Source organism: Cibotium barometz, chromosome 7, assembly GCF_041138505.1.
Source record: "Cibotium barometz isolate CiBa-2024 chromosome 7, ASM4113850v1, whole genome shotgun sequence".
NCBI lineage: Eukaryota > Viridiplantae > Streptophyta > Polypodiopsida > Cyatheales > Cibotiaceae > Cibotium > Cibotium barometz.
In genome coordinates this window covers 8,391,743-8,500,632 of record NC_141052.1, presented here as the reverse complement: position 1 = coordinate 8,500,632, position 108,890 = coordinate 8,391,743, and the positions used below count along the sequence as shown (strand labels likewise).

Here is a 108,890-nt window from a genome sequence, read left to right as displayed (position 1 = left end):
GGAGCCTTGGATAACAATGTTAAAAAGAACCGCTCAATAGATCTCAACCAGTACCCTTTCAAGACAAGGGAAACAACCTTGGAGAGGTAGTGTTGAATTGAATTAACTCTATGGATGAGTACTTTGATATTGCAGGGCATAACGATAGGAGCAAGATGGCTCTCGCCATCTTAAAGATTACTATTATGGCCTGAAGAAGGTGTTGCTCGAAGAAGTTGGAGGAATTAACTCGAACCTAACCATCTCAATCAAGACCAGCACAGCTGAGATGGGAGGACATAAAGAGTAACCTTTATCCAAGATTTTATCCCCCTGGGTTTTAAAAAAGAGAAGATAAATGAGTTCTCAGAGTTTTCCCAGGTTGCAAACCGATTAAGGCATATCACGAATCTTATGTGAGATGAAGAATGCAAAGCCCTCATGTATAGCTAAAACAGTCTGGATGGGTGAGGATTTTATGCGATCTTTCCCAAGAAATGGTCTAGCAAAAGCCCTTTTTGTCCCGTCCTTGAAGAGAGCTCCTTTAAATTCTGGCATGCCCAAGTTGCCGTGTGAGAGAAATATGAAACATGATTAGAGCTAAGTGTTTGAAGCTAATAGGCCTAAAGTTCAAGACTCTTCTACCAAATTCTGGCATGCCCAAGTTGCCCGTGTGAGAGAAATATGAAACATGATCAGAGCAAAGTGTTTAAAGCTAATAGGCCTAAAGTTCAAGACTCTTCTACCAAAATGCCGACAAATATGATGTTACAGCTCAGAAAGGTGCGTAAGTGCTTTAGATGCTAGTAACCAAGATGTTTAACGAATGATTGCCAAAATGCACTAGTTATTACTATCACCTATCCGACTCCTTCTATCCAAGATCTCATTTTGAGAGGCCTATAGTTTCATCCCAAAGTAATCAAGAACCTCTCCCTTCGATTTGGGAAAATCAAAGGAGACCAGTTCGATTTGGAAAAATCAAAGGAGACCAGTTCGATTTGGAAAAATCAAAGGAGGCCAGTTCTATTCTAGTCAGTTGCTTCCAATGCCATGAGACCAAAAGTAATCAAGAACCTCTCCCTTCGATTTGGAAAAATCAAAGGAGGCTAGTTCTATTCTAGTCAGTTGCTTCCAATGCCATGAGACCAAAAGAAAAGAGAGGCAAAATCCATACCGTGAGCACCAAGGTCAGCACCAAGAGTTCTTAATGGTTCAAACCTTGGCCCAATTCAAAGATAAAGATTTTAAGCTTTTGGTTGATTCATGGAGTACTTATTCTTTCATTTTTCCAAGATGCTTGCATAAGTTAGTGATTGCCCAAAAGCAAAGTAAACCGAGGCAAGTGGGATTGGCATAGAAAAGTTCTTTTCGCATGCTATGAGATTCAGTTCTCCTTTGATGGGAACCCAACTGAATGTAAATTCATAGTCTTACCCTTACGTGTGTATGATGGGATTCTTGGAATGGATTGGCTCATGTAGAATCAAGCCAATAATCATTGTTACAAAGGGACCATATTCTTCATGGATCTTCACGAGAACAAGATGTAAGGGATTAGAGTAATTGGAGCTCCCACCCTATAACTTATTAAGGCATCATGTTATTGAAAAAACTCAGGAAGAAGTAAGCAATCTATGTTGTGAAGCTCAATCTTGTAGGTAAAGAGAGTCAGATATACAAAGAAACTAGAATGGTTAAGTGAGTATGCTGATATATTTCCTAAAGAATTAACTGAAACACCCCCAACTTTTGAAGTTGATCATGAGATAGAGTTGGTTACTTGAGCCCAACTAACTACAAAAAGAACTTACAATGGAGCTCAAGGGGAAATTGAGGTAACTTTTGGAGTAAGGATTTGTTTGGCCCAATGTATCCCTTTGGAGTACACCAGTTCTTTTCTAAAAGAAGAAGGATGAAACTCTCAGATTATGGATTATCAAGGAATGAATCAGCTTACAATTAAGAATAAGTATCCTATTCCCAAGATAGATGAGTTGTTAGACTATTTGCATGGAGCCCAGATATTCACAAAGATTGACTTAATTCGAGATATTATCAGATTGAGATTAAGGAGCACACTATTCCCTAGACGGCTTTTAAAACCCAATATAGACATTATGAGTTTACATTAATGCCATTCGGATTGATGAATGTTTGTGCTAAATTTAATCAATTGATGAAGAAAATATTCAAAGAGCATTTGGATGATTTTGATTTGGTCTTCTTTAATAATGCCTTGGTTTAATCCAAGAATGATGTTGACCATGAAAAGCATATGTGTAAAGTCCTATAAACTATTAGAAAGCATAAACTTTTTGCCAAGATAAGTGTATTTTCTTTACTAACCAAATTGAATATTTAAGGTTCACATTATCAAGAGATAGTATATCACTTGATCCCGTAAAGGTGCAAAGCTATCATCGATTGGTTGGAACCAAAGCCAATAAAAGAGAGAGTATATCACTTGATCACTTGATCCCGTAAAGGTGCAAAGCTATCATCGATTTAGTTGGAACCAAAGCCAATAAAAGAAACCAGAAGATTCCTAGGATTTACAAGATGGTACTGAATTTTTATTCCCTGATATGCCAAGATAGTTTCTCCATTGACATCACTTCTTAAGAAGGATATTCTATTTCGATGGTCCTGTGATGTGTCAAAGTGCTTTGATAAGATAACGATTGCTTTAGTGACTAATCCAGTGCTAAAGTTGACATTACTTCTCCCCATTGACATCACTTCTGTTTCAATGAATGTGCCAGAGTACTTTTGATAAGTTGAAGGTTACTTTAGTGTGACTAATCGAGTGTTAAAGTTGCCAGAGTTTGGGAAGCCCTTCAAAGTTATTAGTGATGCTAGTGGGTTTGTTGTTAGGAAGCCCCATTGACATCATTTCTATTCCAATTATCCTATAATATTCTGGAGTGCTTTTGATAAGTTGAAGGTTACTTTAGTGTGACTAATCCCATGTTAAAGTTGCCAGAGTTTGGGAAGCCCTTCAAAGTTATTACTGGTGCTAGTGGGTTTGTTGTTGGAGAAATCCTAATGTAAGAAGAACATCTAATAGATTATGAGTATAAAAAATTAAGACCTCATGAAAGGAACTATGTTGTCCATGATCTTGAATTACTCATAGTAGTGCATGCTCTAAAGCTTTGGTGACACTATCTTCTCGTACATAAGTTTACTTTGGTTATAGATCATAAGAGTTTAAAGTAGATTTTCACACAAAATAATCTTAACATGAGGCAAAGATGGTGGTGTTAGATATAGTAGTACTACACTATGAGGCCATACACTTATGCCAAGGGTACTTTTTTCCACTCGATTTTTCCCCATGGCCATCTAAGTGTGAACGGGCACCTTAATGTTAGCTAGTATATAAGCAACCTCATTCACACAGCTTGAAGCTTTCCATTAAAGGTTCCTATGTGAGATTTCTCTCCAGATACTAAAGGAGGCTTCTTCAAATTCATTCAAATGATCTCCTCACAATCAGTTCAGCCCATTGGCACTACTATAATCATCTCTTTAAATGATTCTAGAGATACAATTGATTACAGCTCAAGTTAAAGTTCTTCAATGGTGGTGCAACTTCTTGTAGCTTTCCATTAGAGCTTCTTGTGTGAGCTTTCTCTCCAAACAGTGAAGGAGGCTTCTTCATCAAATTTATTCAAGTAAGCTCCTCACACAATCGGTTCAGCCCAATAGCACTATTGGTCATCTCTTTAAATGATTCTAGCTACAGTTTAGGCGGTTCAATTTCCTATCAGCAATTGAATTATCAAAGTCAGTTTCCTAGTAAAAATTGAATTATCAAAATCAATCAAATCATAGAGTTACACAGTTTGAGCGATCCAACTTTTCTACTACCTAGCTAGCAACACGTTGGAGAGAATCGCCCAACTCGATGATTGTTTTGATTTTGTAAATTTTCACGTTTATAATTGGTTGATTCCACTTTTTGTCAAAAATTACCAATTCCACTTTTTGATGATACCACTTTATCTGATCGTGATTCTAAAAGTTAGGTCTCTCAGTGATCCGACTTCAATAATCCTACCCTAGTTATCCTTCCCGATGATCCTATCTAGAAGATTTCACTTTTGTGAGCACTCATTCCACCATTTTGGATCATCCAATTCCACTTTTCGATGATAACCAAATTCTACTTTTCTGGGATCGTCCGACTCAACTTTTCAGATCACCCAATTTAAATTTTCGGATCGCCTAATTCAAATTTTTGAATCTTGTGATTCTTCTTTTTTGGGAACGTCAAATTCTACTTCTTGGATCAACCAATTGAACTTTTTGGGTTGATCGATTCTACTTTCTTGAATCACCCAGGTCTACTTTCAAGGATCGTTTGATTCTACTGACTTCAATTCAAGTTTTTCTCAAGGAATTAAAAATAATTTGCTTTCTATGTCCACTCTAGCAATGGGGCTTAATGTTGCATTTATAGATAATAAATGCATTGAAGACAAACAATTGTTCTTACTAGATCTTTAACCACCACTGGTGATTTGTACAAATTTGTTATGTATGATAAGTGTGATGTTGCATATATGGCAGATACTTCTAATGCAATGAAAGATGCTGAATTGTGGCATGCTAGGTTTGGCCGCACTTATATTAGTAGATTGATGCTTTTGCAACAAGATGGGATGTTAGAGGACCTTCCTCAACTTGATCCACCACCTGATTGACCTTTCCCAAAGAATGCAGCAAATAGAGTTGAGATCATAAATAGTGACGTGTGTAGAAAAAATACTCATTTTCAACACTTTGTTGCTATGGTTAAAAATGAAACTAGCTTAAAAATTTGAACTCCTTGTTCATGTCCAATGCATTCAAAGATTTTTTAGCACAAAAAGGAATTAAGCATGAGTGTACAACTCCTTATACACCACAACAAAATGGTGTTGCTAAGAGATGAAATAAGACTCTCATGGAGATGGTTAGATACATGGTTAAAGGTCAACAACTTCCATAGTTCTTTATGCTTCCTATGTTTTGAGTAGGTGCCCCACTAAAGCTTTAAAGAGTATCACTCCTTATGAGGCTTGGTCCAATCGCAAACCTAAGTTTGAATACATCCATGTTTTTGGTTGTTTGGTATATGCACATTTGTCAAGACAAAGTGGAATTAAGCTTGATGACAAGGCAATGAAATGCTCTTTTTTTTTGTTATAGTGCTGAAAGCAAAGGTTATCATCTCTACAATCCTCTCACAACGAAGATCATTATCAATATGGGTCCCAAATTTCATTTTGCATTGATTAATTAGTTGACGCAAGAGGGACCTTAGGTTTATTTTTATGGACATTATTTTTTGGAACCTTAAAAAAAAGGTTATCTCAAATCTTCTTAACCGCCTCATGCAAGTATAAATACAAGACATGTACATTTTTTTGGTAAGGCATAGCCTCCAAAGAGAGATAGATAAAGATGCAAAGTGAAGAGAGATTAAGAAGACATATCTGTTTTTCTCATGCACACTCATTTCAACATTATCCGCCTGAGAGAGAGAGAGAGAGAGAGAGAGAGAGAGAGAGAGAGAGAGAGAGGACAATTGAAATCATGTAAAGGAGAGTGCTTTTCCTTGTCATCTCACGAAAGAGTGAAAATGGAAGAGGAATAAAATTTCCGTTGCTAGGTGTAGAAACAAAGAGAGAAATAAATGAATGTTACCTACACATAGAATAGACAGAGAGACACGCGGTGGTTATTTGTGTAACTTAGGCTTAGCCTTTAGCTAAGGTGTTAATTCATTAATCAGGCTTGTTAGGGCCTGATTAATGTATGTATGTATGTAAAGTGAATATGTATAGACACCCAACATCATTTTATGACTTAATTAATTAATAGATGGCCATTTCACTAAGGTCGAAGGTCTTCCACATAGCAAGAACATGTTATAAAGTTAACGTTCGATAGGTGGTTTTTTTTAGCACAAGAAAATCTAAGTAATTTTCTTGTTTAGCAATGTTCCATGTGCCCTTGCATGCCGAAGTGTAGTGTCTCTAGGTCCCTTACCATACAGTTGATGTCTAGGAAGGCGAGCTTCTTTCACTTAGTGAGTTTGGGACTCTCAATAAACCGCTTCGATGAAGCACACAAGCTCAATGTTTTTTACAAGGCTATTGATCTACGACCAAAGCTAGAAGCGTTGGTTGCATTTGAGGCAGCACAACAAGGAGGTCACAATCGCTATTGCCCCCACCATCATAACGGTCACGAGGTTGGAGATGCAGCAATCGCACATCGAGTGGATGAGAGCACGCGAGGGATCATCAGAGACTCGTCATAAGCTTACAATTAGACCACGCACTCTAGAACACCTTCTTTGTCCCTCTTCAAAAAAAAATTTGCCACGCTTTTAAAGGTGCCCACATAATGGGGTCTACTCACAAAGGATTTGCCTTGGGTATTAGTTACAGCCCGTGTTCACTAGGGATGTCACTTTTGTAGATGATTATATCTATCCAATGATGGAATTCAATAAGCATACCTATGCTAATTCTTTGGACATGTTTAATGGGTTATTACCAGTGCAAGCCTCTATTGATTCTTAGTTTATCAATCCTTATTTATTGCAAGGGATAATGCTCAAGGATTTGATGTACCAACTTCTAACCAGTTGAAAGATACAATAAATATTAAAAGATTAGTAATCAATGAATCTAGGCTTATGCCTAGATGGGTTAGAAGCACCTTGCAATATAGCAAATTATTTGCTCCTTCGTAGAGTAGAACTAGATCCAGTGCTGCTCAAACCACTTCTTTAGAAGATATTACTGACTTCTCATTTCTTAGTTTCCTACATGATGTAGATGAACTTGAATCTTTTAATGAGGCTCAAGAAAATCCAAATTGGGTAAAATCCATGCACGATGAGATTCATTCCATCCAAAAAATGATACTTGGGCTTTAGTGGATCTACTACTTGGCAAGAAAGTTGTTGGTACTAAGTGGGTTTTCAAAATCAAGAGAAAGGTAGATGGATTCATTGATAGATCTTGCAAAAGCTTATGCCCAGCAGAGAAAGCGATTAATTATGGTGAAACTTTTACTCCCACTTCCTATATGACGACTATCTAATTTTTTATTGCTTTGGAAAATGCATCAATTAGACATCAAAATAGCATTCTTGAATGGTGATTTACATGAAGAAATTTATGTGAGTTAACTCGCTAGTTTTGGCCAACCTGGTCAAGAACAAAAGCTATGTAAGCTTAATAAAGCTTTATATGGTTTGAAAGAAGCTCCCATAGCTTAGTACTATAAGATCCGTACCTATTTGATTGGACAAAAATTTTAAAATAGTCATGCAGAGAAAGCACTTTATATGTGAAAAAGGACAAGTAAGATTTACTTACTGTCATTCTATAGATTACACTCTAGTGAGACAGGTATAAGGATCTCATTAAACAACTTTCAAAGCTGACCTTGTGTCAAATTTAAGATGTCAGATCTTGGTCTTTTACACTACTACTTGGGTATGGGTATGTAGTTTATATAACAAGATAATGGTATAGTCATTAATAAGCACTCCAAGTATATCAAGGTACTACTTAAGAGGTTCACTATAGAAAGTTACAATACACCATTAGAACCTGGTGTAAAACTTAGTTTATAGGATGCCAGTGAACCATTTGACATAACCACTTACAATCAAGTTGTTGGATACCTAATCTATTTGTGCAACTCACAGGCAGCTAGATAGCTAATCTGGTTTGTCATAACTTTCAAAGTTCATACATTGCTCAAGCACTAAGCATTGGCAGAGGTAGTAAAATATATCTCCAACAAGGCACTCAAGATCTTAGATTGTTCTATGCCAAGGGTGTGATTTTAGAACTGCAAGCCTTCAGTGATTTTGATGCCCACGGCGCCCACTCTGCTCGTAATCGAGGGAAGTGCCTAATGGCATTAACTCTTTAAGATATTCAAAAAGAGAAAATTGGAAGAAATGGTGAGAGAAATGGCCGAAATGAGATTCTACAGTTTCTCCTGCGAAATCGCCTTCCAGGCTAACTTCCAGGGGCAAATGTCACTCCATCGAAGAGAGAGGGCCCCGGGAAAGCACTCCCCCCCCCGCCTATAGCACGGAAGCAATGGTGAGAGAAATGGCCGAAATGGTGAGAGAAATGGCCGAAATGAGATTCTACAGTTTCTCCTGTGAAATCGCCTTCCAGGCTAACTTCCAGGGGCAAACGTCACTCCATCGAAGAGAGAGGGCCCCGGGAAAGCACTCCCCCCCCGCCTATAGCACGGAAGCGCGCTCCTTTGTTTATCCCTTTCAAATCGAAGTAGAGGAGTGTGCCCTGCCTCCCTTACAAGCAAGAGTCCTAGGGGACCCAACTACAAGGGCTACGTAGTGCCATCCCAGCTTGGCGAGAGGCTCCTACCTCACCATGCGTTCCCTTGGGGAGGGTATGAAGCTAATGAAACAATGCAGGAAGTGTATAATGTAGCATAGAACTCGCTACTAGGAGTGGCAAGGCTAGTGATTAATGCAATTGATTAATGCTACTGATTAATGCAATTGAATTGTGTGACGACGCGTCATAGAGATGCACCATAAAGCTGTTGTATTACTACGGGCATGCATGCACTCTGTTGGCAAAGAATGAACCAAAATGTGATTTGGGACATGATGGGCCTATACATGACAGTCTACATTTGGAAACTGCTTCTTTCTTAGTGATTCATGCATATATTGGCTAAGTAAAAAGCAACCTACTATGGCAAAATCGTGTTGTGAAGCTGAATACATAGTAGCATTCACTATGATAGTTGAATGTGTATGGTTAAGAAGATTGATGGAGGATCTTTGTGTCCCTTTGGGACACCCCTACTCCTACTCTCTCATTGACAGTCAGAGTGGTAGTTACTAAAAATCCTGTCTTTTATGCCATGACCAAGCACATTGAAGTACATTACTACTATGTAAGAGAGAGACTTCATGCTGAAAAGATCAATATGATTCATTGCAGTACTATGGCGGATCTTACCTTATCATTGCAGTACTATGGCGGATCTTACCTTATCACGTGAAATTTTGAGGCCTTTCGCAAAGCTTTGGGCCTCTTCGCTTTTAAAGAGTGATCTATAATCTCTATAAACCTCACATTTGTACTACATGGGGTTTGTTATATTTAGTAGTACTGCATTGTGAGGCCATGCACTTATGTCATGGGAACTTTTAACTCACTAGGCTTTTCCCCATAGTAATCTAGGTATGAACGAGAACCTTAGGGTTAGCTAGTATATAAGCAACCTCATTCATAGTTTAAGGTTACTTGCTCATTTATACTTTTGCTTTGTACTTGTAGAGAGCTTCATCTCACTCCTTTGAGCTTGCCAATCTCTCTCACACTCTACACCCTTATGTTCTTGTCTTTGAGCATTGTGTGTGTGTGAGTCTAGCTTTCCATTTTTGTAAGCTAACAAGTGGATGAAAACATTTTAAGAGTTTGATTTTGAGAACAAGTATATATCAGACAAAGAGAATGTAGTCGCAAATGCACTTAGCAAGAAGGCTTCCTTACTTGTTGTTTTTTTGATAATTTCTAACCCTCTGCCCCACTGAGATCCAGGATAAGATTGGACCATACCAATTCTTCACCTCTGTATAGCATTGCTAAGCAATAAAGTAGGACTTCTTAAGAAGTGAATAAAGTTAAGGGATTCACATTTAGTGATGGATGCTTATACCTTAATAATTGGTTATGTGTTCTTTAAGATAAAGATCTTAGAATTTTGAATGAAGCTCATGAGATAATAGCCTTATAGAAAGACACCCCACCTATGTGAACACTTTCTTGTCAATAAAAAATAGTCTCTTTTCACATGGACTTAAGAAGGATGTACTACAGCATATTTATCAATGCTTGGGTTTCCAGAATATTAAGGTTGAAAGGATAAAAATGCCTAAAAAGTTACATCCTTTAGATATAGGAGGATAATCACCATGGATTAATGCAAGATTAAGGATATAATCTCATACAAAGAGCCATGATGTAGTCCTAAGTGAGTTGACCTCACGAAGAGGATGGAAATAGCCTTCCATAAACCTATGGTAGTCAAAGACTCCAAGAACATATAAATACCCAAAAGAGATAATGTCCAAAGATTGTAAAAGGTCATAAAAGGTACAAACTACAACCTATGAGTCCCTTATATACCTAAGCCCATGACCATGGTCCTAGACCTAATCTAAAAGTTGTTGCCCCATTGCAAATCCTATAATGATTTTGTCCATGGTGGCCGTGCAAACAACAGAAATATATAAAAAGGTTATATATGGAAGTCAAAATCTCCCATAATCATAGTATCAATACCAAGGATGGAGATATGCCGAACATGAATTGCCAAAGTCATAAAGCCATTGGGATCAAATGGAAAGGATAAAGGACTTCTATCGATGATGAAGCTAACCAAGTAATTGTCTGGATCAAAGGGAAACGATGATGGACTCCCGTTGTGTTGATGAAGCTAACCATGTCACCACCTGTATCAAAGGGAAATCCGATCCATGCAAACTCCAAAAAAGAAATGCCTCTCCATCCTCCCAGATGGAAGATATAAGGAACCAATGTCGATGTTGAAGCTAGATGTGTATACACCAGGATCAAATGGATAGCCGTGCTATGCATCGTGAATCCCTGAAATTGATGTAGCAATAGCTCCTCGATTTTAGAGAAAGCTTAAGTCCGAGGGAAAGCTTAAGTCCGAGGGAAAGCTCATAGGCCCCTCCTTGACAATAGTGTGAAGCCGACATCCAAGGTATCCACCAAATGAAATCATATCCCATAGCTGAAATACCAAGTGATCCTGGTATAAAAGAATCATCGTATAGGTTAAGCCTAAAATCTATTACGTGTGCATCTAGGTAATATGATGTGTAATCATCTATCATACATATCAAATGACATATGATGTACCCAAAGATAAATGTCCTGACTCTAAAGAAAATAGGATCATGTAATCATGCAAGCCATAGGAACATGACTCAAAGTCAGGATCATATAAGATCAAATGTGCGTGCCATCGTCCCATGTAACATTGCACAAAAGATTGAAGGCATGATCCACTACATCATGTAATCATGCAAGCCATAGGAACATGACTCAAAGTCAGGATCATGCACTATATCCTCATGTGTAAAATCCTCTATTTGTATATGATAATCCCATGTAGAAGTATGATCATCAAAATCACCATTGAATACCGACAAGGTATCCACACATGAGAGATAAGTGGCATCATTATCCACACATGAGAGATAAGTGGCATCATTAACCACATCACTAATCATGGTATCCTCAAGGTCACTAAGGTCATCCTCATAGGTATGATCTACCTCCATCAATGGTACTCCTATATGACCTATATCCCATGATAATTTAATCTTTATATCAATACTAAATCTTAAAAGATCTCCAAATCAAAAGTAAAACACTCTAGATCCATGTGTATAAATTTGCCTCTCCTACAAGGTCTCACCTCAACACACTCATCACTAATTTCATGCACTATGCCTCGCTACTCAAATACATGAACTATCCCAACACAAACACTACCAGGTAAGCTATGATAACTAGGAGTAGTGTTCATATGAGGACTATCTCCAAATGTGAGCTCTAAAGGAGTAGCCCAACACATCTAACACCAAGAACTCAGGCCTATGCTCCTTATAGTCTATCATATGCTCAAGAATATGTGAAGTATCATCAATCTCATGAGCAACAATAGGCGTATAAATAGTCGAATGCCTATGATAATCTAAAAGACCCTCATGATCGACTAATGCACCTTAGGAAGGTAGATAGACATAAGAATATCATCACTTGTAATGCTCGACGATGTGCTCAATGCCATGCCCAAGATCATGTCCACATGATCTAACTCACATATATCACTATCACATACATCATCATTATATGTGTATGTGTTGTCATCATGTGCATGTACATCAAGATCATGATAAGTATGTGTGTGCGATACATCATCATGTGTATGTGGGTGCAATACATCATCATGTGTATGTGAGTGTAATACATCATCACCATCATCATCTAAATCTATATCGATGTAGTGCACGCCCTTAGGAACATAATCACAATGACCAGAGAGTGTGGGATACTCAATCAAGTTGCTAAAAGAAGAATCATCCCACATGAACAATACTGAACCATCTGTACCGATGTATCCAAGCAATGAAGTGATGAAATCGTCATGTGTGGACCCCCTAGACCATCTTCCACATATCTCCCCCTTATCGAACAAGTGCCAAAAATGACCAGGCATCAAACTCTAAAGCTCGAACATCCAATACTGGCATGAATATGCCACCTCATGCTAGCAAGAAGTTGGCAAGTGAGGATGTAGAGGCCTAAGCCTTAAAGTGCCAAAGGCATGTACAAATGTGAAAAGCGATATGGAATATATGACACTAGAAGGCAAATCAAAATAGCAATTGTAGAGCCATGATGATAGTGCATGATCAGCTCCCCTACGATCACAATTAGAAATGCTATCAAAATGATATCGATGATGATATGAATTCACACCATGGTGATCAAATGAAGGATAAAAGTAGTAGGAATAACCTATGGTTGCATGTGAACACTACCCAAAATGATGTCAACGATGATATAAATTCGCACCATGGTGATCAAATGAAGGATAAAAGTATTAAGAATAACCTATGGTTGCATGTGAACACTACCCAAAGTGTACACCCCAAAACACAATGCACAACACATGTGAATGCACCTCTCAAACACAAGGCGTATAGGGTATGTGAACCACGATCTGTGAGTAAGCCCAAATAATACTCAACACCACAAGTCAAGGTGTACTCCACATGAAAGAATCCTCAAATGTGTGAACAACCACTCACAAATGCCCAAAGCATGCAAACAATTGCAATGACCCACACGTAGCACGTGAACACCTCAAAGCATAACATGTGAATAGCCCAAAATACTGGACCACCATCCTACCCCTCACACCACATGTGAGCAAGCCTAAACACTCGATCAATCATCCCTACCTATGTAAACAACCCCATGGTGTGGATCGTACAGAATGTCAGTGTAGATAAGGGTCCAAGCATATGTGAAAGGTCACTAGAGTGAGGAAATTTGGGTAGGGATTTGAGTGGACAATTATGGATGGCCAAGGTATGGGAAAAAGAAATGTGAAAGACTTTTAAAAGAGAGAACCTTAAAGTTTGATTGAAGTAGGCCTCTTCATTATTTTATTAAAGGTCATAGTTTTTCTCTTCTCCTTCGCCTTCGAAGACCTTCACCTTCACGCTGGGATGCCAGCCTTCCTCCCTCTTTCCTTCTCTCACCTATTGTGTGCCCATGAAGCTTAGAGATTAAAGCTCAAGGATGACTAAACGCACTACACCACATCCTGCGCGTTCGGAGAAGTTTAAAAAAAAAAAATATATGTGCTAGTCATTCCTCCCTATTGGGCTGAGCTCTCAACGATGAAGCATAGGCTAGTAAAATGTTTGTATTGAGCCTCTGCTGAAAGGATGCAGCGGCTTTGTAGCTGTATATCTCTCTATATATATATATATATAGAGAGAGAGAGAGAGAGAGAGAGAGAGACTCGTAGCCGTAAAAGAGAGAGAGCGACTTTGTAGCCGTAGAGAGAGTGATGCTCTGGTTCAGGCACCCGTACCGGTATTGGTGGTTTGGGTAGCTATGGCACCTCTACTGGTGCGGGGTCATGTACCTCTGAACGAGACCGTGAAATGGGTGTCAAATCTAGTGAGAAGTTTAGGTTTCCTTTTCTGGGAAAACATATGAAGACACTTCACGTGACATGAATGCTCTATATCAATCCCTTATTTCTTTGTGTATCGCTTTCTCTAAGCCAAAATACCTTCTTCTCCTTCTCACCATGCAGCTCTTGATAACTCGCAGAGAGGTTGTTGTTGGAAAGATACACCATTTCAATTACACTTGGATTCTAGCAGAAGAGAAAATCCGAGCATGAAAGAGAGGCAGGCCCCAGATTACAAGAGCTAAGATCTAGCTGCCGCAAATTGGGCATCTTGAAGAGCCATGTAGGAACAATAGAGCAAAGAAGGGGACTGTAGGCTCTACTAATTTTTTGGGATAGATGTGCCTTTTATAGCATTGTTAGAGAGATCTAACTGGGTAAGATTAACCAGTTTCGAGAGAAAGGGGGCAATTCACTTGATATAGACAGGGTCAAGTATTGCAACTTAATGAGGTTAGCAATAGCTAGACCAGCAAGGGTTTGCCTTTCTGCGACCTCGATGTTGCTTATGGAAATGAAGTTGATTTGTGTGAGAGAGCAGAGGGATTCCAAGGAAAAGACTAGCCCCGTCTATTCCTCCTTAAACTGCCATCTGATTACGTCAACTTCTTCCTCATCACCAATAACTCGAGGTCTTCCTTTATGGCATTTGTATCTCATCTTGCACTGAGATGGCAGTAAGCACACTAAGCAAGGTCGTGTGCTGGAACAAGTTTAGCTCTTTTTAATGAAAGTTTGAAATAGTTATTGCTTTGTGTTGTGTAGTCACATCTTGGACTGCCTCAAGGCCTACTCGAGCGGTGTAACCCTTGTTACACAAGGGTAAGGTAAGTTATAGTCTCCGCTAAAGCTTGCTTATCAACACCAAGCTCATCTAAAGCAACTATATCACTGAGACGAACTCTATCCATCTGTTGCAAAACAAGGAACTTCTATGTAAACCGAATAGCTTCAGGGACCAAAACTTATTGGCCCCTATTGTAGCAACCTTTGCATTTCCTTAGGGTTGGTTAAGCTTCAAGTATGGTTGTTTGTCCTTGGATAGGCCACTCTCTATTGCTGCTACATGTCCCATGTTTGTTTGCTTCCACTTCATGTAGGCAATTGATCACGTAATACTTTGTAGAGGGCCAAATGGGGAAGATACAAGTGTTGTTGCTCAGCTTCACAAGTGTAAATTGTATGCCTTTGCACCACACTGTAAATTGTAAGCTTTTGCCTTCAAAATTGTTACTAATAGTTGTATGTAGGTAGGAATCTTGAGCACTGGCTGTGTACTGATTGCACCAAAGAGTTAGGTTCGAATCCTAACATGGTTATAATTTTGCTAGGGTTGAGCTTTCCCGCAAGTGTGTCCCTGTTTAGTGCTTCTTTGACAGAGATCATACTTCATCCAAATTGAAGTATGTAAACACGATAAACTCACCTTGAAAGTTAACAAAGGGCAAATAAAGCACACTCCTAAATGTGCCAACCGTATTACGGTGGGCGACTAGTGGCTCACCATGCTAAACACATCCTACAAGCTCTTTACTAAAGCCAATGCTCTCCGCATCAAAAGTTCATTCTCCCTCGGGTGGTATTTGTGCATGGTTGATGGGTTCACGAGGCCATCCTAAATGTGTAATGGTTGATAGGTTCACAAGGCTATCCTAAATGTGCAATGCAGGATTGATCATGCCCTGGCTTTGAATTACCCCTACATGCTCCTCAATCGAGACTTGGAGAAGACCTATGATCGGGTCCGATGGATTTCATGCTTGCAATATTGGATAAGATGGGTTTTGGCCAAGCTTTAGTAGGGTTGGTCCGAGCTAGGTAATGCCACCTCTGATAATCAATGGAGCTGGTTGGGGAATTCACCCTCAAGTGGTTAGTCTAACAAGGCTATCCCTTTCGTCCCTTGTTGTTCTCTGTTAACTAAACATCTTCTTGCCAATGTCGGGTATTTTCAAGAAAGAGGCCTTATTAAAGGACTCCCCCTTCCTGAGGAGATAAAGAGATGATTACCCAATTCTTTGCGGATGACAAGAGTTATATTCTAAAGTATGAGGAGTCCAATGACAATTTCTTGCAAGTGGTGCATGGTTTCTATGAGCTGCCAAGGTCAATGAACAATACCAATAAAACGGAAGCTGTACGAAAGGACAAAGGAGCCGGGGAGAGCTAGGATACCAAGTATAGCTTCAAGTGGATCCCATGTGGCTAACCTTTTCGATTGCAAGGCTACCCTTTAGGAGGCGACATTAGTAATAAGCAGAGATTTGATTGGTTCTACGAGAAAATCCAAAGCAAATTGGCTCACTAGAACCAAACCCAAACGTCCCTGATGATTCTTAAACATGTCCTCCTAGGATATGTTGTATTTTTTGCCACCTATTATGTTTTCAACAGAGCTGCATGGTGGAAAGTGAAGAAGCTATTATGAGACTTCCTTTAAGGAGCCCAAGCACTCCATCTTCTGGGAACAAGTACGCACACCCAAACAAAAAGGTGGGCAAGGCATTACCAACTTGGCCATGGAGGCATAGAACCTCACCCTTAAGTATCTACAGAGAATTGAGCTTGACAGACCGTGGGATGTAATCACACAACATTTAGCTAAGGGCCTATCCGGACAGGATCTCACATGGTGCCATAGGATCTATTAAAGACTCCCCGCTTCTCCAAAGCCTACTAGTCAGCTGACAAGAGATTTTAGCCACAGTGCAATGGACTGCATAGTGCATAGTGCTGTAGGGAGGTCACTTGTATGATGAAAACGTATCTCTCTTTGTCTCTATCATCATTGTTTAAAAATCAAACACCCCATCATTATAAGCAAGGTGCATCTATTTGAGGATATAATAAGTGAGCACACCACACCACACATCTCCACCAATGAAAAAAAGTAAAAGCAATGACCATTTCTATTTTAAAAAAAATGATTTTTTAAACAAAAATTCTACATATATGCACACATACACATACACACATGTACCCACACACACATATGTACATACACTCTGCATGCATACACACACACTTGCATGCACTCATGCACACTCACATACACATACACACATAGACACACGCAAGCATGCACACATAGTTATACGCTTGCATATGCACATGTGCACACACACAGCACACGACTATGCATGTACACAAGGACACACACACTCACATGCGTACACAAAATCAACACACCCAATCACCCACATGCACGTGCATGCACACACCCACACACATGCACATGACGCAAATACAAACACGCATTAACATGCGCGCACACACACACACACACACACACACACTTGCATACACACACAACACAAATACATGTGGTGTACATACTCAAGTGTGTACACACACACACATGCATGTATGCATGCACACAAGCGCATTTGTATTCGTATGTACACATATATGCGTGTATCTACACATATAAACACATAGATATGCACATATATGCGTGTATCTACACATATATGTACACATATATGCGTGTATCTACACATATAAACACATAGATGTGCACATTTCTCTTGTGTACGTGCACATAAAGACGTATATAGGTGCATATACATAGGCACACACACATATAAGCATACACACAATGCACGTGCGCATGTGATTGTCAGTATATACAATCATACACATATATATACAACATAGTCTCAGTGTGAGCGTAACATGAGCCGCCTTTATTAAGGCTTTAATAGATGAGGGTGCACTCACACACATACATGTGCATGCACAAACATTGACACATAAAGGCACACACACTCGACACACATGCATGCATACACATACATAGACTTCCACTCGTATGCACACACACAAAATCGATTCACACACTTGTACGTATGTACACAGAATTGATGCATACATAATCATATACTTGCATGTACGTGCACACACACACACATGCATGTGATGCACATATACATAAAGGCATACACACGTATACACACACTCTTGCATGTTTGCACACATACATACATACACATGTATATACACTTGCATACACACATACATACACGTGCATGCACACACATATGTGCATGTATGCACGTACACACATGCATATACACTTGCACACACGCACAACACACACATACATACACGTGCATGCACACTCGAGTTGCACACATACACATGCACACATAAGTGCACGTGCATGTGCACAGATGTACACATGTATATACATAGGTGCATCCATACACAGAGGCACATAGATGCACACACACACTCTCTTAGAGACATACACGTGCATCTATATAGGTGCACGCACGAGCACACACTCTCATGCATGTACAAAATCAACACACCCAATCACACAGATGCATGTGCGTGTACACACCCACATATGTGTGCGCCACATACGTACAACACACATAGACATACACATGCAAATATGCATGTATGCACACACTTGAATGTGCACACACACAACACGTACACGTATGAATGCATACACAAGCATACACACGTGTATGTATATACACATGTGCATACATACACACAAGCACACATATGCACACGTACATTCTCTTGCGCACACACATAGAGACATAGAAACACATACCGTGCATACATATAAGCGCATGCACACACAAATGCAAACATAGTATGGCACGCACACATGTGATTTTGTTCACACACACAATCATACGTGTGCACACACATAGTTTATATACATAGTCTTAGTGTGAGGGTAATGTGAGAGCCATCTTCATTAAGGCTTTAATATATAAAGGTATACTCACATAGATGTGTGCATACACACTATCGACACATAAAGGCACACACTCACACACACACAAAGAGTTGGCACGTACACACTCGACACACAAATGTACACACATACACTTCCAAGTGTGTGCACATACATAAACATACAAAATCGACACACCCACAATCGCACAAACTTGCATGTGCACATAGAATCGACATATACATGCATTCACACCCGCACACATGCATTTATGTGCATACACATACACACACACTTTCATGCTTGCCCACACACTTGCACACATACACACAACACACATAGATATACACATGCACACATACACACACACGTTCATGTATGCATGCATACACATGCACACACAAGTGTTCGTGTATGCACATGTACACGGACATGCATGTTCATAATATACACGTGCATCCACACACACAAGCACATAGATGTACACCCACACTCTCTTGCGTATACGCACATAGAGATATACACATCCATACACATCAACACATACACACACAAACACACACATATACAAGGCAACACACACAATCGCACACATGTGTACACAGAGTTGACACACATAGTCACACACACAATCTGAGTGTGAGAGTAGCATGAGCCGCCTTCATTAAGGCTTTATTACTTGTTGATGGTGCACTCTCATAGACATATGCACACACACTATCAACACATAAAGGCACACCTTGGTACGCACGTGACACAAAGTTGGTGTGCACACATATACACATACATGTCCACGGTGTACACACACACACACAGATACATTGTCTGAGCGCAAGGGTCGTGAGAGGGTGCATGTGTGGGCGCATGTGTGTGTGTGTGCGTGAGAGAGAGAGAGAGAGAGAGAGAGAGAGAGGTGTGAACTCACACACATGTACACATACATACTTATAGTAGTTTCCATCCTAACAAAACATCGCACTATATCAGTGTATTCACACATAAGTTACTCATATTCCATTATAAGCTCACAAGTTGGTATATAGGGCAATTGAAATATTATTTCAAAGTGCTTGTTGAGTTTTGTTTCTACGCGGGAGTCCATGACTTGTATGCTCTCTCTTTTGAAACACCCGCTTGAGTAGCAATTTGGAAAACTAATCCCAAGAAAATAATCCCATATCTACCACACGGGCAGTTCTTAAAGTTCCTCTATAACCATGTGCCACATGGAAGTACTGTAATACCAAAAAGTGTAATACCAAGAGGGCAGTGGGCAGGCAGCAACAGGGGTTCAATTACTAGTAACTTATAGGCTTGATAGCTTTACACATTGAACACAAGCTTTCGTCAATCTTTAATGCAGCGCACAGGGAGGTCGTAAGTAACCACCACCTATTGGTAGTAAGGCTCTCGCACCTTTAATGCAGCGCATTTTGTGCAGTTTAGGTGTAAAGCTTAGCTACCCGTTGGTTACACATGAGTCCGGCCGACGACTAATAAAAAGAAAAATCGTGGGGTCCATATTCCTCCAAAAACATGGCTCCCGGGGCGGAACATGTATGGAAGCTGGACTCGTATCTATCTTTCTCTCTCTCATTGCCCACCTGTTCCTGTCGTCCTTCTTCCCAGACAGATACGCCTTCCTCTCCGACGAAGGCCTTGTTTTTACCAGCCTGTGTCGGCTAGTCACACCTTTCCCCAGATCTATTTCTTCAAATGTAACCCCGCCGACTGTACAACCATAGCTCCAGGTTGTAAGCTATTGCCTTTCCCACCGCTTTCCCCTTTTTCCTTTATTGGCGCCACTTTTCCCTTTCTTGCGCATCAGAGTCGGGGAACGAATAATAGGTTTCGTTCTGTTGACGAGCTGAGGTCTCTGTGCTGCATCATCCATAGCCCCTTGACAGGCTGACGTCTTTGTTTTGCAGGATAGGGGAAGCTGCACATCAGCCATATCTCCTCGGCAGTCTAAGATTTTTGCAGGGAAAGGACACTGCACATCTGTCATTTCGACAGGCTAGGGTTTCGGTTGGCAGAAGGAACTTTTAAATGAGCCATAGCCCGTTACCTGGCGGGGGTTATCATAGCAGATTGCACAACAGTGTCTTTCGGCTGAGCAGGACGAGGAACCATTTCGGGTTTTCTAGCGTATCAGGAACATCTGCTTGAAAGATCAGGTTTTTCATTCACTTTAGTCGCAAAGGCTAGGGTTTCCTTGAGCAGGAGGAGCTGTTCGCATAAGCAACGGAATCCTCGAGAAGTTATCATTTCAGGTTTCTTTAACAGGTGTTGACTCAGTATACAGAATACCTCGCCTGAAGTTTTTTTTTGGCCCGCGCCAGGCCAGGCGTATGATTTTCCAAAATTTTAGGTTATACGCTTCCATTAAAGCATAATGCAACCTGCTGATCAACGTCGTAAGGTAAGACATGCAACTGCATCATTGTTCGGTTTGATGTACGCATTTCCTTTTGCTGATTTAGCTTTCATGTGTCTTGCTATGTTCTGGCTTAGCAAGAATGAGGTCTGCCCTTTTACGGCAGATGGAAAATGGTCTTATGTTTTGGCACTATGAGAGTGGGAAATTGCTTCAATTTGCTGTTTTTTTCCTTCTCTTTGGAATGGCAGAACACAGAGACTGATTTTTTCACTGAGTATGGTGATGCAAGTCGGTACAAAATCCAGGAGATCATAGGGAAGGGCAGCTATGGTGTTGTGTGCTCTGCTTTGGATACACACACTGGTGAGAGGGTAGCCATTAAAAAGATAAATGACATCTTTGAGCATGTCTCTGATGCAACGAGAATCCTCCGAGAGATAAAATTGCTAAGGATTCTGCGGCATCCTGACATTGTCGAGATCAAGCATATCATGCTTCCACCATCAGGGCGGGATTTCAAGGACATCTATGTGGTATTCGAATTGATGGAGTCAGATCTGCACCAGGTCATAAAGGCCAATGATGATTTAACTCCTGAGCACTATCAGTTTTTCCTCTATCAGCTTCTACGAGCATTAAAATACATCCACACAGGTTGGTTTCCATGTCATTCTTTGTCTTGTGTTCTGTTCTTTGCTGGTTTGACCTTCACAGCATGATTATTTGTAGTCATGCTCCTTACTACCCCTTTTTGTGATGTTTCAATTAATACCACCATGGGTTATGTTCCTGTAATTCCTATCACACAGCTCAGCACATCTTGTAGGTGTCATGTGTCAATGGCATCTGCATGCTGATAATCGTGATTTGGCAAATGGTCCTACCTCCTTTAATGTGTTAGAGCTTGCATGCTGCTTTTTTGACCAGGTTGTCGTGTTTTTGGGTTTGCATATGGTGTGACATGGATGATGCAACCACTTTCAGCCTTTTTGTAATGGTTTTTTACTATGGCGCCATTCTATTAGTGTCCATTACCTAGTAATTTCCTAAATGTTTGCTCCCCGCGCAGCTTTTTCTTGGTTCTGATATTAGGTTGCCATGTCTCATCAGGCACAAGCACATTATGATTTGGTAAAAATGCTGCCCATTATATCTAATGAATATGTATTGGAAAAACTGCGTAAGGTTCCCCAATCTAAAAATGGGAAACCTTAAGATAGTCTACTAAGTTTAAAAGAAACATTTCCTACTTGTCAACACCTCGACCGTGTAAAGATGCGAGGATACGACTAATAGGTAAGATCTAGTTCTATCTCGCAGGGGGAGCGTGGTCTCCTAAATGACTCTTAAAATCACGTCACCCATAGAGTGATTGGCCTTAACGTGGGCAATCTCTATTCTTGATTCTTAGAAACATCGCTTTTTTACCTATAAACACGAGGCACAGCTCCTAGTCTAATCCTCTAGAGTAGGGTTGCCGAGGGACCTACTTACTTAACGTAGGGCTTTTAATTAATTCTGTTGGAAAGTTAGCCGACTAATCGAGTCCACCTGTCCATAGGATGGTGCGCCGAGGCATTCCATCCTCTCACTTTCTACCTAACTCACGCGTCAATTTTTTTTTCTAATTAGTTCTGCTACGCTGTGTAACATATATAAACAAGTTCCTTAATTAGAGACCTTACATAGTGTTCATTAAAACAGACACTTAACAATGATACAATAATATTAGTAAACAAGGGATAAAAAAAAAATAGATATAATGTTTAAATATATTTATAGCCATATCAAGGCTTATTTTATTCCGCCGATTATCTAGAATTCGGCCTTTCAATCTCCATAGACCAGGTAATCCCTACGGACCATACATCTTGTCGTTGGTAGCTGGCGAGAACTAAAGCCGGCATGTCGCCCTCTTGACTCCGTCGCTTGATCCTCCTGTTCCTTGGAGGGGTGTTTACGCGTTAGTGTGGGCTTATCTACCACACTAGCGTGGGTCTACAGAACTAGGAAACATTAATAATACTCGCCTAAACCGGTGAATTTCAACTTCCTAATCGTAGGAGGGATATCTTGGGCCAACTTCGGTCTCATTAACGTCGCCACCCAGCTAAACAAGCATAAGAACGAGGATAGAGTCAAGGCGGAGAGAAGATGTACTCGTACTTTAACTTAATCAAGATAACAACACAATTACGAACTAAACCATAGGATACAAGAAACCACATCAACTTCTCTAGAAAGCAATAATTTCACAAGAATTTTGGTATTTTCAAAACAAGGAAAAGTAGCACCCATTTTCTTCCTTAATTAATGCTAACATTAAAGGTTAATAAAAAAACCTCTTTTTAAATCGAGAATAGTGTTGTCGGGTACGGGCGGGTTGCAGAGGGTTGTTGGGTATAGTCTCCGTTCAGAGTGTCAGGTGTTGGCTACGAAGGGTTACTAGAGGTTTTATAGGGGCTGGTACGGGTACGAGTGCAGGAAAAGAGAGTAAAGCGAGGCACAAAGAGTACACCAGTTTGTGGCTGCATGAGTTTGGGAATAGGGATGGTGTTTGTAGCGGGACAGGCTCATTGAGGTACGCATGTACCTTCTGGGTTAGTGGTCTCATGGGTGTCCACGTGGCAATCTGTGGAGACCAAACGCTAGAGCGGTCGGCCTTGGTCCTTACGTGGCCGTCATATGGTCACCTTTCGTGTCACAAAATTCTTCATAGCTTCTGTTTTTCTATTGTTTATGTGGCATGTGGAGCTTGACATGACATACATGTATGGTTGGTGAAGCTTGACATGGTGCGTGACATGATGAAACATGTGTGGCTTGTGGGGTCTGACATGGTATATATGTATGGCTCATGGAGCCTAACATGGACTAGTTTTTTTGTATTTATGTTTTGGGAAGGTTCCGAAAGGATCATGAGCCGTGGATAGTTTAGCTGCAACTGAGCAAATGGGTGTTTCTTCCAGTCTAGCTGCACTCATATGTGTGCATGACTTTGATTTTATCTTTGGATGACTTGTTTTGTTTGCCTGGACAATGACTGAGATTTCTGCCTGCGTTGTTCATGGGGCTGGGGACACCTAGGCACCCTGTGGATGTGTATGTGCACAACTATTTGGGACTGACATGTGGTCTACATGTGTTTTGTAGGTGGTAAGTGTTCCCAAAAACCCAATTTACAACTTTATGGTTTCACATACTAATAATAATGGGTGCAGGTTCACACACACTTATAAGTGACCGGACAACTTATAAGTTCTACACATCGGATATGACCATAGTTGTCACGATATGAAAATACGATACTGTACGAGAATTTTTGGTACGATATGAAATTTTCGGATACCGTAGGATAAAATATGGGTTTTTTTTTTCCACTTACAACCTATGGAGCTTCAAGCTTGAATGTGAGGGAAGGTTGGGAGGGGAGGAGTCTATAGTGCTTGAGGAATCAGAACATGGATATGTGTCTCTCCCAGTTGGATCTCCTGATTGTCTCCAAAAAAGAACCTGGATGGGTAATGCGATACCAAAGGTCTCCCAGTGTAGCGTTTATGGCTAAGGGACCGTCCTTGCACAAATACGAGCAGTGCATCTAGGGTGATAGGTTTAGGGACTCTTCTCTAGATCAAAATGGCCATGTCCAAATCTTCTCTCTCGTACAAAACTTGAGAATCTAATTGTCTAGCCTATCTATACCAGGGATCTCAAGTGATATAGCAAGATTCTCTCATCCTATCAATCAAGTGTACACTACTAGTCTACCTTGCCAGATTTTTTAGGTCTCTCAACAATCCCATATGGAATACTGAGTGGACATGAAAGTTGCCAAGTATTGCGAGCATTTGGGATCTTCGTTAAGCAGGGTTTTTTTTTTGGGAAAAAAAAACTCGTACTGTACAAACCGTATTGTATTGTACTGTATGAACCGTACGGTATTGTACTGTACGAACCGAATGGGTTCATACCGGTACGAGAAACAACTATGGATATGACTTATTTAATACATATGGCAGCCATAAGGCAGACACCGGACCAGATTTGTACCAACCACATGCAGGCGCTCCCTTCTAGACTAATAAAGCACACGATTCAACTATTTTTGGTGGGGGACCTCTATTATTGAGAAAAACTCTAGATTTGAGAAAGGCGCTCGCTTTTCAGTGTGCATGAGGGTTGGTCGATTGGTTTTCAGCCTACTACAGCTATCTATTGCAACAGATGTTCACTAGATGCATGGGAGATGCTCGCCTACTCCTTTTGCATCTCTTCCACTGTTGGCCTGTTGGTTTTACAGCTTGAACAGAGGCTAGACAGGTCATAAAAATAGAGAGGAGGAGCTGGTCGTCATCATCTGGACAAGTTTTCTTTTGACTGAGAGCTTGCAGGCGTGTGTTGCTGCTGGTCGCATCCTGTCATGTGCACAGTGGGTATCTACCGTGTGCTATACGCATGCAAGACTAGTTTCGAGGCTTGGGGACGCTTGGAACTAGGCAGGCTGATTGACGAGCCGAGTTAGGGATATACTAACGGGCGGGCATCCAAGTATGGACGGACGGGCGGCCAAGTGTGGACGCCCGATGACCGGCCAAGAGCCTATAAAAGGGTGGCCAAGGTTAGTTATTGTATATAGAGAGTCTCGCGAGTTTGTGAGAGCTCTATGGTCTTGGAGCCTGGATCTAGTGCAGACGTGCACCTGCTTTATGCAGTCGAGGCCGGCAGCAATCTCGAGGCCCGCGAGGGCAGCTTCGTGGCGGTATGGAACGTCGTGAGGAGGAGATTGGTCGGTACGTCAACCTAGTTAGCTCAACTCGTGGCTCGGTGGGGACAGCCAAGACTGTGGGCTTGCCCACGGCTGTCATGGTTGGGAGGTGAGTCAGGCCTGCACCCCCTCTGTTGTTTGTTGTTCGTTTGTTTGCAGGATTCGAGTTTCGAACCGAGATCGATCACGAGGGGATCCGTGGGGATTTGACAGTGGTATCAGAGCATACCTCGTGAACGAGCAAGTCGGTAGGTAGAGAAGAAGAGGTCGAAGAACGGTATGTGTTAAAAAAGCTTGCTGTTTTTTTTGTGCATACTGCAGTTTTCAGTTTTGTATGTGTTTTTTCTTCATCAAAGACACCCATGTTGATGATGGGAGATGGTAGGTTTAGAAGGGTTGAGTGCTTTTGCAAAGAAGAGGAAAGATGTGCAGTCGCATGACCTGCAGGGAGAGAAACTGAAAAAGAGAGAGCGAAAAAGCAAGTTTGCTTTTGGTGGACAAGGAGAGAGAGAGAGCACGTGTGTGTGTCGTTTGTACTGTCGGCTGAGTACTGATGTGGGCGTAAGCGTAGGCGTTGGGCTACCAGCAGATATAGGCCAGGCCAGGCGGCCTAGGCCTGCGTAGCCAGGCGGCCAGGCCTGCCAAGCCAGGCAGCGCCTAGGCCAGGCCTACGCAGCCTAGCGCAGGCGGTCCAGGCCACGTATAGCAGGTTGGCGCCCAGGCAGACCAGCGCTCACGCCAGGCAGTCGGAGCCCAGACCACCCACAGGCAGGCGGGCGCCCAGGCATTCGTGGCAGGCGCAGGTTGGCGCATGGAAGTAGATGACGTCTGCAGCAACTCGCCGACGGCGCTAATCCAGGAGGTTGAGAAAAAAAAACACATAAGGAAACAATTCGTTTTTTGTTTTTTTTAGGGGAGTTTAATATTTTTTTAAAAAGGTTTAAACGTCCTCCCCTCTCCAAGGTTTCCAAAGGTGTTTATTTTTTTTAAGAAAAGCGAATATATATATATATATATATATATATATATTCCAAAAAAAAACACAAAAGCTAAGCCTAGCTTTTCGAGTTTTTTTTTTGGCTTTTGGGAAACCTTTATAAACCCCCTCAAGTGGGCTTCTTGCCACACATCTCTCGAGTTCTCAAGTTCTCAAGTTTTCAAGCTCTCAAGCTCTCGAGTTCGTTCGCACTTTCATTGTGCAAAGATCGAATTTTCTCTCCACGTACCCTCTTCACGATGTCGATCCAAGAATCAGAGTTGGAGCCCCTCGTGGAACGCGAAGGCTTGCCGGCTACGGAAGGTACCGATGCCGATCTTTTTGACGAGTTTGTGTCAAAATCAGATTTCCAAGAGTTCAAAGTAGCTCTCGAAGCTTCTTCGACGGAACGTCAAGCACAGATCGCAGCTCAGATGCAGGCTTTGCAGAAATCCATCGCTCTGTTGACCACTACCCTCTCTACTTTCTGGGAAATGGATACCTTGACTTCAGCTTTAGGCCCCAATATTACTTCGGAACCGTTCGGGGGCGAGCAAAAGCAGCGAACCAAGGAGATCGTGGACACGTGGCTACACAAGTGGCAAGTTCACTTTCAGTTTCATCCATATGATGATGGAAAGAAGATACAGTTAGCAGCAGGTTTTGTTCGGCAAAGCTTTGCTTTGGTGGAAGGAACTGAACCCAAAGCCAACGACTTGGGCACAATTCGAAGACATTTTTAAGAAAGAATTCCTCAAGAAAGAGGATGATTATGATGTTGTTGCCGGTTTTCAGCTTTGACCATGACCTCGCAGCACCTCACTTATGAGGTCTACCTCCAGAAGTTTCGTGACTTGCAGATGAAGGCTACAAAGATGGATCCCACTACGCTTTACCCGACTCGTACCGATTACAGGTTAAAAATAACAAATGTAAAACATTGGACGAGGCCATTCATTCAGCTCGTATCTATGATGATACGATGGTCTCTTCCAAGTCGAAACGCGTTACCGAGCAAGGAAACAAGCATAAAAGAAAGTTCTCCGCACCCATGGCTAACACGACTGAAGGCAAGTCTTCAGACCAACCTTCGAAGAATACACGTTCGACTCCAGCCAAGAAGAAACGACTCCTTAGGACGACTCCTTAGGGCTTTAAAGCTCAAGAAGGAAGGACGTTGTTTTATTTGCGAAAAAAAAGGACACATGCGTAATGAGTGTCCGAAGAAAAAGGGTACCAAGTCAAACGCAGGACCCAAGCCAAAGGCAGCTAACCAGTTGTCTTTGACAGGTACGTCAATTACTGTACTTTCTCGTCCTAGTACTTGTTTTGATTGTCTGTTCAATTCTAAGGTATTTGGCATGCATGATCTTCTCCGAGTTTATGGAGAAGTGAATGGCCATAAAATTCACATTTTGTTAGATCCTGGCATTTCGCATAACTTTGTTAACTACAAACTTGTGCGAAAATTGAGTCTTGATACGACACTCAGCGACCATACCTATGAGGTACGTCTACCTGCGGGAAGACAAGTTTGGGATCGCAAGGTGGAGATGCTTCCAATCCAGATTCAGGACTACAAAGATACTCTGGAATGCTATGTCATGCATCTGGAAAATGTAGACTTGTTATTAGGGATTGAGTGGTTTAAGACTCTTGACGTCCAGATAGATTGGTCTAGTCATATTTTTTCTTTTCAGCATAGAGACACCAAGTATAGTATTTTAGGTGATTGTATCCATCCCTCTCAGGGACCTCTTGTAAATATAATTGATTTTGGAAATATAATGGATTCTTCTTTGTACACCGCTTTCCATTGTGTCTTGATTCCACTTTCTTCTTTTCTCATCTCTTCCTTGGATGTGAATGAATTAAGTGTGTTTGAAAGCAAAGAATTACAGAAGATACTTGATTCGTTTTAAGATGTATTTCTTAAGGAATTGCCATCGGGTTTACCACCTGAACGGGCAGTAGATCATCGTATTGACTTGATCCCTGGTGCTCATCCTGTGAGTATTCCACCTTATAGGATGAGCCAAGCTGAGGAAGATGAGTTGGCTAAACAACTCGAAGATTATTTGAGGATGGGTCAGATCCGTCCAAGTAAATCACCTTGGGGTGCACCTGTGTTGCTTAGGAGAAAGAAGGACAATACTTGGAGAATGTGTATAGATTACAAAAGATTGAACAAGTTGACCATTAAGAACCGTTATCCTCTCCCTAGATCAGATGATCTAATTGACCGATTAGCAAGAGCGAAATATTTCACGAAGATAGATTTACGTACTGGCTATCACCAGATACGTATTCATGAAAGGCACGTTGAAAGAATCGCCTTTCGGACTAGGTATGGCCATTACGAGTTTCTCGTATTACCTTTTGGGTTAACCAATGCTCCAGCCACTTTCCAGCAAATGATGAACGATCTTTTTCGTGAACATTTGGGGAAATTTATGGTGGTGTTCCTGGATGATATTTTGATATATAGCCGTACTATCGAGGATCATGTCAGACACCTCACGATTGTCTTATCTATTTTAAGACAGAATCGACTATATGCTAAATTGAGTAAATGTGAGTTCTTTATGACCGACATCATTTACTTGGGACACAAGATCACTAGAGATGGATTGAGCATTGACTATGACCGAGTTCAGAAGGTTTTAGACTGGCCTATACCACGAACAGTGAAAGAACTTCGTTCTTTTCTCGGTTTTGTTGTCTTTCTTTGAAAATCTGCACGGGAGTACTCTCAGCTCACACTACCGATGACCGACTTAGTGAAAGGTCATGGACGTAAGTCCAATCAGCCTATTACTTGAAAAAAGATTTGGATATGGCCTTCAGACTTTTGAAAGATAAAGTCAAGGAAGCACCTATCTTAACATTGCCTGATCCTAGTCGGCCTTATGTTCTTGAAACTGATGCCAGTGACTATGCTATCGGGGCTGCTTTATTTCAAGATGGTAGACCGGTTGCTTTTGAAAGTAAAAAGCTAGACGACACTCAATCTCGCTGGCCAACCCTTGAGAAGGAGCTTTATGCTGTGATTCATGCTCTCAAGGTTTGGAGACATTATTTATATGGCTCCAAGTTTGTGGTATTGACTGATCATCAATCAATCAAGTATGTGTGTGATGCGGATGATTTGAGAGGTAGGAAAGCTCGTTGGACAGAGTTAATGCAAGATTTTGATTTTGAGATCCGTTATCGGAAAGGGTACATGAATAATATTGCAGATGCGCTTAGTCGGATTAGAGAGGTGAATACTTTGTCGTTCACCGAGATTTCTACTGACTTATTTCAGTCATTGAGAGGGCTTTGCAGGACTGATAGTTATTTTGGTCCATTTTGGGAGAAGATCCAGGACGGGAGCTCATTGATTGACCAAGACTCGGTGACTGCGCAGTCTACCATTCAGGCTGCAGGAGGTCAGTGGATGATTTGGAATGATTTACTATTCTGTAATGACAAAATTTGTGTACCACAGATCTCGGACATTAGGTCCAAGATTCTGAGGGAGTGTGACGACGCCCCTTCTGCTGGACACCCTGGGGTACACAGGACACTATCATTAGTGAAACACACTTTTTATTGGCCGAAGATGAAAGGGTATGTAGAAGATTATGTTCTCAAGTGTCAGATTTGTCAGGCAAATAAAGCTGAACGCTTTAGACAGGCTGGGTTGTTGCATCCTTTGCAATTCCCAGGTAGTAAATGGGAAAGTATTTCCATGGATTTTATTACCGGATTGCCAAGAACACATCAAGGCCACGATTCTATTTGGGTTGTGGTAGATCGCTTGACAAAAATGGCTAGATTTTTACCGACCCGGAAGAATACTACAGCTACGCAATTAGCTCGGCAGTTTATCGAGCGATTGTTTAGAGTGTGCGGGTTACCACAGGACATAGTCAGTGATAGGGACTCTATGTTTACGAGTGAATTTTGGAAACTTGTTTTTGAGAAGTTGGAAACAACTTTGAATTTGAGTTCCTCTGATCATCCTCAATCTGATGGCCAGACTGAAAGAGTGAATCAGATTTTGGAGGATATGCTTCGAGCATATGTATCCAAAAGACAGAGTTCATGGGAGGATTATCTTCCTATGTTAGAATTTGCATATAACAGTACTAAGCATACGAGTACAGGGTTTAGTTTTTTCATGCTTATGTACGGTTTTCAACCAAGATCACCTGTTATAGTAGGATTCTCAGGACTTCAGCATGATGAAGCACGTAATTTTTTGCAAGATATGCAGGAAGTGTTACAAGTTGCAAAGGAATCTATTAGAAGTGCTCAAGACCGAGACAGGTTTTATTCTAATAGACATCGTTCACCGAGAGAGTTCTCTGAAGGAACGATGGTGTATTTGCGAGTTCCGAAAGATTCCGAGACTTTACGAACAGGCAGATCTCCGAAATTATCCCCTAGATACTGTGGACCATTTCGTGTTACACGACGGATTGGTTCAGTTGCATATGAATTGGAAAGTTCATCCTGTATTTCATGTCAGTAGACTTAAGGAAGTACTGGGTGGAGCAGATCAGTTAGTTACTCCTCAAGAAATTATAGATGTCCAGGACATGACATTTGTTCTGCACGAACCTGAAAAAAGATTCAAGGATTTCGTGAACGAAGATTACGTCATACGCTTATCACGGAATACAAGATCAAGTGGAAGGATCGTGTTGAGGAGGACGTTACATGGGAGACATTGACTTCTCTTCAGAGAGATTACCCTGGCTTTTTAGTGAGCTCAGGAGTGAGCTCTTAGAGGAAGGGGAGTATGTCATGTGCATAGTGGGTATCTACCGTGTGCTATACGCATGCAAGACTAGTTTCGAGGCTTGGGGAAGCTTGGAACTAGGCAGGCTGATTGACGAGCTGAGTTAGGGATATACTAACGGGCGGGCACCCAAGTATGGACGGGCGGACGGCCAAGTGTGGACGCCCGATCACCGGCCAAGAGCCTATAAAAGGGTGGCCAAGGTTAGTTATTGTATATAGAGAGTCTCGTGAGTTTGTGAGAGCTCTATGGTCTTGGAGCCTGGATCTAGTGCAGACGTGCACCTGCTTTATGCAGCCGAGGCCGGCAGCAGTCTCGAGGCCCGCGAGGGCAGCTTTGTGGCGGTATGGGACGTCGCGAGGAGGAGATTGGTCGGTACGTCAACCTAGTTAGCTTAGCTCGTGGCTCGGTGGGGACAACCAAGACTGTGGGCTTGCCCACGGTTGTCATGGTTGGGAGGTGAGTTAGGCCTGCACCCCCTCTGTTGTTTGTTGTTCGTTTGTTTGCAGGATTCGAGTTTCGAACCGAGATCGATCACGAGGGGATCCGTGGGGATTTGACACATCCTTCTATGGCTGTTGAGGGTTGGTCGACTGCTGTAAATAGCCTTTTATGGTTGGTCAACTTGTCCCGTGAGCCATACAAGAGGAGGTGAAGACACAAGGTTGTTCCGGGCTGATGCGGGAGTGCTATGGGCTGTCCATAGTTGTCCTGCATGTACTTGATGCTGGAAGTGCCTTCTTGTGTTGAGTATCATCAACAAAATTCTGCATATGTATTTGTTTTGCTTTCATATTGTACTGGAAGAGACAGGTGCTAGACACTGGAGAATCCCTGGGCACCCGTGAAGTTGTATTTGGAAGCACTCCTTTTTGGTAATCTAACCATAAGGGGGGGGGGGCAGCTCATCTTTTGGCCCTTAGTGTGGTGTACTGTGTAGATTTGTCATCTTCGTTTGTCGAGCTTGCTTATGTGTATTTTTCAGTTTTCATGATTGATAAGATTTTTCGTGTACAGTTTACAATACATCATCTTTTTGGGATGGGGACTCCTTTTTTTGGGACGCTAGCCTTGATATGCGTGCCTGTGTGGCTACGAAATTCTTTTATCGGTGAAATTGTCCGAGGGGTCTCCCTCGTCGTACCGTTCGTCAATCGGACACCCGAACATGCATTTATTAAGGTTAGAAGTGGTACCGTACTCTAACTAAAAATAACTAAAAATTTATGTAGAGTCTTATTCCGGTGTTTGGTTTGAGTGCCCTAAAATCCTATATTAGGGTAAAATCGCGCGTAGATTCCAATTTTGGACTCAGAATTTTAAGATTCCAAGTGGAAATAGCTCAATGATTAAAATTGATGATTTTTACATTATAAAAGGGACCATAAATTCATCTATTAAATGGATATATTATTATTAAAGATGGGCATGTTACAAAGTGTTATGTTTTTAGCAAGCTCCAATGTTAGCCATTTATTAGCATGAAAAACTTTTAGTGACTGATAAGCTTTTTTATGTGCAGCTAATGTGTTTCATCGGGATTTGAAGCCAAAGAATGTGTTGGCAAATGCTGATTGCAAGCTTAAAATATGTGACTTTGGATTGGCGAGAGTAGCTTTTCACGACACTCCAACAGCGATATTTTGGACGGTAAAGGAGGCTTTTCAAGTTTAAGACCCAACATGTGCTGTACCAATTACAAGGCATTGTCAGCATGGCAATGATGTGCATTGTAGCATTTCTGGCATCTCACACTTCTACACAACCATGTTTGACATTTATTGCGGTAATTTGATGTAGGATTATGTTGCCACAAGATGGTATCGCGCCCCAGAACTATGTGGCTCCTTTTTTTCCAAAGTAAGCCCTTGAATCCCTATCGGTCATCCTTATCATTTGTGGTAATCCAGAAGTGTATTCTGGGTCTTCTGCCCTTCTGCATTTATGCCTGAAGTATGTTGTTTATGTGATCTGTGCTTCTCTTCACAATCAAGAATGACAATTTATTGTCTCTGGTTCTTGAATGCTGTTGATTTTTTTTTTGTGCTTTGAATTTTTTGATTTGTTTTATAAAGATCCATGGTGAAGTTTACACTGTTAGCTAGGCACAATTCCAGGGATTCCTGTTTGTTTAAGTGAAAAATGGTAAGGTTCTAGCAGCTGTTTTAGTGGCCAGTCAAATTTTGGGTCTTGCTAGTTGCTGATTGAAATAGATTAGACACTATAATTGGCATTGATGGTGCAGCCTTCCAGGTTATATGTAGTCGCGGTTTTCTTACACCTTTGTACTTTTGTGTGGCAGTTTGCTTAGTGCTGTTTACTCAGTAGCACATTTACAGTTATGTAAGTGCAGGAATTTGTGCTTTTATTGTGGTGTTGGTGAGGGTTGGTGCAGATTCTGCAATAACCAGCATGGATAATGTAATATGTTGTAGGCTGTATAAGATATCCTCTTGCCTAATATGGTGCATCTGAGAGCAGAGCAAAACCTCTAAAACCATCTCTTTGCAATGAAATGGCAATTTAGATTTTGGCTACTTGAAAATCTGACGTAGCCTGCACCAATGAAACCCAATTAGAAGCAGTTTGCAGAGTAATTTAGAGCAGATGAGTTGTGTACTCGCAGTAGCACACTTACAGTTATGTAAGTAGCACATTTACAGTTATGTAAGTGCAGGAATTTGTGCCTTTTACCCTGATGTTGGTGAGGGTTCATGCAGATTCCAGAATAACCAGCATGGATAATGTAATATGTTGTAGGCTGTATAAGTTAACCTCTTGCCTTACTCGTAGCACAGCATGTACAGCAGGTAAGGGAATATGGTGCATCTGAGAGCAGAGCAAGACCTCTAAAATCATCTCTTTGCAATGAAAAATGGCAATTTAATTTTTTCTACTTGAAAATCTGACGAGACCTGCATCAATGAAATCTAATTAGAAGCAGTTTGCAGACTAATTTAGTGCAGATGAATATCATGTTACAACTAAACCTTTAGCAAACCAAGAAATGCTGTGACAGCCTTTTGCCAGCACTTTCTGCTGAATATTGAGTGATAAAGAAGCCTTTCTTGCAGTAAGATCGCTTTTGTCTGGTTTGCTCAATGGCAACTCGCTAGATTTTGACCCATTGGCCACCTCAATTGGCTTCCTTGTGACAGTCTACTCCTCAGATCTTCTCAAGGAGTACTAAAAGATTTTCCTGGTGATTGGGCACCTGCAAGAATGGATGCTTGACACATCTGTTGGGCTAAGGACCCTGTTCTACAAGACTATTTGTGGTTTCTATTTTTAGAACAGAGAAACACAAGGGATACACAAGGGTTTTGGCATCTAGCTCACTGCCCATTCATAGAGTCTCTCAGGCTGACCCCCGAGTTGGAGGTCTAGAGACGTACTTCTCATCTGAAGGAAGTCATGGCATCTCATACCACTAGGAGTGTCGTTGCACATAGTTCCGTGCTAGGTCTCGAGTCTAAACTGGCCTTAATAATTGACTTCTATACTTGTCCTATGAAGCGGGAATTATTATTACCATACAAACCACCACAACCCAACCATAGTCCGAGTTTGCAAACCTTCCCTGAGCAAGCCCGTTCCTCTACGAGTTGTGCGAGCCAGGCTTTAGTACACAGCGCATGTTCCTGCGCGGTCTCGGAACGACACTTTGTTGTTCACGCTGTTCTAGGTGTATGAGGAGTTGGGGCTGGTTGTATTGACTCATTCGAGGAGTCTGGCTTCATGCTAGTTTTATACCTGAGGGGAGCCTTGCTCTTTGCCAGAAGGCTAGCCATGCTTTTAGTTTTTCTTTTTACTTTGCTTTTTGTCTTTATCACTTTATACAATAAAATATTACTCAAATAATGCAAGCTTTTCCAAAGTTCTTTGTGCTTTGCTTTTCCGACTTTAGGGCCTTGCTTTTTGGCCGTACAGCTACTTTTTGAAAAAGCAACTTCTTGCTTTTCTGTCCTGCCCCCTTGCTTTTGGCCCTAGAGCTGCTTCTTTGTTTTGCTCCCTTACTTTTGGCCCTAGAGCCTACTCAATCCCCTCTTGCCAATGGTGCTCTTGGCTTGCCATCAACACAGTTTGACTTTTTGCTTTTCTCTGCTTTTTTGACAAAAACCGGCGCTTTTCCATGTGCAAACTTTATGGTCCCTGTCACCAAGCCTTCTTCCACCAGTCTAGTGTCTGGTCTGGGTAAGGGTTCCATCAAGTGAATAGAGCTAGGAAAGCCAACTAGTTACGCCAGGGCTGATTTGTCATGGATCTGTGGGAGTGAGCTTTCGCAAGTGTAGGGACACAGACAGGTGCTCACACTCTACAAGTACACGAACAGGTACTTGTAGTAGATCCGGTACACAAAGTGGTACTATTAGGGTTTCAGCAGGTGCTACCTTGAGTACAATTCTGATTTTCAGCAAGTACAGCTGGTACAGTTAGGCTTTCAGTAGGTGCAACAAGGAGTACAGTTCTGATTTTCAGCAAGTACAGCTGGTATAGTTAGGGTTTCAGAAGGTATGGTGGTTGTTACAGCAGGCATAGATGCATGTATATGCATTTATTGCCTTGTGTACCTGTTGTACTTGCTGGCATGCCCACGTGTACTTGACCAGTACTTGCTGTACTTGCAACTGTTGACTACCCACGTGTACCTGCTGGCTGCCCATATGTACCCGTTGTACTTGACTCTACTTGCCTGCTGAATTCATTGTACCAGCTGTACAAACAGTACCTATTGTACTTGCACACATGTGAAGTTCTTGATCTGCTGGATTGTACCTGCTACAAATTGTGCCGGTTGTATTTGGATTGTACTCACCGTACCAGTATATTTTCCTGTGGGGTGTTGTTAATTGCGCTCTTAGAGCTTCTGAGAGCCAGTGAAGGTTAGACTCACCAAGGAATTTGGGAGCAAAGCTCATTGGGGAGAACCAGGCCACGTTTCCTCCGCGGTGTACTCCTTGGCTTGCGTTAGTACGGGCGTGCCGGTGGTGCACGGTCTCGGAAGACGAGTAAAAGGCACGTGTACACCCAGTGAAGGTGGGAATGAGCATGTGATTTGGGGCTACTCCGACCAACATCTCTTCATCGACTTGAACCAGTTTTATTTGGTTGTTTTCACTCCCTTGTGGAGAAATTTGGCCAGTGAAAGGCACGTGTACACCTAGTGAAGGTGGGAATGAGCCTGTGATTTGGAGCTACTCCGACCAAAACCTCTACATCAACTTTTACCAGGTTATTTGGTTGTTTTCAATTCCTTGTGGAGAAATTTGGCCTGTCAGGCCCGTGACACTCGTACAAATATAAATACGCAAAGAAATACAAAAAAAAAAGTATTGAGGAGGGGGGGGAGGCTTTCCAGCCCCAGTGCTGGTGTCATTTGTATTTTCAGTATTTTTAGTATTTGTGTTGGTGATGTTGTTTCCATTGTTTAATAACAGTTAAATTAAGTGTTGTAAATATGTGTATATTTTCTTCTTATCTGTAGGCCTCCTGTAGGGAGCGGTCACATTGGTATCAGAGCCCGGTCGTCTCTCTTTCTCAAGAGGAGACACGGAGTTTTGAGATCGGAAGCAAGCACGAACACTTAATTCAATGGATAGCCAGGACAACCCATTGGAAGTGCCGAATTCGAGGGGCCAATCAAGTGCTTCACGGGATTCGGATACCTTTACATGGAAGGCATAAGCATTTTGAGAGAGTCTATGACAGTGCATGCATGGGACAGCCATCACGTGGTAAAGAACCCATGCACGAAAAAGAGCCCAATGCATTGAGGGTTGAGTTGGAGCACATGAAGAGGCTCTTGCAGGCAAAAGAGCAAGAGCTGAAATTCTTGCATGAAGACCTCCATGTACAAAGTGTCATAGAAGCCAAGAAAGCTGATGCTATGGTGGACATGACTTTTGAGTCTATGGCTCGAGAAGTGGACAAGAAGCCAAGGGAGTTGGCACTCTCTTATCTTATCCGCAAGGGTGACCTTAAAGAGGGAGAGGATGGACAGCTTATGTTCAAGAATCCATCCCGTTTGCAGTGGTCGGCATGCAAGCCAAAAGACCTTACCTATTGAGAGTTCTCATGGCAAGACAAGGCGTGCTCATGTAGAGAGAGCTGTCCCGTTGGATAAGGGTAGGAGAAAAAGAGAAGAACATGTACCACATCTCAAGAAGCTCAAGGAGTTCAAGGCAGGGGACAAGTCCGTGAAATTTGATGCCTTTCATGGAGAGTATGATGCCTCTAAGGTGCTAGCTTTTGTGGCCCAGTTTGATATTGCTTTTAGTGATGAGGACTTCACTGAGAAGTCCAAAATTCGTCATGCAAGTGTCATGTGCACAGTGTGTGTCTACCGTGTGCTACACGCATGCAAGACTAGTTTCGAGGCTTGGGGAAGCTTGGAACTAGGCAGGCTGATTGACGAGCTGAGTTAGGGAAATACTAACGGGCGGGCATCTAAGTATGGACGGGCGGGCGGCCAAGTGTGGACGTCCGATGATCGACCAAGAGCCTATAAAAGGGTGGCCAAGGTTAGTTATTGGATTATAGAGAGTCTCGCGAGGTTGTGAGAGCTCTATGGTCTTGGAGCCTGGATCTAGTGCAGACGTGCACCTGCCTTATGCAGCCGAGGCCGACAGCAGTCTCGAGGCCCGCGAGGGCAGCTTCGTGGCGGTATGGGACATCGCGAGGAGGAGATTGGTCGGTACGTCAACCTAGTTAGCTCAGCTCGTGGCTCGGTGGGGACAGCCAAGACTGTGGGCTCACCCACGGTTGTCATGGTTGAGAGGTGAGTTAGACCTGCACCCCCTTTGTTGTTTGTTGTTCGTTTGTTTGCAGGATTCGAGTTTTGAACCAAGATCGATCATGAGGGGATTCGTGGGGATTTGATAGTGGTATCAGAGCATACCTCGTGAACGAGCAAGTCGGTAGGTAGAGAAGAAGAGGTCGAAGAACGGTATGTGTTAAAAAACTTGCTGTTTTTTCTATGCATACTGCATATTTCAGAAATAGTATGTGTTTTTTCTTCATCAAAGACACCCATGTTGATGGGAGGTGGTAGTCTAAGTAGGGTTTACAAAGAAGAGGCCTGAATCGGTTGTGCAGTCGCATGAACTGGAGAGAGGAAAAAGAAAAAAAAGCAAGTTTGCTTTTCTGGTTCGAACGAGAGAGAGAGAGAGAGTGAGAGAGAAAGTGTTTGTGCGCTGGCGGGTACTGGCGTTGTCTATCGAAGGCTGGCGGGTCTCTGTTGCCGGTCCTGCAGGCGGGCGCATGGGCCTATGTGGCTAGGCAGCCAGGCCCATGTAGGCGCCTAGGCCAGGCGGGCAGGCGACCAGGCGAGCCCAAGTCTACGCCAGGCGGCCAGGCAGCCAAGCCACGTACGCGTCTAGGCTAGGCCAGGCGGGCTGGTGCCTAGGCCAGGCCAGCGCCCAGGCCATGCACAGCAGGGCGGCGCCCAGACCACGCACAGTAGGCTGGCGAGGCGCACGCAGGCGAGAAGTGCAGGCGACAGCCGCATGGGTGACACACGTAGGTGCCATGTGCCGGCAGCTCACCGTTGGGCTAATCCAAGAGGGAGGCGGAAAAAAAAACACAAGGAAAGCATTCGTTTTTCTTTTTGGAGTTTAATTTTTTTTAAAAAAGGTTTAAAAGTCCCTTCCCCTCTAAGGTTGCTAAGGTGTGTGTTTTTTTAAAGAAAAAAGAATATATATATATATATATATATATATATATATATATATATATTCAAGAAAAAAAAACACAAAAGCAAAAGCAAAAGCTAAGCTTAGCTTTTGAAGATTTTTGGCTTTTGGGAAACCTTTATAAACCCCCTCAAGTGGGCTTCTTGCCACACATCTCTCAAGTTCTCAAGTTTTCAAGCTCTCAAGCTCTCAAGTTCGCTCGCACTTTTGTTGTGCAAAGACCGAATTTTCTCTCCACGTATCCTCTTCACGATGTCGACCCAAGAATCAGAGTTGGAGCCCCTTGTGGAACGCGAAAGCTTACCGGCTACGGAAGGTACCGATGTCGATCTTTTTGACGATTTTGTGTCAAAATCCGATTTCCAAGAGTTCAAGGTAGCTCTCGAAGCTTCTTCGACGGAACGTCAGGCACAAATCGCAGCCCAGATGCAAGCTCTGCAGAACTCCATCGTTCTATTGACCACTACCCTCTCTACTTTCTCGGGTATGGATACCTTGGCTTCAGCTTTAGGCCCCAACATTACTTCGGAACCGTTCGGGGGCGAGCAAAAGCAGCGAACCAAGGAGATCGTGGACACGTGGCTACAGAAGTGGCAAGTTCACTTTCAGTTTCATCCATATGATGATGGAAAAAAGATACAGTTAGCAGCAGGTTTCCTGTCCGGCAAAGCTTTGCTTTGGTGGAAGGAACTCAACCCTAAGCCAACAACTTGGGCACAATTGGAAGATATCTTCAAGAAAGAATTCCTCAAGAAAGAGGATGATTACGATGTTGTTGCCCGGTTTTCAGCTTTGACCATGACCTCGCAGCACCTCACTTATGAGGCCTCCAGAAGTTTCGTGACTTGCAGATGAAAGCTACAAAGATGGATCCCACTACTCTTTTGGGGTTTTTCGTAGCTGGTTTACCAGACTCGCCGATTACAGGTTAAAAATAACAAATGTAAAACATTGGACGAGGCCATTCATTCAGCTCGTATCTATGATGATACGATGGTCTCTTCCAAGTCGAAACCTGTTACCGAGCAGGGAAACAAGCATAAAAGAAAGTTCTCCGCACCTATGGCTAACACGACAGAAGGAAAGTCTTCGGACTAACCTTCAACGAATTCAAATTCGACACCAGCGAAGAAGAAACGACTCCTTAGGGCTTTAAAGCTCAAGAAGGAAGGACGTTGTTTTATCTGCGAAGAAAAAGGACACAAGCGTAACGAGTGCCCGAAACAAAAGGGTACCAATTCAAACGTAGGACCCAAGCCAAAGGCAGCTAACCAGTTGTCTTTGATAGGTATGTCAATTACTGTACTTTCTTGTGCTAGTACTTGTTCTGATTGTCTGTTCAATTCTAAGGTATTTGGCATGCATGATCTTCTCTGAGTTTATGGAGAAGTGAATGGCCATAAGGTTTACATTCTTTTAGACCCTGGCAGTTCGCATAATTTTGTTAACTACAAACTTGTGGAGACATTGAGTCTTGATACGATACTCAGCGACCATACCTATGAGGTACGTCTACCTGCGGGAAGGCAAGTTTGGGATCCCAAGGTGGAGATGCTTCCAATCCAGATTTAGGACTACAAAGACACTCTGGAATGCTATGTTATGCATTTGGAAAATGTAGACTTGTTATTAGGGATTGAGTGGTTTAAGACACTTGACGTCCAGATAGATTGGTCTAGTCATATTTTTTCTTTTCAGCATAGGGACACCAAGTATAGTATTTTAGGTGATTGTATCCATCCCTCTCAAGCACCTCTTGTAAATACAATTGATTTTGGAAATATAATGAATTCTTCTTTGTATACCGCTTTCCATTGTGTATTGATTCCACTTTCTTCTTTTCTCATCCCTTCGTTGGATGTGAATGAATTAAGTGTGTTTGAAAGCAAAGAATTACAGAAGATACTTTCTTCTTCCTTCTTAAGGAACTGCCATCGGGTTTACCACCTGAACGGACAGTAGGTCATCGTATTGACTTGATCCCTGGTGCTCATCTTGTCAGTATTCCATCTTACAGGATGAGCCAAGCTGAGGAAGATGAGTTGGCTAAACAACTCGAAGATTATTTGAGGATGGGCCAGATCCGTCCAAGTAAATCACCTTGGGGTGCACCTGTGTTGTTTCATATCAGTAGACTTAAGGAAGTACTGGGTGGAGCAGATCAGTTAGTTACTCCTCAAGAAATTATAGATGTCGAGGACATGACATTTGTTCCGCACGAGCTTGAAAAGATTCTTGGATTTCGTGAATGAAGATTGCGTAATACGCTTATCACGGAATACAAGATCAAGTGGAAGGATCGTGTTAAGGAGGACGCTACATGGGAGACATTGACTACTCTTCAGAGAGATTACCCTGGCTTTTTAGTGAGCTCAGGAGTGAGCTCTTATAGGAAGGGGAGTATGTCATGTGGACACTGTGTATCTACCGTGTGCTACATGCATGCAAGACTAGTTTCGAGGCTTGGGGAAGCTTGGAACTAGGCAGGTTGATTGACGAGCTGAGTTAGGGAAATACTAACGGGCGGGCACCGAAGTATGGACGGGCTGGCGGCCAAGTGTAGACGCCCGATGACCAGCCAAGAGCCTATAAAAGGGTGGCCAAGGTTAGTTATTGGATTATAGAGAGTCTCGTGAGTTTGTGAGAGCTCTATGGTCTGGGAGCTGGATCTAGTGCAGACGTGCACCTGCTTTATGCAGCCGAGGCCGACAACAGTCTCGAGGACCGCGAGGGCAGCTTCGTGGCGGTATGGGACGTCGCGAGGAGGACATTGGTCGGTACGTTAACCTAGTTAGCTCAGCTCGTGGTTGGGTGGGGACAGCCAAGACTGTGGGCTCGCCCATGGCTGTCATGGTTGGGAGGTGAGCGAGGCGTGCATCCCCTTTGTTGTTTGTTGTTCGTTTGTTTGCAGGATTCGAGTTTCGAACCAAGATCGATCACGAGGGGATTCGTGGGGATTTGAGAGCAAGCATGTTCTTGAAGGGGACAGTTGCCCAATGGTGGATCACTGAAAAGACCACCGAAGATCTCGTTTGCACTTGGAAAGAGTTAAAGGATAGATTTTATGCCCAATTCTTGCCTCTTAATGCGGAGCAAACTCTCACCCAAAAGTGGGATTGACTTGAGCAAAAAGATAATGAAAGTGTGCAGCAGTATGTCAATAAGTTTTGGAAAGTGTTGCTTGAGGTAATTCCCTTTATGAAACTCCCCGAGGATGAAAGAAAGAGGAAGTTTCGCTCTAGATTGCAACCAGCTTATCGTTTGGGCATTGAATTGCATGTGCGGAGCTTTCGTCGCGGGAGTAAAGCTATAGGACAGTTCTATCGGACAACGTTTTTTGGACGAAAACGCGTTTCGGGCACGTTTGGACCTCTGTTTTTTAAAAAAGCAGGCAATTTCGAGCACTGTGGGTAAGTCATCGATTCTCTGCAGAACTTTGTTTTAAGAACTGCAGGAAGACAGATTGACTGTGCAGACACTGTGGGTGCTGCAAAGAGGTCAACAGTTGCCACTGGGTGTATGTATGCACATTGGAGTCACTGGTTGTGACATTTAAGAGTACTACAGTACCGCTGCAGAAAATACAGCAGTTTGTGCAGGACAAACTAGAGTGCTGTTTCTGGTAAAATTGGAGTCACTGGTTGTGACATTTAAGAGTACTACAGTACCGCTGCAGAAAATACAGCAGTTGTGTGTTTACCAAGATGTCAAATGATGGGATAACCCAGATTGTGGCCGAGAAGCTTGATAAGAATAACTTCCATGCTTGGAGGTTCAGGTTGACGAATTTCCTGATGGGAAAGGGCTATTGGGACTACATAGAAGGTGAGCACGAAGAGGCACCAGAGATACCGGACATATATCTGACTGCTGCAGATGTGAAAGAGTTTAAAGACTGGAACCAAGGAGCCAGGAAAGTTATGTATTGGCTCTCCATTAGTATACAGGACACCATGATTGGGCACATTCAGGATGCCAAGTCCCCCAAGGAGGCGTGGGACACCTTGGTAAAGCTTTATGAAACAAATACCGAGGCACGTAAGATACAGTTGAAGAATGAACTTCATACTGTGGAGAAAAAGAGTGTGGAGAAAAAGAGCATGTCTGTGAATGACTATGCGTTGAATATAAAGGGTATTGTGGAATCCCTTGCATCTATTGGTGTGTCAGTAGATGATGATGATAAGGTGGAGGTCTGTCTACGTGGTCTCGGGCCTCTGCTCTTGCTTTGGAGCCATTGGTGCTCAAAATTAAGCAAAGATCAAGGGGGTTCTAAGGGCAAAGAGAAGGTTGTCCCAAACTTGCAAAAAGGTGGACAACCACCTAAAAAGAGCTTCTGGGATGTCCAGAAGGGAGGTAAAGCTAAACTGGGCCAAAGAAGAACAAATTTGGCTTGACCCCCGAGCAAAGGGAGCAATATGTAAAGGAGGGGAAATGCTTTTCTTGTGGGAGCAAAGAGCATATGTTCAGACAATGCCCCAACCGCAAACCAAAGCATGAGGACAAGCAACCCACAACCCAAGGCAAATGTGCATGCAGTTTCCGATGTGCAAGGAAACACAAAGCATGATGGAAAAGAGAGGATGGTATGCAAAGCATAGGGTCAAATCAAGGATCAGTCCGCTCTATTTATGTTTGATGATTGTGCAACAGATAACTTTATCTCTATTCAGATGGCAGTTGCCTTGGGTATTGAAGTTGAGGACATGGGGCCTCAAATTGAAGCAGGAGCTGCCTTTGTTGGAGAGCTGTCGATTGTATGATACCGAGCTTCATATGGATATCTATGAGAAAGAACTCTTGGCTGTAATTCATGCCTTAAAGATATGGAAACATTATTTTCTTGGGGCTAAATTTGTAGTCAAGACAGATCATCAAAGCTTGAGATACTTTCTATCTCAAACAAAGCTTTCGGAGAAGCAGAAGAGAATGGCAAACTTTTTTTCCATGTTTCATTTTCAAATTGTACGTACTCCGGGAAAGACGCCTCCAGGTTTGCTTCAGCCATTGCCTATTCCCTCGCAGCCATGGGAAAGTATTACAATGGACTTTATTATGGACTTGCTTAGATCCTAGCATGGGAATGATGCTATTTGGACCATTGTGGATAGGTTTAGCAAGCAAGCTCACTTCTTGCCCCGTCAAGAAAACCATTAAAGTTGATCATATGGTGAAGCTTTTTCTTGCTAACATCTTCAAGCATCATGGTATGCATAAGTCCATTGTTGGGGATAGAGATCCCAGGACTACGAGCCTCTTTTGGAGGGCTTTATTGGATAACATGGGCACTAAACTTGAGTTTTCATGAGCTTATCATCCCCAAACGGATGGCCAAAGTGAAGCTGTAAATTTAGCCGTGTTGGATTTGTTGAAGTGTTATGTGGCAGATCAGAAGACTGCATGGGAGAAGTATCTTCCACTTGTAGAGTTTTCCTACAACAACACAGTTTATGCCTCCACGGGAAAGGCCCCGTTTGAGATTATTTATGGCAGAGTGGTCTCGCCACCCATCCTTCGTACAAAGGATGAGATTTTTTGCAGTTGATGAGTATGTGTGACTTGGATGTAGTCTTTGCTCAGGTGCGGACAGCCATTGCAAGGTCACATGATAAGCATAAAAGGGCTGTTGACAAGCATAGAAGAGGAAGGTGATTGGGTATTGCTGAAATTTGAGAAAGCTAGGCTTCGGAAGAGGCCAGGACGTGAGGGATCATATCCAAAGCTTTCTACTCGATATTATGGACCCTTCCAAGTGATTGACAAGATCAATGAAGTGTCCTTCAGGCTTGCTTTACCCCGCCATTGGAAGATTCACAATGCTTTTCATGTGAGTCTTTCGCGGAAGTATGTGGGGCCAGATCCAGAGGAGCCTGTCACTGAATATCGACCAGAAGTTGATGAGCTTAAGGAGATCCTTCAACCAGCGCAGATTGTATTTCACAAGGAGAGAAAGTTACCAGATGGAAAGCTTTCCAAGAGATACCTTGTGAAATTTAAAAATTATTTACCAATTGATGCAAAGTGGGTAGATGAGGATTATTTTGCTGACTACCCTCAGCTTCTCCAGGCATATCTTGAGGCTTTTCAATTCAGGTCAACTGTTTAGAAGCTTGGGAGAATGTCACCATTTAATCCATCTCCATTTCTGGAGCCACTTCTATGGGACTGTCACTCCATAGAGCGGCCATATTTGTGCCATGTTCACATGGGGCCAGGCCAGTGTCCCATGTGGAAGGGCCAGTTTTATAGTGTCACATGGACGGGAGCCAGATTAGTGCCACCCGTGTGCGACCAGTGCTACGTCACATGGACGGGAACCAGTTTTGTGTCACCCATGTGATTTGCTTCGTGCTGTATGGACGGGAGCCTGTTGGTGCCACTCGTGTATGGCGAGGATGGTGTCTTACCTATGGGACTGTCACTCCATAGGAAGACCAGGACATATTTATTTATATTTGTCGCGCCAGTTTTGTGCCCGACAAGAACCTCTTGTACAACTTTCATGAAAGAGAGATTTCGTCCATTATTTGTGTACATGCATTATGCCTGCATGCATGCATAAATTTGTTTTTGCATGACTTGTTTGTGTGTCTGCTTGTTATGTCGTGCCAGTACACTGGACGGGGATGTCCTTAGTGTATCGTAGAATGCTGTTTGCTGACATGGTGGTGTGGCGTGTGAACAGGTGGTAAGTATTTTCATTTTGCTCTTTTTAAAAGGTAAAATCCATGAACTAGAGTAAACCTTAATTTTTATAAGGCTATGTGTTCACACACATTTAAAAGAAGGGCTGGACATTTTCTAGTGAGGGTGCCCATAGTATTAAATGGGTATTAAGGTTTTATTACCTTTGATAAAAGCTTCTGCATGGAACATTTTTGGAAATTTTTCCCACGTGTGGTGGGTTGGTGGGTTTTTTTTCTCTGCATCGCCTCTTTCTCCATCGTCTCCTTACGGTTGCTGTACCCACCTGCGTGCAGCTACCGTACCCGCTTGCTGTCCACGCCTAAACCAGTTGTTGTACCCGCCTCGTGTACTTGTTGTTGTACCCGCCTGCTACCCACGCTTGAACCAATTGCTGTACCTGTCTGCTGACCACGCCTCCTGTACCTGCTATTGTACAGTATCCGCCTGTTGTACCAGGCTTGTATCTGCTATTGTACAGTACCCGCCTGCTATACCAGGCTTGTACCTGTTGTTGTACAGCATCCTCATGATCATTTATTGTCTTGTGTACCTGCTGGTTGCCCACGTGTACGTGACCAGTACCTATTGTACCTGCAATTGTTGGCTACCCACGTGTACTTGCTGGCTGTCCATATGTACCCGTTGTACTTGATTGTACTTGCCTGTTGAATTCATTGTACCAGCTCTACAAACAGTACTTGTTGTACTTGCACACGTGAAGTTCTTGATGTGCTGGATTGTACGTGCTACAAATTGTGTCGGTTGTATCTGGATTGTACTCACCGTACTAGTATATTTTCCTGTGGGGTGTTGTTAACCGCGCTCTCAAAGCTTCTGAGAGCCAGTGAAGGTTAGACTCACGAGGGAATTTGGGAGCAAAGCTCATTGGGGAGAGACAGGCTACGTTCCCTCCGCGGTGTACTCCTTGGCCTGCGTTAGTACGGGCGTGGCTGTTGGTGTACGGTCCCGAAAGACCAGTGAAAGACACGTGTACACCCAGTGAAGGTGGGAATGAGCCTGTGATTTGGGGCTACTCCGACCAACACCTCTTCATCGACTTGAACCGGTTTTATTTGGTTGTTTTCACTCCCTTGTGGAGAAATTTGGCCTGTCAGGCCCGTGACACTTCTACAAATATAAATACTCCAAGAAATACAAAAAAAAGTATCGAGGAGGGGGGGGGCGGCCCTTTTTGGCCCCAGTGCTGGTGTCATTTGTATTTCCAGTATTTCCAGTATTTGTGTTGTTGATGTTGTTTCCATTGTTTAATAACGGGTAAATTAAGTGTTCTAAATATGTGTACTGTGTTCCGATCTGTAGGCCTCTTGTAGGGAGCGGTCACAGAGTGATAGGTCAACATGAGGAGATAATGATGCATGCTAATGATGGAGTTGATTCGGTTTAGCTCGTCATTGGATTTCTCGTTAGTGCTTTTTGTCTAGAAGATAGAGGATACTTGTAGGATGTGCGTGTATTATCGTGCACTGAATAAGACAACCATCAAGAATGGGCTTCCAATTCCATGCATTGATGATATCTTGGATAAGCTTGAGGTTGTGGTATGTTTCAACCTAATAGACCTCAAGAGTGGGTATCACCAGAGATGAGGGTAGCACCCCACATTGTACATAAGATTGCTTTTAAGACAAACCTTTGGTCTTTATGAGTTTTTGGTAGTGCCTTTTGGCCTGAACAATGCTCTTGCAACTTTTAACAAGACAATAAGTATAGGTCATTGTGCATAGAGCATAGTAACAGGAAACAACCGTTTTCTAGCCCAAAAACGCGGAAATAAGTATAGGTCATTGTGCCGTTTCCTGAGAGTCGTCGTTTTCGTTCCCGTTTCTCTGTTTCCTCATCTCCCATAAAAAGATCACCTATTGATTTGTCTCATCTAGTGCTTTCTTAGTGATTTTATAGAAATTTTGCTCACTATTTATTTCAAATTATGATCGTGTACTCTCCTGAAACTTTTCCCTAGTTATTAATTTTCTCATTATTTTTATAGATGTATCATACATCGATCGTTTCCTAACTGTTTTTGTTTCATAGTTTTGAGCTGTTTCCGTTGCCCAAAGGTCGGCCATTGCCGTTTCATGCAACTATGGCATAGTGCTACGGCGGATACAACTGGTTGGTGAACATAACGAGGAAGTGAGAGATAAGAGTTGACGAACTATGAAGAGAAAGAAGGATAGCACAGTCAATGATTAATGATTTGATTGATGTGTATACGAATAAGTACAATATTGTTTTATAGGATTCAAAGCCTTGTCTTTTGACTTAGTCACACTCACATGGGAATGACACTTGGCAAGAGTTATGACATCATTACTTATTACATGGACACAATATCTAGCCTTAACACCTAAGCTCACTAACTATTCTAAGGGATGGTTCACACATAATACTCCAAATATCTAGCAATCCTACCTTTGGAGCTAAGGAGGTGAGGCCGAACACGAAAGGAAGTCACTACCTTCTAACCCCATAACATGCTGTGTTGGAGCCGACTCATTATGCACACCTCCCGTGTCATAATAGCTCTCCAATCACATCATGCAATTGAGGCGGTAGGGCCAACACTTTAGTCACTCCTTGGCTCCTAATTGGGATAAGGATAACACAAAGCCTTTTATAATTCAAGGCACCTACACAAACATACGCACAATCAGTTTCTAGCACTGCGTACAATGTGAAATGACAAAGCACATAGTTGGATGAACAACTTTGTACTCCCGTGTAGCTTCTTTTATAGCTTGGTTTAAGTTCTTGCTTTTATACTTGCCCTCTTCAAGGAACATTGGGGTTTTGTAGGCTTCTAGAATTGACCTAGAGCCAATTTTACCAATAGCACTCTAACTTGGGATTTCAGATTGGGTGGGCTGCTTGTGATCTCCACTAGGCCATGATCTCTTCAATACTCATTCGTGTGTTACCAATAGCACTCTAACTTGGGATTTCAGATTGGGTGGGCTTGTTGTGATCTCCACTAGGCCATGATCTCTTGAATACTCATTCGTGTGTATCTTCGGGCCGATTTGCTTTTAATCCTTCCTAGTGTCTCCTTCATGTTGTAAGGAGTCATAAACTTCTTGTGAAACCTTCTTGCATCTTTCAAGTCCTTTCCCTTTGAACCTTGATAAATGGGCCCTCACACGCCTTATGCTGCCAGTAGCTACCTACTCACAATACTTGCACTTCCATTTTTAGCCCCAAATTTATCATATTTTGATTGGCGAGTGCCGTATTTCCATGCGGCATCAATAGGCCAGGGCATGAGTTGAAATTTGGGGCAGCCTGGCACAAAAAAATCCAATTTAGAAATATGTTTTTTTCTTCCAAAAATAAAGCAAAATCTGCATTCACTGATTGTACTTACCTCAAATAGAAATCGTGGTAGACCCACCAAGATTGGGGATGATTGGTTGGGTGATGAAATCAACAAAAGGTGTAGGCAACAGAGAAGTGTCTCCACGCAAGATGGCTATGGGGAGCGTTTTTTGTTTCTGTGCAGTATGTGAGTCACTATGAGATAAGGGAGAAAAAAAATTAAAATATTTTCTTGATAAAAAAACGTATCATATGTTTGAAATGTTTACTAAATGCTTCGCACCTTGGCCAGGGTATGAAACACGTTTCGTTGCAACTATGAGGCAATCATCCTGACATGTGCACAATGTGTATCTACCGTGTGTTACACGCACACAAGACTAGCTTCGAGGCTGGGGAAGCTTGGAGCTAGGCAGGTTGATTGACGCTAAGTTAGGGATAGACTAATGGGCGGGCACCCAAGTATGGACAGGCGAGCACCCAAGTGTGGATGCTCGACGATCGGCCAAGAGCCTATAAAAGTGTCACATGCACTCTGCACTCAGTGCATGGTGACAAGATGGCTCATCATCAGAAGTGCAGCAGTTGTACAGTTTTAGAACCCAATAGGATGATATTTGTCGTACGCCGTGACCCCATTGTACATCCTCAGTCCAGGATAAGTCAGGCACGAGCTACGTAGGTCATTCCTCAGCCTTAGTGGGTCGGTCAGTCAGTCAAGTCCCTTAACCCACTTGGAGAGAATCATTCATGCACGTAGAGTCAGTAGAAGCCTTAGGGTGTGCATCAGAAAGCACTCCGCATCTTGCATAATATGCATACATATGCCTGTGCATCATTTAGAACATCCCCAAAGCCTTAGGGAATTTACTGGGATTTATCTGGTATTTTTTCCATATTTATTAGTATTTATTTATCATTTGCATTATTGGGCATTTATAAATATTAACTTTATTAAATGACCAACCTCCAGTTAGTATAAATAGGCCTTCCTAGAGCCTCTTTTATTCATTCAGTCTTCATTGTGCTAAGAGCTCCCCTCTTTCTTGCTTTCAGCCCAAGACTAATCCAGCCCTAGAGCCCATAAGCTTGCTTCTCCAGCCCGTGAGAAACCCTAGCTTCATCCAGCCCTAGGCGCCTGCATTCAGCCCTGTTTCAGCCTCAGTTCAGGCCCAGATTCAGCATACTATTCATCCTCAGTTCAACGCCAGATTCAGCAGTTTGCAGCCTGCATATACCTGCATTTTTGTCCAGCAATCAGCAGTTTTCTCTGCGTTTTTGCACAGCCGTACAGCAGCAGCTCCTGCAGCCCCTGTTTCTCATGCGTTTCAGTCCTCAGCCCTCTCTATACCTCAGCGTTTCTGTCCACAGCAGATTCCAGCCCTGAAGGTTCAGTCTATTGCAGTTTCCAGCCCTAAAACTGTTGTTTGCATCAGTGTCCAGCATTCTGTGCATCATCCACACATTCAGCAGTCATCTGGTGAAGGTAACACAGCATTCATATGTGTTTTCAGCATTCTAACAGTGTGTAGAACAGTCCACCTTCTTCTTCTCTCAGCCTCAGGTGTGCAGCCCTTCCTCATGCCCTTGGGAGGAGTGCAGAGGCTCGAGATCAAGTCATTGAGGTGTTTCTACAGCAGTGTACAGATCAGCCCGCTCTCCGATCCTCCGAGATCTTGCGTTTGGCTTATCTACAGTCCAAATTCATTCTCTCTAAAGAAATAAAGCAAATACTATCTCGTTATCGGGATAGGGGGCCCTTCAGTGGGTAATTCGGGACCCAATCTGGTGTACAGTTCTCATATCTCTCCCTCTCATCTCTTTAAAGTTTGAAGTATTGAAATGGATTGCTAAACTCACGAAACTCAGGATACAGAAGATGGTGTGAGCATATTGTGTGACAGGATCTTCCAATACAAAGACTTCCGCCGCATATCACATTGGTATCAGATTCAGATTGTCCACACACACCGTATCCTAGCGTGGGGGCATCCTTGGATGGTTAGATTGCGTTCCGGCACGACCACCAACTTCAACATCATGTCTACAGGAGAGAGTACTCATCAGCCGGAAGACGTCTCCCCCGAAGGAGACCTTGTTCTTCCGCCTAGAGCAGACACCTTAGCTCTTCTTCGAGCTCAGAACCAGCTTCTCATGGAGCGTCTCCAACTCTTGGAGGCAGCAGCAGCACGTCCTTCTACACCTCCAGCAGCACCCGACTACATCTCCCTCTTCTTTCAGATGGAACAACCAAGGAGAGAGGACGAGGCCCGAAGGAAAATAGAAAAAGAAGAAAGATGGGACTATGAGGAAGCCCAACGCAGGATCGACGAAGACCGGCGTCAGGCTGAACTCGCCGCTCGGGAACACCAACGTGAACTTGATCGAGAACGTATGTTACTCGAACACCAACGGGAAAAGGAGGCCATACACTTGAGGTATCAGCAGCTCTCCTCAGTCTCCCCAGTCATAGGCGTCACCAGCCAGCAGCCCGCAGCAGCATCAACCACCATCATTCGCAGTCAATCAAACTTCAGTAAGTATGATGGTAAGTGTGATCATTCATTCGTGGATTGGACTCCAACATTCGGTTCACAGTTCGTAACTTTGAACCAAGTACATATGACCGGGCTCTGACTCTCGCTCAGAATGAAGAAATGAAGATGAAAGGAGGCAAGCCCAAGCAGTCATCTCAGTCCAGTACCAAACCCCAACAGGGGAAGGGTAATTCGTCTTCTAAAGACACTAAGAGAGACAACAGTCCTAGCTCTAGTTCAGGGGGTAAGGAATCCAAGCCTAAGAAGACCCTTGAGCAAAAGGCTCAAGCAGGCATCACTGGAGGTTATCTTCCTCCAGAGGAGCAAAGATAGTATCAATGAGAAAAGAGATGTTTTTTCTGTCATACCATTGGGCATGGTAAGAAGGATTGTCCAAAAAGACAAGCGGAGCAAGCCTCCAAAGAGCCTTCTGCCACAGTTGCCGCAGTATCCCCCGCTTCTCGAGACCTGCCTGCTACCACCAATGCGGTTCAGATCTTACCTTCTATGCATTCCATGCCGTCCGTGGTACTTGATGCTAAGCAAGAGGGTGAGGCAACAACCACACAGAAAAGCTTGATCCGAGCTTATGGCTCTGCCAAGGACCAACAGTTCATAATCCTTTTTGACATTGGCAGTTCAGAGGACGCCATCTCTCCCCAGTTGGGTACCAACATGAGTTGTACCTTAGTGCCCTATCATTTGGAGGTAGACGGGTTTACACCTGGTCTCTGTACCCACATCTCTCAGAAGGCACAACAGTTTTCTTTTCACGTTCAAAAGGCCTCATTCTAGCGAGATTTCATTGTCTCTCCTCTTTTGGGATGTGACATGATCTTAGGAATCCAGTGGTTTCGTGAGTATGAACCTATTCCCAATTGGGGGCAGGACACCGTTATCATCTCTAAAGTTTTTCCTGAGCCTGTCATGATTCGGGGAGATAGAAGCATTCTTGGCGTTCCTATGATTTCTCATCTCCAGGCCCGACGAGCTATGTGCAAGGGAGTAGAGGGAGCATTAATTTATGCTCAGACAGCTTCTATCTCATCAATAATCGCTGTCTCATCATCTTCAGTCCCTCAGTTAGCAGATCTCCTTTCTCATTCAAACATTTTTAAGGATGATCTCCTACCCAGTATCCCACAGTTAGCAGAACCTTCTAGCAAGTTTCTCTCTTGTCTTTCCAAGACTTTCAAGGGCAAGCTAGAACAGCAGTCAGTTCTCAAACATTGGAAACATGTTCCTTATGGACACATTTTCCCAGTCACCACAGACCACCAAGCACTTAAGTGGCTCCCGACGATGCCAAGTGCCTATTGGAGTGCTCCGCACACTAGACAGGGTCAGCTCTTCCAATAAGTTGGAGGAATGATTAAGTACATCCCTGGTCAGCATAACCCAATAGCAGATGTTCTTAGTAGAAAGACCAGCATCCCGACCAGTCAGGAGTCTACTATTCTCAACATCTCTGGAAAAGACTTAGAAGATCAGTATGTCGATTCCGCAGAGTTTGGTACTCAACCCAGTTTGGCCCTCAATTTTGAGCCTGGCCATCATTCAGTTCACAAACAGGCATGTAAGTTTAGACGAGATATCCACTTCAAGGAAGGGGATTGGGTCTCTCAGTGCATCATGAAACAGAGATTGAAACAAGTGGGCAAACGTTGTCCCAAGCTTTCATTCCGTAGTTTTGGCCCTTTTCCAATAGTTAAGAAGATAAGTGATGTCTCAATGAAGTTAAAGTTGCCTGCCAGATGGACAATGCATGATGTTTTCCATGTTTCTTGGCTAAAACCATATGTTGGTCCAGAAGTGTTTGATAATTCAGATGAATAGTAGCCAGACGTGGTAGACGAGGCAGAAGTAATTGAGCCTGAGCAGATCCTTGTTCATCGATGGAAGCATGGTTCCGGTCGCCGGATTCGTCAGTTCTATACGAAGTTCCGAGATCGAGGCACCCACGAAGCCGTATGGCTCGACGAGGAGTTCTTCCAGGAGTATCCCCAGTTATTGGCGGACTACTTGGAAGCCATGAACCTGCCGTCAAGCTAATCAGGAGGGAATGTCACATGCACTCTGCACTCAGTGCATGGTGACAAGATGGCTCATCATCAGAAGTGCAGCAGTTGAACAATTTTAGAACCCAATAGGATGATATTTGTCGTACGTCGTGACCCCATTGTACATCCTTAGTCCAGGATAAGTCAGGCACGAGCTACGTAGGTCATTCCTCAGCCTTAGTGGGTGAGTCAGTCAGTCAAGTCCCTTAACCCACTTGGAGAGAATCATTCATGCATGTAGAGTCAGTAGAAGCCTTAGGGTTTGCATCAGAAAGCACTCGGCATCTTGCATAATATGCATACATATGCCTGTGCATCATTTAGAACATCCCCAAAGCCTTAGGGAATTTACTGGGATTTATCTGGCATTTTTTCCATATTTATTAGTATTTATTTATCATTATTTGCATTATTGGGCATTTATAAATATTAACTTTATTAAATGACCAACCTCCAGTTAATATAAATAGGCTTGCCTCGAGCCTCTTTTATTCATTCAGTCTTCATTGTGCTAAGAGCTCTCCTCTTTCTTGCTTTCAGCCCAAGACTAATCCAGCCCTAGAGCCCATAAGCTTGCTTCTCCAGCCCTTGAGAAACCCTAGCTTCATCCAGCCCTAGGCGCCTGCATTCAGACCTGTTTCAGCCTTAGTTCAGGCCCAGATTCAGCATACTATTCATCCTCAGTTCAACGCCAGATTCAGTAGTTTGCAGCCTGCATATACCTGCATTTTTGTCCAGCAATCAGCAGTTTTCTCTGCGTTTTTGCACAGCCGTACAGCAGCAGCTCCTGCAGCCCCTGTTTCTCATGCGTTTCAGTCCTCAGCCCTCTCTATACCTCAGCGTTTCTGTCCACAGCAGATTCCAGCCCTGAAGGTTCAGTCTACTGTAGTTTCCAGCCCTGAAACTGTTGTTTACATCAGTATCTAGCATTCTGTGCATCATCCACACATTCAGCAGTCATCTGGTGAAGGTAACACAGCATTCATATGTGTTTTCAGCATTCTAACAGTGTGTAGAACAGTCCACCTTCTTCTTCTCTCAGCCTCAGGTGTGCAGCCCTTCCTCATGCCCTTGGGAGGAGTGCATAGGCTCGAGATCATTGAGGTGTTTCTACAGCAGTGTATAGATCAGCCGCTCTCCGATCCTCCGAGATCTTGCGTTTGGCTTATCTACAGTCCAAAGTCATTCTCTCTAAAGAAATAAAGCAAATACTATCTCGTTATCGGGATAGGGGGCCCTTCAGTGGGTAATTCGGGACCCAATCTGGTGTATAGTTCTCATATCTCTCTCTCTCATCTCTTTAAAGTTTGAAGTATTGAAATGGATTGCTAAACTCACGAAACTCAGGATACAGAAGATGGTGTGAGCATATTGTGTGAGAGGATCTTCCAATACAAAGACTTCCGCTGCATATCACAAAAAGAGTTTCCAAGGTTAGTCTTTAGTCATATAGAGTCTCGCGTGTCTTTGTGAGAGCTCTATGGTCAGGAGCCTGGATCTAGTGGAGATGTGCACCTGCTTTATGCAGCCCAGGCCGGCAGCAATGTCGAGGCCCGCAAGGGTAGCTTCGTGGCGGTGTGGGATGTCACGAGGTAGAGATTGGTCGGTACGTCCATCTAGTTAGCTCAGCTCGTGTCTCGGTGGGGAGAGCCAAGACTTGTGGGCTTGCCCACGGCTGTCAAGGTTGGGATGTGAGTCAGGCCTGCACCCCCGTCATGTTTGTTTGGTTTGTTTGGTTTGTTTGCAGGTTTCGAGTCTTGTACCATGAGCGTCCTACGAGGAGATCCTATGGGGATTTGACAGTGGTATCAGAGTAAGCCTCGTGAACGAGCAAGTCGGTAGGTAGAGAAGATGAGGTCAAAGAAAAGAAGAAGGCGAGATATGCTTTCAACTGTATGAACAGTTTGAAGAGAGAAAAAAAAAGAAATAGCCTGTCGGCTGATTGTTCGTAAGAGAGAGAGAGAGAGAGAGAGAGAGAGAGAGAGAGAGAGAGAGAGAGAAGCTTGTGTGAAAAAGCTTGTATACGCAGCTGGACTGGTTAGTGTAGGCAGGCTAGCACGTTTGCGCTAGTAGCATGTACACGCAGCCAAGCGTAGGCGTCACCAGTATGCGCAGGCAATTGCAAGTGCGCATGCAGCAGCGCAGGCAGGTTGTTACAGCAAGTACACGCACGCAGGAAGTTGGGCGCCGTGTATAAACAGGCGTAGTCAACCAATTGTATGCGTAGGTGGCCAAGTCTATGCGTACGCGGCCAACTACACGTGCAGGCAACAACCGATTGCAGGCGGGTACACCTGTGTAGGCGCAGGTGGCGCACGTAGGCGCATGCAAAGAACAGGGGCGCAGAAAATTGCGAAAAGCAAAGTCGTGCACTACACGGTTTTTTTTTAATAAATTTAGCTTTTGTAAAAAAAAAAACCCCATGTTGCTTTCGTTTTTTTTGCTAAACCTTAGTAAAAGGGTTTAAAAACCCAAGTATTGCTTTATAAGTGTTTTATTTTCTTTTTTTTAAAGAAAATAGAATATATATATATATATATATATATATATATATATATATATATATATATATATATATATATATATATATATGTGCCAAAAAAAACACAAAAGCAAAAGCTAAAGTTAGCTTTTGGAGAAGCGCCTATATATTCTCCTTAAGCGGGCTTCTTGCCACACATCTCTCAAGCTCTCAAGCTCTCAAGTTGTCTAGTACTCTTATTTGTGCAAGATCAACTTTTTCTCTCACCTTGTCCTCTTCAAGATGTCGATCCAAGAATTTGAGTTGCTGCCTTTTCTCGAACGTGAAGACCTCCCGGCTACGGAAGCCACCGATGCCGATCTTTTCGACGATTATGTTTCAAAATCAGATTTTCCAAGAGTTTAAAGTTACTCTCGAAGCTTCTTCCTCGGAACGTCAAGCATAAATCGCCGTGCAGATGCAGGCTTTACAGAACTCCATCTCTTTGTTGACCACTACTCTATCTACTCTTTCGGGTATGGATATCTTGGCATCTGCTTTAGGTCCCAATATTACTCCGGAACAGTTTGAAGGCAAGAAAAAGTAGCGTATCAAGGAGATAGTGGACACTTGGCTACATAAGTGGCAAGTTCATTTTCAGTTTCATCCTTATGACGATGGAAAAAAGATCCAATTAGTAGCAGGTTTTCTCTCAGGCAAAGCTTTGCTTTGGTGGAAGGAACTCAACCCTAAACCAACGACTTGGGCACAGTTTGAAGACATCTTCAAGAAAGAATTCCTCAAGAAAGAGGATGACTATGATGATGTTGCTCGGTTTACTAATTTGACCATGACCTCGCAGAATCTCACTTTTGAGATCTATCTTCAGAAATTTAGGGACTTGCAGATAAAAGCTACGAAGATGGATTCCACAACTCTTTTGGGTTTCTTCGTAGCTGGTCTACCCGACTTATACTGTTTACAGGTTAAAAACAACAAATGCAAAACTTTGGACGAAGCCATTCATTCCGCTCGTATCTATGATGATATAGTGGTCTCTTCCAAGTCTAAACTCGTTACCGAGCAGGGGATCAAGCACAAAAGAAAGTTCTGAGCACTAATCGCTAGCATGACTGGAGGAAAGTCTTCAGACCAACCTTCGAAGAATTCAACTTCGACACCAGCGAAGAAGAAACGTCTCCTTAAGACTTTGAAGCTGAAGAAGGAGGGGCGTTGCTCATCTGCGACAGAAAAAGACACGCGTAACGAGTGCACGAAGCAAAAGGGTGCAAACATCAACGTAGGACCCAAGCCAAAGGCAGCTACCCAGTTGTCTTTGACAGGTACGTCAGTTACTGTACTTTCTCGTCCTAGTACATGTTCTGATTGTCTGTTCAACTCTAAAGTTTTTGGCTTGCACGATCTTCTCTGAGTTATGGAGAAGTGAATGGCCATAAAATCCACATTCTTCTAGACCCTGGCAGCTCACACAACTTTGTTAATTACAAACTTGTGGAGAAATTGTTTCTTGACACAACACCTAGCGATCATGCCTATGAGGTACGCCTACCTGTGGGTCGGCAAGTATGGGATCAAAAGGTCGGGAGACGCTACCGATCCGGATCCAGCTGGGACTACAAAGATACTCTGGAATGCTATATTATGCACCTAGAACATGTAGACTTGTTATTAGGGATTGAGTGGTTTAAGACTCTTCAAGTCCAGATAGATTGGTGTAGTCATATTTTTTCTTTTGAACATAGGAACACACAGTATAGTATCTTAGGTGATTGTATACATCTCTCTCAGGGACCTCTTGTAAATACAGTTAATTTTGGTAATATAATGGATTCTTCTTTGTATACTGCTTTTCATTGTGTATTGATTCCACTTTCTTCATTTCTCATACCTTCTATGAATGTCAATGAATTAAGTGTATTTGAAAGCAAAGAATTATTGTTGATACTTGATTCGTTTTAAGATGTATTTCCTAAGGAACTGCCATCAGACTTACCACCTGAACGGGCAGTAGATCATCGTATTGACCTGATCCTTGATGCTCACCCTGTTAGTATTCCACCGTACAGGATGCGTCAAGCTGAGGAAGATGAGTTGGCCAAACAACTCAAAGATTATTTGAGGATGGGCCAGATCTGTCCAAGTAAATCACCTTGGGGTGCACCTGTGTTCCTTAGGGAAAAAGAAGGACAATACCGGAGAATGTGTATAGATTACAAGAGATTGAACAAGCTAACAATTAAGAACCGTTATCCTCTTCCTAGATGAGATGATTTGATTGACCGGTTAGCAGGAGCGAAATATTTCACGAAGATAGATTTACGTACTGGCTATCACCAGATACGTATTCATGAAAGACATGTAGAAAGAACCGCCTTTCGGACTAGGTATGGCCATTACGAATTTCTCGTATTAACTTTTGGGTTAACCAATGCTCCAGCCACTTTTCAGCAAATGATGAACGTTCTTTTTCGTGAACATTTGGAAAAATTTGTGGTTGTGTTCCTGGATGATATTTTGATATATAGTCGTACTCTTGAGGATCACGTTAGACACCTCACGATTGTCTTAACTATTTTAAGACAGAATCGACTATATGCTAAATTAAGTAAATGTGAGTTTTTTATGACAGACATCATTTACTTGGGACACAAGAGCACTAGAGATGAATTGAGTATTGACTATGACCGAGTTCAGAAGGTTCTGGCCTGACCTATACCATGCACAGTGAAACAACTTCGTTCTTTTCTCGGTTTTGTTGTTTTTCTTCGGAAATCTGTGCGGGAGTACTCTCAGCTCACACTACCAATGACCGACTTGTTGAAAGGTCGTGGACGTAAGTGAAATCAGCCTATCACTTGGAATAACGATCTGGATATGGCCTTGAGACTTTTGAAAGATAAAGTCAAGGAAGCACCTTTCTATGCATTACCCGATCCTTGTCGGCCTTATGTTCTTGAAATTGATGCCAGTGACTATGCCATTGGGGCTGCTCTATTTCAAGATGGTAGACCTGTTGCTTTTGAAAGTAAAAAGCTAGACGATACTCAATCTCGTTGGCCGACCCTTGAGAAAGAGCTTTATACTGTGGTTCACACTCTCAAGGTTTGGAGACATTATTTATATGACTCCAAGTTTGTGGTATTGACTGATCATCAATCAATCAAGTATGTGTGATGCGGATGATTTGAGAGGAAGGAAAGCTCGATGGGCTGAATTAATGCAAGATTTTGATTTTGAGATTCGTTATAGAAAAGGGTCCATGAATAGTGTTGAAGATGGGCTTAGTCGAATTAGAGAGGTGAATACTTCGACGCTCACTGAGATTTCTACTGACTTATTTCAGTCATTGAGAGGACTTTGCAAGATTGATAGTTATTTTTGTCCATTTTGGCAGAAGATCCAGGACGGGAGCTCATTGATTGACCAAGACTCAATGAGCAGCAGCCTATCATTCCGACTGCAGAAGGCCAGTGGATGATTTGGAATGGTTTACTATTCCGTAATGACAAAATTTGTGTACCACAGATTTCGGACATTAGGTCCAAGATTCTTAAGGAGTGTCACGATGCTCCTTCTGCTGGACACTGTGGGGTACACAAGACATTATCGTTAGTGAAACACACTTTTTATTGGCCAAAGATGAAAGGTTATGTAGAAGATTATGTTCTCAGGTGTCAAGTTTGTCAAGCAAATAAAGCTGAACGCTTTAGACAGGCTGGGTTGTTGCATCCTTTGCAAATCCCAGGTAATAAACGGGAAAGTATTTCCATGGATTTTATTACAGGATTTTACAAGAACACATCAAGGCCACGATTCTATTTGGGTTATGGTAGATCGCTTGACAAAAATGACTAGATTTTTACCAACCCGGAAGACCATTACAGCTACGCAATTAGCAAGGCAGTTTATCGACCAATTGTTTAGACTGTACGAGTTACTGCAAGATATAGTCAGTGATAGGGACTAAGTTTACGAGTGATTTTTGGAAACTTGTTTTTGAGAAGTTGGAAACAACTTTGAATTTGAGTTCCTCATATCATCCTCAATCTGATGGCCAGACTGAAAGAGTGAATCAGATTTTGGAGGATATGCTTCGAGCATATGTATCCAAAAGACAGAGTTCATGGGAGGATTATCTTCTTATGTTAGAATTTGCATATAACAGTACTAAGCACGAGTACAGGTTTTAGTCCTTTCATGCTTATGTATGGTTTTCAACCTAGATCACCTGTTACAGTGGGATTCTCAAGACTTCAGCATGATGCAGCACGTAATTTTTTGCAAGATATGCAAGAAATGTTACAAGTTGCGAAGGAATCTATTAGAAGTGCTCAAGACCGAGACAGATTTTATTCTAATAGACATCGTTCACCCAGAGAGTTCTCTAAAGGAACGATGGTGTATTTGTGAATTCGGAAAGATCCGAGACTTTACGGACAGGTCGATCTCCGAAATTATCCCCTAGATACTGTGAACTATTTCGTATTACATGACGGATTGGTTCAGTTGCATATAAATTGGATTTGCCTTCTCATGTGAAAGTTCATCGTGTATTTCATGTCAGTAAGGAAGTACTGGGTGGAGCAGACCAGTTAGTTACTCCTCAAGAAATCATAGATGTCGAGGACATGACATTTGTTCCACACTGTCACCAATTGGCCGACCATTTGGTCCATCTCCAGTTTTGTGTCTCGTTCACTTGAGGCCAGGCCGGTGTCTCATGTGAAGAGGCGAGTATTCTTGCTTGACATGGACGGGAGCTAGACTGGTGTCACCCGTGTGTTAGCAGGAAGGTGTCGTATGGACGGGAGCCAGACTTGTGCCACCTGTGTATGACCTGGACTGTGTTCTATCCATGGGATTGTCACGCCATGGAAGAGCCAGTATTCGTGCCGTGTCTTGCCTATGGGACTGTCACACCATAGGGAGGCTCATGCCTGGAACTGTGTCTTACCTATGGGACTTTCACTCCATAGGAAGACCAGGATTTATGTTTTACGTCGTGCCATTTTTGTGCCTAACAGATATTTTGTACTTGTTCCATGAACGGGAGATATGTCTATGATACTATTTGCACATGCACTCATGTTTTGCATGTTTGAAACTATTTTCGCATGACTTGTATTTTTGTGTTTGCTTGTTTGACTTGTTACTTACTAAGCGGGGATGCTTGCCAGTGAGTCGTAGAGTTTGCTCTGTCTTCTGATGAACAGGTGGTAAGTGTATTGCACATGTTGGTTTAATAAATTTATTTCTAACCCTTTGTTTTATAAGGTTGTATGTTCAGATACACTTAAAAGTGGGCATCCACTTTGGGCACCCACTTAGGGGCCAAGGTGGGGAGCCACACTTGACTTGTGTGTGTGTGGGGATGGGTGCATGGTCGCCTACCCACACCACCATGGAACAGGCCGCCCACATGCAAACGTGGGGAGCCAGCCAACTCTAGTCGTGCAACTTCCTCTCCAACCTCTACACAAAAAGAGCCACCACCTCCGTCGTAGCAACCTTGGCGATCATCTCCTTGGTTTTATTTTCAAGCGACGCCATCTAGGCGGCTGCATCACTTCAAGTTGCGTTTCTACTCCATCTCAGGCTGCTGCGTATCTGTATAACCAGGCGGCGATTGTACAAGAACTGTTGCGCTACTTTTCATACAGTTGACTGTATGCTGCGCAGGCTGCCTATTCTGCAGGCAGCTGTGTGTACTTCTCCAGCCAGGTGCTGCGCTGCCTATCTTGCAGGCACCTGTGTATACTTCTCCTGCCAGGTGACCACATAGGTTGTGTGCGCGCCTCCAGACTGGTAGCCAAACAGACTGCGCTGCCCCAACCTCTAGTCAGGCAACCATAAAGGCTGTACTGCCAACCACAACAGGCGGCTGTGTATTCATTCTCTAGCTGTTGTGTTCCTACAGCTAGGCGGTCGGCGGCTATGCTCTGCAAACTGGCGGCTACTTCTCCAGTGGGCTGTTCAATCTATCCATAGGCGGCTACTACGCCTTTTCCCTCCTCCACAAGAAGGTGACTGTGTCCTACACAGCGGGTGGCTAATCTCCTTGGTAGGCGGTTGTGTCTCCTTTACATAGGCGGCATCTCTTTTCTTCAGGAGGTAATACTTTTTCCCAAAGCAACTACTCCTCTCGACATGCTGCTGTGTCTTGGTGTCCCTCTCAAGTAGCTGCACACAGACACCATGGGTATTGGACTTCCATCTGCCATCCACAAGTAAGTGAATTTTCAGATTTAAGTAAAGTACTTTGTGATAAATCTGATAAGGGATTCTCTCCACGGAAACACCCGTTCGGTGCCGGGTAGTCCAAGCTCTTGGAGAACCATGGTCCAAAGGTGCTGAGATCGGGAGAGCCCGGCGTTAGTACGGGAGCGCCTGTTTGTGCGTGGTCCTGGAACACCAGTGGGGTGCTCTCCGCGGAGTCCAGTGAAGGCACAGGACCGTAGAGACTGGACTACTCAAGTGGTCGCTGTGCTTGGAACATCTACTTCGAGTCTTTTGTTTGGTGCTGCATTCATTTGTACATGGACATCATCTGGTTCTTGGAATCCATGGAGCATTATATTTGTTAAATACTCCCAATAATATATTATATATTGAGGGGGGGTCGGCCCGTTTCGGCCCCAGTGCTGGTGTCCATCTATTTCATTCCATTTCATTTCAATTTCAAGTGTCGGTGTCCAACGGAGTCTATTCCCACTTGACGGGATCGGTTTCACACACGTACCTGAAAAGATTCTTGGATTTCGTGAAAGAAGATTGCGTAATACGCTTATCACGGAATACAAGATCAAGTGGAAGGATCGTGTTGAGGACGCTACATGGGAGACATTGACCACATGGACCCAAGTATGGACAGGCGGGCACCTAAGTGTGGACGCGAGATGACCGGCCAAGAGCCTTTAAAAGGGTGGCCAAGGTTAGTCATTAGTCACATATAGTCTCGCGTGTCTTTGTGAGAGCTCTATGGTCAGGAGCCTCGATCTAGTGCAGACGTGCACCTGCTTTATGCTAGCTTCAAGGTTGGGGAAGCTTGGAGCTAGGCAGGCTGATTGACGAGCTGAGTTAGGGATAGACTAACGGGCGGGTACCCAAGTATGGACGGGCGGGCATCCATGTGTGGATGCCCGATGACCGGCCAAGAGCCTATAAAAGGGTGGCCAAGGTTAGTCATTAGTCATATAGAGTCTCGCGTGTCTTTGTGAGAGCTCTATGGTCAAGAGCCTGGATCTAGTGTAGACGTGCACATGCTTTATGCAACCGAGGCCGGCAGCAGTCTCGAGGGCCGCAAGGGTAGGTTCGTGGCGGTATGGGACGTCACGAGGTAGAGATTGGTCGGTACGTTCATCTAGTTAGCTCACCTCGTGGCTCGGTGGGGACAGCCAAGACTTGCAGGCTTGCCCACGGCTGTCAAGGTTGGGAGGTGAGTCAGGCCCGCACCCTCGTCATGTTTGTTTGGTTTGTTTGCAGGTTTCGAGTCTTGTACCAGGAGCGTTCTACGAGGAGATCCTATGGGGATTTGACACATCCTCTTGCTCTAAGCTCTTATATGGAGACCTTCTTGGATGACGAGTTGGAGTGTCCTTTCCAAGCTCCCCTGTGTAGGAAATGCCCAAGTGATGATGGCCTATTGGTTTTCCTCTGTCAATGGACTCAAGACCTGGTGAAGGTCGGCTTTATAGTGGCCTTAATGAGATCATGTCTATTGATAGTTTGTTGGAGCGCCTTTTTTTGTTATAATCCTTATTGCTAGGCTTCATTATGGCTGAGTTTGCTCTGTATCCTTGAAGCTCTGACAGAAACTGAGCACACAGATCTTTGTATGGATGTATGCTCTTATGTGTGCGCGTAGGGGGGGTGTGGGAGCATATATTGATACCATGTTCTACACCCACTATTGGGCACTGATGACGTTAGTGGGGATGTCGTAGTATCTAGTCCATACTATGCATGATGGAGTTGGTGGTTTATTGTCTTGTGGATGACTACCATGAAGTTCTTATAAGGTGAACTTGGACATGTTCTTGGATTTGTCTAGGTTTATATATATATATATGTTCAACAATAAAAGCAAATACACCTTTACGGTGGTGGCTCTTTAGAGGGTTTTTTGGGACCCATTTGGTGTACTTTACGTGTGTGTGCGCGCGTGGGGTGTGTGTGTGTGTGGGGGGGGGGGAGCATATATTGATACGAAGTTCTACATTCCCTATTGGGCACTGATGACGTTAGTGGGGATGTCGTAGTATCCAGTCCATACTATACATGATGGAGTTGATGGTTTATTGTCTTATGGATGACTACCATGAGGTTATAAATTGCACATTCTTATAAGGTGAATTTGGGCATGTTCGTGGATTCATCTAGGTATATATGTCTCTCTCTCTCTTTCTTTTTTTTTTTTTTTCCGTGAAATGGTGTTTTATATTATATGTAAAATGTACATCAGCCACATGGCTCACACAGAACCTATGGCCCCAAACAAAACCCCCACAAAAGATCCTCTAAAGGATCGTGACCATGCAAACCTGTACACTAATAAGAAAGCCTCCTAGCCAAATAAGCATCCCAGATAGAAGCATCAAAGATGAGCCAGCCGAGCCGCCGTAGACCATAAGGAAATAACATCTGCATCCAGTAGCTGAGCTGAGAGAGGAGAAGAAAACTGCCAAAGCAGCAAACCGCGGATACGTAGAATGTGCCCATGTATTCCAGACAAGGAATCAAAAATGAACCCATTCTGTGTAGTCCAAATATGCCAAAGTCCTGTCCATCTAAGGAAATGGAATATCACAAGGTGGTTGTCTGAAGTAATGACTTGAGGACAAATCCCAAATATCCACTGATGAGCCGAAACAGTAGACCTCTCTACTGCCTCCCAAACGCGAGAGACAAAAGACCAAATTTGACGGGCCACTGGACAACTCATGAACAGATGCATAACTGTTTCAGTGCATGTCGTGCAGAAGAAGCAAGAGGCCACTGTAATTTTACGACGGCTCAGCTGATCCCGTGTAGGTAACCCTCCCACCAACATCCTCCAAATGAAAACCTTACCTTGGTAAGGGAGTTTAGACTGCCAACCACGCATAAGAGTTTTCTGCCACCATGATTTAGACTTGTGCAATCCCCACACCTTATTGGCCTTGGCTGAAACCCAATCTTTCTCTGATACAAGCTTATGATAGACTTGGTTAGCTGAGAGTGATATCAAGTCACCAGATTTACATAGTGCCCAATCAAGCCAAGGCTGATCTGCAGATGGCCGAGGCAATGGAGTAAAAGGCTCAACTGCATGCATGATGTCAACCCATAGTGGCTGAAATGTCCGAGGAACCCTAAAGTGCTGCCGAATACGACGAAATGAATATGGCCTGTCACGACCAGGTATCACAGCATCTCGGATTCTAACCAAGCCTAGCCTGACCATGCGGTTGAGTCGTATGCGTGAAGCATCTCTGTCTGGCCAAACAATGACACGCGACTCCACAAATGTTTCGAACTGCAAAGAGTTCAAAAGTAGTCTTTCATGACCAGGATCCCACCGAGCCAACAGTAGAACTTCATGCCAAGAAAGGAGAATATGCGATAAAATGTGTGATGAGCGAATACGGACAGGATGAGCCGCATTCACAATGTCCCACCATGAAGCCTGCACACGTGTCCGCCCATGTGACAATCCCTCCAACTCAATCAAGTCACGAGCCATGAAAACCCAAGGCTGCTCTTGCAAACACATATCCTGAAAAAGCGCCCACCTACGCGCCACCATATGCAAGCGGACATCCAGTAAAGCAGCCCCACCCATTCTTTTGGGCGTCGTAATGTGATTCCAAGCTATCCATGTTTGACCCATAATATTTCCTTGCCTCTTCCACAGCATAAACCGAATGGGAGCAACCAAACGGATGAGAGATTTGTGCGTCCAAGGTAGCAAAGGTAAAAAATAGGAAATCATGCTGAGCATAATAACCTGAGCTACCTTAACCCTCACATGCATAGGCCACCCTTGAGCTTTCCAATACACAAATTTATCTGAGATCCGAGCAGAAATCCAAGCAAGAAGCGCTTGGGGGTCCACATCCACACCCACCGGATATCCAAGATGACGAACAATGTCTCCTGTATGCACCACACGGCCTTGCCACCCTAATGCCTCAAGATCAAATTCCGTGCATACAATGAGGGCTGATTTTGATGAATTTATTTTCAGCCCAGAAGCCAATGCAAAATTATTCCAAGCTTCCATTGCTCGATCTATATTGGCTTTTTCGGCCCTGAGAAACATAAAAGTATCATCCGCAAGGGCTTGAGCAACCAATTGCTTGCCATGAGGGAGATGCAAACCAACCACTTCACCATGCGATGCCATAGCATCTAGGCGAGATAACATAGGATGAGTGGCAATGGCAAAGAAAAGAGGGCTAAGAGGACAGCCCTGCCGGAGAGAATGGGTGAGAGAAATACCATCCCAAAGTCCTCCATTGAGCATAATCCGCGTGATAGAGCCAGAACCAAGTAAATGCACCAAATTAGCCATTTTGGGACCAAAGCCCATGGCTGTCATTAACTGAGAAAGGAAAGACCAGCTGACATGATCAAAAGCTTTTTCAAGATCCAGCTGCACCATCACAATCTCTTGCTTCTTTGCCTTGGCATAATCCACTCCAATTTGAACATTAAGAATATTATGCAAAATATTCTTGCCATGCACAAATCCATATTGATATGGATGAACAAGAGTAGGAAGCACCTTCTGCAAGCGATTGGCAAAAATCTTTGTAAAGATTTTATACATAATACCCATAAGTGAGATCGGGCGCCATTGAGCCAAAGAAGTAGGCGAAGGGACTTTGGGCAACAAACGAAGTATGCCCAACTTCCAATCGGTAGGCATATATCCCTCATCCCAAACCCTTTGACAAATAAGCGTCAAAGGCTCTGCAAGCTGATCAGCATATTTTCGGAAAAACTCATTTGTCAAACCATCCCAACCAGGGCTCTTTCCCATGGGAAGTTTGGAGAGAACAGCTTCCACTTCCCCTTGAGTAACAGGAGCATCAAGCTGAACCGCCACATCAGGGTCAACTTGATATCGTACTTCAGCAAACAATGACTCCCTTGTAGCCAAGACAGCCGGTGAGACATCCTCTCGAGGGGCAAGCAAATCTTCATAAAACCTGATGCAATGCTGAATAACCTCAGAAGGTTGAGTAACAAGGTTGCCTTTGGCATCCCATCAGCCTAACAATATTCTCACGCATATGTTTTTGATGCAACTTATCATAGAAGCGTTGAGATTGACAGTTAGCATCCCGCAAAGCATCAAGACGTGCAAGTAGTTTAAAGTTTTAAAGCGAACATATTGTGCTTCCTGCACCCTAGATAGCTCTTTTTCAGCCATTCTATGGCATCCGCAACTTCAGCATCCATAGAGTCAGTAAACATGAACGCCTGCAAGCCCTTTAAAAGCGACTCAAGGAGGGCCACATGCTGTTTTTGTATAGAGGCATTAGCAAGACCATAATGCCGTGCTAATTTCCGAGTGTTGGTAAGGAACACTGGCCAAGCATGATAATCAGCCATGGACACTCTTGTGGAGAAATGTCGTATCAACTGACGCATATAAACATCAAAAACTTCATGCTCCAAAAAAGTGTGATTTAAGCGCAAAGGCAAGCGTCCCAACAAGCCTTTATATGCATCCACAGGATGATAGACCATTTCAAACACAAGCGGCCAATGATCTGACAAAACCTGTTGCTGATCAACCATCATAGTAAGAACCTCTGGCAAAAAGAGATCTTGATGTAAAATATACATCCTATCCAATCTAGCATAAGTGCCCCGAAACTGTTGTGAGGCATAAGTGTAACCCCTTTCATCTGAATGCAACCAAGACCACATGTCTTGTTTTAGCGACCTTGCTGCAAAAGCTTCCCACGCCTTTCTCTCCGGGCCATCCATTACAGAATGAGGGTACGTGGCTTGCTCCCTGGAGACACACATATTAAAGTCCCAAATCACAAAGCCAGGATGAGAGATTGAAAGAGCACACAAGTCATTCCACAGCAAACGGCGTGCACGAGCATTATTTGGAGCATACACCCCTAACAACCATAAAGGCGTATCATCCCAAACAATCTGTATCACTAGAAATCTTCCATGAACATCTTGAATCACAAGAGAAGGCTGAAACTGCGAACGAACAGCAAACATAACACCTGACTGCGAAGCAGGATGTCCGCTGTAGAAAACATGAAATCCCTTATATACATAGGCTTTGCCAGCCAACTTATGCTGCTTATGTTCAACTGCACACAAAACATCCCAACCATGACAAAAAGTTGTACGCCAAAGCCTGAACTGCTTTTGGCGCGAAGAAATACCCTTTACATTCCATTGTACAATTTTCATAAGCCTTCCCAGAAAAGGAATCAACAAGGCCGTGTACTAGGCCCAGGACAATCTGCCAAATCACGAACCTTTTGAAGCATTGCATTTTTAGACATGGTATTTGTGATCTCAGATTGCCCTTGGAGTTCCCGAGCACGTGTCAAAGGGTAATGACCATCCCATGGCGAGATGACCTCACCCTTCGAACCAAACACAAGAGGCAATTGTTGTTGTGCTTCTTTTGTTAGGCGATTTCTAATAGGATAGCGTTCTACTCTATCCACCCCAAGAGGCCCTGTACCCTGAGAAAGTTGGCCTCCCGGCCTCTCAATCCTGGTTTGTTGCTGGGCACCTGAACCCAAAGGGCGACGAGCATATGTATGTAAGGGCCCCTGATGAGTACGCAAAGGCCCCCGCCAAACAGCATCTGAGAAATCCCCCCGCGGGGCAACAAAATCGTGTCTTTTTACCACGTACTTCCACCCATATCTGCTCAACCTCATTCTGAACATCCACATGTACATCCATGTGTTGGGCATCATGTGAAGGAGCATCATGCTCATCTTCCACGGGCAACTGCCCATCAAGGATATCCTTTGTAGCAGCAACTTGTTCTTTCTTAGGACATTCTGAGACAAAGTGGCCCATCTCACCACATTTGAAACAGTGGCCAGCAAATGTATCCCACCTCAATTCATACATTAAAGGTTGCAGCCCAGCCATATTGACACGCAAATGTGTCGGCCTAGGTCTCCCAGTATTCCACAACATGCATAGACGATTTCGGTTTCTAGATGTCATTCGAGGCACCACCAAGACATCACCGATACCTCGCATGAGACTTGGTAAAACACGCCAAAACATTGGTGGGAATTGTTTCACTTCAACCCAAACTGGGCAAGCCTGGCGCAACATATCTTGGTACTCTGCCATAGGCTTCCACGGAACCACATGAACCAACTGGCCATCCAAAAAAAGTGGCACCTGCTCCAAGACTGCCCTACGGGCTTCCGAAGTGCGAAAAAGTATTTCATAAAAGCCTCTCGGACCATCGTAAATCTCCTCAAGTGCCTCAGGCGACACCAAGCGACCCAGCCATGCTCTAAGACGAGGCAGCAATGGAATACGCCCAGTAAAGAAAAAGATAGCAGCACGATCATGAAAATCTGCTAGCTGTTGTAGCAACAAAGGAGTCTCCATGCATACATCAGCCACACCACTATTATCCACTGCAGCCATTTGCACGCTATTTGCCTTCACATATTCTTGCAGAAGCTCACCAGTGATCTGCAGCAAACGTGCAAACTCCGGAGAAGGTGCCTGAGAACTTTCCTCTGCATTCTCTCCAACATTCACCGGAGTATAGCTTGCATCAACATCAAGCCTTTGACGTTTTTGTTGCTCTGAGGCATCTGAAGCATAACCCACATCCTTCTCGATCATCTCCTCAATAAGATCCATGTTAAGGCTATTGGCAGCCATGTCGCCAACAGCAGCAGCCGGGTCATCCAAATCCATGTACAAAAGCAAAGAAAACTCGTTCTCTCAAACCCAAATTCAGCACCTGCTGCAGTGCTGGCTGGAAACTCTTCTGTACCTGCAGTACCTGCTGAAACCCTACTGTACTTGCAGTACTGACTGGAAACTCTTCTGTACCACCTGCTGAAACCCTACTGTACCTGCAAGTCACCTGCTAGAAACCCTACTGTACCTACAGTACCGGCAGCTGGAAACTCTTCTGTACCTGCAGTACTTACGGAAACTATTGCACCTCGAAGAACCCCTACTGTACTGCAGCACCTGCTGGAAACCCTACTGAACCTGCAGTACTTGCTAGAAACCCTAGTGTACCTGCTGTATTTACAGTAATACCTCTTGTTGCAAGCAGCTCCACTGAAAACGAAAGGCGGTGTGTTGTCTTCTCTGCAAGGATGTCGATCACACAAAGGGCAAGCGTATCTCTGCTGAACGGCCTGTTGATGGCGACTATCTGCTGGGGGTGACGACTGCCTGCTGAAGGCGACTATCCGCACACACACACACTCTCTCTCTCTCTCTCTCTCACTCACACACACACACACACACACACACACACAGAGGGATGTACAGAGAAGAGGATCTCTCTCTCTCTTTCTCTCTCTCTCTCTCTCTCTCTCTCATGTGCAAATTGTCAATTTGTGAAATGCTAAATTTTGCTTGAACTAATTAAAATTTTTGCTCCAAGCTTCCACATGACACATAGAAGTTCTACTGCTTGCCCAAGTACATCAAATTGGTGCCATGTACACATTTCAGGGAATTGCTACATTCAAGCTGTCTTAAAGGTCCTTTAGCAGACATATTGTGCTTATTCTTTCTATCTTTAGCGGTGCAATTGCCCTATCAACTACTTATTTGCTGTACTAATTCTTTCCATTTGCTACTTCCCTTAGTGCTAGGCTTCATTATGGCTGAGTTTGCCTTGCACCTCCGGAGGTTTGACAAAAACTCAGTATGAAGGGCTCTGTGTGAATATATGCTCGTGTGTGTGTGTGTGTGTGTGTGTGGATGTGGGTGTGAGAGCATATCTTGATTCAAAGTTCTACACCCACTATTGGGCACTGATGACGTTAGTGTGTAGTGGGGATGTCGTAGTATCTAGTCCATACTATGCATAATGGAGTTGATAGTTATATAGTCTTGTGGGTTGACTACCATGAGTATATAACATGCACGTTCCTGAAAGGTGAATTTCGGCATGTTCTTGGATTCATCTAGGTATATAATTCAGCCGTATTAGCGGACATGCAAATTTCACATTGTGAAGTTTTCGTCTGAGTTGCGGCCAATTGATATTGTGCTTATTCTTTCTATCTTTAGCGGTGCATTTGCCCTATCAACTACTTATTTGCTATAATAATTCTTTCTATTTGCTACTTCCCTTAGTGCTAGGCTTCATTATGGCTGAGTCTGCCCTATATCTCCGGAGGTTTGACAAAAACTCAGGACGAAGGGCTTTGTGTGAATATATGCTCTTATGTGTGTGTGTGTGTGTGTGTGTGTGTGTTCGTGGAGTGCGTGTGTTAGAGCATATCTTGATTCAGAGTTCTACACCCACTATTGGGCAGTGATGACGTTAGTGGGGATGTTGTAGTATCTAGTCCATACTATGCATAATGGAGTTGATAGTTATATAGTCTTGTGGGTTGACTACCGTGAGTATATAACATGCACGTTCCTAAAAGGTGAATTTGGGCATGTTCCTAGATTCATCTAGGTATATATATTAAAGGTCCTTTGGACACTAAAAAGCTTTGAACGGGCAGAAAAGTTTTCAAACTTTATTTCTTCCCTGATTTTTTTTTGGGGGCGGTGTACTTATTGTCACTGCTGAACAAGATCCAGTACTCATCTCTTTTATTCTATGCTGCTTAGAATGATGATATTTTTCTTTTTTGGGTTTTTGTATAAGCCGTGCTCAAGGTGTCTTGCTTTGGTGGTTCTGGTTACACTTGTCTATATGACAAATTCTTTTCTCGTTGCTTTTATGGTTGATTGCAGTATACTCCAGCCATTGATGTCTGGAGCATTGGATGCATCTTTGCAGAGATTTTAACAGGGAAGCCTCTTTTCCCAGGCAAGAATGTAGTTCATCAGCTGGAACTGATCACCGACTTACTTGGCACTCCACAGCCAGAAGTGATTGGAAGGGTTTGTACTACTTGCTATCTTCTTTTTAAATGGGACAGCTGTAAGGTGTTTTTTTTTGTGACTTGTTTGCATCTTCCTGTTTTGTTAATCTCTTATTTAGCAAGAGTTTAATCCAGCAATCAATTTAAGAACCAAATGATACAAGTACTGATCATGAAGTGTTTTACCAGGTGCGAAATGAGAAAGCAAGGAGGTACCTCATCACCATGCCAAAAAAGCCACCTGTGCAGTTTTCTCAAAAATTTCCTAATGCAGATCCTTTGGCTCTTCGCCTTCTTGAAAGGCTTCTTGCTTTTGATCCCAAATACCGCCCCTCTGCAGAGGAGGTATGTATTGAGCTACACAAGATCTGCAAGAGCAAAGTGAATGAGAAAATGATTATTCATTATTGGCTGTTCTTTATTGTGCCGCTGCATCATATCTGAGTCTCCCGTTCACCTGCAGATGATAGAAACTTAGAATGATGGTCCATTCTCAAATGACAAATTTATACATAAACTGTGAACTGTATGCTTTTTGAGGTTGAGCCTTGTTATGCAAATAGTATTGCATTGTGTTTTGTAGGCTTTAGCAGATCCTTACTTCAAGGGTTTAGCTAAGGTTGAGCGCGAGCCGTCTGCCCAACCTATCAGTAAGTTGGAGTTTGAATTTGAGAGGCGAAGGGTTTCGAAAGAGGATGTCAGGGAGCTTATCTATAGAGAGGTAATGTGAACTTGTCCTTTTTCTAAACCAGTTTTTTTGTTGTGTATATTCTTTTTGTGTTTCAACTTGATTCTTGATGTATATAACAAAGTTTGTGTCTTTCTTGACAGATACTTGAGTATTATCCACATATGCTGAAAGAGTATTTAAATGGAAGGGACAGGTCCAATTTTTTGTATCCCAGGTTTGTGTACCTGATTTATGTCGTCCATTTTCCATATGGCTACATTATCTGATGCTTGCAAATGACAAACAAATTCACGTCTCTTCTTCCTTGGAAATGGCAGTGCTGTAGATCAATTCAAAAAGCAGTTCTCTCATCTGGAGGGTGGTGGAATAATGCCTTTGGAAAGACAACACGCATCTCTGCCAAGGTTTAAGCACACTACTGATTTTGTGTTTAATGTGTGACTGATGGTGTCCTTAGGGCCTTAGGTCCATTCACACATGCATGTCGGCCGGCCCAGCCCAGCCACCCACACGCACAAACCACTGAGAGAGAGAGAGAGAGAGAGAGAGAGAGAGAGAGAGAGAGAGAGGGGGGGGGGGGGAGAGGGGGGGAGGGAGGCGGTCTATAAGACCCCCACGTACTGTGTGAGTTCTCGATGTACAGTGGAATCAACCCTGCACACTTGGGATGTTCTCAGCTCTCGTAGTCTCATTTCTGAGGTGGTGGGAGGACATCCTCAACTGATTGATGGCAATCCTCATTGCATGTGACATGTGTCCGTGGAGATACCGGTGTGTCAATGAAGCCATTCTTGGATACCCTTAAGAAGTGTTGTTTGTAGAATTGAAGCTTCGTGGGAAGCTGTGGTGGTGATACCCATTTCCGACTCGAGTGAATCCCAGGAGGGTGATGCTGTTGATCTCCTGTCAGGAGAACGTGAGTACCAAGACCTACTATGGCCCTGCTTTTGTGCAAATGCGAAATTTAGGTGTCTTCTGGAAGAGGGCACCAATGATGAGTGGTGCTGCCCAAATTCTGCTACTAAGACTATCTCATGTGGTAAAGAGGGCTTACTCCTGATCATGTGTGAAAACATCATGACCTGCACTCTCTCTGTCCTGCTCTCCCAGATCACCTCCCCAAAATGGAGCCCTATACATCATAGTTGGCCTCACAATTGTGTCAAACAGCCCTCTCTTCATTCCAGGTTCTTGAAAGTGGGCCTGAAAACATTGTCTCTCCAGACAAGCCAATATAGCATATTCTCTTGCTAAGCTAGCGTGGGCAGCCGTGCATATGGCTAATATAGGACGGGTGAAGGTAATCCTCAGAAAGACATGTGAAGGAACTATCTCCGTTGTTGTCCCACTTGCGCACAAAGGGAAGAAGCTGACTGATAGTGAGAGGATATGATGGCTTTGAACACTACAAGAATTAGGACAACTAAAAGAGGTTAATGAGGGGATTCGGGGAAATACACGAGTTGTGAAAAGCATGATTGTATTCTGAGTATTGGTGGTCTCTTTTATAGGAGAGACCCCTTTACAAGTTGTGTGCATATGCTGCCACGATATGGCACATGTCAAAGCATGATGCCAAGTGTGTTGGGTATTTGGAGTCTGTGTGTGTATCTGTCCTATACATGCACCCCTGTTTGTGTACCGGCTTGTGTCTGTGTGAAAAGCCTTTATATGTGTGTAAACAATCACTTACGTTTGTGTGTAAGTGCACGTGAACAACCTCATGTAGCTGTTTTATGTGTGTGATAAGCAGTGATGTCATGGGTACTTGCCATGTGTCATTGCCCCAATGTGTGTTGTCACTCTTTGGAGCTTTTAACCATCATTAAACAAAGTATCTTTGAGTCGTGCAATCACTGTTCCTTTCTCTCTCTCTCTCTCTTTACTACACTCATCACCATGCATCTGTTTAAGCCTCCATAATTCTGCTCTGCCGACCCTAACTACCCACAAAATGGTATCAGAGCCAGGTTCTCAATTTGCTGTCCGTCATGGTCGCCCCAGAGCTGCCCGCTGCCAAAATCGGGTGGCACTAGTGCTGGGTGCACTGCCCAGCCCGTCGGCGGCGGCGCACGTTTTCTTGGCAGCACTAGTGCGAGCATCCTGACACTGATTGGTTTGCTCTGCCGCCTCTTCCTGCACGCCCAGCTGTCCCGTCCAACACGTTACCGGCTGCGCCAGTACATGGCTGCCAACAGCTCTGCCAGCTCGTGTACGCCTGCCCTAGCCCGCTTGTGCGCCCAGCCACTGTTGCACTAGTTCATGGCTGCCCAGCCTCTGAGATGGTCTCCAGTCAGGCCTACTCCGCCTAGCCCATGTGGTGATGTTAGTGCACATTGCTCTGCCGCCGTTACCTCAGCTGAGTACGCTATTGTAGCAGCAGTGCCTCCCAGCCTCTCAAGCATAGTTGGCTCTGTGAACTCCGCCACCGGCAGCCAGTGCTGTTTTCCAGTGTTTCTTGGGGGAGCTTGTTCAACGCCCTGCCGGGGGACTCTGTAGCTCTTATGCTGCCCAACAACGGTTTTTCCCATCTGCCTGTCTGTCAAGGTTCTGCCTACAGCTTCCAACCTTGTCCATGGCACCTTTTACACTATGTTGGCGGTCACCCCTTTGCCCTGTGTAGCAGAGCTCAACACACTCCCACATGTGTAGGGTCCGATTACTTCTTCTTGACTCCTGTACCTACACATGACTTTGATGGATTATGCAAAGGAGATCCCAGACATTGCTTACACTTCTGAAGTTTCAGCTGCTCCCTTCTTCTTCCTTACCAAGCTTGGGGCTCAAGGAGCAGTAGCATGGAAACGCTGCGGGAAGTGACAAGTCTCAGCTGCTTCCTTCTTCCTTATCAAGCTTGGGGCTCAAGGAGCAGCAGCATGGAAACGCTGCCGGAAGTGACCAGTCTCTTCGATAAATGCTCAGGAAGTCACTAAAAGTTTCCAAAAAAAAATTCCTTTTGTGTTTATGTTTGAGTCATGGGTTCTTTGCTCGGGGAGTCCCCCCAAATCTGAGTAAAATAATCCATATGTGTGTTCTTTCCTTTATATGTTTGTATCACCTTTACTTATAAAAGGCTCCTTGTTTTCTCTTATCCCTGTTAGGAGTTTTTTTTTTTTTTTTTTGGGGGGGGGGGGGGGGGGAGAAGCTGTTTCGGTCACTTGTTGATTGGAGGATTAGCATGGCACAGGACGTGCACATGGCTAGATCGCTTGCTTGCAGCATATGATGAGTTAGAAGGTATCTAGGTGCCTCTATAAGTGCCGACCTCCCTACCTCGGGTGAAAACCCTTGACTAGGGAGACTCTGTAACCATGGCAAGGGAGGTGATGCATGGTGAGTCTTGCTCTGAGGCAGCATGGATGTAGGTGGTAGAATCTTTAGGTCTCACCACCTTCACTTTGAAGGTGGGATTGTCGGGTATTCAGAGTCTTTGTGTGTGTATCCGTCGCATATACCGTGTTTGTGTATCGGCTTGTGTCCGCGCGGAAAAGCCGTTCATGTGTGTATGCGATGAGTAGTGATGGCATGGGCGCTTGCCATGTGTCATTGCCCCAATTTGTGTTGTGTCAAAAGATAAGGCTCTAAAAGCCTATAAAAGCATTGTACTATTTGGAGCTTTTAACGATCATTGATCAAAGTAGTGTTTCTCTCTCATTTCAGTTTTTCACATCTCCTTCTCTCTCTTTACTACACTCATCATCCTGTACCCGTTTAAGCCTCCAAAGTTGCTGCTCTACTAACCCTAACTACCCACTAAGTGTTCCTAAGAGGTGTCTTCTTTACTCATCATTGCTTACATAAGAGCCTTCTAAGAGGTTGTTCCTACACACAAAGGAACCTACACACTAGCAGCTCTTTACACACACTAAAGCTGCATTCTTTAAACCTAAGCTTACACACACTAAAGTGCTAGTTTACACAACCATCTAGCACTCGTTTATTCCCACATTAATCACTATTAATATTTAACATTCCCTCCCTAGGATAATGTGGCGAGAAAGTCCAGTCATCATTGACTAAGTTGGCTTTTTCTTCTGGCTATTGCTGTTGGTCGTCGAGGAGAAAGTGACAGAGTTTCCAAAGTCTTCATCGTTTTTTTGCTTTGCCTAGGACATCACCTAGGCATCACGAGAATCCCACCTATGTTGTTCTTTAGTAGGAGGAGGACCTTGTTCGACAGCCACCTACGCAACTTTTTTGGTTGCACTTTTTGTTATGGACACTGTTATTGAGGAAGGACATGTTTCATTCCCAGTGATAATTCTGATAACCCCCTGGCTATCAACATGTCATGTGCATCATGTACTTGGATGCCACGTGGACATATTTGTACAACAGGTGTAGGACCTTGAGTGGTAATTAGTCCCTTGTGAGTCCTAGTCTGGGACGAGTGAGCCAGGGTTCCAATCTCAGCAATGTTTCTTTTGTCATTGAAAAGGACATATTTCTAAGGTATGCCCTAAGCAAAAGCCTGCACAAACCACCACCTCGGTCTCACAGCTTCTGTGGTGAGCTAGTCTCCCACACGGACCCTGTAGGTTATTGCTAGTCCTCCAATTCCCATTTTTACGGTGGTGCCATCATGAGTCGGGAGCTCGAATATAAGCAGAAGGGCAACTCATCTTGAGCAAGATGAGTTGCTCAAGACATTTGGCTACATTGGTGCCAAGAGAGGAGTCGTACTATTTAATAGCGGTAGTGTAGAGAGTCGTCGTACTATTTGACAGCGGCAACACAGTGGATGTGGTCACGGAATAGGTCCCCTGGTGAGTTCGGTTCTCGTTGACCTCGATAGATAAGAAAGTGGAGGGATTTAGCATGGGGCTGACAACGAGCATCAAGTTTGAAAGTCGTGCGAAATTAGTCATCCTGGGCACATAATTTGTGTGTGATTTTATGACTGCCTCTCTTGTAGGTGTACACATCATCTTAGGGATTCAGTGGTTTCACAAGTTTACCCCAGAGGTTGACTCAGAGTAGCACACGTTCTGGATTACCCGAAATGTGTCAAAGCCTCTTGTGCTCATTAAATGTGATCAAGGGAGACATATTACCTGAGCAAGGCCATGGAGATTGTTGTAATCTGGTTTCATACGCTCTAGTGTGTCTCCATTCGCAGTTTCGATCCTCTTTGTGCAAAAGAAGGATGGATCCTTTCGACTTTGTGTAGATTAAAATTGGATAGTCTTTCCAATGAGCCGTGATTCTTTTCAAGAAAGCCACAAAACTGGCTCATTTTTTTTCCAACTTTTGCACAACTAGGTGTTCCTTCTGAGCTCGCTATGTAGCTTAGTGCTAAGGCTTATTAAGCCTTATAAGGCTTACTTAAGCCTTACTAAAAGGCTTTCGACAGCTGTGCTGAAATTTGAATGTCGCTTGAGCAGCAACCTGATGCCATCAAATCGACTTCAATAAAAATCTCAACAGATTAGTACGTACAATAGAAAAAAATTCAATTGGTAAATATTTGGACCTTTTTGCATTATCACTTCTACCTTAAAAATAAAGTTTGCTGCAAGCCGAACATTTGGGGATTTCTCAAAAATCACAGAAATTAGCTCAAATTGAAGCCCTTGCATTAACCAAAAGTTAGACACTTTCAATTTTAGGCTAATTAATGCTTCTATAACAACATAAATTTGGGGATTTTTTCCAAATCAACCAAAATTGGGCAAATCAAATTATATTTCAGCACATTGAAGTTCCCATAAGATCATGGATGGGGTAGTCGCATGAAAGAGATGCTGGAAAAGGTGACATCATTGGCATCGAGGAGAGATTAATCTCCTAAAATCATTTTCCTGTTTTTATGTATGTTAAGAGTCATGGGTCCTCTGTCCAAGATGTCCCCCGAAATTGATTTCTAATAAATGTTCATCATGTGTGTCAGTGTTTGTCTGAGTTTTGTACCGCCTTGTTTTATAATAGTTTCATATTTGTAGTTTATTGTAATTAAGAGCCAGGGGGTGACTAAGTGCCGACCTCGCTACCTCAGTTTTGTTCCGATAGGAGAGACTACCATTGCACGGGAGGTGTAGATGGTGAGTCTGCTCTCAGCCAATACGGATGGGGTAGGTGGTAGCAGTTTCTTTGTGTCGGGTCTCACCACCTTCCGCTCCGAAGCGGGGTTTGTTAGGATATTCAGAGCTTCACATGCTTGTCCACCTTGTTCATTTATGAGTGTGTACTTGCTTAGGTGTGAACGTCCTCTTATTTGGATAAGATAAGTATGTGCTATGTGTCGTGCCCATTAATACTCATGATTTGTGTGTGTCATAAGATAAGGTTTGCTACCTACAAAAGGCATGTGTTCACCTCGCTACCTCGGTCTTTTTCTGATAGGAGAGACTACCATTGCACGGGAGGTGTAGATGGTGAGTCTGCTCTGAGGGGTACTAGGGATGGGATAGGTGGTAGCAACTTCTTTGTGTTGGGGTCTCACCTTCTTTGCCTCCGAAGTTGGAATATTCGGAGCTTCACATGCTTGTCGACCTTGTTCATTTGTGTGTGTGTACTTGCTTAGGTGTGAACTTCGTCTTATTTGGATAAGATAAGTATGTGCTATGTGTCATCGTGTCCATTAGTACTCATGATTTGTGTGTCATAAGATAAGGATTGCCACCTACAAAAGGCTTGTACTTGGTATACTTTCATAACACTGATAAGAGTGTTCATTGAGTCGTGCTATCTCTTATAGCATTGTACTTTTTCTTTCTCTCTTTCTTTATTACGATTTTGTACCCAGGATGATGTACCTCATCTCCAATTGTGCTTTGGAGAGTCTATTTCTCTTTTTCGTGTGAAAAAGAGTCCATGTACTCTAGTTCCTCTCACAAGGCCCTGAACTGCAATCCTGGGAGAGAACTCTCAATGCAATCCGTCTCTACATTGTACAAAAAAGAATGTTAAGTTAGTGTTAAAAAGAGAGTAGCATTTGAATGTAGATTTTGAAAGAATAGGAGACAAAGATACAAGATTCAAGAATCAAGAACCTTACCAAGTTGGGTGTCCCAATACCGTATTTCTCCCACCAAGACACTGGCTCCAATTGTATCTCCCTGAGCAATGCAGTAGCTCGCCCAAACATATGGCTACCGCTGCGGTAAATGAGAAGCTCATTCTCGAGCTTTCTCATAAGCTGTATATCACCTCCCACTCCCACCAACTTGGTAATGTACTTGATCCATCTTGACTCTAGCTCCTCATTGAGGTATTGCTCCTCATTCCTCCAAAGGAGGTGCAAAATGTGAGCAACAGCATGGATTGGCCTATTGTCATGTGCACAGTGTGTATCTACCGTGTGCTATACGCATGCAAGACTAGTTTCGAGGCTTGGGGAAGCTTGGAACTAAGCAGGCTGATTGACGAGCCGAGTTAGGGATATACTAACGGGCGGGCACCCAAGTATGGACGGGCGGGCGGCCAAGTGTGGACGCCCGATGACCGGCCAAGAGCCTATAAAAGGGTGGCCAAGGTTAGTTATTGTATTATAGAGAGTCTCGCGAGTTTGTGAGAGCTCTATGGTCTTGGAGAGTGGATCTAGTGCAGACGTGCACCTGCTTTGCGCAGCTGAGGCCGGCTGCAGTCTCGAGGCCTGCGAGGGGAGCTTCGTGGCGGTATGGGACGTCGCGAGGAGGAGATTGGTCGGTACGTCAAGCTAGTTAGCTCAGCTCGTGGCTCGGTGGGGACAGCCAAGATTGTGGGCTCGCCCACGGCTGTCATGGTTGGGAGGTGAGTCAGGCCTGCACCCCCTTTGTTGTTTGTTGTTCGTTTGTTTGCAGGATTCGAGTTTCGAACCAAGATCGATCACGAGGAGATCCATGGGGATTTGACAGTGGTATCAGAGCATACCTCCTGAACGAGCAAGTCGGTAGGTAGAGAAGAAGAGGTCGAAGAACGGTATGTGTTAAAAAAGCTTGCTGTTTTTTCTGTGCATACTGCAGATTTCAGGTCGAGTATGTGTTTTTTCTTCATCAAAGACACCCATGTTGATGGGGGATGCTCGTATTAGAAGGGTCGTTTGCTTTGCAAAGAAGAGAGAGACTTGTGCAAACGCATGAACCGCAGGGAGAGAAACAGAAAAAAAGCATACTTGCTTTTCGTTGCTTTTTGGCGCAAGAGAGAGAGAGAGAGAGAGCAAGAGAAGTGCTGGATCACGTATTCAGGTTGGCGAGTGGCCGAGTACCGTTGACGTGTGTGTCGTATGTGTCATAGGCGTTGGGCTACTAGCAACTACAGGCGGCGAGGCGTGCCAGGCATGCGGACAGCCCTGCGCAGCCAGCCTAGGCAGCGCCTACGCCAGGCGGGCAGTGCCCAGGCCAGCCCAGGCGCCCAGCCAGGCCCTGTAGGCGGCCCAGCGCAGGTAACGTAACAGGCTGGCGAGGCGCAGAAGCGCAGGCAATAGCCACATGGGTGACGCACGCGTGAAGGCGTCGGCAGCTCACCAATGGGCGATTCCAGGGGAAGAGAAAAAAAAACTAAGGAAAGCTTACGTTTTTTTTTAGCTTTCGGTTTTTTTTTGGAGTTTAAAATTTTTAACTTTTAAAAGAACCCCCCTCTCCAAGGTTTCCAAGGTGTTTTATTTTTTTAAGACAATAGAATATATATATATATATATATATATATATATATATATATTCCAAAAAAAAACACAAAAGCTAAAGCAAAAGCTAAGCTTAGCTTTTGGAGATTTTTTGGCTTTTGGGAAACCTTTATAAACCCCTCAAGCGGGCTTCTTGCCACACATCTCTCAAGTTCTCAAGTTTTCAAGCTCTCAAGTTTTCTTGCCACACATCTCTCAAGTTCCCATGCACTTTTGTTGTGCAAAGATTGAGTTTTCTCTCCACGTACCCTCTTCACGATGTCGACCCAAGAATCAGAGTTGGAGCCCCTCGTGGAACGCGAAGGCTTGCCGGCTACGGAAGGTACCGATGCCGATCTTTTTGACGATTTTGTGTCAAAATCAGATTTCCAAGAGTTCAAAGTAGCTCTCGAAGCTTCTTCGACGGAACGTCAGGCACAAATCGCAGCCTAGATGCAAGCTTTGTAGAACTCCATCGCTCTATTGACCATTACCCTCTCTACTTTCTCGGGTATGGATACCTTGGCTTCAGCTTTAGGCCCCAACATTACTTCGGAACCGTTCGGGGGCGAGCAAAAGCAGCGAACCAAGGAGATCGTGGACACGTGGCTACATAAGTGGCAAGTTCACTTTCAGTTTCATCCATATGATGATGGAAAAAAGATACAGTTAGCAGCAGGTTTCCTGTCCGGCAAAGCTTTGCTTTGGTGGAAGGAACTCAACCCTAAGCCAACAACTTGGGCACAATTTGAAGATATCTTCAAGAAAGAATTCCTCAAGAAAGAGGATGATTACGATGTTGTTGCCCGGTTTTCAGCTTTGACCATGACCTCGCAGCACCTCACTTATGAGGTCTACCTCCAGAAGTTTCGTGACTTGCAGATGAAAGCTACAAAGATGGAACCCACTACTCTTTTGGGGTTTTTCGTGGCTGGTTTACCAGACTCGTACCGATTACAGGTTAAAAATAACAATTGTAAAACTTTGGATGAGGCCATTCATTCAGCTCGTATCTATGATGAAACGATGGTCTCTTCCAAATCGAAACCCGTTACCGAGCAGGGGAACAAGCATAAAAGAAGGTTCTCTGCACCTATGGCTAACATGACTGAAGGCAAGTCTTCGGAGCAACCTTCGAAGAATACAAGTTCGACACCAGCCAAGAAGAAACGACTCCTTGGGGCTTTGAAGCTCAAGAAGGAAGGACGTTGTTTTTTCTGCGAAGAAAAGGGACACATGCGTAACGAGTGCCCGAAGCAAAAGGGTACCAAGTCAAACGCAGGACCCAAACCAAAGACAGCTAACCAGTTGTCTTTGACAGGTAAGTCAATTACTGTACTTTCTCGCCCTAGTACGTGTTCTGATTGTCTGTTCAATTCTAAAGTATTTGGCTTGCATGATCTTCTCCGAGTTTATGGAGAAGTGAAGGGCCATAAGATTCACATTCTTTTAGACCCTGGCAGTTCGCATAACTTTGTTAAGTAGAAACTTGTGCAGAAATTGAGTCTTGATACGACACTCACCGACCATACCTATGAGGTACGTCTACCTGCGGGCAGACAAGTTTGGGATCGTAAGGTGGAGATGCTTCCAATCCAGATTCAGGACTACAAAGATATTCTAGAATGCTATGTCATGCATCTGGAAAATGTAGACTTGTTTCTAGGGATTGTGTGGTTTAAGACTCTTGACGTCCAGATAGATTGGTCTAGTCATATTTTTTCTTTTCAGCATAGGAACACCCAGTATAGTATTTTAGGTGATTGTATTCATTCCTCTCAGGGACCTCTTGTAAATACAATTGATTTTGGAAATATAATGGATTCTTCTTTATATACCGCTTTCCATTGTGTATTGATTCCACTTTCTTCTTTTCTCATCCCTTCCATGGATGTAAATGAATTAAGTGTGTTTGAAAGCAAAGAATTACAGAAGATACTTGATTCGTTTGAAGATGTATTTCCTAAGGAACTGCCATCGGGTTTACCACCTGAACGGGCAGTAGATCATCGTATTGACTTGATCCCTGGTGCTCATCTTGTCAGCATTCCACCTTATAGGATGAGCCAAGCTGAGGAAGATGAGTTGGCTAAACAACTTGAGTTAAGACGGGGCATCTAGAATGGGACGAGTGTTCCTACACTTGTCATTTTACCTTGCACTTGTTAATTTTGCTAATACTTGTCAATTAAGGTAGCCACATGTCGTTTGGAGCTTACTCTTTCCATTCTATAGCATTGAAGCCTCAAACCTTTAAGTTGGAGCTCTCCCTCTTCACTTCAAAGAACACTTGCAAAGGTTCAGGCAATTTCTACCCGACGTTTGATTCAATAAGTTCCTGCGAAAGGGGAGGGGCATGTTCCCCTCTCAGTGAGGTCTTGTTACTCTTTTCTTGTAATCCTACTTTCTTTCATTATTTATGATTATTGATTAAATGGGTTTGTTACAAGTATATCAATTTTGTCACTTTTACGTGTCCGTGCGTTACATGGTATCAGAGCTAGGTCTTCTCTTGTGAGAACTTCCTTATGGTGGCATAATTTTTGGCGAGCCCACAGATTACATTCACCATGTCAGGAGAAGGAGAAAGAGTATTCATCAACAATCTTGAGGTTCTTGACATTCTTTGACGGTGTCTTTTTCAAATCATGAGAAGATTCAAAGGTACAAAGAGCTCCAAGCAGATTCAGAGATTCAAGCTTTGATGGAGAGAAGAGCTAAAACTAGAGCTAAAGCTAAAGTCTTTGAAGGCTTGCTTACTGAGAAGGTTGTTGCGATCGATTGTGTTGCAGTAGGAAAAGCCTACCTCAGCATGAAAGGTGTCTCTACTTCAGAAAAGTCAAAGACCATGAAATTTACTTCACCCACTATCATTAGAGAAGGTAGTCAAGGTGCAACCTCAAAGTTGCACCATACCCAAGCCGCCTCATCTTGTCTTGAAAATCCTCATAAGGACAAGAAGACAATCAAAGAACCACAAATGTCCATGGTGGCTGATTCGCCTAAGGCTGTTATGGCGAAAGAATAGCGAATCATGAAGTAACTTGACAAGTAGTTGCAAGTGGGAGTTCAAGCCCGTAGAAAAGAGCGTCAAGTTTGATGCTTTTTATGGTAAGAGAGATTCTCAAAAAGCTGTTTCTTTCATTAGGCAATTCGATGTTGTTTCTGGTGGTAAAGATTATTTAAAAAAGTCTAAGATTAGGATGGCGAGAATGCACTTGAAGGATGCTATCCATAATTGGTGGCTCAAGATTGTCAATGAAGAGAGAGAACCGAAGACATGGAATGACTTCATGGAGATGTTCAATAAGAAGTTTTTATCTTCATGCTTTGAAGCTGATGGGCAATAGGAATGGAATGAGTTGAAGAAGAACCAAGGGGAGAATATTGAAACTTACATCTATAAGTTTGCTGCAACCTCTCTCAAATTCACATCTCTCAATGAAATTGTCTCAAATATGGAGATGAGGATGTTTATCCATGGCTTACATCCAACGGTTCGACGGGCGGTCGAGATGACAAAGCGGGACACCCTGAAAGCAACTCAAGATACAACCATAGAAGGAGAAGGATTGCTTATGCCTTTGACAATTGGGAAGTCTTATAGAGAAGAGTCCCAAAAGAGGAAGGCCAAGGTGTTTCACCAAAAGGAGTTAGAACAACAAGAGTAGAAGTGAGAGAATTGTGGTAAACCACCATTGTCACCTAGAAGGAAGTTGATGTATCAAAAGCTGGTAGAGTATAGGAAAATGCTTCAGCTATGGAGAAAAAGACATATGGGGGGACAGTGCCCCAGCAAGTCAAAGAAGGAGAATCAGTTGCAAAAATTACCTTAGGTGAATGCTCTTCCTAAAGAACTCTTGCAATTGGATGATATACTTCTTCAAAGCTGTTTATGGCCAACTTATCCACTCTAATATTAGTGCTACTCACCATTATATTCATCCTCTGATTATGAAATCTCTCAAACTGTCTAAGGAGAGGTTTAGCACTCCGGAAACATCAAGTGTTGCCTATGAAGGGATGCAATCTCAAATCACCCCAATTCTCGGGAAACTTAGGATTGAGATAGGGGAGTATGTAGATCATGAGAATTTTGTTGTGGAAAATATAAGCGATTGTGATATTGTACTTGGTCTGCCTTGGAATAGAAAAGTTGATCTAGCCATTGATTGGAACTGAAGTAAGTTTAGGTTCCCTTTTAAAGGCAAGAATGTATCTTTTGATGTGGGAGTTGAGGGAAACTCTATTCTCATGATATCCCATGTACAAGTTTCCAAAGTAATGAAAGCGTCTGTTTCCTTGTACTAGCTTTTTGTAAAAGACTCTAAAAATAAAGAGTATGAGCCTAAAGAGTCCCTCTCTAGTTTCAATATGGAGAGGATTGATTTCTTAAAGAGGTATGAGGATTGTTTTGTAGATTCTTCACTAGATAAACTACAACTAGATCATCAAATCAACCTCATTGCTGGGATTTCACCTCCAAACCAGCCAACTTACCGCCTAAGCCTAGCCCAACATGAGTAGATTATGAAGCAAGTAAATGAATTATTGAAAAAGGGTTTGATTACGCCTAGTTCTTCACCCTTTTGTTTTCTAGTGTTGTTAGTCCAGAAGAAGGATGGGTCTTGGCGCATGTGCATGGATTATAGAGCCCTCAATAATATTAATATAAAGAACATGTTTCCCATACCTAGTATACGACAGGTTGGATGGATCCAAAGTGTTCAGCAAGATAGACTTGAAGAATGGCTATCATCAAATAAGGATTGCTTGAGAGGATGCGCAAAAAACAACGTTCAGGACTACCTTTGGGCTATACAATTTTCTTGTGTTACCCTTTGGTCACACTAATGTCCTTGCCACATTTAACAAGATGATGGATAGAATCTTCAGAGCCCATTGAAAATTAATAGATACTTTCTTTGATGATATCTTAGTACTTTCGAATGATGAGGAAGAGCATAAAAAGCATTTCGATATTGTTTCCCAAGAATTGAGAAAGCACAACCTTTATGCGAGTGGCAAGAAGAGTGACTTATTTCTATCGGAAATCCACTATTTGGGCCATATATTGTTCGAATATGGGATTTGGATGGATCCAGACAAGGTCAAGGCTTATATGGAAGGGCCAATATAGTGTCCGAAGATGGGATTTGGATGGATCCAGACAAGGTCAAGGCTATTATGGGAGTATGCTCTTACTACAGAAGGTTCATCAAGTGGTTTGCAGTGGACCATTGCATGATCTGACAAAGAAAGCAGTTGGTTTGCAATGAATCATTGCATGGTCTGACAAAGAAAGGAGTGGGGTGTGCAGTGAAGTTAGAAGCTTTTTGGGACTATGCTCTTACTACAGATGTAACGGGAGGCGGACGCGTGTATTGGAATCGTATAAATGTGAACAAGATTCTGAGCACTTAACACTTGAGTATTACAACCACAAAGCTGAAAATGACAGTACACCACATAAAGGGGCCGATGATAGGCTGACCCCCCCCCCCTTTAGGTTATATTACCAAAAGAGTCTGCAAAGTACAAGATTACGGGTGCCTGGGGATTCACCACCAGCCTGCACCTGATTCTTCCAAATACATCATGAATGAATACATTTCAAACAAGAGAATCTGTAGGTACATCCGCCCTACACACAGGTACATCCGCCCTGCACAAACCTCTTCACAGGTACATCCGCCCTGCACAAGAGTATCACAATCCTCACAGGTACTCCGCCCTGCACAAGATGTAAATGGATATTTAGGTCCTGTTTCCACGCGAGAAACTGATCCAGAAACCTGTGTTCTCCGCGAGCAAGTGTCCCCAATGCTTGCCCTAAGCACCTGTTATACCAGGAAACCTTGAGACACATCCATGCTCACATATTCCATTGCTGTCCGGCCTGTTTTGTGCAATAACCAGTCCAAAACAGCAACTTTCTATCGCGAGAATTCCACCTGTAAAGGGTCCTACAGCCCTGTGGAGGTCCCTAGAGCTGTCCTGTACTGTCCAAGTTGACTTTGGACACCTGTAACCAGCCCAAAACTCGCAATAACCAGAAATTACAGGTCTGAAATTTACCAACCAGCCCTTTAGAAGAGTGTGGGAATCATTATCCAAGCTTGTGTGAGTCCGGGAAGCAAGCAACCAGCCCTGTAGCAACTCCCAAAGCTTCAACCAGCTCTCCAATGTGTTGAGTTATGAATAAAACAGCCCAAATGGCCTCTTGAAGGAGGCGCCTTTCTCCAGTGCCACCTAAGGGGCTTGGTGGGTTCACATACAGGCTGACAAGTGTCCCCATAAGGTGTCCAGGTAGGTGTCCAGCCCATAGTGCTCCATTTGTCCTGTTTGTATAAGTTTAGGTCCAACCAAATGGGAAATGGCCATAAGCTGTCCGGACTGCATTAATTTTGGTCCAACCAAATGCGAACGCATTATAAGTTGTCCAGCCACTTATTAATGAGTGTGGACCTGCAAACCAATAAACTTTAGTAGTAAATGAAATAAGCTGTAAATTGAGTGTGGACGCACTTACCACCTGCAAAACCCATAAGCCCACAGTTTTAGGCCCAAACAGGAGTGCACACACGTGTCCACAAGGTGCCCGGGCGTCCCCGGTCCCTCGGACTTCAGAAGCCAAAATAACAAGCATTGTCCAGGCAGCAAGACAATGTCACACAAAGTAAAATAAAGTTATGGCATGTATCATTTATGCATTGTGCACATGTAAACTTGGAGTACCACCTATCATCATTCTTGTACTTGAAAATATTTCGCCTGCCATCATAACACACCATGTGTGCATGGCCGGAATCCACACGGGCACCGCCCGAAAGTCCACAAATGTCCTGCCATGTCCTTGGACTCATATGCATCCACTCATATGATCCATACACATGCCCAGGTATAATACATACATGCATCCGCATGTTTCTAGGCCTGACACGCATCCGCATGTCCTTAGAATATAGGGGTTTGTGACATCCCCCCGGCTTCTAATCAGTTGACCGCAACTGAAAAGCCTCCAGATAGGCCTTCAAAAGATCTGGGTAATCCTCGAAGTAGGCCTCATCCATCCATTTCGCATCCAAAGCTGAATAATTCTTGAACTTCACAAGGTACCTACGAACAAGTTTGCCTCCCGCAAGCTTTCGTTCCTTGTGAAAAACAATCTGTTCAGGTTGAAGAATCTCTTCCAGCTCATCCACCTCGGGTGGGTCTTCCAAAACCGGCTCAAACGGTGTCGGTCCCACATAAGGCCTCAATAGGCTCACATGAAAAGCATTATGCATGTTCCAATGATCTGGGAGTAAAAGCCGAAATGCAACATCATTGATCTTCTCCAAGATCTGAAAAGGTCCATAGTACCTGTTGGAAAGTTTAGGGTACTTTCCCTCTTTCCCTGGCCTCTTCCGAAGGCGTGCCTTTTCAAATTTCAGCAAGACCCAATCACCTTGTTTGAATTGTACATCCCTTCTATGCTTATCAGCTGCCTTTTTAATCTTGGTTTGAGACCTCTCTATGGCTGTCCGTACTTGTGCAAATGTAGTATCCAAGTCTCTGACATACTCATCTACTGCAAAAATCTCATCCTTTGTACGAAGGATGGGTGGTAGTACCACCTTGCCATAGATAATCTCAAAGGGCGCCTTGCCCGTAGAAGTATGTACCGTATTGTTGTAGGCAAACTCCACAAGTGGTAAATACTTCTCCCAATCCGATTTGCGGTCGGATACATAAGATTTCAGCAAGTCGAGGACGGCTGAATTTGCTATTTCACTTTGCCCATCTGTCTGTGGATGGTAAGCTCATGAGAAGTTCAGCTTTGTATCCATATTGTCAAACAATGCGCGCCAAAATAAGCTTGTGGTTCTAGGATCTCTATCCCCCACAATAGATTTAGGCATGCCATGGTGTTTGAATATCTGTGCCAAAAACATCCTAGCCATATGATCTGGCTTTATTGTCTTGCGCACGGGAATGAAATGTGCCTGCTTGCTAAACCTGTCAATGATGGTCCAAATAGCATCATTTCCCTGTGGCGTCCTTGGCAAATCCATAATGAAATCCATAGCAATGCTTTCCCATGGTTCATTTGGTATAGGCAAAGGTTGAAGCAATCCAGGTGTTTTATGTCGATCAAACTTGACCTTTTGACATACCATACATTCACGTACATATGCTTAAATATCCTTGCGAATACCTGGCCAAAAGAAATACCTCTCCAAAGCTTGTGCTGTGGCCAAAATGCCTCTATGACCTGCATATGGAGGAGCATGGCACTCATCCATAACCTTATGGCGAAGGTTCTTTACCACACACATACGATTTTGCATCATGAGATATCCATCTCTTATGACATAAGATGGGACAGCAATACCCTCTTGCAAATCAGCCCATACATGTGCAAAATCCTCATCCAGCTGATAAGTATTACGCATATCCGATAAGTCCTCATGGTATGCAACTGTAATAGCATGAACCTGTGGTCGTCTAGATAAGGCATCCGCCACCACATTCTTTTTTCCTGGAGTGTGTAAAATCTGAAAATGAAACATTGAGAGGAAATTTGCCCATCTCATATGCTTCTCTGAGAGCTTGCTTTGAGTCAAAAAGTATCTCAAACTTTGATGATCAGTTTTGACCATAAAATCAGCCCCTAAAAGATAGTGTTTCCAAATAGTAAGGGCATGAATTACAGCCAACAACTCCTTCTCATAAACCTGTAAGTGAAGCTCTGCATGTTGCAAACGTCTGCTCTCATAGGCAATGGCATGTCCTTCTTGGTTCAAAACAGCCCCTATGCAGTCCCCACATACATCACATTCCACCACAAAAGGTTTGTGCAAATCCGGAATAATGAGTATTGGTCCCGAAATGATTGCACTCTTCAACTTTTGAAAGGCATCTCTCTCTTCTTGTGTCCATTTAAAGATTGCTTTCTTCTTCGTTAAATCATGTAACGGAGCGGCAATGAAAGCAAAATGCTTGACGAACCTCCTGTAGTAAGCACATAAACCAAGGAAGCTCCTCACTTCATGGATTGATTTCAGCTCTGGCCATTCTTGCATGGCTTGTATCTTTGCGGGATCCATGCGCACACCATCCTTTGATACAATGTGACCAAGATAGTGAATCCCTGGGAGGAAGAATTCACTCTTTTTTGCATTTATGTAGAGCTGATTTTCCTTAAGCTCTTTAAACACAATAGCCAGGTGCTCACGATGTTGGGCTTCATTCTTTGAGAATACAATAATGTCATCACGAATATACCCGTGAACTTTCTATGCTTTCTGAATACCCTGTCCATCATCCTGTTGAAGGTAGCGGGTGCATTTGTAAGGCCAAAAGGCACCACGAAAAACTCATAAAGACCAAAGGCTGTCCTGAATGCAGTCTTGTGTACATCTTGAGGTGCCACTCTCACTTGATGATACCCACTCTTGAGGTCTATTCGGCTGAAACATGCCGAACCTTCAAGCTTGTCTAGGATGTCATCAATGCGCGGAATGGGAAACCGATTCTTGATGGTTATCTTATTGAGGGCACGGTAATCAACACACATCCTGTAAGTACCATCCTTCTTTTGAACAAGAAGTACCGGCGAGCAATATGGCGAGGAACTAGGTCGAATCAAACCCTTTTCCAAAAGTTCATTCACCTGTGCCATAATCTCTTCTTGTTGACTAGCACTCACCCTGTCTGGTGGCCTATTAGGTGGAGAGCTACCGGGAATTAGATCTATGCAATGATCTTCCGGCCTCTCTGGTGGCAACCTTGCTGGCAAAGCATTTGCAAAACAATCTTTGAACTCATTCAAAAAGTTAAGCTTGTCTTGATCTAATGCACTAACATCAACACTAGAATGTTCAATGGTATCACGTACAAAAACCAAGTAAGAACAAGCTGATTTCTTTATTGCCTTATTAATTTGTACATGGCTTACAAGAGGTATGGTACTTCCAGTAGTACCAGCATCTATAGAGTGCTCACGGCCTCTATGTACAAAGCTGATTTTCTTCTCTTTGTAAGCCTTAATAGGCTCTAAACGGTGATGCCAGGGCATCCCCAACAAAACATCACAACCTGTAAGAGGAGCCACTAAAAAGCTCTCATGGTCGAGGTAGTCCTGTATATGTACACGGAGCTTACCAATGACTGGAGTTACATCAACCTGTTTGCCCTCAAAGGCGGCATCTGCATTCATTTGCATTCCCATGTCTTCCACATTGAGACCTATGGCGGCAGCCATCTGTACGGATATAAAGTTATCTGTGGAAGCATCATCAAAAAGAAACAAAGCGGGCTGATCCTTCAATTTGCCCCAAGCCTTGCATATGACTCTACTCTTGGGCTCATGCCCTGTATTACCCTGCACATCGGGTACAACATTCACAAGAGGCTTTTCCACATTAGGCTCAGCATTCTTAGGATTCTGTGGGCATTTAGGATATATATGATCTTTACTGCCACACTTGTACTCTTCTTGTACTCTTCCAATTGCTGTTTTGAGAGTCCAAAATTGTGGCGTTTACCCCCCGGCTTCTTTTCGGAGTCATCCTTTGCATCTCGGCCATCTTTGGGAGCATTCTTAGGTGGCTGTCCACCCTTTTTCTGGTCATAACCAGCCCTGAATTTGCTCTTGTTTTGACCTGCAAATGGCTTATTTGTGGGTGCTTTTATGTGCAAGTTCTCCGCAATCATGGCTGAGTGTATAAGCTCTTGTATGGTCTTATTTGGGTACACTCCCAAGCTTTGTTGGATGATGTGATGGAGCCCCGATTCAAACTTTCTCTTCTTCTCGTCCTCTCCAATCTTCATGAAGGGAGTAACCTTGAGAAGGACTTTCCAAAACTTTGCTATGTATGAAGCAACGGACTCTCCCTCATCTTGGGACAGCCAGTCCCACTCCTTGCGTACATCCTTTGCAAAGTTTGGTGGTAAGAATTGATCATAAAACTGAATTTTGAAAGTAGACCAAGTTGGGGCAGCACTTCCATCAAGTATTTTTGCAAGCCACCAATCACTTGCCGTATCCTTGAGATGCATTCCCACATGCCTGAGCATAGACTTTTCCGAAAAGTCTTCATTGCAAAAAGCTATCTCAAACTGTTTGATGAAAGCAAGTGCTTTGGTAGAGTCCATCCGTCCCTGAAAGTTTTCAAACTTTACATCCTTGTCACCGGACTTGAACTCTCGAGGCTTCTTCCTTCTATATGCATCCCTATGTACATCCTGTTCATCTGCATGATGATGATGCCGCGATGAAGATTCACGATCCCTCTTCGTTCTCTCTTGAGTCACACTCTCCAAATGAGTGGAAAGCTCAACACGAGAACGGATATGTCTTCTTGGAGCAAAGCGGGAATGAGTAGAGGATCCCTCATCCTTACTCTTCTCTTGACCTGCATCAAGCCTAGCACCAGGGACTCTTGTCCTTTCAGCATTTGGCACTTGCTGTGCTCTTTCTGCTTGCGCATCATGTGCATCACCACGGGCAGCCATGAGGGGTGGCTTCTTGAAAGCCAAACTACCATCTGCTTCAGTGTATACATCACCCTTGACCATTAGGTATGCAAGTGCAAGCTCTCGGGGTTTCTCAACATCCATTTCCTTTGCAATTGCTTCAAAAGTGACTTCATGGACCGAAGCCTTTACCTTCGCAGCCAACACCTTTTGTACATCCGCCGGGTCATTTTTCAATGACCTAAGCTCTTCGGTTTCAGCCCTATAGCGTCGCACTTGACGCCTCAAAGATTCCAAATCAGAATGCATAGAGTCATGAGTACCTGCATCTCCATAGACATCATTGCCTGCAACATCTCTTGCATCCTTTGTACCATGAAATTCATGGTCCTGTGTGTTCTCCACACTGTTAGAAATGTGGCTGTCCATGACACTCAAATCAGGTCACCACTTATGATTCCAAGCCTCAGACCGTTTTCCAATGAGGGAAAAACTGAGCTCTGATACCAATGTAACGGGAGGCGGACGCGTGTATTGGAATCGTATAAATGTGAACAAGATTCTGAGCACTTAACACTTGAGTATTACAACCACAAAGCTGAAAATGGTAGTACACCACATAAAGGGGCCGATGATAGGCTGACCCCCCCCCTTTAGGTTATATTACCAAAAGAGTCTGCAAAGTACAAGATTACGGGTGCCTGGGGATTCACCACCAGCCTGCACCTGATTCTTCCAAATACATCATGAATGAATACATTTCAAACAAGAGAATCTGTAGGTACATCCGCCCTACACATAGGTACATCCGCCCTGCACAAACCTCTTCACAGGTACATCCGCCCTGCACAAGAGTATCACAATCCTCACAGGTACTCCGCCCTGCACAAGATGTAAATGGATCTTTAGGCCCTGTTTCCACGCGAGAAACTGATTCAGAAACCTGTGTTCTCCGCGAGCAAGTGTTCCCAATGCTTGCCCTAAGCACCTGTTATACCAGGAAACCTTGAGACACATCCATGCTCACATATTCCATTGCTGTCCGGCCTGTTTTGTTCAATAACCAGTCCAAAACAGCAACTTTCTATCGTGAGAATTCCACCTGTAAAGGGTCCTACAGCCCTGTGGAGGTCCCTAGAGCTGTCCTGTACTGTCCAAGTTGACTTTGGACACCTGTAACCAGCCCAAAACTCGCAATAACCAGAAATTACAGGTTTGAAATTTACCAACCAGCCCTTTAGAAGAGTGTGGGAATCATTATCCAAGCTTGTGTGAGTCCGGGAAGCAAGCAACCAGCCTTGTAGCAACTCCCAAAGCTTCAACCAGCTCTCCAATGTGTTGAGTTATGAATAAAACAGCCCAAATGGCCTCTTGAAGGAGGCGCCTTTCTCCAGTGCCACCTAAGGGGCTTGGTGGGTTCACATACAGGCTGACAAGTGTCCCCATAAGGTGTCCAGGTAGGTGTCCAGCCCATAGTGTCCTGTTTGTATAAGTTTAGGTCCAACCAAATGGGAAATGGCCGTAAGCTGTCCGGACTTCATTAATTTTGGTCCAACCAAATGCGAACGCATTATAAGTTGTCCAGTCACTTATTAATGAGTGTGGACCTGCAAACCAATAAACTTTAGTAGTAAATGAAATAAGCTGTAATTGAGTGTGGACGCACTTACTACCTCCAAAACCCATAAGCCCACAGTTTTAGGCCCAAACAGGAGTGCACACACGTGTCCACAAGGTGCCCGGGCGTCCTAGGTCCCTCGGACTTCACAAGCCAAAATAACAAGCATTGTCTAGGCAGCAAGACAATGTCACAGAAAGTAAAATAAAGTTATGGCATGTATCATTTATGCATTGTGCACATGTAAACTTGGCGAACCACCTATCATCATTCTTGTACTTGAAAATATTCTGCCTGCCATCATAACACACCATGTGTGCATGGCCGGAATCCACACGGGCACCGCCCGAAAGTCCACAAATGTCCTGCCATGTCCTTGGACTCATATGCATCCACTCATATGATCCATACACATGCCCAGGTATAATACATACATGCATCCGCATGTTTCTAGGCCTGACACGCATCCGCATGTCCCTAGAATATAGGGGTTTGTGACAACAGAAGGTTCATTAAGTGGTTTCCAGTGGACCATTGCAAGATTTGACAAAGAAAGCAGTGGGGTTTAGGTGGGCTAAGATGGAGGAAGAAGCTTTTGAGGCTTTGAAGTTTTATGTCAATAAAGCACTGGTATTGATAGTTCCAGATTTGTTAAAGTTGTTTATTGCAGAATGCGATGCTTTAGGAGATTGTATTGGTGCAGTCTTAAACCAAGAAGGGCATGCAGTCTTATGAAAGCAAGAGATTACAAATTTCGAAAAAGAATGCTTCCACTTATGAAAAGAAGTTAATGGCTGTCATCCATGCTTTGAAGATTTGGAAGCATAACCTCTTGGGTGGTGAGTTTATCATCAAAACAAGCCATCAAAGCCTCGGGTATTTTCTATCTCAGCCTAAGATCTTTGAAAAGCATCTGTAGATGGGCCAACTTTTTGGTACAATTTCACTTTCAAATTATGCACACACTTGGGAAAGAAAATAAGGCAGTTGATGCCTTGCTAAGAAGACCCTAGCTACATGTTGACTCCATAATCTACCATACAGATTTCACTGTTATGAGGGATATGTTTGCTTTTGATGTAGATTTTTAGCTCATGTGAGACATATTGCAGCATGGTGAAATAGTGACGTCTCGTGCCATCAAGGATGGATTTCTGTTAGTGAGGATATGTTATGTGTGACAAAGGATTTCATGTCTAAAGTGATGGAGGAATGCCATACTCTTCCTTCCATGGCTCATCATGGTATTTTAGCCACAACTTAGGTCTTGGAGATGTATTTCTCTTGGCCAAGTATGAGAAGAGATCTTAAGCAGCATATTAGGGAATGCCTAATCTACCAAAGGATCATGTTTGATGGATGGAAATCAGTTGGACTTTTGTAGCCACTGCGAATTCCTAACTTGCATTGGGAAAGTATTGGTATGAATTTCATTCTTGATTTGCTAAAGTCAGCCAATAGAAATGATGAGATATGGATCCATTTTATTCTAGTGAAGAAAACTATTAAGGCAAAGCATATGGCTAAGTTGTGCAAATCTTTAAGCATCATGGATTGCCACAATCCATTGTGGGAGATAGAGATCTAAGAACTACGAGTATTTTTTGGAGGGCTCTGTTTGATAACATGGGTACGAAGCTAACTTTTTCTTGTTTGTATCAAATGGATAGAGTGAGATGTAAAATCTCACATCTTGGATATGTTGACGTGTTATTGCTATGAAGCCAAAGTACAATGGGAGAAGTACCTCCCATTGGTAGAATATGCTTACAATAACACATTACACACTTCTACAGGTAAAGCTCCTCTTGAGAGTATTAATGGCAAGCCACTCTTGTTACCTGTACTTAGAATCAAAGAAGAAATTATCCTCTTGATGAATTTGTGCGAGATATGGAAACAGCTTTTAGCAGAACAATGCAAAGGTCTAAAGTCAAAAAGAAGAAAGTAGTAGATAAGCATAGAAGAACTTTTACTTTTGAGGAAGAAGATTAGGTTTGGTTAAAGTTTGACAAAACCGGACTCAGGAAATCCAAAGAAAAGGAGCTCAAAATTCCTAAATTAGCGGCTAGAAACTATGGACCTTTTCAAGTCAACAAAAAGATTAGTGATGTTTGTTATAGGTTGCAACTTCTAGATCATTGGAGGATTCATAATGTCTTCCATGTTAACCTTTTAAAACCCTTTGCAAGACCACCTCCAGATGAGCCTGTTATGGAGGAACCACTGGAAGTGGATGAAGAGGGAGAGATATCGTAACCGGAACATATTATCTTCCACATGGTTAGGCAGAGAGGAAGGAACATCGCCATAAATTTCCTTTTGAAGTTTAAAACTATTCTCATATGGACGAACGCTAAATGGATGCTAGAGGAGTATTTTTAAGAATTATCTTGAAATACTCATAGCTTATGAAGAAGCTGACGTTGGGTCAGAAGCACTTCATTCATTGTCTCGAGGCCAAGACAGATCCTAAGAGGGAGGGAGGTAATGTAACCAGCCTCCTACTTTGTTCTTCAAATTAATCATTGTCTTTCTCAAAACTGTTTTGTATGTGGGTTGGTAATTACTGGATAGCTCATGGAGCATGAATTGTGATTTGTATATCTTTTGAGTAGTTAATTAAGCTAGAGTGCTCATTTCTATTTACAGGTGGCCATTGGCTAGAGCTCAAAGTTTTTAGTTGGGTGGTCCTAGAACAGATGCCTAGATGATTGGATTTAGCACATGGGTTGACCAGAATGCGTAGATGAGTGATGAATGGTTTCGAAGGCGAAGCCAGATACTAAAATCATTGGAACAAACGTTGAACAGGTGAATCTTTGCAACGAAGCCTTCTTGGACCCAAAGCATTCAACTCCTAGAATGAGACATGTGGCATCTAGAATGGGACAAGTGTCTCAACACTTGTCATTTCACCTTACACTTGTCAATTAAAGTAGCCGCTTGTCATTTGGAGCTTACTCTTTCCATTCTAGAGCATTGAAGCCTCTTAACATATAAATTGGAGCACTCGCTCTTCATTTCAAAAAGCACTTCTCATTTATTGTAAAGGTTCAAGCACCTTGTGCTTGTGGTTTTATTCAATCAATTCTTACAAAGGGGGGAGGGGCTGTTCCCGCTCTTAGTGAGGTCTCGTTTCTCTCCTACTTTCTTTCATTATTTGTGATTGTTGATTAAATGGATTTGTTACAAGCAGCTCATCAATGTTGTCACTTTCACGTGTCCCTACGTTATAGACCAATAGTTGGGACACCTTTTGGGTATAGTTTGGAGGCTAAATATGACATTTTGGACATTATTATGTAGGTGAAAAAGAAAAAACCAACATGAATACAACTTGCTATGAAGATCCCTATAAAAAGGTAAGTCACGGGTCATTTGCAGTATTCAGAGACAAAGGTTGCAGAGCCAAGACAAAGGGGATGTGGCCACACCATTTGGATTAACCAAATACACCTCCACATTAGCGTTGGACATTTAACGCCTAGAGGAGGACAATAGGCATTTAGTTATGCATAGCATTCAAGAGTGAGATTTGTTTTTTGCAGTCATTGTGATTACTCATTCATTCACTAATGTATATTAGGACTAGGTTAGGTAAAGAGTTCTCTCTTCTCCTTGTCTCTACTCATCATTGAGTATGCGATTAGCACTAATCTTTGTTGCTTAGCGTTAATCATCATTAATCACACTTCCACATAGTTAGCATGTTATATTTTTGGCTTTGCAACCTCTCTACAAGACTAGATATCGACCATGGATATCGCCTAGCTCTCACAATTGACTGCATGTACAAGACCGGATATCCACATAGGCATCTTGTCATGCCCTTGGACTCCATATGGGCACCACCAAGCGAGACATTCCCTACATGTCTAGGAGTCGGGGGTTTGTGACACAGAGTGACACCCCCACATAATCTCTCGTGGGAAACGAGGTTCTTGCAAGCGGTTTAGGGGTCATGTCGTGTGGACTGAATCAAAAGCCTTCTAGAATTTAACGAGGTAGCTATATACTGGTTTTTTGTGTACCCTCGCTTCCTCAATAGTGGCCTTGATAATGGAATTATGGTGCAGTGTCAACAAATAGTTCCTCTATCTTTGTCTGTGTGCCAAAGTGCCAACCTCGACCTCAAGTATTAGACCGTAAATCTTGGGCAATGGTGTGGCCATCATGGTGGTGACCAGGGTTGTTAGAGGCATTAGAGGCGTTTGGTACGAGGCAGGTATGGTACGCACCTCGAAAGACTCGTATTTTTGAGAGACGTTAGAGGCGTCTGTTATATCATTTATATATATAATGACAAATATATATGTAGATAGTGATAGATAGATAGATTATTAGAGAGAGAGAGAGAGAGAGAGAGAGAGAGAGAGAGAGTCAACTTTCAAGACCTTAGATGGTAGAGTCTAGACTCTAGACCATTGAATTTTACAGAAATTAAGAATGATTGAATACTCAAAATAGTGAGTACTGAGTAGATAATAGATTCATGATTCATACATCAGAAAGAGTCACACATGCCACACGCTTCCCTCCTGAATTGGCGGTGGAGGGTCCAAGCGCTATGGTGAAACGATCCCATGCGAGGTTGGTAGGCTTAGGCATGATGGATTATGGAAGGGGGAGAGTGTGCGTGTGTGTGCATGAGAGAGCCTTGAGGGAGAGAGCGGGGGTCACCTGGGTGTGTATGAGAGAGGGGGAGAGAGTGTGTGAGGGGCTGCCTTAAAGGAGAGAGAGAGAGTGTGTAATATGTATGAGAGGGTGGGAATCGAGAGAGTGTGTGTGAGTCTTGAGTGCTTATAGGGGCCCTTATATCCCCCGTCTAGAGACTCAAATAGAAGAAAACAGTAAAAAAAAGAGGAAAATCAACTATTCCTAGACGCCTCGAACGAAGCCTTGAACGCCTCGGAAGCCTCGTATGCCTCGAATGCCTCTAACGATTAGAGGCGTTCGAGGCGTGCCTTGTAACAACTATGGTGGTGACACAAAACACTAAAGAAGATGTGCACCGACAGAGGGTGATAAAAGACTGTATATCTCATGTTCGTGTTTAACCAGAAAAACTCCTTTAGCCAACCGGTCAGATGATGAAAAAAATATCTGCATTTTGTGCGAGAGTTCCTACTAGTCCCCCCTTCATGCCTCTTCGCAGGAAGATCATTGCATTTTTTTTTCCCCGACTGGCTGTAGGCCCACGATCGTCCCCTAGTTACCATCTTCACTACCCGTAGGTGCTTTTTCAACCGCGCGTATGTTATGCCGCCGAGGAAGCACCATATGGGGTTTTGACCTTCTGGTCCTAGACAAACATCTCTACCACTTGAGCTATCACCTCATTGGTAAGATCTCTGCATTTTGCGTGCGAGACTAACTCCCCCTTCCCGGAGCATGTGAAGCAGCGTGGTCACGACAGGGCACCCATGGGGAGTTTGGTGGTTGAACAAACGGTGTGAGGTAAACTGACTTGGGCGGAGGTGTGAATTATAAAAGTAAGGTGCAAAGTGATGGCTGTGAGAGATGACGAAAGTTCTAAGCCGGCTGTGTGTGCTGAGGCTCCGATTCTGTTGGATCCAGGGTCTGCATGAAAGTCATACAAATGTACCTTCATCCCGGCTGTCCGTGCATTGAAGAAGTATGTCTCCATGCTGGGCGAACTCCACACTATCTGCAAAGATAGGCATATGGTGACTGTCCATTCTGCAGTAAGCTCATTGCAAAAGCTGGTCTTAGTGGGATTTTGCACACAACAGTGTCTAAAACCTGAAAGCCTGGGCAGGCTAGGTGTATCCTTGTGGACCGGGGTCCTCATCCCATCTGACCACTGTGAGCATCTTGTGCGAATGAAACCTCAACAAGATTGCTAGGCTAACATAAGCTTTTGTACTTCTGCAGGCCTTGTTTATACTATTCAAATGGAGTCGCTAAATCACAAGAACAAGCGGTTACTTTTTCTGCAAAGGATCATGTTCTAGACATTCGCGATGAAAGTGTGAAGCATGTAAGAGATGCAGAGAAGGTGCAGGTTGACAGGACTGTACCTAACCTTCATTATAGATCTACATCACAAGTTAATCAAAGGGCTCATACAGGTATTTGTGTCCATATTTACAACCGTTACTGGTCCGAAGTATGCACTGGATATGTCTTTGTGCTTAGTGTTTTTTTACCTGGTATGGTTTGTGTATGATAACCAAACACTTTTTTATCCTTTTTACAGGTATCCCTGCAAAGCCAGGCAAAGTTATTGGTCCTGGCTTGCCTTTGGACAATGGCACATCCAAGGATGGGTATGATCCACGGCGGTTTACCAGAAATGGTGTTCCAAACACTTCTCATAATGGGCTTCCTGTGTATTCTTACCCTAGAAGAAATGCAGCAGGAACATCTGAAAAAGATGAGAAAAGAGAACATATGATTGCGGATGGTGTATTACAAGCCAAATCTCAGTTTGCAGCTATTGGAGTAGGCAGGAAAGTTGCAGCAGCTTCAAATGGGCCTAGCCATGCTTACTGAACTCTGGCAGCACAATTAAGCTTGATAGCAATGAATCTATGCTTGGATTTGCCAGGTTTTATCAAGTCTGTTTGTTGACAGACACAAGCTACTCTTGTATGCGAAACAGTTTGCCTTCAAAACCTGAAGGAAGGTGCAAGCAAAACAAAATCAAGATTCTTTTGGCCCCCTTTGTATTTCTAGCCAGTTATGCCAGGGGGCCTCATATACGCAGAATCAGGTGGGCTACTGCAGCAATTGTAAAGCGTTGATAGCAGTCCGTGCTAACGTGGCATGATGAAAAGGTGAATATGTAAATATGCAGCCTGATTAGTAGCAGAAATTGGTAGGCAGTCTGGGTAAAGAAATGTCAATACTTGATTTGCACTCGCAAAATGGCTGGTATCCGTCATGGTTCAATAATTTGGGCTGTTAAAGCACTCATACTCCTTAGCCATTTATTTATGGAGCCATTTATTAGCACTTGGAAGTGCCATTTTCTAGAACCTCATTAATGTGTGTGGATGTCCTTAGTTTTCTAGTGTCTCCAAGAACTCGTGTTTTCTGGAAAATGACTCTTGTTGGAAAATGACAGATAGCAGCCATTTTCTTTGAGGGAGCTGTTTGAAGTATGCAATCAGTTTCGTGTGTGTTTGAAGTGACAGACAGATCTTTAAAATCTTGGAAGCTACTGTAAGTTGTGATACCTCCCCTTTCTTGGTCTCCTCTGTGACCTGATGTTTTTTTTAATGGTCACATATATTCAAACTTTGAAACGGGTGCATCTTGACAGCCATGGGGCCGCGCCGTATGTAACACTTTTTTTTTTTTTGGGGGGGGGGGGGGGGGGTGCTGGTTTGTCTCTGGAGTCTGTTGTTTAAGCCTCTTGTTGTTGCAGGAGGAAAGGAGGAGTAACTGAGTGATTGTTTTGAGGGTCGTTTGTGAATGGTTTTCAAGCCTAGCCATAGTGTGTAAACTTCTCAGGTACAGAGTTTGTGTACTTCTTTCAAGCCTAGCCATAGTGTGTAAACTTCTCAGGTACAGAGTATGTGTACTTCTTTGGAGTGTGCTAGGTAGGACAGTCTCAAGCTGCGTCTGCTTTTCTGAGCGAGAGGTGTAGATGAGGTTCTAGTAGATCAGCCTGCTACATTCAGATGACCATCTATGCTGGAAGCAGTCTTTTATTTAAATGTGCCTGCTGCATTCATTGAGAGAGGCAGGTCGTTACGGGAACGCGGACGACTGTAAGTGTTTGAATATAAGTAGCTTTTGAATGTAAGTGTTTCCTTGTGCAATTCAATTCTTTGCAGGGATGAAAGGCAATCTATTTTTCTCGAAGGCAATCAGTGGGTGACCAGAATTCACTCTGCTGAAGCACCTTCTGAATTTTTTCCGAAGAAGAGAGATTTTTTGTTTGTTTTTTTGAGTTGTGAAGATTTTTAAGGGAATGGCCACCATGTAAGAATTACTTTGTAAAGCTACACTCTAGATAAAGTTATAGCTTGATCTTCTGATGTGTACATGCAGGAGAACAGACGTAGGTTCTTTAAGCGGTGATGCTAGACAATATTTATGTACAGCATGAGAGTAAATATGGCACTGTATAAATGCATGCATCCGGGGTTGAAACTTGAAAGCCTACCCTAACCTTATATTTGAAGGCCCGTAAACTAGTTTGACCTTCAAAATATACATGTTTGTCTAAAATTTAGAAAATGTGGCCTTCTTTTGTTGCCCTATTTTGGAAGAGGCCTTCTCTAGAAGGTTTGAACGGCTTTGATGACCTTTGAAGGCTTCAAATTTAGCAATGCATGCATTTGTGACTCAGTTTTTACAAACAGAGGCCCATTAGTTGCACGTACGGTAGCATTGGACTCTGACTGTGGTAGTTAGTGGTGGTAAAAAATGGTTTAATGTAGTGGTGGTAAAAAATGGTTTAATGACATGGTACTTTTGCTTAATCCTGTGTTTTGAAGTTGGCTCTTTACGCAATCTGCCCTCCCCCCTCCACACACACACACACACACCGGGATGTAAGTCATGGCTAAGCTACTTTAAAAAGGTACTATTTGATACCCTAATATGTAGTGCATATAGCGCTTTTACAAGAAAAAAGTGAGATGATTAATGATATGCAACTTAAGTGACAATATACATTGTAATGAATGCGGCTAAAAGAGGAGCATATTTAGATGTGCAAGGGTTGCAAGACTAAAGATATTACCTTGAATTGAAATAGGCTTCAGCTCCTCACATGTCACCTCCGTCTCTATCTCGGATCGTTAGCATTACCTAATGTTTTTATGGATATGCCTCATCAATACAAAGAGGACTGGGTGGGCTCAGCAAGCACTTGCCACACTCAATTAAAGGCTTCAAAAAAAACAAATACAACGGCAAGCGATCGATGAGCTAGAGACCATATAACCTTGGCTAGGCCTCAAGACTATCATTGATACAACTAGCCATCTTAATAAGAGATGAATTATCCTCAAACCAAGCCCCCACAGTTTCCAAAAGCCTTAGAAAGTCCAAGACCCAAGGCCCACAGTTTCCAAAAGCCTTAGAAAGTCCAAGACCCAAGGCCCTCAACTCAAGGCATTGCAAACCATAACTTTCAAGAATCTACATGAAGGTTAGCCTAATGCAAACATATGCCGCTTCCTAAAGGCCCAAGTGCAAGGCTTTTTGTGGATGTTGATGGATTGGCTAAACAAGAGGGTGAAGAACAATATCAATGACATTCTTTTGAAGCCAATAGAACGTAAGGAAACTTATGTAGTTTGAGAGTTGTAATTTTGTAGAATGATAGGGTTTTGTAAGTAGGGTCTTATCCTTGATGTGGGGCTTAATTGCTTCAATAAAGCTTATGTAGATAAGTATGTTCAATCACACATTCAAATCAATGTGACGGAATTGAGTTGTGTTAGTACAATGAAATTAAGCAAATAGATGAATTGACATATTGGATTATGAAATAGATGAATGGACATATTAGATTATGATGAAAGGTACTTGATAGGGTTTTGTAAGTAGGGTCTTATCCTTGATGTGGGGCTTAATTGCTTCAATAAAGCTTATGTAGATAAGTATGTTCAATCACACATTCAAATCAATGTGACGGGATTGAGTTGTGTTAGTACAATGAAATTAAGCAAATAGATGAATTGACATATTGGATTATGAAATAGATGAATGGACATATTAGATTATGATTAAAGGTACTTGATATGACCACCTCATGTTATCTACTCTCAATCAGGACTAAAATTTGACGGGCTTAGGATCATGCAATTTTTGAGATCGACATAAAGTCTCATAATTAAACCATTCAAATGACATGTACTACATTAAAATGAATGGGGATTAGCCACAGGACATGACCACGCTCTAGCTAAAGGAGCCAAAAGAGCAAGCTATACACAACCTCCAATTAGTAAGCTCTTAATGCCACATCCTATAATACCATAACTGGTCTTCAATATCACCACCCCACTTTAGGTGGTTTTTTTCCACGTTGCAAGAACAAGATCTTACGTATAACATATGAGTCACATATAGGACGTCATATATATACATAAAAATTCCAATCATCAAGCTCTACTACTCGTGCTATCAAAGTAAAAGGCTTCTAGCCCTAGAGAATAGACCACTCTTATGGCATTGCCCTCCTATCTTTGCCTTGTAGGCCAAAAATCAAAAGCATCTTTCTAACACACTTAGGATGCATTACTTACTTTAAGTGGCAACAACATCAATGCATCAAAGGTCTCTAAACACAAGTTACTTCTCTAGCTTTTCTTCATGGCATTTGGGCACAAAAGAAACTTTCACAGTTGGTAGTTTTGAAATGTAGTGCTTTAAACTGCTCGACATGATGTTTCTATAAGAAATTGATTTCATTTTTCAGCTAAAAATATATTTATACATGCTACTAAGATATGTATGCATAATGCTAGTTTGTACATAAACTTAAACTATGTGTACACAATACATACTTTTAGTTTATATATGTATACTAACTTTTTTAAATCTTCCACTAGCCTACTACCATAGTCCTTAACTCCTCCTTTTATGAACTTGTAAAGTTTCTTGTAAATCATAGGCTAAAGTGAAGAGCAAGCTAAAGGCAAAAGTAGTGGTTCAAGTCAAACTCGAGGGTATGAGTAGTGGTTCAACATTAGGCTCTAGTTTTAGTAGTCATCCAAGAAAGATGAGAGGGTATGATTGGCTTTTTGCAGCTCTACATGTCATCAAACTCCATGAAATTGTTTGCGACATGACCATGAGTTTTCTATACTCTTTTATTTCCATACTTTACTACCATGTAAGTGTGGTTTGATTAAGTTTACTACTATTATAGAATCAATCAGTTATTGCTTGGAATAGTATGAAAATAAAATGAACTATAACATAAGAAGCAAAGTTTAAGCAATTAAACTATGACTTGATCAGAAGCTCATGTGCCTTTTTAGTTGACATTTTCTATGATACATACTTGTTGGGTGACTTAATGAGCTTTGGGAAATGGATGCGAGCTCTAGAAATCCCAACTTCTCTTGTCCCCAACACAGTTACCAACCAAATTGGGAAAATAAGCTATTTCCTTTCCTTTTTTTTATTTTCATGTATTAATTATATTATAAGGAAAATCTAGAATCACCCACCTTTCCATAAGAATTAGTCACACTTCTTTACCATTAAAATTAATCATATAGGTGACACTCTTACCAAGTAAGAGGAAAAAAACTAACAATGGTAGTTAGAAATCTATACTACACACTTCCTTTGACAGCACATGGAAGATCTCAATAAGCACAAACTTAGAATGGTCATAGCAGATAATGTCTACAAAATATCCTCTGTTAAGATAAAGATATATGTTAAAGTATTATTAGCTCTCAAGGTGTTGAAGAACTTGGCTTAGAAAATTGAGAAAACACAAATTTAAAGAGATTATGTTAGTTGATGTGTCTAGTGTATAGCTTTTAGATGTGGAAGAAGCTACGTGTTGGAACATTATTTACCATCAAGACCAAGGAACCACAACTTGAATTGTGATTAGACAATTATGTATATGTAACATATTATTTTTATGTAATGAAAGAGAAACTTTCATAGAAAGGAATTTACTTTTTTGTTTGTTATCTTTCTCAATAATGTACTGGTATATGGTATGATATAGCTATGAATTTAAAAATAATGATGCCCATAATTAAGTACCAATTAGACACTTTACATTACTTCAAAAATTATTGTCTTTGTAAATTTTTAATAATTTGATGAGAATAGTAGTACTTCTTGTAACTTTACTTTTGGAAGATAAATTAGATATATAGAGTTAGCATTTGCTAGAAAGCCCTTGTATTTCAAGTTAAGACACTTATTATGGATAAGGCTTATACCTAATACCTCTTATTATCTTCAATGATAATCTATCTGTGTTAACAAATATACAAGTGGGGGTGGTTGTAGTCTCAACAAGGTGGTCCTTATGAGATATCTATCTAGAGGGCATCGATGAGATTGATTGGATGAGGATAGTGCATGTGTAATTGATGGGCGGTGTTGCACTAACGGTGATAGCACGGGGTACCAATTGAGGTATCACATATGGAGCTATGGGCTTTGTGCCAATTTATATTAATTTGTTTAATATAAATTGCAATGTGGTGATAACACACGATACCAATTGAAGTATCATATTTGTGCCAATTGAGGTGTTATATGAAGCTATGGGCTTTGTCCAATTTATATTAAATTGGTTAAATGCCTTATTTTGGCTTTGTTTGAGTGTTGGATATTTGCAATAGCGATGTGAATTGCACGGTTATCACATTTCATGTGTGTAGAGATTAATGTATTTAGTGTAAAAAAAAATGTGCAAAGGTACTATGGTTATTTTCGCAAGGTTAAATCCTAAATTTGGATGTAATATATGTTGGTTCGCAAGGGGTCTATTTTTAGAAAACATGTGATTTAAATACCTTACTTGTTGGGAAGCGTGAAGCCATAAACTTGGGGGGGTGGAGAGAGAGAGAGAGAGAGAGAGAGAGAGAGAGAGAGAGAGAGAGAGAGAGACTACACCCAATCTTATGTCGTGCTCTTAATCTTGTGATTTTTCATGTGTTATTATGCCTTAGTATATGGTGTTTTAATTTCAAAGAGAATATTTATATCCTCATCAAATCTCCATTGCCCAAGGACATTCCATCGCCCTAGGTCTTAATGACAATGAGGGATAATTGATGGTGAATTTTTGACTCTTACAAGTTGACAAATAGGCTTATCTCTTCTTTATGACAAAGTAGTGCCATCATTGTTTTGGTGTCTAACTTTAGTATAGTGTTGTCTTCTTGCTAGTTGATGTTGCAAATGGGTGGCATTATTCCACTTGTTTCCAAGCATCACATCACCTTTGAGTGCATAAAGCACACAAAAAAATCACCCTCCACAAAGTTATCAAAGTAACTCGCTCATAGAACCCCGGTGTCAAAAGAGAATGTAATAGAAGAATGAACCAATGCATTATTACCCAAAGGTTGTGTTTTCATTGTGTGGAGATTGACTTTAATGTTTTGTTGTAGCTTCTTAGATAGATGTGATTGTTACCATATTTATACTAAAGACGCTCTCATCATGTAAGGATGATGTAAGATGATGACATATACACCATTCTATTTGTGAAAATTTATTACTACAAAGGTGTGTTTGAAGGTCCTACAAGATTTCCATAGGTCTTGTTTTTGTTTTAACCATCACTAGTTTGATCATCAAGGTGGTACTTTCCAAGGGTGGTTGATCCCACTTATCCCAATAATGCTTTGTGATTTTGAGGATTCTTAGCCTAGTTCTAGCATCCTTTATTGCTTTGCTTTCTTTGCCTCTATAAACTACAAGAAAGAATACATTTGTGTTTTCACTTTAAAAGTAGTGCCCTAGTTTATTACTTGGTATTTTGAATAATTCTATTTTCATCCTGTTGTCTTGTTAACGAAGGTCTTCTTGCTTATAGGTTGGGATTAGATCTACTAGCTCCTCCATAGTTTCATGTAAGCATCCATTCAATCCTTGAGATCATACCAATGGCTTGGGCTGCCTACGATAATGTGCCAATTAATGGGTATTTTTTCTTTAGAGAATAGGAAGGACAAGAGTCGTGATGTCAAGTGGCTTATATTGTTTCTTGTGTAGGATACCAGACGTGACCTGCAATGGTGTAGGGAATTTGAATCTCATTTTATTAAGGAAGAGGTGCTAGGTCATCACAATAGAGCAATGTGTGTGTGTGAAGGTGTAATTTCCATCATCGTCATATACCCTAGCAAGCATGCATATTGATTTTCATGTGTAAGTGCATGCACAGAGTACTTGTAAGGAAGGGACTTAACCAAGCTAGGATTTGAGAATGGATTTGAGCCATATGCATGAAAAGCCATGTGATAATCCACACATGAGGAATCATGAGCCAACTCTTCCATGAAAGCCAAGGGTGGAAGTACCACCATAGATCATCATGGGGAGTAGATCCTACACATGGGAAGACTACCATGAATCAGCCACCATAGAAGTATAAGCTCCAAGAAAGGTAAGTGTTTAGATGTCAAAATGATTGAAGGGTTGTAAAAAGGTTTCAAAAGGTACAAAGTACATAGGCCGTGTGCCTTCTATAGTCCCAAGCCTACATGTGCCCTAGTCCCATATGCTTAAATGTACCTTAAGCCCCCATGAGCCTAGGCCATACCCCATGAGCATGTGCATTCTAAA

General features: G+C 42.9%; 1 protein-coding gene across 1 annotated transcript; it reads left to right on the top strand.

The window, feature by feature from the left end:
* Positions 1–20,044: 20,044 nt before the first annotated feature.
* LOC147636652 (mitogen-activated protein kinase 15-like) lies at positions 20,045–101,899 on the top strand. The gene is made up of 12 exons (XM_086800114.1): positions 20,045–20,244; positions 20,422–20,915; positions 21,122–21,527; positions 32,926–33,053; positions 33,204–33,263; positions 72,142–72,291; positions 72,462–72,617; positions 72,856–72,993; positions 73,104–73,177; positions 73,281–73,367; positions 100,524–100,720; positions 100,849–101,899. The coding sequence occupies exons 2-12, from the start codon at positions 20,889–20,891 to the stop codon at positions 101,142–101,144; spliced, it is 1,719 nt and encodes a 572-aa protein (XP_086656240.1). The 5' UTR covers positions 20,045–20,244; positions 20,422–20,888; the 3' UTR covers positions 101,145–101,899.
* The last annotated feature ends 6,991 nt before the right edge of the window (positions 101,900–108,890 follow it).

Bases quoted from the DNA above. Each gene is read 5' to 3' on its own strand.
- LOC147636652 (XM_086800114.1), top strand. From the start codon at position 20,889: ATGCAACCTGCTGATCAACGTCGTAAG. The intron at 33,264-72,141 runs GTAAGCCCTTGA...GGTTGATTGCAG, and splicing joins GTGGCTCCTTTTTTTCCAAA to TATACTCCAGCCATTGATGT. The intron at 73,368-100,523 runs GTTTAAGCACAC...GTACTTCTGCAG, and splicing joins CAACACGCATCTCTGCCAAG to GCCTTGTTTATACTATTCAA.